At 45.7% G+C, this 144,179-nt stretch overlaps 4 protein-coding genes and 2 long non-coding RNA genes across 7 annotated transcripts; 5 read left to right on the top strand and 1 right to left on the bottom strand.

The window, feature by feature from the left end:
• Positions 1-27,935: 27,935 nt before the first annotated feature.
• Positions 27,936-41,851, top strand: prmt1 (protein arginine methyltransferase 1). Its single transcript, XM_056288542.1, has 10 exons — positions 27,936-27,979; positions 30,570-30,665; positions 30,841-30,996; positions 31,317-31,380; positions 31,548-31,690; positions 36,079-36,166; positions 36,393-36,508; positions 39,809-39,959; positions 40,042-40,163; positions 40,357-41,851. Exons 1-10 carry the CDS (start codon positions 27,953-27,955, stop codon positions 40,438-40,440), a joined length of 1,047 nt encoding a protein of 348 aa, XP_056144517.1. The 5' UTR covers positions 27,936-27,952; the 3' UTR covers positions 40,441-41,851.
• A 29,770-nt stretch (positions 41,852-71,621) lies between these two features.
• snrnp70 (small nuclear ribonucleoprotein 70 (U1)) lies at positions 71,622-80,996 on the top strand. 2 transcript variants are annotated; one of them, XM_056288182.1, is made up of 10 exons: positions 71,622-71,776; positions 72,214-72,367; positions 72,469-72,531; positions 72,678-72,732; positions 72,830-72,894; positions 73,610-73,672; positions 73,778-73,859; positions 78,817-78,918; positions 79,206-79,305; positions 79,493-80,996. In XM_056288182.1, the coding sequence occupies exons 2-10, from the start codon at positions 72,221-72,223 to the stop codon at positions 80,289-80,291; spliced, it is 1,476 nt and encodes a 491-aa protein (XP_056144157.1). In that variant the 5' UTR covers positions 71,622-71,776; positions 72,214-72,220; the 3' UTR covers positions 80,292-80,996. The 2 variants fall into 2 exon arrangements, with proteins under 2 accessions (XP_056144157.1, XP_056144158.1); XM_056288183.1 differs by lacking the exon at positions 73,610-73,672.
• Positions 80,997-81,698: 702 nt separating this feature from the next.
• On the top strand, positions 81,699-99,546 carry lin7b (lin-7 homolog B (C. elegans)). Its single transcript, XM_056288111.1, has 6 exons — positions 81,699-81,992; positions 85,386-85,504; positions 92,779-92,850; positions 95,508-95,717; positions 97,682-97,845; positions 98,027-99,546. Exons 1-6 carry the CDS (start codon positions 81,917-81,919, stop codon positions 98,046-98,048), a joined length of 663 nt encoding a protein of 220 aa, XP_056144086.1. The 5' UTR covers positions 81,699-81,916; the 3' UTR covers positions 98,049-99,546.
• A 14,215-nt stretch (positions 99,547-113,761) lies between these two features.
• Positions 113,762-115,853, top strand: LOC130120135 (uncharacterized). Its single transcript, XR_008810881.1, has 3 exons — positions 113,762-113,887; positions 114,542-114,637; positions 115,517-115,853. It is a non-coding gene; the product is annotated as an uncharacterized LOC130120135 (long non-coding RNA).
• A 1,206-nt stretch (positions 115,854-117,059) lies between these two features.
• Positions 117,060-141,581, bottom strand: hao1 (hydroxyacid oxidase (glycolate oxidase) 1). Its single transcript, XM_056288158.1, has 8 exons — positions 141,329-141,581; positions 140,038-140,189; positions 124,039-124,309; positions 123,736-123,908; positions 120,839-120,930; positions 119,412-119,570; positions 117,583-117,652; positions 117,060-117,430 (listed from the first exon to the last, which is right to left on the bottom strand). Exons 1-8 carry the CDS (start codon positions 141,463-141,465, stop codon positions 117,363-117,365), a joined length of 1,122 nt encoding a protein of 373 aa, XP_056144133.1. The 5' UTR covers positions 141,466-141,581; the 3' UTR covers positions 117,060-117,362.
• LOC130119608 (uncharacterized) lies at positions 137,953-140,119 on the top strand. The gene is made up of 3 exons (XR_008810858.1): positions 137,953-137,991; positions 138,080-138,154; positions 140,047-140,119. It is a non-coding gene; the product is annotated as an uncharacterized LOC130119608 (long non-coding RNA).
• Positions 141,582-144,179: the final 2,598 nt, after the last annotated feature.

The raw sequence follows: 144,179 nt of genomic DNA, 5'->3' as shown, positions 1-144,179 counted from the left end.
CTCTACCAAGGACCTACCCTTGAAATCGGATGCTAAAAAACTGTCCCCCAGGTATATTGGTCCCTTTTCCATTGTCAAAGTCAATAACCCCTCTGTGGTCCGTCTGAAGCTGCCCCGCACTCTCCGGGTTCACCCTTCCTTCCATGTGTCCTGCCTCAAACCTGTCTCTACCATTCCTCTAGTTCCTCCGCCCCCCCGCCCCCACCTCATCGTATGATCAACGATCATCCGGCTTACACTGTTCGTCGTCTCCTGGACTCTCGTCGCCGCGGTCGTGGCCTGCAGTATCTCGTTGACTGGGAGGGATATGGCCCAGAGGAAAGGTGTTGGGTCCCTCGTCGCCTTGTCCTGGACGCGAACCTCATCCGGGACTTCCACAGGACGCACCCTTACGGGCCTGGTAGGTCGCCCGGTGGCGCCCCTCGGAGGGGGGGTACTGTCACAGCCCCTCTCCCTTGACACCTGCTGACCCCCCCCTTCACCCCGGCACACCAGCTGGCCATCAAAGCAATCGCCCTCTCTCCCTTGACACCTGCTGACCCCTCCTTCACCCCGGCACACCAGCTGACACCTGCTGACCCCCCCTTCACCCCGGCACACCAGCTGGCCATCAAAGCAATCGCCCTTGTGACCTGCTGACCACCATCTGACACCTGCTGACCCCCCCTTCACCTCAGCACACCAGCTGGCCATCAAAGCAATCGCCCTTGACACCTGCTGACCCCCCCCCTTCACCCCGGCACACCAGCTGGCCATCAAAGCAATCGCCTCACCCTTAAAAAGCCTCCACTGTGGACCAGTCTTCGCTGGAACGTAGCCATTCATGGACTTCTGCCTGCCAGTCTACCTGCCACTGAGCCAACTCCTGCTCTACCCCTGGGATCGGCCACTTCAATAAAGACTTGATTTCTTTCCTTACCTGGTTGTCCCGTCTGCTTTTGGGTTCTTTCCAGATACATGACAATTTCGCCGTGGAGATTGTGAGGAGGAGGAAGGAGTTGGCAAACGCCCGCAAATTACAGAGAGAAGCTGAGATAAGGTACTCCTTCTTGTACCCTGCTCTCATTAGAATCTTTTTCCCCAATGGCACCAGTTCCTCCTTCTCGAACATGAAAGAAATCAATGACTACATCAGTAAACTGCCTGCGTCAAAATAAACCTCTGGCTTTTAGGTTATGAAGACCGGAATTGCTTCAGGTACGACTGCTGAATCCAGAATGACATGAAACAAGTGCCTTTGCATATCGGGTCTTTCCCCATCTCACTTTAATCTCACATAATTGTACACTGGTATTCTTATGGTTGCAATCCAGTAAGGGGAATTTGTACTAATTTGTTTTTGATCCCCTATAGCCGTACTGTTTACATGGTGAAAGTAAAACTAGACAAGGTTAGATTTTATTTTTCTTGTAGGTTTTTCTTTAACGTTCTTTCTGTGTTTAAGATCTTAATGATTCCGAGCTTTCTGTTCTGTTTTTGCTTGGAATACATCTCTATGTTCAAGAGAGTTAATTCTATACTTGAAGTTAAAGACTGGTCCAGCTTATGTCTAATGGCTAAAGTTATATGCAGAACACAATTCATACCACAACTTGTTGTCAATGCCTACTAAGATATGTACATGGACTATTCCGGGCTCTAATAATGTGGTAAAGAGAAAATCTGTCCTGAACACTCAAAAAGATGGGATTCAAATAGCTTTTCTACAGGAAACACATTTAAATGATGATGAGCACAAAAAGGATTGTAGAGAATGGGTTGGTCAGATTTTCTTCTCATCACACTCAACAAATAAGAGGGGAAATTACCCTAATACATGGAAATATTCCATTTACTGTCACGGCTCCCTGTAAAGGCACTGAAGGAAGATACGTCCTAGTTAAAGGGGTGCTACATGGTGAAAATATTTTGTTAGGAAATGTCTATGCCCCTAATGTCCAAGATGAAGCCTTTTATGCAGCTTTACTTAGTCAATTAGCTGATATGGACTGCACCATCATGATAATAGGGGGTGATTTTAACTGTGCGTTATGCCCAATGATAGACAGACTTCCCCCTCAGACAATTCAATCCAAAAATGCCAAGGCTGTTTTGACTGTTAATAAGGAGTTTGATCTTTTGGACATGTGGAGACATTGTAACCCACTTTCAAAGCAATATACATGTCACTCTCAGCCTCATCTGTCAGCAATCATGCATTGATTATATTTTTGTTTCTAGATGTCTTACTCATTTAGTTGAACATGTAGATATTTGCCATATTGCCGTTTCAGACCATGCTCCTGTAGTCATGTCCGTTCAACCGCTTAGACCCAATGAATGTTCACTCTCTTTGAGAATGAATACACTGCTGCTTATGGATGAGAAATTATTAAAATTTTAAAAGATCAAACTGATTTGTTTTTAGAATTTAATGACAAGGATGGAGCTGACCCAAGAATTGTGTGGGATACTTACAAGTCTTATATGAGGGGTATGATTATCTTGTATACAAGCCAAAATAAAAAATAGCGATTAGCAAAGCAACTTGAAATTGAAAAGAAAATAAAACAATTAGAGGAAGTCTACTATGCAACAAAATTAGATGTGACCCTAATCGAACCTCAGTCAACTAGAACAGCACTGCATAATTTGTTAACTTGGAAAGAAGAAAAGGATATTTTATTTGCTAAACAAAAATTATATGAATTGGCCAACAAACCAAACCAAACCACTTCTTTGCACGGCTGGCAAGGAATGCCCATATAAAGTCCTTTATTTCATTTATACAGGATGAGAATAACCAAAGGCAAATAAATAATCGTCAGATTAATGGGAGCTTCAAAAGATGTTATGCTAATTTATATACTGTGGTGTTTGAAAGTTTGTGAACTCTTTAGAATTTTCTATATTTCTGCATAAATATGACCTAAAACATCATCAGATTTTCACTCAAGTCCTAAAAGTAGATAAAGAGAACCCAATTAAACAAATGAGACAAAAATGTTATACTTGGTCATTTATTTATTGAGGAAAATTATCCAATATTAAATATCTGTGAGTGGCAAAAGTATGTGAACCTTTGCTTTCAGTATCTGGTGTGACCTCTCTCTCTCTCGCTCCCCCCCCCCCTTGCGCAGCAATAACTGCAACTAAACGTTTCTGGTAACTGTTGACCAGTCCTTCACATTGGCTTGGAGGAATTTTAGCCCATTCCTCCATACAGAACGGCTTCAACTCTGGGATGTTGGTGGGTTTCTTCACATGAACTGCTCGCTTCAGGTCCTTCCGCAACATTTCAATTGGATTAAGGTCAGGACTTGGCCATTCCAAAACATTAACTTTATTCTTCTTTAACCATTCTTTGGTAGAACGACTTGTGTGCTTATGGTCGTTGTCTTGCTGCATGGCCCATGTTCTCTTGAGATTCAGTTCATGGACAAATGTCCTGACATTTTCCTTAAGAATTCGCTGGTATAATCCATAATTAATTGTTCCATCAATGATGGTAAGCCATCCTGGCCCAGATGCAGCAAAAGAGGCCCAAACCATGATACTACCACAACCACCATCTTTCACAGATAGGATAAGGCTGTTATGCTGGAATGCAGTGTTTTCCTTTCTCCAAGCATAACACTTCTCAAGCTTCTCAAGTTGCCTCATTTAAAGCACAAAGTTCTATTTTTGTCTCATCTGTCCACAAAACATTTTTCCAATAGCCTTCTGGCTTGTCCACATGATCTTTAGCAAACTGCAGATGGGCAGCAATGTTCTTTTTGGAGAGCAGTGGCTTTCTCCTTGCAACCCTGTCATGCACACCATTGTTGTTCATTGTTCCGCTGATGGTGGACTCATGAACATCAACATTAGCCACTGTGAGGGAGGCCTTTAGTTACTTAGAAGTTACCCTGGGTTCCTTTGTGAACTGGCCGACTATTACACGCCTTGGTCTTGGGGTGATCTTTGATGGTCGACCACTCCTGGGGAGGGTAACAATGGTCTTGAATTTAGCTCCATTTGTACACAATCTGTCTGACTGTGGATTGGTGGAGTCCAAGCTCTTTAGAGATGGTTTTGTAACCTTTTCCAGCCTGATGAGCATCAACACTTTTTCTGAGGTCCTCAGAAATCTCCTTTTTTCTTGCCCTGATACACTTCCTCAAACATGTGTTGTGAAGATCAGACTTTGATAGAGCCCTGTTCTTTAAATAAAACAGGGCACCCACTCACACCTTATTGTCATCCCATTGATTGAAAACACCTGACTCTAATTTCACCTTCAAATTAACTGCTAATCCTAGAGGTTCATATACTTTTACCACTCACAGATATGTAATATTGGATAATTTTCCTCAAGAAATAAATAACCAAGTATAATATTTTTGTCTCGTTTGTTTAATTGGGTTCTCTTTATCTACTTTTAGGACTTGTGTGAAAATTTGATGATGTCTTAGGTCATATTTATGCAGGAATATAGAACATTCTAAAGGGGTCACAAACTTTCATGCACCACTGTAGTTCAGAGATGGACTTAGAGAGGCTCAGGGCAGGTTACTTCTTAAATAACTTAACTATTCCACAGATATCAGAGGATCAAGCAAACCTATTGGAGTCCCCAATTAGAATTAGACAAATCTATCTCCACACTCCAACCAGGGAAATGTCCAGGAGAGGATGACTTCCCAGTTGAGTTTTTTAAAGTGATAAAGGAGAAAAATAATAATCTGTTGTAAAGAGTCCTTAATAAATAATTTGAAGATTCTAAATTCCCAGAATCAATGTCTACTACTACTACTACTGCTACTTTCTGTCACGTATCTGGAAAGAACCCAAAAGCAGACGGGACAACCAGGTGAGGGAAGACATCAAGTCTTTATTGAAGTGGCCGATCCCAGGGGTAGAGTAGGAGTTGGCTCAGTGGCAGGTAGACTGGCAGGCAGAAGTCCATGAATGGCTACGTTCCAGCGAAGACTGGTCCACAGTGGAGGCTTTTTAAGGGTGAGGCGATTGCTTTGATGGCCAGCTGGTGTGCCGGGGTGAAGGGGGGGGTCAGCAGGTGTCAAGGGCGATTGCTTTGATGGCCAGCTGGTGTGCCGGGGTGAAGGGGGAGGTCAGCAGGTGTCAGCTGGTGGTCAGCAGGTGACAAGGGCGATTGCTTTGATGGCCAGCTGGTGTGCCGGGGTGAAGGGGGGGGGGTCAGCAGGTGTCAGCTGGTGTGCCGGGGTGAAGGAGGGGTCAGCAGGTGTCAAGGGAGAGAGGGCGATTGCTTTGATGGCCAGCTGGTGTGCCGGGGTGAAGGGGGGGGGGTCAGCAGGTGTCAAGGGAGAGGGGCTGTGACAGAAATCCTGATAGAAGGATACGTTTCCACCCTTGATATTTATTGTACCTCTGTTTCTTGATGCATATAGGATTCTGTTTGTTGGTGTAGTTGTGCATCCTCACCAGGACGGCTCTCGGACCCTCCTTACCGGCGAGTCTCGTCGGCAGTACCGTGTGGTGGGCTCTCTCAATCTTGATTCGGTCCTGTTGCATATTCAGGACATCTGGTATCCACTTTCAAAGAAATAGACTCGTGTTTTGCTCTCCGCACCTTCTTTCAGTTCGACAAGCCTCACGTTCTGCCGTCGACTTTGGTTTTCAAAGCTTTCCAGGCGATCTAGTCTGTCTTCTTTAGCTGGACCTCCAGAGCTCTCACCCGGGGTGCAGTAGTAGCCGACACATCCTCCAGGTCTGAGACCCGCTGCTCTACTGTCCCCATTCTCTCAATTAGGTTGTCTAATTTCTCCGAGAGTTCGCTAACTGGTTTAATTATGTAAGCTCAATTACTGTACAACAGCTTATCTATATTAGCAGTGGCACTCTCCACAATTAATTTGTTTCGGTATGCAGCACTTTATTATTTTTTCCCCTTTTTCTCCCCAATTGTACTTGGCCAATTACCCTGTAGTAACTTGAACAACACGTATACTTTATAATAAGAACGCTTTACTTGACTGAATGGGACCGATACATCGCTGAATTGTAGTGCCCTAACAGTCCGCGAGCACTAACAATAATAATAATAATAATAATACATTTTATTTGTAAATGCACTTTACATTTCATAGAAACCTCAAAGTGCTATAAAACAATGGATAAAATACATCTACAATAATCAGTACACAGTGCTAAACAGCAATCACAGGGGTGGCGAAAGTACAGTCATCCACAATCTGTAATCATAGTCCGTGAAACAGAGTCCATGTTTTGTGCCATAGTCACATGGCACAAAACACAATAGACTGACAGACAGAACACATTTACTTCCTGTGTGACGTCCTAAAGGGCCAGGGGACCCCATAAAAGAATAATAATAAAACTAATCCTGTTTAACAAATTATAACACTTACAACACTTCTCCCCCCTTAAGCTAAATTTCCCATGTGGAGAGAAAAACATTTAACAACAGAAGTCTTGTACACCTTCACACTTGTTAGCATAGGCCCATGAACATAAACAATAACCTGACACATGAAACTGTAAACATCTTAAGTAGGTAAGCCGCTTATGCAACACATGAACAGCCTGACTTCAGTCTCTGTCTTAAAGGGTTAGTCTGTCAGACAGTTTGTGACTACGCTGAGAGCAGCGTAGAGTACTACCCCTGGTGTCTCAGCAGACCTTGGTGGGGTCTCTCCCAGTGGGCATGGGGGTGCCTCAGCAGACATTGGTGTGGTGTCTCCCACTGGGCCTGGGTTCGTCAACACAGGAGTGGGTTGCATGTGTGAGCTTTTGAGTTCATTACTCACTCCTGTAGTCACTACGGCCCCTGGATGTTACTCCTGTGCTGGGCCTTGTTCTGTCTCTCCTGTATGCCCTCCTGCTGAGGTGTCTGGACACAGAGGAGTGTCATGGCACTGACGGATGTGGTCCTGGTGCCTGCGGAACACTCTGCCATCCATTAGTTTCACCACAAAAGAGATAGGACCACTCTGCTTTAGAATGACCCCTGGCAGCCAGTGTTGACCATTGCCAAAGTTTCTCACATACACACAGTCCTTTTCCTCAAAATGTCTCTCTCTGGCACGCTCATTGTGCCTCTCCTTTTGTTTCTCCTGTTTCTTCTCCACCCTTGCTTTAACATCTGGATGCATCAAGTCCAGGTGCGACTTTGGCTTCCTGCCCATCAGCATTTCCACAGGTGTAAGCCCTGTCGTTGTTTGTGGCATTATGCGGTACTGAAACAACCAATGTGTGAGCTTTGTTGTAATGGGCTCCCTTCCTGTCATACATTTAAGCCCTTCCTTAAACGTCTGCACGGCTTTCTCGGCCATACCATTTGAGGCAGGATGGAATGGTGCTGTGCGGACATGGCAGATGCCGCTCCTTTCCATGAACTCCCTGAACAACTCACTGGTAAATGTTGCACCATTGTCACTCACCAGTGTGTCAGGAAGTCCAAAAGTTGCACACACTTGACGCAGCTTGTCAATCGTCGCCGGGGCTGTGATGTTGCTCATCAGGTGTATCTCTAGCCACTTAGAATGTGCGTCTACAATGATTAGAAACATCTGCCCCATAAAAGGCCCTGCCCTGCCTTGCACACTCAGTTCATCTTTTCTTTTAGCATAAGGTCTCAGTCTCTCATCCTCTACCACGGGGGGCCAACCCTGCAACCCTCTCTGTCCACTGTTTGATTTGTTCGGCATTCACAGGAGAAGTTGACAGTCTCTCCAGCATGAAATCTGTCGGCGGAGGCGCCACGGTCTGGGTGGGTGTGTCAGGCAAAGGGAGCCGACTCAGCACATCCGCATTTGCGTTGTCCTCCCCTGCTCTGTAGACTATAGTGTACCGGTAGGCTGACAACGTGAGGGCCCAGCGCTGTACTCTCGCTGATGCCATGGAAGGAATACACTTAAGCTCACTAAAAAGGCTCATCAGCGGTTTGTGGTCAGTACATATGGTAAATGCCCGACTGTAGAGGTACTGATGAAAATGTTTAACAGCCAACACAATAGCTAGACCCTCCTTGTCTAGCTGAGAGTAGCCCTTCTCAGCTCGTGTCAATGACCGTGATGCGAATCCAATCGGTTTTTCTGATCTGTCCTTTGTCACATGTGAAAGTACTGCCCCAACACCATATAGCGAGGCGCCACAGGACAGGATGATCTCTTTGTTTGGGTTGAAATGAACCAGCAGCCTCGCTGAATGCAGTAGTGTTTTCACATTGGCGAAAGCTGTCTCCTGTGCAGGCCCCCACTCCCAACGAGAGCCCTTGCGGAGAAGTGAGTACAGGGGCGCCAGCCGTGTTGAGAGGTCTGGGAGGAACTTACCATAGTAGTTCACCATGCCCAGAAATTACCTTGGTGCAGGCACGTTTTTGGGGCTTGCAGCTTCCTTGATGGCCCTAACCTTGTCCTCCACTGGACGCAAACCCTGGGCTGTGATGGTGTGGCCCAGGTATGTCACGCTTGGTGCTTGGAAAATACACTTGCTATGCTTCAAGTGGAGCCCTGCCTCTGAGAGTCTCTTTAGCACCTGCTCCAAGTTGCTGAGGTGCTCCTCCTCAGTCTCTCCAGTGACCAGGATATCATCCAGATAAACTGCTACATGGGGAATACCCTGGAACAGAATGTCCATTGTCATTGGGAAAATGGCCGGGCTGGAGGCCACTCCAAACACTAGGCGGTTGAACCTAAACAACCCCTTGTGGGTGTTGATTGTGGTGAACTGTTTAGAGTCCTCATCCAACACCAGCTGTTGGTAGGCATGGCTCATGTCTAGTTTTGAAAATGTCTTACTGCCAGCCAGGGTTGCAAACAGGTCCTCCACTCTCATGAGAGGGTATTCATCTAGCTGGGTGGCCTGGTTGATCATGAGTTTGTAGTTTCCACAGATGCGTACCATGCCGTCGCTCTTGAGAACTGGGACAATGGGGGCCGCCCAGGCTGAGAACTGGATAGGATGCATGACTCCCAGCCTCTGTAGTCTGTCCAGCTCCTCTTCCACTTTGCCTTTTATAGCATAGGCTACTCTTCTGGGCTTGAAAAAGCGAGGGGTAGCCTGAGGATCTACACGCAGTTTAACTGTAGTTCCCCACAGTGCCCCCAGCTCATCTTTGAAAACCTCAGCATACTTTTGAATGACGTCCTCAGTCACCCATGTGTGTTTAATCTCACCCCAGTGCAGCTTAATTTTCTGCAGCCAGTCCCGTCCCAGTAGACTGGGCCCCCTACCTTTTACTACCAGGAGTTGTGCTCTTGCTTCTTGGCTGTTACACTGAATGTCCACCTCTAGCGCACCGACCAATGGTATGGTCTGTCCTGTGTACATCCATAGATTAATACTTGCTGGGGTGATGGTGGGTGCCTTGGTATCACCCCAAGTCTCTCTGTAGGTCTCCTCACTGATGATAGAGGCAGAGGCCCCTGTGTCAACCTCCATCCTCATCTCTTTTCCACTGACTACCACTGTGGCGTAGATAGGCTCAGCACGTGTCTTCCTCACCTTGAACATGTTGACAGACCATTCAGCACGTGGCTCCCTCACCTTGAACATGTTGACAGAGCATTCCTCCTCCTGCTCTGTATCCAGGTAGTGTGCCGCTAACTGTGGCTTTCAAAACGCAGTGTCGCCCTGCCCAGTCTCCGTTTTGCCCTTAGAACCCCTGCACTTTTTTGACTCTGCCTGTGGCTCATTCACATTGAGCACAGTGTAGGAGCCTTCCTCCTCCTCCTCCTGCTCAGATTCCTCCACATAGTGTGCAGCTGAGTGTGGCTCCCTAAAGGTAGCATTACCCTGCCGAGTCTTTGTTTTACCCTTAGCACCCCTACACCTTTTAGCTAAATGTCCTTTTAGATTGCAGTTGTGACACACTGCCTTCTTGAACTTGCAGTTGTTTGCATAATGTGCCCCTCCACACCTGAAACACTCCACTGCTCGAGACCTATCTGCCTCCCTCCTAACCTGGTACACTTCTCCAGCCTGCGCACCAGCACACGCTCTCTGAATGTCTTTTGCGTTGTTATCAGCCATTTCCATTCCTTGAGCCAATTCCAAGGCTCTCTTGAAAGTTAACATGGTCTCCCTTAGTAAACAACGCTGAATCCTGTCGTCATTAATGCCAACTACAAATCTGTCACGGACCATGTCCTCTAACATCAGCCCGTACTCACAATGCTCTGAGAACTGACATAATTCTGCCACAAACTGGGCTATGGACTGACCTGACTTCCGGACCAGAGTGTTGAATTTAAACCTCTGGACGATCACTGATGGCCTGGGATTGTGGTGATCCTGAACGAGCTTGACTAGCTCATCAAATGAAAGGTCGCCCGGTTTCTGTGGTGTCGCCAAATTCCTCATCAATTTGTACGTCTTCGCACCACACACAGTCAGTAGAATTGAGCGCTGTTTATCCTCATCGGTAATTCCGTTAGCAGAGAAAAAGTGTCCCAACCTTTCCACATAGTCTGTCCAGTCCCCGTTCTCCTCCACAAACTCACTGATAGTCCCAAACGTGGCCATGGTGCCCTTTCCTCTGTCAGCGTTGTCACTCGAACTCGTGAACGTAACATTAGCTCAGTTAGCTAGCAAACAACGATCAGATGTAGTTTTATTCGCCGAAACTTCAGCCTTCTATCTCCCGTTTTATCCTCGTTGCCAAAAATGTAGTAACTTGAACGACACATACACTTTATAATAAGAAAACTTTACTTGACTGAACGGGACCGATACATAGCCGAATTGTAGGGCACTAACCGTCCGCGAGCACTAACATGGCACAAAACATAATAGACTGACAGACAGAACACATTAACTTCCTGTGTGACGTCCTAAAGGGTCCGGGGACCCCATAAAAGAATAATAATAAAACTAGTCCTGTTTAACTCATTATAACACTTACCCTACTCTTCACATCTGGCTTCCCATCCGCAGACACGGCCAATTGTGTCCGTAGAGACGCCCGACCAAGCCGGAGGTAACACAGGGATTCGAGCCACCGACCCCCGTGTTGGTAGGCAACGGCTCTTTGTCAGCGTGCGTTGCGTCACCCTCCGGCCCAAGCTCATTGTCTTGGCTAGCATGGGTAGCATTAGCATTGCCTTTACCTCCTTTTTTACATCCATCTTTCTTATTATTCGATTCGAGATGCGTGAGGAAATTGTCTAGTGTAAACTAATAATGAGACACGTTAGTCCCTAGCTAACGGGTCTGAGCCTTTAGCCGAGCGGTTAGCGATGTCGCCTTGTGGTGCAGTATAGCCCGTGTCGAATCACGCACCTGGCAAGAAAATAATCGGTTACATTGGTGGCAGCGGTGGGATCCGGAAATGTGCAGATCCTCAGAAGTCTCTTCGGAGCGCGGAATGACAAAGCGCGAGGGCGCACTTCCGGGGAGGGTGACGACTGTAAACTACTAATAAGACACGTTAGTCCCTATCTAACGAGTTTGATTTTTTAGCCGAGCGGTTAGTGATGTCGCCTTGTGGTGCAGTACACCCCGTGTCGAATCCCGCACCGGGCAAGAAAATAACCGGTTACACTAGTGATATTATAGATGTAATGTGTACTCTAGGCGGCTTTTCACTGGTAGGAAATATGTTTAAAAATGAAATTTGCAGCAATACGGTGGGGAAGTGAAATTCTACGTCTACTCAGATCCTTGCATCACGTGATCCCCGCCAGACATATTCTGCCCTAGCAACTGTGTCCTAACAAGGCGTAGGCAGATAGCGATTGCAGCTTGAGCTTGATGTCTTCTTCAGATGGAAGTTTATTGAAGACTTTACTCCATGCATTTGTTTACCCCTTTTTCGTAAAACCAAAGAAACACAAATAAAGAATACAATCACTAAGTACCCAAATAGTCTTTTCTGTCTTTTCACATTACCTATTTCATATGCACGCAAACTAGCCCGTGCATATTCACACGCAGATAGCTAACTAGCATAGGCTACACGAGGTAAATTAATGAGCTACGCTACCATGAAATTACATCCTTATAACTATTACATATACATACTCACGAAAGTGTTAATTATGATATTTCCATACAACAAGAAAAAGCAACACTTACGGATGTAACGGGGGCAGTCCTATGCTGTTCTATGCTGGTCAGCCTGCTGCACGCCCGTCACTCTCATCATTAGCTCTGCGTTGTGTTCTATTTTGGGTGGGGCCCCAGGTGTTGTGGGGGGCCCTCAGTCTCTCATCATCATCATCATCATCATGATCAAGGAAGGAGGGGGGACACACAGGACTCTATTTGGCCCACCTTGCCATTTATTTTGGTTTCAAACCCTTCGACAAACGTCCAGTCCTCCAGCGGGAGCGGTGTTTCTTACGGACGTGGGGGTTGAAGCTCAACCACTGCCCGGACTTCACTCGTGTGCATTAGAAGGAGAAACCGTCCACGGGACTCCGATGTAAGAAAGGATAAACAAGTATTTTATCCCACAGCTTGCAGTATCTTCTTACAGGGATACTCAAGGTTACGTTCTCCTCAACCAGCAAAACTGTGCTACGGTAAGAAACATGCGTGGCTCGGTTCGATCGCTGCTTGAGACTCCTCCCACAAAACAAAAAAATGGCCTCTCCCGCGTTCCCTCTTCCGTGTACCCACAAGACCTCTCTCTTAAAGCGACAGTACAAGTATATGACAGTCGTTATAAAACATACATAAAAGTAAATAATGACATAAAATGAAATGTAGTAAACACAAATAACAGCACACAGACAGGATTTGGTGATATTTCATACTCAAACAAAATAAAATAAAAACATTAATTTTAACCTGGTTACATTCACCCCTCCTGAAATTCACCAACATCCTGACAGCAGGATAAAAAGAGAAAGAGGAAAGGAAAAGCCCATCACTGACTACTGGCACAAGTGAAAAGAAGGACCTAGTCCTCCAGTCAACTTAGGAGCTACCTCGGTTACGAGGTCCAGAAAATAATGAGGTTGATCAAGTCTCAGAATTCCCTTAGATCAATGTGACGCCTGATACGCCACACCATGCACTTGGCCCAAAACAACCCTGTCTGATAGACACCTAATAACTCACATTAAACTAGTTTGAATGACTCCAACCTCCATCAAAGTTCAAACCCTCACACTCCGTAGAAATGGCATCTGAGCCATTGATTCTATTAACCTGTTCACTGACCTCACCACCCTCCCTGTGCATGTCCTAACCCGACCATCGCTCTCTACTTGTGTGCGTGAGACAGTGCGAGCTGCAACATCTGTATCGAGTGAGGGTGGTGCCCCTGTGTGCGAATCAGTGTGAGATATAACACCTACATCGAGTGAGTGTGATGCCTCTATGTGTGGTGCATGTGTGTTGTGTGGTGCGTGTGTGTTGGGTGGAGACTGAGCAGTGGCCCCCACAGGACTGACTACCAGACTAGACGGAATGAACTCTTCTGCTTCTGCCCACTCAGATCTAAGCGAGTCTCCAAGTGATGAGACTGCTAGCCCCACTGCATCCCCTGAGACTGTCAGGCCATCTGCACTGTCCTCCTCATCGGACTCTGCGCAGTCAAGCAACTGACTGGTTGTACTGGACTCCTCACCCTGATCTAACTCAGGAAGGGGCAAGAAGTTGACCTCCAACAAACGGTTCCTGTGCACCACCCTGGTGTGCCCCTCTGCATCCTGAATCTTGTAGACGTGGATATTGGGGTTGACACCGACAACCGTGTACACTCCGTTCTCCCATTTGTCAGCCAACTTTCTCTTCCCTCGCTCACTCTGGTTCGCAACCAAAACACGATCCCCGACAGACAGGACAGTGCCCTTGGCGTGTCTGTTGTACTGTCACGCCTGATGCTGCTGCTCAGCCGTGTAGTGCTTCTGAGCGATCTCCATTGCACTCCTTAGACAGGAAAGCAGAGACTGAGCATAAGAGTCATAGTCAACAACGTGAGGGTCATGCAAAACCTGCCTGAACATAACATCCACCGGCAGTCTTGGGACACGCCCATACATCAGGAAGAAAGGCGCGTAACCCATGGTCTCGTGAACAGTGGCATTGTACGCGAGCATGAGAGAATGGATCTGCTGAGGCCACTGTTGCTTCTGCTGAAGCGGAAGGGAACGGAGCATATTCCCCATCGTGCGATTAAACCGCTCTGTCCCGCCATTACCCATAGGATGGTAGGCCGTCGTGTGGGACTTCGCTACACCCGCCAACCTGAGAAGCTCTGCAATCAGGTTGCTCTCAAAGTTTGTGCCTTGGTCAGAATGTATTCTCTCCGGAAACCCGTAAACACAGAATACATGATCCCAGAGTTTCTTGGCGACCTGCTTCGCTGTCTGATTGGCGCAGGGGAACGCGTGAGCAAGCTTAGTGAAGTGGTCAGTAACCACTAGGACATCGACCAACCGCTGCTTACTGTCCTCAGCGGACCAGAAATCCATACACACAAGCTGCATCGGTGCAGAGGTTTTAATGCTCTCCAGGGGCGCGCAAGCAGCTGGCTCTGGGGTCTTCCCAAACCCAAACACACATCTCCGACAGCATCTGACATATGCTCTGATATCCCTCTCCATGTCAGGCCAATAAAAACGCTGCCTTGCAAGAGAGAGAGTACGGTCCTGGCCCTGATGACCAGCGTGATCGTGGATGCCAGACAGTGCCTTGTCTTTCAGACTCAGAGGTAAAACATACTGAGACCTCCTCTGCTTGGACACTGGGTCCTTTGTCACCCTGTACAAGACACCATCATTGACTTCCAACTTCTCCCACTGTTTCAACAGCCTGAGGACCTTCTGGTCAGCACCATGCCTCTCACGTCTCGAAGGGCAACACCTTGGAGATGCAGGGGTCCTGCTCCTGACTCAACCTGAGCTCCTCCTCGGTGGATAACAATGGCAGTGTATCCTGACCACCCGACAGATGCTGAACGTGCTGGACCAAACTGAGTGCTGTGAATACTGATGCATCAGGCCAGTCACATTTGGCTTGACAAAAAGCCCTGACCTCAGCTGCATCACAAGCAAACCCAGATCGCGCACTACTCACTGTTTGGGACTGGCAACTGAGTCTGAAAACATCCTGCACAGAGTCCCCCTCAACCCCGTCGGCTTCCTGAACAAGGGCCGGGTAGGGCTCCCTAAGTAGCCTCTGACTGACGGGCTTGGAAAAAGGGTCGCGACTCAAAGCATCCGCCACCACGTTTTTCTTCCCTGGCAGGTGCTTGAGATCGAAGGTGTAAGACGCCAACTTAGATACCCAGCGGATCTCACACGCGTCAAGCTTCGGCTTCGTTAGGAGATAAGTCAGCGGATTATTATCTGTCCAAACGGTGAAGCTTTGACCCTTCAGCCAGTGGCTGAACTTTTCACAAACACTCCACTTCAGCGCCATGAACTCCAGTCTATGAGCTGGATACTTCTGCTGTGAGGCACTGAGGGACTTGCTTGCAAAACCAACAGGTCTGGCCTTGGACTCTCCTCGGGGCACTTGAGACAGCACCGCGCCGAGTCCGTCCAAAGACGCATCGACCGACAAAATGAAAGGCACCTCAAAGTCTGGATGGGCAAGCACCACACACTCCAGTAACATCGTCTTCAACAGATCAAATGCTTCCCCACATTCCGCCGTCCAGTCTGCGGAGGTAAGCTTATGGAAGCTGCCATGGGGCTTCTTATCCTTAGCTGACCTCCCCCTCCTCTTTTGTCCAGCTGTAAGGGCGAACAGGGGCTTAGCCACGGAGGAGCAGTTCGGGAGGAAATGCTGGTAGTAAAATACCATACCAAGGAAAGATTTGATCCTACGAACAGAAGGCGTGCACCCATCACCTTCCATGAGATCCTGCACTGTCATGTTGGAGATTACCTCTACTTTGAAGGGATCGACAGACACACCTCCGCCATCAACCACGTGGCCCAAAAACCGCACCTGCTTCTGCAGCAGATGACACTTTTTTGGAGCCAGTTTCAAGTTGTTCTCCCTCAACCTCTGAAACACAGTGCGGAGCCTCGACAGAGCCTCAACCTCTGACGGCGCGAAGACAAGAAGATCATCAAGATAGCACAAAAGCCTCGTGAAGTTCAGATCCCCAAAGATCCCAATCATCATTCTCATGAAAGCTGCAGGGCTATTACAAAAGCCCTGTGGCATGCGATTGTATTCATGCAACCCAAGGGGAGTCGTGAAAGCAGTGTACTTCTTGTCATCTTCATGCATTGGGATGTTGAAGAAGCCAGAGGTGAGGTCCATCGTACTAAAGAGGCAGTTACCTCCCAGCGCGGCAAGACAGTCCGACTGGTGTGGCAAGGGATGAGCGTCTTTCAAGGTCCGAGCATTCAGCCATCTGAAATCAGTGCAGATCCGAAGCCCGCCATCCTTCTTCCATACCATAACCAGTGGTGAAGCGTATGCGCTCGAGGACTTCCGGATAATCCCTTTCTCCTCCATAACAGTGAGAACCTGTCTCAACTTCAGATAGTGGGCTGGGGGAACCCTCCTGTAGGGCAAGCGAAAGGGGCGCTCATCCACCAGATGGATGCGATGTGTGTATCCTGTGACCTCGCCACAGTCCAGAGAGTCCCTGGAGAAGATGTCATGGTACTCGGTGAGCAGCTGAGTGAGCTGGGACTTGCATGCCTCACTAACCTGACAGGAGCTGAGGTCAATGTCACTGAGTCCGAGCTCTGACAAACTCCTAGCCGGCTGGACAGGGGGACAGGCACTACCTGTGGCGTTGGACTCATGCCTCCCCGTAACTGATTGCAGTCCCTGGAAAACATTAAAGTCCTCAATCGCCAAGCATGGAAACACATCAGCCAACTTGCAGTTCCTTTTCAGCGTGATGGCTTTGTCAGGCGGATTGACAACAGTCATGGGTACCCACCTATCACCCCAGAGCGGTGTGACAAGTCGACCTACGAGGACACCGCGTGGCATGGCCTTGGAGTCTGTCGGCTCCACAACAACAGTGCTTCCAGCTGACATAGGCACCTTAGCAGGAAGTCTGCCCCAGACTAAGTGCTCGTGCCTCGGTAAGAGTGTCACGGCCTGGGTGAGCTTAACAGTACCTATCTTCTCAGGAACTGCACCACCCCTCCAGCGCTCTACATTCGTGAACATGGACAAGAACTGTTCAACGTCAGGACTAGACGGATGTTCCTGTCTGGACGCGATGTCCCAGTACTCAGTGCCACTCTTGAGTACATGGGCCACATGTTTAATGACGTTTGTGCCGACTATCAGATCATCATGCTGACTGGGCACGACCAGAGTGGGTATGACAAAGGAAACACCATAAAGCTGCATGTTGAGGTCATAAAAACCATCAGGCCTAGTCTCCAGACCACCGCAGCCAATCAAGACAATGTTCTCTTCAGGCTGCTGCTTCTCAGGTAAAACACCCCCAGAGCGGAGCTTCTCTACTGCATTTTCACTGATACTGCATGACATAGAGCCAGTATCCAACATGCCATTAAGCTGCACACTCTGGTTGACAAGAACAGGAGCATAGAACAAGTCACTGAAAGCCTGAATCCTCTGTGTCGACTGAATGACCATACGCGAACCCTGAGGTGCTTTGGCACACTTGTCTTCATACAAGTGAGCCAGGTCGGAGACATCAGTGAGGGATACATCTACTTTACCCACACCATCCCTCTCTAGGTGTGGGTTTAGTAGTTTAACGGACGAGACTGATGACCAGCTCTTCCACCAGGCTGAGAACGGAGCTGGTTGGGCGGCTGAGGGTGAGGACAGTCCCCCTTCCAATGACCAGGGGACAAACAGTTTATACATCGGTTCTCCCGGCTGCAGTGGGAAAATGTGGAGTGATCCGGAGACTTACAAACCCTGCAGAACTGCTGCGGTGCGTCTGGCACCTGCCCTGCGGCGCTAGCTGGCGGTTGAGTCTGCGTCGGTGTCCGGACTGCAGCGCTAACTGGAACCTGAGTCTGCATTGTGACCAAACGGTCTAGCAAGCTCACCAAACTCCTCATATAGTCATCACCGCCAGAGACAGGTGCAGGAGACGGTGTAGGAGACCTTGCACAAAATGGTGTAGGAGATGACGCATGAGCCGGGACGGGAGATGGCACCACCGGCACGGTCGTGTTCAAGTCGGGAGCCACGTCGACTACAGGGACATGAACCTGTGAATGGAACCTACGCTCTACCGTGCCTGCGTCACGTTGTCCACCTGCAGCAACACGGGACTTCCTCTCCAGCATGTGCTCATCAAGCCTCTCTTGGATCTCGCTAGCAGACCATTTCCCTGCAGACTTGAACTTAAAAACATTGGCAAGAGACTGATCTGGACAGTGTTTGATAAACATCATGCTTACCTCGTGGCTTGGCTCTTCAATACTGCCCTGCCACTTCAAGCATTCGTCAGCCACCTCCACTGTCTTATTAAGCCTAATCCAATACTCCATAGCGTCCTCACCTGGCTTGGGCAGTGTACTGTAAAAGTCCGCCAGGGGCATGCTCGAGTATGTGAGGTCACTAAAGTGTTGCTTCAGTACATCAAAAATAATGTGGGGGTTCGCTATGTGGTCGACAGATGTGTTGCGCAGCTTTATCCTCACCACGTCCCCTGCTTTCCCCATAAGCTTAGCTAGAATCCCATGTGACTGCTCACTAACTGGAATGGCTCGCTTCCTCAAATACAAAGTCATAAGGCTCTCCCACTCATGAACTGTAAACTTATCAGAGCTATCGCCCCTGAAAATAGGAGGCTCCCTAGCGTCTGTCTGCATTGCTACTCTAACACTAGGCACTGTCTCCGAACACTGTTCAGCAGACCTAGCACTGTCTGTGTGTGTGTTTCTAAGCATTTGTGTTTCCTGCAGCTTAGCAGTGATTGACTCTCCTATCTTCTCTGCTAACTGAGTAATGAGCGTGGCTAACTCACCCACTGGCTGCTCGCTGTTACCTAGCACAGCCCCTTCGCTGATACCTGGCCTGGCCCGTTCTACGTAGCGTGTGGAGGTGAACTGAGGAGTGCCAAATGTGGTCGGGTCTCTAGGTCCTGGTGCTCTGGTGTCTGGTTCCCCGCCCTCTAAGAGCTGCCCGAAACTCCTACCTACACCTAGCCGTAAACCCCCACCCACATCTAACTGGTACCCGCTCTCCATAGCACACTAGCGATCCAAAAGATCCTGATCAGCAATGTTACCCCCACCTACGTACGAACCACCCTCTGCCATGTTCCTACCTCTAACACTCAGATAAAATAAAAAATAAAATAAAAAAAGTGAAAAGCTCAATTCATTTAAATAATTGAATCTAGAAAGCACTAAGAGATTGAAACAATCACATACAATCAACAAATTCATCAATAGATTAATCACATATGCACATATCTAGTAGTTTACATCAATAGATTATTCACACGAGTCCTTCAATCACATCAACATTAACTTTTTTCCTTTTTTTTTCGTGTGTTTTTCTTCCTTCAATATATACAAATGTCCTGTTCACAAGCCCAGTCCATGGTAACCACAGCTATGACTGTTAGGTGTCCACACAGCTCAACTCCAGTCCACTGTAACATGAGTGTACAGTCTATAGAAATACCTGAGGACGTCTGGGGCTTGATGACGACAGCAGCCTCCCGCGGCGAGCAACTGATGTCACTCTCAGGATCCAGGAGGGTCACGGCACCAATGTAACGGGGGCAGTCCTATGCTGTTCTATGCTGGTCAGCCTGCTGCACGCCCGTCACTCTCATCATTAGCTCTGCGTTGTGTTTTATTTTGGGTGGGGCCCCAGGTGTTGTGGGGGGCCCTCAGTCTCTCATCATCATCATCATCATCATGATCAAGGAAGGAGGGGGGACACACAGGACTCTATTTGGCCCACCTTGCCATTTATTTTGGTTTCAAACCCTTCGACAAACGTCCAGTCCTCCAGCGGGAGCGGTGTTTCTTACGGACGTGGGGGTTGAAGCTCAACCACTGCCCGGACTTCACTCGTGTGCATTAGAAGGAGAAACCGTCCACGGGACTCCGATGTAAGAAAGGATAAACAAGTATTTTATCCCACAGCTTGCGGTATCTTCTTACAGGGATACTCAAGGTTACGTTCTCCTCAACCAGCAAAACTGTGCTACGGTAAGAAACATGCGTGGCTCGGCTCGATCGCTGCTTGAGACTCCTCCCACAAAACAAAAAAATGGCCTCTCCCGCGTTCCCTCTTCCGTGTACCCACAAGACCTCTCTCTTAAAGCGACAGTACAAGTATATGACAGTCGTTATAAAACATACATAAAAGTAAATAATGACATAAAATAAAATGTAGTAAACACAAATAACAGCACACAGACAGGATTTGGTGATATTTCATACTCAAACAAAATAAAATAAAAACATTAATTTTAACCTGGTTACACGGACATATCGCTCCAAGGATCCGACACTTATAGAACAGCTGTTTTTCTCTGCTTGAAACGCGTGGGAACTGAACTCATTCATTCCAAACAGCTGCCGACACAAAATGCACTACCCAGTCTCACCATAGGGTGTCATATACGCACCGCAAAGGATGCGGAGTAGCTAACCAACATAGGCCTAGAATAGACTGAATACAACAAACCTTTAAATTTCTCAGTCAGAACAAGACACATTTTTCAAAGCAACGACGGGTGAAATCGACGTAGCATATTTGCGTTAAGTATGTTTCTATCCTTAGGCAGCTGTTGTCCTTCTCCTCTCTTTGATCAGCTGGTGCACTGTTTGAGCGTCTTTCTGGCTTTGATAAATGGCCAGTTAAGATAACCTTACTTAACCAGGGCCTGTTTGATGTGGGATTTCTCCCCTTCCCCAGCCGCTGTGTCGTTGGGGAGGTAGTCAGCTCGGTGGTACAGCATCCTGATGACTCCTAGTTTGTGTTCCAGTGGATGACGAGAGTAAAACCGTACTGATCAGTATGTGTTGGCTTATGGTAAACTTCAACAATGAAATGTTCCCGTCACCAATTGCAATTTCAGTCTAAGAAGTCTAACCTGTCATTTTTCCCATCCTCCCCGGTGAACTTGATGTGAATTTCCACATAGTTAATATGGTCGGCCCATCTGAGAATCGCCACCTTAATGTGGTGGAGGGGTTTGGGTGTCCTGGTGATCCTGGGAGCTGTGTTGTCAAGTCAAGTCAAGGCAATTTTATTTGTATAGCCGAATATCACAAATTACAAATTTGCCTCAGTGGGCTTAACAGCAACACAACATCCTGTCCTTAGACCCTCCCATTGGATAAGGAACAACTCCCTAAAAAAAAAACCTTTAACAGGGAGAAAAAATAGGAAGAAACCTCAGGGAGAGCAACAGAGGAGGGATCTCTCTCCCAAGACAGACAACGTGCAATGGATGTTGTGTTTACACAATTTACACAATACAACATTGAAAGAGGATGAACAGAATTATAATGGACTTATAAAATTTATGAAGAACATGATGAAGAAGAATTGTCGGGGGCAATAGCTCCTGGTAGGGTGTCACAGGGCAAATTGGTCCTAGGGGAGGGCAAGACTAACAGCGATTCCCAAAAACCCCAATGAAGTTACAACAGTAGAGCTATAGCACCTCGCCCGGAAAAGGGAAACTGGGGCCCCCTCCTGGAGCCAGACCTGGGAAGGGAGCTCACTGGCAAGCGTCTGATGGCCGGGCCTTGGTCCATGGGGCCCGGTTGGGCCCAGCCCGAAAAAACAACATGGAGCCACCACCCGCGGTGATGAGCATTGGGGTAGGGTGCAATGCAGGCTGTGTGGCAGGCAAAGGCAGGGAGCAGGGCATGCTGACTTCCGGCATTGCAGAGTGGTCCTCAGGATGTGGAATGTCACCTCTCTGGCAGGGAAAGAGCCTGAGCTGGTGCGGGAGGTGGAGCAGTAGATATAGTTGGGCTCACCTCCACACTAGCATGTGCTCTGGTATCAAATTTTTGAAGAGGGGCTGGACTCTTTACTTTTCTGGAGGTGGCCAAGGTGACAGGCACCGGGCGGGTGTGGAGATACTCACAAGTCACCAGGCCTGGCTGAGTGCTGCCATGTTGGAGTTCTTCCCGGGGAACGAGAGGGTCAACTCTATACGACTGCCAGTTGCTGGGGGGAAGGCACTGACTGTTGTGCGTGCTTATGCACCGAATAGCAGTTTGGCGTATTCGGCCTTCTTGGAGTCTCTGGGTGGTGTCTTGGATAGGGTTCGACCTGGGGACTCTATAATTCTGCTGTGGGACGTCAACGCTCGTGTGGGCAATGATGGAGAAACCTGGAGAGCCATGATTGGGAGGAACGGGCTCCCCGATCAGAACCTTGTTATTGGACTTCTGTGCGAGTCATAGATTGGGAGCGACGGGCTCCCCGATCAGAACCTTGTCATTGGACTTCTGTGCGAGTCATGGATTGGCCATTACAAACACCATGTTCGTTCATAAGTTTAGTTGGTACCAGAACACCTTAGGCCAAAGATCGATGATAGACTTTGTGTTGTATCATCAGATCTGCGGCCGTATGTTTTGGACACCTGGGTGAAGACAGAAGAGCTGTCAACTGATCACCACCTGGTGTAGAGCTGGATCAGATAGGGGAGAAGGCTGTCAGACAGACCTGGCAAACCCAAACGTGTAGTGAGGGTGAACTGGGAATGTCTGGTGGAGGCCCCTGTCTGTGAGGTCTTTGACTCCCACCTCCATAAGAAGTTCTCATGTATCCCAAGGGAGGCTAGGGACATGGAGTCTGAGTGGGTGATTGTTTTTTTTTATATGATTTTGATATACTTTATTGATTCCCGTAGGGAAATTATGCTCTGCATTCAACCCATCCTAGCTGTGTAGCTATGAGTAGTGGGCAGCCACCGTGCAGCACCAGGGGACCAACTCCAATTAGTCTTGCCATGCCTCTGTCAACGGCACAGACAGGAGTGTTAACCTTAACATGTGTATCTTTTTTAAACCGGAGCACCCAGAGAAAACCCACTGCAGACACGGGTAGCCCTTGCAAAATCCACACAAATGACAACCTGAGATGACCCCTAAGGTTGGACAACCCAGGGGTTTGAACCCAGGATCTTCTTGCTGTGAGACAACAGCGCTAACCACTGCGCCACCATGCCTCCATGCTGCCATGTTCAAAGCCTCTATTGCAGATGCAGCAGTAGGAGCTGTGGTCATAAGGTCTTCGCTGACTGTCAAGGTGGCAACCTAAGAACCTGCTGGTGGACACCGGCGGTGAGGGAAGCTGTCAGGATGAAGAAAGAGGCCTTTCAGGCATGGTTGGCCCAGGGGTCTTCTGAAGTAGCAGACAGGTACCGGGAGGCCAGAAGGCCTGCGGCTTTGGCGGTTGCGGAAGCAAAAACTCGGGTGTGGGAGGAGCTTGGCAAGGCTATGGAGGAGGACTTTCGGTTGGCCTCAAGGAAGTTCTGGCAAACCATCTGGCGACTCAGGAAGGGGAAGCAGGGCTTGACTCAGGCTGTGTTCAGCCGGGGACAGGAACTGCTGACCCGGACTGGGGATGTTGTCGGGCAGTGGAAAGAACACTTTGAGGTGCTCCTGAACCTGGCTAACACATCCTCAATGGAGGAGGTAGAGTTTGAAGCTCCCTTAACAACCAGCCTGAGAAGAAAACTGACGAGCCAGATAAACATTGTCCCATCCATAACAAGGGGAAGCCCCACCCATATCCCTGGCAGAGGTGTCTGAGGTAGTTAAGAAGCTCCTCGGTGGTAAGGTGCCAGGCGTGGATGAGATTCACCCTGAGGTGCAAAACGTTCTGGACATTGTTGGGCTGTCTTGGCTGACACGTCTCTTCAGTGTCGCGTGGAGGTCGGGGACAGTACCTGTGGAGGGGCAGACTAGGGTGGTGGTTTACATATTTAAAAAAGAGGACAGGAGGGTGTGCTCCAATTATCGGGGCATAACACTGCTCAACCTCCCTCGGAAAGTCTACTCTAGGGTGCTGGAAAGGAGGCTCCGACCGATTGTCGAACCTCGGATGCAGGAGGAACAATGCGGATTCCGTCCTTGCCGTGGAACAATGGACCAACTCTTTACCCTTGCCTCCCTAAGGGAGGCATGGGAGTTTGACCAGCCATTCTACGTGTGTTTTGTGGACCTGGACAAGGCTTACAACCATGTACCCCGGGGCACTCTGTGGGGGGTACTACGGGAGTATGGGGTACCAGGGCATTTGCTACAAACCAAACTTGTATAACCGAAGTGAGAGCTGTGTCCTTATTCTCAGCACAAAGTCAAACACGTTTTCGGTGGGTGTCGGACTCAACCAAGGTTGTCCGTTGTCTCCGACACTGTTTGTTATATTCATGGACAGGAACTCAAGGAGCAGCCAAGGTGAGGAATGTGTCCATTTTGGGAACCTCAGAATTGCATCTCTGCTCTTTGCAGATGATGTTGTTTTATTAGCTTCATCAGAACGCGACCGCAAGCGTGCACTGGGGCGGTTTGCAGCTGGTTGTGAAATGATCGGGATGAGAGTCAGTACCTCCAAGTCTGAGGCCATGGTTCTCTACTGGAAAATGGTAAATTATTCCCTTCGGGTTGGGGATGAGTTGTTGCCTCAAGTGAAAGAGTTCAAGTATCTTGGGGTATTGTTCACAAGTGAGGGTAGGATGGAGTGGGAGACTGACAGGTGGATTGGTGTAGCATCAGCAGTAATGCTGACGTTGTACCGGACCGTTTTGGTGAAGAGGGAGCTGAGCCGGAAGGCAAAGCTCTCAATTTACAGGTCAATCTTCGTTCCAGCCCTCACCTATGGTCATGGGCTTTGGGTAGTGACCTTTTGGTCAAAGTAGTGATCACTAGTGATCGCGGATACAAGCGGCTGAAATGTGTTTCTTCCGTAAGGTGTCTGGGCTCAGCCTTAGAGATAGGGTGAGGAGCTTGGACATCCGGAGGGAGCTCGGAGTAGAGCCGCTGCTCCTTCACATCGAAAGGAGCCAGTTGAGGTGGTTGTGGCATCTGATTAGGATACCTCCTGGGTGCCTTCCTTTGGAGGTTTTCTGGGCACGTCCAACTGGGAGGAGACCCCGGGGTAGACATAGAACTCGCTGGAGCGACTACATGTCCAATCTGTTCTGGGAACGCCTTGGGATCCCTAGGAGGAGCTGGAGGGCATTGCTGGGGAGAGGACATCTGGAGTGCCCTACTTAGCTCACTGGAGAAGCGGCTGATGATGAGATGAGATGTGTTCGGTGAAATGTGGTACATCCTGAGATTTAATTTTTAACCCAGGTGTCATCCACAAATCTGAATCAATGTCTAGGTGGTGTCCCGGGATAGGACATCAGAGCCATCTTTTCCAGTTCCTCCATATACAAGTTGGCTTGGCCATTATAGGTGAAACTGGAGCAGCTATAGCACACTTATACACTCACTGGCCACTTTAATAGGTACACCTTGCTAGTACCGGGTTGGACCCCCTTTTGCCTTCAGAACTGCCTTAATCCTTCGTGGCATAGATTCAACAAGGTACTGGAAACATTCCTCAGAGAGTTTGGTCCATATTGACATGATGGCGTCACGCAGTTGCTGCAGATTTGTCGGCTGCACATCCATGATGCGAATCTCCTGGTCCACCACATCCCAAAGGTGCTCTATTGGATTGAGATCTGGTGACTGTAGAGGCCATTTGATTACAGTGAACTCATTGTCATGTTCAAGAAACCAGTCTGAGATGATTCAAGCTTTATAACATGGCGCGTTATCCTGCTGGAAGTAGCCATCAGAAGATGGGAACACTGTGGTCATAAAGGGATGGACATGGTCAGCTATAATACTCAGGTAGGCTGTGGCGTTGACACGATGCTCAATTGGTACTAAGGGGCCCAAAGTGTGCCAAGAAAATATCCCCCACACCATTACACCACCACCACCAGCCTGAACCGTTGATACAAGGCAGGATGGATCCATGCTTTCATATTGTTGACGCCAAATTCTGACCCTACCATCCGAATGTCGCAGCAGAAATCAAGACTCATCAGACCAGGCAACGTTTTTCCAATCTTCTATTGTCCAATTTTGGTGAGCCTGTGCGAATTGAAGCCTCAGTTTCCTGTTCTTAGCTGACAGGAGTGGCACCCGGTGTGGTCTTCTGCTGCTGTAGCCCATCTGCCTCAAGGTTCGACGTGTTGTGCGTTCAGAGATGCTCTTCTGCATACCTCGGTTGTAATGAGTGGTTATTTGAGTTACTGTTGCCTTTCTGTCAGCTCGAACCAGTCTGGCCATTCTCCTTTGACCTCTGGCATCAACAAGGCATTTTAGCCTACAGAACTGCCGCTCACTGGATATTTTCTCTTTTTCGGACCATTCTCTGTAAACCCTAGAGATGGTTGTGCGTGAAAATCCCAGTAGATCAGCAGTTTCTGAAATACTCAGACCAGCCCGTCTGGCACCAACAACTATGCCACGTTCAAAGTCACTTAAATCACCTTTCTTCCCCATTCTGATGCTCGGTTTGAACTGCAGCAGATCGTCTTAACCATGTCTACATGCCTAAATGCATTGAGTTGCTGCCATGTGATTGGCTGATTAGAAATTTGCGTTAACGAGCAGTTGGACAGGTGTGCCTAATAAAGTGGCCGGTGAGTGTACATCTGCCTATAGTACTGTCCCCTATATGTGAAGCATGTGGACTGAAGACAGCTTCAGGAGCAGACACACTTGGTCGGGGTTAAGGGTGGTCCAATTGCTAAGGGTGGGGTCATCCTGTAATTTCATATGGACCACCTCCACTGCTTCATAAGAGACCATTGTTTCATCCCCCTCCATAATGATGTCCGTCACCTTATCCACAAAATGCATAAGGTTCTGAATGTGATGTTCATTACTGCTTACCATCGGGTTAAGAATACATGCCACAAACTTAGAGATGTTATAGGTCACCGAGTTAATCATACAAACAATAGGCCGTAATGGCACATACCAAGCTAATGCGTCAGGCCAGGACTCCGCATTCTATACCCATCTACAAGCCAGTGGCCATTCTTTCAAGGACGAGGATGTGCACTAGGAAGGTACACTGGTAAAAGTGGCCATCTACGTATGTGAAGAGGGAGGGGGGGTCTTATAATGTGCAATTGCAACTATTCCCCAATCCTCTGTAAATAGTACACATTGCCATTGTAACTCTAGTTAGTGCTCACGGCAATTTGCATATCGTTGTTTTCAGTCGTTATGCCACTGTATTGTTTATAAGGGTGGGGATACCTGCAGTCAGTTAAGATTGAAGAGGTCACCTAGATGACTGACGAAACGTTTCTCTCAACGTTGTGTCCAGATGAACTGATTCAACTTTCTGTGATTGCCTTACCTGGATTATTGAGCATGCATAAAGACATCATGTGGTACAGATGTAGCGATAATATGTCACCATCTCATGACTATAACTCGTCTTTACATGCCGTTTTTTTACATATGCATGCACATAATTTTTTATATCTATCATAATTGTAGCTAATATTGGAATATTAATTTATAATGGCTATTTTGGCTGTCTATATACAGCCTACTTTGCCCAGTGAAAACACATTTGTTAGGCAAAATTAGCCTTATTGGCTCGCTATACATGGAATGTATTAAGATGTTCAATCTATAGAAATACCCGGTTTTCCTGGCGTTCCATATTTTCCTTTTTAAATTTTCATCCCTTTTGCACCGCCAGCCTGCCCTCCACACCCCCCTTAATGATAAACTCCACTTTTCCCACTTCAGTCTTTACCTCACCAATCATAATTGTAAAAAAGTTTATGGGAGACTAGCTGAACAGTGTGCTATCCTTTTATGTATGCCTGTGATATGTTTCCCAATGCAATACCTTATTTCTCGGTAGCTTCCTTTAGCGTTGATTTAGTTAATAAGTATTTCACTCGGGCAGTTGGTAGACGAACTAGATATACAAACGAGGAGGGGCTTTGAGACTAGTCCAATCAGAAATCAGATTTTGGGTGAGTGGGCGGAGATTGGAAGAGCTCTTTACACTCTTCCGTACATGCTTTCTCGATTCGGCTACCGAAATGGCGGAGACGACTAGCAGGATGGAGGTGAGCAGTGATTAGTTAAAGAATCACATGAGTAGAAAAACAACCTTAACTGCAAACCCTTCGTTGTGTGCTTACGCGTGTTTTTCATGTTAATTAAATAGTTTCGAAACGTTACATTTGGTCATACTCGTAAATTATATAATATGCGCACTTGGAAACGAAGCATCCATTTTACTTGACAGATCTATTAGCTCACTCACGCTTACCCCGTCATGTGCGCCCATTCATTAATCGTCTCGATGAAGCAATTGATGAACACATGCCATTGATTTTTAATGAGCGGAATTAAGGGAGAAAAAAAAAACACGTTCACTTTTGCTAAAAAAAATGTTGCTAATCTAACTCCAGTTGATGCGACACAAAGCCGATCACTGTCTGGCGAGCTCATGGGACCGCATGGGAGTCAGTTAGCAAGATGAAGCAGGAATCATGTCTGTACTCCTCCTGGCATGAATTGGCTGGATAATTCGCCAACCGTAAAACAAGTAGTCAATACCAAACTGAGATGAACATATCGCTCTGTCAGAATTTATTTTTATTTTACTGAGTAGATAATCGAGCTTTATAGCCCGAACTGTGGGCCGGCTAAACTCTAGCATAGCATCCCACGGTGACGACCGGTGTTCCACCAACATGTCACCCGTCAATTCGTCAAGATTATGTGACCCTTCCAATAAAACACTTTCAGCCAGGAAACGTCGGTTTAGACGAGGTTGAGTTTAGGCATAACGTTCAATATGGTTAAATGTATGTATTGGGTTGGAGACAACTGATATTAGATGTGGGTTTAGTGTGGTTAAGATTAGCATCTGGGGGGGTGGCCGAAATAGAGCGTTTTGAAGGCAGGGTCGCGTAATCTGAAGGGGTTACAGGTTTTGGTGTAACACCGGCATCCTTCAGTATTCGTGACGATTGGGGCTGCGCTGGCCACGAGTGCTATTAGTTTAACGTGGACTAATTTAGATGGCGTTATGATTTACACAATAGGAATTTGCTTTGAAAGAATTAATACATCGTCACTCGGTGACAAAGTCTCCCTCCCATCTCTCACGAGGTGAGTCGACGCTGCGGCTTCAGGAATCAAGAACAATTCCTCATCTCATTCATATACTTGCGTACACAAAAGAGACAAAATTTCGTTTCTCCCAGCCCACAGCAGTGCAACACAAAAGACAAAAACAAAAACCTCCCAAAAATTACACTATCAAAAACAAACAAAGCAGAGAGAACAAAGTGTGGTTGTATATATATATATATATATATATAAACCCAAACAGTCAACAACACAGTGCATTCAGTAAATTTGCAACACAATTAAAAAATCCACTGTCCAGCAGAACGAACGCCAGCCAGGATGACTGTTGGAACTTCTGGTAGCTTAGCTTGCCCCACTTCCGTGTACTGTCAGACAGTCCTTGGTGTTTTCTCTTCGGGCACAGCTCCGGTCAGGACCGTGGTCTTTGGGCCCACAGGACGCAGCAGACCAAGCTCCCTCAGCCAATCCAGCGCTAGCTCTCCCAGCCAGATACCTTTGACACCCCCCCCCCCCCCGTACCCAACAAGACGACACAAACGCCAAAGCAGACAAAAATACTGCACAATCGACGCTAGGCGAGGCAGCTGCCAGACCGCCCTCGGTGTTATCTTGGTGTTATCGGAACTGCCGGTCTGCATGGGCTAGCAGTTGGCTTACCCTGCCCCGCACTTCCAGCTGATCCAAAACCAGCTCTCCCAGCCATCAAACGAAATAGACGATCACAGACATAGATCCTCGTAAAAAAAGTTCTTCAGGGGTCTGGGTAGCGTAGCGGTCTATTCCGTTGCCTGCCAACACGGGAATCGCCGGATCGAATCCCCGTGTTGCCTCCAGCTTGGTTGGGCATCTCTACAGACACAGTTGGCTGTGCTAGCAGGTGGGAATGCCAGATGTGGGTGTGTGTCCTGGTCGCTGCACTAGTGCCTCCTCTGGTCGGGCGGGGTGTCTGTTTGGGGGGAATAGCGTGATCCTCCCATGCGCTACGCCCCCTTGGCGAAACTCCTCACTGTCAGGTGAAAGGAAGTGGCTGGTGACTCCACATGTAAGGGAGGAGGCATGTGGTAGTCTGTAGCCCTCCCCAGATCAGCAGAGGGGGTGGAACAGTGACCGGAACAGCTCAGAAGAGTAGGGTAATTGGTCGGATATAATTGGGGAGGAAAAAAAAGGGGGGGTTCTTGACACGATAACACAAACTCAGGTGTAGACGTGTACAAAGACACTGCATAGTTGGCACTGGGTGAGGCCGCTGCAAATGCGAGCTCGAGCCGCCATCTTCCCGCACTGGGAAGATGTGAAGATAATTTCACACAACTTGACCGATAAGTGAGTTGACATGTCTTTCCAGTTCGACATACAAGCAGAAAAATTATCGTTTTCGCAGTAAAAGTGACGTCATTGGCTATCACTGGTGCTAACCTTTTCAAGAAAACATTACGTGACCAATAATTTTGTTTCATTTATTGCGGTCATGTACGCTGTGGTCGTGATTTACAGTCATCAGTTGAAAAGAACGAGTCCAACTGTTGTTTCTTTACTTTGCCTCTCTCTTGAAAGGTTTCACAGGGAGAAAGTTCTGCTAAACCTGCAGCTGAGGACATGACGTCAAAGGACTACTACTTTGACTCATATGCTCACTTCGGTATTCATGAGGTAATCAACATCACATAAGAAAAGCATTAAAGGTCACAGAGGTCTTTATTGCAACTTTCTTAGCACCACTAATTTGCCAGTATCAAAGCTTGCCTATTTAATGTTTGAATCAAATTAACTTTTAAGTACATATGTCAAGAGTTTTATTCAATTCTCCGTTTCAATATAATTGTAGGAGATGCTGAAAGACGAGGTGCGCACTCTTACATACCGCAACTCCATGTTTCACAACAAGCACCTGTTTAAAGACAAGGTAGTGCTGGATGTGGGCAGTGGCACAGGCATTCTCAGCATGTTTGCTGCCAAGGCTGGGGCGAAGAAGGTCATAGGGGTAAGTGTATGCACCTCTTATCTGTCAGCTTCTTGGATTGAAAGGGCTTTTCATATTCCTCCATTCAGCATGTCTAAAATATTAAAATCATAACAACTCAGTATTGTGTGAGTTTTTTTTTCCATAGTGGCTGGAATGTCTGACACTCCCGCCTTGGGAAAGCTTGAAAGCTGGCTTTAGTTTAGTGTTGAGACTTGAGTATTTGCTTCACTATGGGGCAAGCACAACATTGTAAGGTTTAAAGTCCAAGTTTTGCCAGCTGTATCTGTGAGGGGTTGTGATGCTTAAATTAAGAGAACTACTTTGGCTTTTGTTTATAGATTGAGTGCAGCAGTATCTCAGACTATGCAGTGAAAATTGTCAAAGCCAACAAACTGGATGATGGTAAGTCAGTTTGATAAAGATCACTGGGAGATGTGATTTACAAGGTTAAAATATTCCTTTTCAATTGCAGTATTTCTCATACCTACAGTCATGATTGACTCAGTCTTTAACCTCCTGGACTTTTCCAACCTAATTATCTTAACCCCACCTTGTCTCTTACCCCTCAGTGGTAACCATCATCAAGGGTAAGGTGGAGGAGGTGGACCTGCCAGTGGACGGTGTAGATATCATCATCTCCGAGTGGATGGGCTATTGCCTTTTCTATGAATCTATGCTCAATACAGTCATCTATGCCAGGGATAAATGGCTGGTAAGTATTCATTTGTGAGAGGCAGGGAAAGACTCGCCCCAAAGTCATCAACTGCCACACTCGGGCTGCAATTAGACTGCCCCCCCCTTCTTTCCTCAAATGAGACACAGAACTTGTTTTTAAGAGCAGTATAAATGTAAAAAATATTTTTGATTCTGATTTTGGTCATAGCCAAGTTTAGAGTCAGAATCGTGTTTATTGGCCATGTAGGTTTGCACATACATGGAATTTGACTCCAGTTTCGTGGCTCTGTGTACTTAACTTAAAATAACAACGCTACAACACAACAAAAGTACTACAACACAACAATCCTCAGACAAGGATTGACCTTATAGGGGTGAAATATGAGGTGATAAAGTGCAATGGTGCAGAGAATATATCAGATGCTGAAATAGATGTTAGCAGGTTACTTGCATGCATGCCTGAGGTAGATGGACATCACAGAGCGTACCAGTATATGTACAAACGTACAAGTTGACCTGATCCATAGAACAAGATCAATGATGACAATCACTCTGTTGGCAGGTGTGTAGTAGGACATAACTTTGTAACCCAGTGTTTGTCTTGTAGGGGTCGGTTGGATTTACACAATTCTCAAATCCAGTTTCCTATTGAGTCACGGTTCTGAGTCTTTTAATTTTTGAAGAAGAAACCAAAAATTTTCAAAAACAAAACTGTAGTACATGAGGTCTAGGACATCCTCTCCTTGCAGTAGAACAATGACTAAACCTGGATTCCATCATTCCTTAGAATTATTATGCAGCCATCATAAAAATGCCAACATAGGTGGATTGTGATCACCTACTTGGAGGTCTTGGGATGAACTTGAAAAGGGGGTTTATATTACTTTCTGAATTCATATCTAAACAACATTGAATATAAATATCATTCCATATCTTGCCATATAAAATTCAGCTGTCTTCTGCTTGTGTGTTAATATGTGAGTGTTTGAGGCTAGGGCCAGCTGTATCTGGAGTGTCATTTTATAAAATGGATCAAAAGAGATGCTGAAAATAGAGATTTACCAGAATAACTATTTCACTGCCGATTCTGGGTGAGTTCCATTACTTTTACTGAATAGTATAGATTTAGATCATTAGTTTGGGGTAAGTGGGCGAAATCATTGAAATGTAATCAAAATTTTTTTAACCATTAAAGAAATGCAGGCTTCCATGTGCTAAAAATGCAATGAATTAAGCCATTTTGCTCTTATGATATTTCACTCATAACTTTTGGTGGCAGATTCTAGTCTTGGGCAAAGTCTACAATACCAGTTCTCCATTCTAGCCTGGTATTGCCTCAGACTCCAATACCATTTTCGCAGCATCCCTACTGAAAAAGTCGTATTCATTCAGGATTAAACCATGCTGCAGTAAGTGCTTCACAACATTGGATGAACTTCCTCCCTCTCATGAAGTTATCTCACTGCAAGGATTGTGGCTGTATCCCTGATTACTTTTGCAGAAGTTGGCCACACTTAAGCATTTGCTCCAGTGCTCTGTTGACGAGTGACTTCAGTGATGAAGATGCCAAGGCAGCAGGTCCTAAGCGGTTGACTAAATTTTTGAATTGGATTCGATGAGTGACTTCAAAAGCCTTATGTCCAAACAAATATATAGGCTATTTGTTAATTTGAAAACAATTTCATGTCTGAACTGGTTTTCGGTATCGCAGTACCCAACCCATATGTCTTGTCTTTCACTGACCTGTCATTGTCGCCTCGGCAAAAGTAATGTCTGATAAAGTTAGGGTAAACACCTGTGATGTGGGAGCATGGATATGGCATAAGTTGGTGGGGGGGGGGTTTACACCGGAAAATGACAGTTGCAGGAAAGATTGTGAGATCACTGATCTACATTCTATTTTGAGTGCTATCTCTACATAAGCAAAACTCTTGAGGGCTCACATAAACCAGTGATGGGGGGGCAGTCATTAATGGCTGGGCATTTGAACTGAGCAATATGGCCTCCAGTGTTAATGTAGTCCCAAGACAGATTTGCACTAATACCTTGGTGCATTTGTGAGCTAAAGCAATGCATTGACACTGACTTATGCGTCGGCATTTGCCTGTCACTTGTGTGTTTGTGTGTGCCCTAGAGGGCAGTGTGATTATAAAAACCAAATTGCACAGGAATAGCCAAAAAAATAAATAAAGCTGGGAATGTAAACGACAAAACTAAATGTACTGCAGAAAAATCCCAATTACGTATACACATTTTCTTTGTTGTCTGTTGTTATTTCATTTAACTTAGTCTCCACTATGTTTCACATAATGTCCTGCTAGCAAATGGCTTCTTTCCCTGACCAATCAGCGTTGGTTATTTAGTCATACATTAAGCCTGGCAGACATGGTAGGTGTGCTGTTGAGATTTCTGAGGTATGCATGGCTTGCAAAGATCCAACATTGCGCATCTTTATGAGCCACAGTCGCCCAGAAACACCTTCTGCTGTGCCAATGTGGCGCAACGTTTACATCTGTTGTGCTTCTGGCTGTTTACTTTATGTTGACGTATGACCTTGCTGGTCTTAACAGTGTATTGTACATTATAGTTATTGTACAGTTAAAAGCGGTACTTGATTCTTGAATGTCTCTTGTTGCAGTTGGCAAGTGGGCGATTCTGTCTAGTTTTGCTGGCCTACACCATCGGTCATGATTAGGCACAGCTGCCACCTCACAGCATGTCAGGGCTATGAATAACCTTATCTGTCTATTAGGACTGAACTATTAATTGAATTCAAACTGACATCACAATGTAATAGAACGCAATTTTCAAATTGCAAAGGCTGGATTATTTAAAAAAAAAAATTTTTTTTTGATGGTAACATTTTCTATTAAGCTTGCATCTATAACGCCCTATAAGTGTAGCTATAAGTCATTGTAAGATTCATTATAACCATGTATACGCCCTCACAACACCTCATAACCACCTTTATGATACATTGTCAATTTAAAACGGATTTATGCATTATCAGTATGTCATCATTAGCCTGTTTATCTGTCAAATGTCATAATGCATCACAGCCAACTTGTTTTGCTGAGGTTTTGTAGAGATGCATAATGAGACTTAAGTGCTATTTCACAGTCTTCAGCCATAGCCGTTAGTCACTGTAATACACATTACAGGAAAGTATGGATGTTATAGATGCTTACAGGGTGTTATAGATGCTTATAGGGCATTATAGATGCAAGCTTCATAGAAAGTGTTACCTTTTAAATGTTACACAATCTTACCAATCAGAGGGTCAGAAACACATGACCATGTAGGGTCACATACACACACATGCTATGCTCACGTGACATGCGAGTGAGAGCAGAGCAGTAAATGAAGAAAACAACTTGCCACACTATGCTGTGATTCTAGCAGTAACATTACTGTCTTGTGAACATAGGCTTGGCAGAACCGAACACTGAAAAGGTAACCTTAGCGTCAAAGAGGAGCAGTACATCTGTTGTTTGGACATATTGTACAGAACGTGTCTTGCTACTGTAGCTACAACACAGGGCAACACTACAAACCACAAACCTGTTCCAGCATTTAAGAAAGGATCGCAAGGTCATGTATCACAGTTGCATGTCTAAAAACCCCACCACTAGTGTGTCAAGTAGGCTGAATTACCACCCGGCATATATATATATATATATATATATATATATATATATATATATATAAATAAAATCCAGTGATTCAAGTAAATTCTTTGAGACAGTACAAGCCTGTTTCATGTCATAAGCAATCATCAGCTGTCAATTGATGAATCACTGGATTGTTTTGCTCCTTATTTGATGAGCACTTTTCCTACCATTGAGTGTTTCTTTTAGCAAGGTTATATATATTTGTGTGTATGTGTATATATATATATATATATATATATATACACACTTTAGTTTGTGTGATTTCTTACTGACTGGAGATCAGTAAAATTCGTGTTTATTTTCATATTAATGTTCACACCAGGCTTTTTCTGCGGTGCTTTGTTCAAGTCATGATAATTGTAGTACATGTTTACAAGGCTTGAACTTAAATCAGTTGGTCAGTATTCTACTGTGATTGAAGGTTTTTCTTTTTACAATTAAATAGTTAAATGAAGATATGTATTCATATCAATTCATGCATCAATTCATCTCATTACATCATAACACGTAGGCCTGGCCTACAGCAGCGAGCAGTTTCTATGTTGACCGTTGTGTTGGTCATACTATAGAATGATTTATTGCTGTTTAGTGGATAACACAGAAGATGATGAACTTTGAAAAACAAAATTGCATAGTAAATCACAATCGCAGTATTGATCTAAAAATATCACAGTTAGATTATTTTTCCAAATCGTTCAGCCCTACTTATTTTATTGACCTCTTTGCTCCCTCTTCCATTCTCATCCTCTGACAGAAACCAGATGGCCTGATATTCCCAGACAGGGCTACCCTCTATGTCACAGCCATTGAAGACAGGCAGTACAAGGACTACAAAATCCACTGTGAGTAACCTTTCACTTGCCCAGCCCTTGTGACATTTGGGATTGTTTTATTATGAACTGAGATCTTTTCCTGGATGAATAATTCCATTAGGACTCAGTGTGCTTGGGCACTATGCTTCACTCCTGTTTGACTCCTGTTTTTCCTCCCCATAGATTTTTTTTTTTTTTTAGTGAACTGAATGGCCAATGTTTAATAAATCCGCACAACTCTGCTATTGTCTCATAGGGTGGGAGAATGTGTATGGCTTTGACATGTCCTGCATCAAGGAAGTGGCCATTAAAGAGCCTTTGGTGGATGTGGTTGACCCCAAACAACTGGTCAGCACTGCCTGTCTCATCAAGGTAGGGGGCTTGGTTGGTTATCTTGAATTCCTTTTTGTTTTGTTTTTCTATTTGATGAATTTTTGAAGCGCTGTTAATTTTGCAGTGCTAATGATATTATGAGGTTATGTCTCATATGGCAGGAAGTGCCTTGCTAGGCTTCCCGGGGGCCTGAAATGCTCTTCAGTTGTTGTAATTGCTCTCTAGTTGGAGAGCCAAATGGGAAAGTTTTTGTTTTCCAAAGCATAGGCAGTCAGTCCTTTGGGCTTTAATGTGACTGCTTGGGTTTGATCTCTTCAAAAAGTCTTGTCAAAGTCAAGATTTCATGGGTTACACTTTATTTTATGGGGTCGGAAATTACCTGGTAATTATCACGTAATTTCTTAGAAATAAGGTTGAAATTACCTTGTAATTTGGGTTAGGGTTGGTTAGGGTTAGCTGTAAAATTACCTGTAAAAACTATTACCTTATTACTAGGAAATTACAAGGTAATTTCAACTGTATTTCTAAGAAATTACGTGATAATTACCACCTTATTACTAAGTAATTTCTGACCCCTAAAACAGGGGTCAGGAACCTTTTTGACTGGGAGAGCCATAAAAGCCAAATATTTCTAAATATATTTCATTGAGAGTCATAGTATTTTTAACGTATCTACTACTACTTTCGGCTGCTCCCGTTAGGGGTCGCCACAGCGGATCATCCGTAAGTCTTATTTATGATCCGCATATTTGATTTGGCAAAGATTTTACGCCGGATGCCCTTCCTGACGCAACCCTCCCCATTTGTCCGGGCTTGGGACCGGCACTAAGGATGCACTGGCTTGTGCATCCTCAGTGGCTGGGTTAGTATTTTTAACGTTTAATAAATTAAATATGTCTTACTTTTAATGCGACTTCTGGTGCTGCATGGTTTTGCTGATGGCCTTGTAGTCTGGTTCATACGTGGTGATGTTGAGCTTCATGCAGGCGTTGAGGCTTCCATCAGTTAAACGTGAGCGTAGGTTGGTCTTAATGTTCCTCATATGCGAGAATGACTGCTCACATGCATATGTAGAGCCAAACATGGTCAATACGGCAATACTCACACGCTGCATTGTGTGGTGTGTCACAGGAAGCTCGTTCCAAGTTTTAAGAATCAGCTGGTCTTCAGGTTGAAGATTTTTCATTTCTGTCCACTTGTGTTCCCTCACCAGCTCTGCTCGCTGTCGCGCGAGACTTTCCAACTCTCCATTAAGTGACTTGAACTTACTCATCCACATGTCTGATGCCTTCAGGTTAGCAACTTCCAGCTCAAAGTCTCCGATAGAGACCCCGGGGATGCATGTCAGGTTGATTTTGTCCACTGCACACTCATGTGGATGAGTGATGAACTTGAAAAGACCAGTGCGCGCACGAAATTCTCCAAAACGTGCTTTGAATGACTGCAGGAGATTGGACGTAAAGCCAGCTAGCTGCTGGAGATCCAGATGTTGAGTGGAGTCACTTGCTAAGCATGCATCTCTAAATTGTTGCAGTCTTTCAAAGTGCATAAGACGATCTGTTTCAATGTCCCTGAGAAAGACTTCCAGCTTGCTTTCAAATGCAAACACCGCTTGTTGAAGGGATGAGATTGTATTTCCAATACCTTGCATTTTCACATTGAGCTGGTTCAGATGGCCAGTTATGTCCACGAGATAGTGAAACTGCAGGAGCCAGTCAGTGTTGTCTAGCTCAGGATGCTTGACGCCTTTCATTTCAAGAAAAGTCCGGATTTCACTCAGGCAAGCTGCAAAACGGCTGAGCACCTTCCCCCTTGACAACCAACGCACGTTGCTGTGTAAAAGCAGACCGGGATAATGATTCCCAACTTCTTCTAACAGAGCTTTAAACTGGCGATCATTTAAAGCTCGGGCAACAATAAAGTTGACCACTCGAATGACCAGCGACATCACCTCACCAAGCTCCTGGCCACACGTCTGAGCGCAAAGCTCCTCCTGGTACAGGATGCAGTGAAAACTTAGGATGGCTCTCTTTTCATGTTCATGGAGAAGCGCTACAAATCCTTTGTTCTTCCCCAACATACAGGGTGCACCGTCAGTACAGACAGAAATAAGTTTATCCATCGGTAGTTGTTTTTCTTTAGCAAACTCCATGAAAGACGTGAATAAATCCTCTCCTCTTGTTGTCCCTTTCATTGGCAAAACAGCCAAGCTTTCCTCACGCAGTGTGTCACCTGCAGCATACCTGGCAATTATACTGCACTGAGATAGATGGCTAACGTCTGTTGACTCATCTAACACGAGAGAAAAGTATGTCCCGGCGTTTATGTCCTTAATTTGTGTTTCCTCGACTTGATTTGCCATCATGATGCTACGACCGTGCACAGTTCTTGCTGACAGGGCCATGTCTTTTATTCGTTTGATTATCTTGCCTTTATTTGGGAAGTCCTCAAACAGTTCATTGGCCACATCAAGCATGAATGTTTTGGCATACTCGCCATCTGTGAATGGCTTTCCATTCCTTACTATTGCCAAAGCACCCGCAAAGCTAGTGGAATTCCCGTCATCTTGCTTGGTCCACACACGTAGTTGCTGCTGACTCGTCTGCACTCTCCGCTGTAGCTCCTCGCATGCCCTTTTCCTGCTGTCCCCCGCTGGATATTTCCATGCAAATGAAGCATGGTGCGTATCGAAGTGCCGCTTTATATTTGACCGTTTCATCGATGCAATTTTATCATTGCATATTAGACATACCGCAGATCCTGCTCTCTCCACAAATGCAAATTCCTCTGTCCACGCAGCCTGGAATGCACGGTAATCATCGTCTTTTTTTCTTTTCGCCATCTTTTCCGTTACAAGGGTTGAAGCGGATAAACTAGTTGGCTATCTGATAAAATTGATTTCTTCACCTTTACAATGACCCGGACATGCTCGCGAGCCATTGGTTCCCAACCCGACCCACGGGTGACCCGTGACGCGTTAAATTTATCTTCAAAACTAATTTCTGTTTACTTTAAAATGACACAGTATTATTAAGAAATATCACAAGTATTTTAAAATCAGTTCCAAACTGATTTTTTTTTTCCAACTCAAAATTATCTGGGAGCCATATGCTGTCACCGGAAGAGCCATATATGGCTCGCGAGCCATAGGTTCCCGACCGCTGCCCTAAAATAAAGTGTTACTCTACTTTAATCTCCTGACTTATTGTTATACAGTAACTTGGAGTCCATCAATGCAGGCTATTATAAAGGTTGTCATCTCAAGGAATTCCCCTGTATCTTCATACCAACAAGGAAGTTCCGCATTAACTGATCTCACTTTTCTATCGTTTCCCCCAGGAGGTGGACATCTATACTGTGAAGATTGAGGACCTGTCGTTCACTTCCCCGTTCTGCCTGCAAGTGAAGAGGAATGACTACATCCATGCCCTTGTCACCTACTTCAACATCGAGTTCACGCGATGTCACAAGAGGACTGGCTTCTCCACCAGTAAGGCTTCCATTTGCACACAATTTACCTATTCTTGGCATGAACACATTTTCAGATGTCCTAAAATGCCGTGATGTTCCAGGTCCCGAGTCTCCCTACACCCACTGGAAGCAGACTGTCTTCTACTTGGATGACTACCTGACTGTGAAGACTGGAGAGGAGATATTTGGCACCATTAACATGAAGCCAAATGTCAAGAATAATGTAAGATCCCATCTAAACTGTTATTTCTCCCTACAAATATTTCAAGTGTTTTCAGTGATTGCTGTGCTCTGATTTAAAGAGAAAATGAAGGCTGATTGCATTTCATGCTTGATGCTACATATGTGGTTTAACCATTGCTAAGTTAGAATTCCTGTGGTTCATTTCTTGCCATGCTCCCCTCTTGTGTTTCCAGAGAGACTTGGACTTCACCATAGATATCGACTTCAAGGGTCAGCTGTGTGAAGTGTCCAAGACGTCGGAATACAGGATGCGCTAAGACCCTGTATCCCCCACATGTTTGTTTTGTTTGTACCAGAGGAAGGAGGTGTGGCAAAGGGAGATGATGGGGTCAGAGTGTCTTTCTGTATTATAAAAGCCAGTTTCACCCTCGCAACTATTGACTTTAAGAAATGGATTTTGTTATGTTCCATGTTCAAATGTATCTTTTTTTTTTAAAGTTTTTTTTTTCTATTAAAACATTTGAGGCTAAATCCAGTCCCACAGTACTTAAAAAGGTGAATTTGAAATTTCATTTTTGTGTACGCAAGTATATGAAATGAAGTGACAAATTGTTCCCGATTCCTGATTAATACATGCTGTCTTTGTGCATCCAAGCGTCTTGTTCTCTGTCATGTACTGTAAAGCCTCGCGCACACAAAGGCACTCTGATCCTGCCAACTTTCCTGCACGTAGTTTCACTCTGGTCCACCTCTGTATAGTCATTGGAACGTGATGACGTTACCAGACTTCCTCCTCCTCTCTTATTGTTTTAACCTGACCACATTGAAGCGCCTCCTGTGGCTGTATCTTGGGGCCCCATCAGACAATGGGATTGTCATCAGTTGGATGGAGAAGCTCAGTCACAGGTGTATGTAGAATTCCATATGAGCATTTATGGGGACCATACCCCGTCAAGCTCATTATAGCCAAGTCGTTGCTGTAATGAAGTGGGTAGTCCTGTAAGTATTTTTTCCCCTTCCCCCTTTAAAGACAGTGACACCCTGCTGCGCCAATCCATGTAAACCATCTTGACAGGGACAGTATCCTGCTAAATGACACTCATTGCTTTCTTTTCCTGACATGTAATGTTACTGATGTTCTTGTTGAGGTCTCAAAAGAGTGGTCACAGAGTAACTGACATCTTACTAGTGCTTTAAAAAGGGGATGCCCCATCTGTCATTTCTTACTAATCCCACCCGTCCATCCTCCATTTTAATGTTTGCTTTTTATCAGGGCCATATCACATCAGTACAGTAGTAATAAGTAGGATACCGCTCCCTTTAAAAAAAGGTAATAGAGCTACATGAGTGACTCTTGTTTTGGAGGAGGGTCAAGTACATCATTGTGTTGTACTTGACCTGGAGAAGGAGGGTTTTTGTTGGGACCATATTTATGTTAAGTTGTCCCTAGTCTTGGCTCTCCAGGTCCGCTTTAAATTTGGATCCATCAGCCTTATTGCTGCCCTAAAACCAACATCAAAAGCATTTCCAGATTGTCAAGAACCACAACGGTCACGGTTGTTGTTAAATTGCTGTCTGTGGTCAAATAGTTGTTCCAGGGAAATGCTGGTTATGGTTGAAAGGCAGCCCTTGTTTTCTTTTCTTTCTTTTTTTTTTTGTTGTTTTTTTTTTGTTGTTTTTTTTCTTCTGTCCTTGCTTTTTTAAATAAAATTTATAAACTTGAACAAGTGTGGAGGACTAATTTTTGTGTGAGTAAGCCAGAAGGCAGCTTTAAACCAGGACAGCTGATCATATTGTGAAAAGTGCCTTTTGAAAAGCTGCTTAACAACAGGTTACTACTTGGTTTTGTTATAGAAAAGAAATTCAACATGGTCTATACATTTGCCTTAACTGGCTATGCAAAACATTGGCAATTAAAGATTATGATCACTGTTTGGCAAACTTGGTTATCAGCTTGAAATTGCAGCCCACCATTTTCTGATCAAACGCATGTTCTCATAAGGGGCAGTGTTGGCACCGGACACATGGCCAAACACTAAAGGGAATGGAAAGAAACTGACAGGAAAAGATGGATCAATTTACACTTCATGTAGCTTGGCATATGCATGGCTGCCACAACTCGCTTTAATGATTGAAGACCGAATGGGTTTAAACGAAGGCAGTTGTCTGCAGAGAATCCACATCCTTGAACAAACTGCTAGGAAATGGGAGTGGGTTCTGCCTTGTGTTCGGGCCTTTCTTTTTCCTCCACCCTAGTTTATTCTCGTTTTGTCTACTGAGAAGTTCCATGTTAGACAAAGCAATTCCATCCAAAGTAAATAAAAGACAAGTTTAAAGAACACAAACGGTTTTATTATCCAAAATGTACATGGTAAGTTACAGGAAGCTTAGGGGGATGCTCGTGTGAAACACATGGCAATAACGAGACATTTAAAGCAGAATATCCAAGAGTAGTGGTCAATGACAGAATAATCTAGATAATAATCCTGTTCTTTGTACAGAATGGGAACAATATATTTGAAAGAAAAGTGCAGATCAACAGTACAACACAGTATTTGCAATGATGGGGGACAGGAATGGACACCGAGGGCCTATGGGTGCATGTCAAGCTAAATTAATGAATTTGTTAAAACTGGCATCCATCCTTGTTCATCTTGTCGTGTGTTTAGGTGATGTCTTAATTATAAAAAACAAAAAAAAATCTCCCTCACCCTTTTTCGGGTGGTGTGTGTCTTCCTTAAGCTCAGGTCCTCTACCAGAGGCCTGGGAGTTTAAGGGTTCTGTGCAGTATCTAAGCTGTTCCTAGGACTGCACTCTTCTGGACAGAGACCTCAGATGTTCCTGGAATTTGCTGGAGCCACTCTTCCAGTTTGGGGTCACAGCCCCTGGTGCTCCTATTACCACTGGGGCTACTTTGGATTTCACCTTCCACATCCGATCTAGTTCTTCCCTCAGCCCTTGGTATTTCTCTCGCTTCTCATGCTCTTTCTTCCCGATGTTGCGGTCGCCCGGGGGTTGCTTCATCAATCACTACTGCTGTCCTTGTTCCTTGTCGACCACCACAATGTCTGGTTGGTTAGCCAGCACCTGCTTGTCAGTCTGGAACTTGGAAGTCCCACAGGCTCTTAACTGCTCTGCCAGTATATATATATATATATATATATATATATATATATATATATATATATATACACACACTCACCTGTCCAACTGCTCGTTAACGCAAATTTCTAATCAGCCAATCACATGGCAGCAACTCAATGCATTTAGGCATGTAGACATGGTCAAGACGATCTGCTGCAGTTCAAACCGAGCATCAGAATGGGGAAGAAAGGTGATTTAATTGACTTTGAACGTGGCATGGTTGTTGGTGCCAGACGGGCTGGTCTGAGTATTTCAGAAACTGCTGATCTACTGGGATTTTCACGCACAACCATCTCTAGGGTTTACAGAGAATGGTCCGAAAAAGAGAAAATATCCAGTGAGCGGCAGTTCTGTGGGCGAAAATGCCTTGTTGATGCCAGAGGTCAGAGGAGAATGGCCAGACTGGTTCGAGCTGACAGAAAGGCAACAGTAACTCAAATAACCACTCATTACAACCGAGGTATGCAGAAGAGCATCTCTGAACGCACAACACGTCGAACCTTGAGGCAGATGGGCTACAGCAGCAGAAGACCACACCGGGTGCCACTCCTGTCAGCTAAGAACAGGAAACTGAGGCTACAATTCGCACAGGCTCACCAAAATTGGACAATAGAAGATTGGAAAAACGTTGCCTGGTCTGATGAGTCTCGATTTCTGCTGCGACATTCGGATGGTAGGGTCAGAATTTGGTGTCAACAACATGAACGCATGGATCCATCCTGCCTTGTATCAACGGTTCAGGCTGGTGGTGGTGGTGTAATGGTGTGGGGGATATTTTCTTGGTACACTTTGGGCCCCTTAGTACCAATTGAGCATCGTGTCAACGCCACAGCCTACCTGAGTATTGTGGCTGACCATGTCCATCCCTTTATGACCACAGTGTTCCCATCTTCTGATGGCTACTTCCAGCAGGATAACGCGCCATGTCATAAAGCTCGAATCATCTCAGACTGGTTTCTTGAACATGACAATGAGTTCACTGTACTCAAATGGCCTCCACAGTCACCAGATCTCAATCCAATAGAGCACCTTTGGGATGTGGTGGACCGGCAGATTCGCATCATGGATGTGCAGCCGACAAATCTGCAGCAACTGCGTGATGCTATCATGTCAATATGGACCAAACTCTCTGAGGAATGTTTCCAGTACCTTGTTGAATCTATGCCACGAAGGATTAAGGCAGTTCTGAAGGCAAAAGGGGGTCCAACCCGGTACTAGCAAGGTGTACCTAATAAAGTGGCCAGTGAGTGTATATACAAGTTGACCTACATTTACAGTGATATGTAACACATAAAAACAACTGAATTTGCAAAAGAACATCACAAGTTTGAGAAAGTGCTGCTGTCAGGTCTTTTGTCTTAAGATAGACTTGCTTAACTCTTTCTTCCTATTTGCATCTGCAAAGACACAGAGATGCAGCTGACAAAGGGAGAGTAGTTATTATCCAGTGTGGGGCCTTGTTGGTCTCAATTCATATGTGCTGCCAATTACATTTCTGCCTCAACTTAAATGTAAGCTGTATTAAATGTGATTCTACAGTATTTACATGTAGGCCTATAATTTTTTCAAGATTTTTTTTTTGTTGGCATTTTCCACCTTTACTGGATAGCAATAGTCGAGAGAGAGACAGGAAGGGCAGGGGAGAGAGAGGGGATGTCATGCAGCAAAGGGCCTGGGCTGGATTCGAACCCAGGCCACTGCAGTAAGAACTCAGCCTTATGTGGTACACGCTGTATGAGCCACTGGGGCGCTACGTCCCCCTGGTGAAACTCCTCACTGTCAGGTGAAAAGCGGCTGGCGACTCCACGTGTCGGAGGAGACGTGATAGTCTGCAGCCCTCCCTGGATTGGCAGAGGGGGTGGAGCAGCGACCAGGACGGCTCGGAAGAGTGGGGTAATTGGCTAGATACAATTAGGGAGAAAAAGGGGGGAAAATCCACACAAAAAAAAAAGAAGTGGCTGGAGACGCCACATGTATTGGAGGAGGCATGTGGTAATCTGCAGCCCTCCCTGGATTGGCAGAGGGGGTGGAGCAGCGACCGGGACGGCTCGGAAGAGTGAGGTAATTGGCCAGGTATTATTGGGGAGAAAAAGGAGGGGAAATTAAAAAAAAAAAAGAAAAAAAAAAAAGAAAAAAAATCCCTTTGCAGAGCAACTTCTTTACCCACAGAAGCCCGGTGAGGTGCACACAGAGGCACAACACAGATACTGTGGCTGGAGTATCAAACAAAACTTCATAATTCCAATATATATTTTTTTTAGCTTGGTATTTGTTGCTGACATTTTTTTTTCAGAAGTTAAAACTTCAAACCTGCGTCATTGAACGTTGCTTTTTGTCATTCTCTGTTGAATGGATCGAAGCTGAACTGTCGCTCTTAAAACAGACCTGCACGTTTGTTTTCAGACACGTTTGCTTGTCTGAATATATCCTTGTTGTCTGTAGATTATTTCTGTCACTGGTCTCTTTTGAAACAGTCAGTAGGTGGTTTGTCTTTGTTAGAGAGATCTTGTTGTTTGGGGACTTGCTCTCTGGGGCAGGTTTGAATTTGGGATTAGGTGTCATTTTATGATTAAGTTCTGTTTGGTAATGCACTTGGTGACTGTTCCCAGATGGACTGGACTGCTCTGAATTAATTGGTCTGCCTCTCTCTGTCGATCCAGGTTCAGGTCGAACTCTGTTTGTAGGTCTGTCATGACCAGGTTTGTTTGTGTGTGTTTGCAGCTTGGTTTCTGCAATCTTCTCTGAGCTGTTTGTGCTCATCGGTACATTTTGTTCTTGATCTATCCTGTCCTTGGATGTAAACTTGGAAGAAGCTTTGTCTTTGCTGAGGTTTGGCTCTGGCTTGCTTGTCTTAGATATTGCCTGTTGTGAGCTGTTTGCCTCCTGGCTCATGTCCCTAACACCAGCATTTTTAGCTTTGATTTTGTGAGTGGCTTTTCCGCTTCCAGATTCTTCAGGTTCAGGCTCTCCAATATCTTCTGCCTCTGCCTCCTCCAAAACTGGGGATTCAATGGATTCTCCAGATCCATTTCCATCAGACGTCCCACAGAAACGTCGGCGGACATCCCTCACTGAATTCAAAAAAGCTGCCTTCTTCTGATCAACTACAGCCCGCATGCCAATCTGTGCTGCCTCTTTAAACGTTTTCGCCCCCACTGCAGCTTTGCCTCCTACATAGCTGCCCATTACAGCACCCACAATGGCCATAATTATAAAAAAAACAGCAATGAATACACCAGAAATCACATGGAGGGGGAAAAACTCTGTGGTCTCAATTGAACTCTTTAATATTAGAGGCATGACCAGCAACACAAGGTAGCCTATCATACTTGGACCCAGACGGCTCAAGAAGAACGTGGCTACCATCAAGGAAACTCCAAGTGCTCCCCCTGCTATTGACCCTATGACTGCCCCTATAGCCATCTTCTGAAAAAAATTTTTTAACTTCTCTAATCCTTCAGGTGAGAGGTCTATTGCTGCCAATGCTGGGGGAAGGGGGACAGATAAGTTCAAGAACTGTACTAATTTGACACTGTTTCCCAACTTCCCCGTTGGGACCACAGCCGTGAGTCTCTCATTAGTGTAATGTCTCCCATCGTTTTTATTTAGCATGTCATCAATAATGCTCATTAGTTTCTTAACTTGGTCTTTTTTCCGCCAATTTTTACTGCTAATGATATATTTGTTGCTCCCAAGTGTCTCAGTGAGCTGTTTTAGATATTGGTCATGTTGTAGCAAATCATTACAACTCTTGCGACCCAACCTGTCGCCATGAGTGAACACCAGGACAGTGTATCTCAGTGCCTCCTCCCCAAAATATTTTTGGACACTTTGCAAACCAACCAATGTGCTCCAATTCTGCTGCCAATTCAGGTCGCTGAATAACTGGGCCTTCTTCTCACATTTTGATTCTTTCCCTTGCTTTGGCTCGTCCCTGCTGCTGCTTTCTACCGTCCCCTTGGTCCTCTGCCGATGGATCTCTGTTTCCTCCTCTTGTGTACCCCTGGGCTCTTCTGTGACTCCTTCAGCAACCCAGACGGCTCTGTCGGCATTGTTAGACACCCTGTGGTGGTAGGTGTACAGATTCATCACAAAGACAAAAGCATGTGGCCCAGGAGTGCACTGTGCCAACCACCTCATGGCCACGTCGGCGTCCCTTGAACGTTCATTGCTGTTACAGTGTCTCTCCTGTGTGTCCACTACCGTGACCCTCCTGCCGTCCACTTTCCTCGTCCTCTTCAGAAAGGAGTCCCCAGAATCCTCACTTAAGCTCAAATCAGGAGATGGCACAGGGAAAAGCTTCTTTTTCAAGATGGCATTTCCGACAGTGCTTTTCCCAGAGCCCGTCTCACCCAGAATAAGGATCCTACGGTCCCTGAGACCTAGAAAATATCATGAGTCAAATTTTATTGGGCCTCTAATACCGTAATTACACTTCATCTTGGGGGTTCATGGTAAAATTTGACCCATTTAGGTTGCTTTCATACCTATGTGTCTGTTCGCCCAAGTTCAAGTTATTCGTGATGTTGCTACATGTTAGTGCAGACAAAGCAAGAGAGGCAAGATTGAGATGGTTTGGACATGTGTGGAGGAGAGATGCTGGGTATATTGGGAGTAGGATGCTGAAAATGGAGCTGCTAGGGAAGAGGAAAAGAGGAAGGCCAAAGAGGAGGTTTATGGATGTGGTGAGGGAAGACATGCAGGTGGCTGGTCTGACAGAAGAAGATGCAGAAGACAGGAAGAGATGGAAACGGACGATCCACTGTGGCGACCCCTAACGGGAGCAGCCAAAGATAGAGTAGTAGTAGTAGTAGTAGTAGTAGTAGTAGTAGTAGTAGTAGTAGCTACATGTTAGTACACCTACATGGTTAAAATCAAGCAAATCGCAATTCTTAAAAGGGAGAAGATAAAATCTATCTATACCAGGGATACCCATACACATGAGAATAAGGAGCCTCATCTTCGCAGTGACGGTAGCGATCCTCATTACTTGCTAAAAGAGCATTCATGGAAAAGAATGCAAAGTATTGTGATGCTGCACATATAATGATGCACATCTGCATCCCAGTGAAAGCATGCTGCCATCAGGCACCAGTATGAGTGCAGAAGACTGCACATGTTGTGACATTATAATGACCTCTGACCTCTTCATTGCATTTTAAAAGGAAGGCAAGGCATTCCTGCAATCTGACCACTGAGCCGGTTAGAAATGTTGTTCTGGTTGCTGCGTTTTTATCAAACTATTTCCATTCATATTTTCAAGCTGCTAATTAGCAGATCTGAATAGAAACGACAACTGTTACAATAACGTTGGTTACACTGTACAATAAGCCCTCCCTGTAACCTGTAAACCCTTAATGAATGTTATTAGCAAGCGAAATCTGTTGATGCTTATTATTGTATAGTGTTATGGTTAGGGGTAGTTAATGCTTATTACTGAATTAACTAATGTTAACAGGGTTATTAATTCACCGTTAGTTATTGCTCGTTGCTGCATTAACTCATGCTAATTAATGTACCCTTATTATAAGGTGTTATCATAACATTTTTTAAGTTCACGTTAGGACAGTAGACATGTCAGTAGAGATTATGCGATTGTTTTCCATGCCTCTTTAATATCGTTTTAAGGTTTAAACAAAGTTGTCGGTGGTTTTAATGCATAGTGGTTTCACGAATTATGCTGGATTGCATTCTCATTGCAAAGGCGCTGCTCCAGAGTTCATTTGAGTTCATCCCTGTGTCTGTGGTCCAGTTATTTTGGTCCATACCCCTCCCTGTACGGTTGTTGTGTACCAGGACCACCACTTTCATGCAGACCAGGGTGTGGGGGTATCTGGTGTGCACCCAAGTTCAAAGAGGGCATTCTCATTGAGCCAAACTAACTCCCCAAAGGAGGCAAGCGCTCCAGAGTCCGATTCAACCAAAGTAAACACAACAGGTATGAAAGCAACCTTAATCTTTCAGTGTTTTCTTACTCATATTTGTCTCAAGGATGTTCTCCTTTACCGTTTCCCACATGCTATTTCTGCTCTTAGAATTTTTATTCTACCACATCTGCTGTAAATAGTCGCCACAATTGCCAAATAGTGCATAATTATCTGGAAACTAACTATGTCTACCCTGTTTGACATTGACTACCAACATTTCATAGTATATATAAATATATATATTATTTTTTTAGAGACATTCATTACATAAATATTTAGGGAATTGTATGCTGAAATGTCATCTCGTGGTACTGATATTTGAACCATCCTTGCGTTTTCAGTGTGCATGATATTCAGGCCTTACTGAAACCTAAGCAGACCCCATGTTACTGCAACTGTTTATTTGCAAGGAGGCGATGAATAATCTAATTCAAACCTTTTTTTTTGGTTTCCCCCCTTTTTTTCCTCCCCAATTGTGGCCAATTACCTTGGCCAATTACCCCACTCTTCCGAGCCGCCCCGGTCGCTGCTCCACCCCCTCTGCTGATCCGGGAAGGGCTGCAGACTACCGCATGCCTCCTCTGATACATGTGGAGTCGCAAGCCGCTTCTTTTCACCTGACAGTGAGGGGTTTCACCAGGGGGACGCAGCGCGTGGGAGGATCACGCTATTCCCCCCAGTTCCCCAGGCGCCCCGACCGACCAGAGGAGGCGCTAGTGCAGCGACCAGGACACACTCGCATCTGACTTTCCACACACAGACACGGTCAACTGTGTCTGTAAGGACGCCCGACCAAACCAGCGGTAACACGGGGATTCAAACCGGCGATCCCCGTGTTGGTACGCAACGGAATAGACCGCCACGCCACCCGGACACTAATTAATACCTTTTAAACAGACGATCAACACTTACTTGTCTTATCCTGCTTCCTGACTCTTCTGCTCGAGTCCCCTGTCATGAGAAAGAACACGGAGTGAACATTAACTATCATTAAGAAACCACACATGGAGACACGTACATGAATTTGTATAAAGAAATGACTTATGATCACGAGTTCCTCCAGAGAAGTAGCGCAACTTGATGAGCGATGAGACAAACAACCCAAAAGGGACATTAATAAACATACTACAAACAGTTGAGACAACAATGTAAATAATCAAAAAATCAAGTCTTGGGGTTTTGTATATGGAATAATAATAATAATAATAATAATAATAATAATAATAATAATAAATCAAACTTACAGTATAGCTCTTTTCTAACAGTCAAAGTCGCTTGACAATAAACGGCGGTGAAAGAAGACAACAGTTAAATACAACACAGACACACAGGGGTGGATGGGAAGGGGGGGGGGGGGCTATGAGAGGGAGAAGCGGCAGCCACACACGACGCCAGCAGTACTTAGTGCTTATGTAGCTTAAAACCTGACAGTAGAAACGAGGATATTGATGTGAAGTTATTGAAGAATGCTTTTTTTTTCTTTTTCGGTTGAGCAGCTTTTTAGGTTTACTAGCATTTTCTGGCCTGCTACCCTGTCACCTGCTTCTCCTATCAGGTAAGAAACAACCTGCAGTTCAAGATGGATGTGACGCTCATTTAAATCTTTTCTGCTGCTTTTATGTCGATCTCTCATTGAATCTTTTGTTTTCTGTCAATTCTTTTTTTTTTCCTTGATTTTTTTTTAAAATCCCCCCTTCCCCTTTTCTCCCCAATTGTACTCGGCCAATTACCCCGCTCTTCCGGGCTGTCCTGGTCACTGCTCCACCCCCTCTCCCGTTCCGGAGAGGGCTCCAGACTACCACATGCCTCCTCCGATACATGTGGAGTCGCCAGCCGCTTCTTTTCACCTGACAGTGAGGAGTTTCGCCAGGGGGACGTAGCGCATGGGAGGATCACACCATCCCCCCCCCCCGAACAGGTGCTCTGACCAACCAGAGGAGGCGCTAGTGTAGCAGACAGGACACGGCGCTGGACCAGAACGCATACCCACATCCAGTTTCCCACCCACAGACACGGCCAGTTGTGTCTGTAGGGACGCCCGACCAAGCCAGAGGTAACATGGGGATTTGAACCGGGATCCTCGTGTTGGTAGGCAACGGAATAGACCGCTACGCTACCCAGATACCCCTTTTCTTTCCTTTTCTGTTAAACAGTTTGTGAACTCTGTTTTCAAAAGGCAAAATAGATGAAATAGATCAAGTTTATTATTATAATTCTCATCTCGCATCTCTTCATCAGCCGCATCTCCGGGGTCGGGTCGCGGTGGCAGCAAGCTAAGTAGGGCACTCCAGACGTCCCTCTCCCCAGCAACGCCCTCCAGCTCCTGCTGGGGGATCCCAAGGCATTCCCAGGCCAGATTGGACATGTAGTTATTGTATTTTTAAATCACGTCAGAACACAGCGCTGTCGCTCGACACAACCTCTCCGTGGCATTCTTTATTTAGACTGACACAGCATCAAAGGCAGACCCGATCAAACAACCCAGAGCCCGCAGGCATCACCAATCGATCCCAGCACAATAGAACAGCACCAAATCAAATGCAGCACTGTCGATGTGTGCATACATAACATTCCCCCCCCCCCCCGGCAGGATTTCAAACATGAAAGGTTGACACAAAGTCCTCCAGGTGGCCAGGGCGTAAACGTGTGCGAACAGGTCGCGGGGCGGCCTGAGGCTGGTCAGGCCGAGGTGGGGAGGGAGATGGCAGGGGAAGCTGAGGCCCAGAAATGTCTGGGGCCCGTGTAGGAGCTGCATGAAGCCCCGGGGCGTCTCGCCATGCTGAGGGAATGGCTATGGTTGTGTCACCAGCTGTGTGTGGCGGAGCTGACACCTTCCGTAGACGACTGGAGTGCCACCGAGTGCCATCGCTGAGGAGGTAAGTGGCTGGGCCCAGCTGACGGGTGACTTGGAGAGGAGAGGACCAGTATGAAGCCATTTTATTGTCCCTGTGGGGCCTGCGGACCCTGACCCAGTCTGACACATTGATGTCTGGCACCCTGGTTCGTTTTGACTGGTCAAACCGTTGCTTCATCCGCGTCTGCGGACGAGTGACTGAGGCTCTGACCCCAGAGGGAGGTGCCTGAGGTGTGGAGGGGCGGAGCCTGTCAAGGGGCATGCACAGTTCCCGGCCTAGCATGAGAGAGGCTGGGGAGACGCCTGTGGTCGAGTGCTGTGTGGCCCGATAGTGCAGCAGAGTGTGACGGATGGCCTGCATGAAAGAGCACCCTTGGGCCATGTGTGCTCTGATGCCGTTCTTCAGTGACTGGTGAAAACGTTCAACGCCGCCATTGGCCTGGGGGTGGTAGTACGCAGTGCGTATATGACGGATGCCCTTGCTTTCGAGATAAGCAGTGAACTCAGCAGAGACCAGCTGAGGGCCGTTGTCAGTGGTGATGGCCTTTGGGAGGCCCCAGCGAGAGAAAAGAGAGTCCAGGAAGTCGATGATGATCTGTGAGGTCACAGTGCCGGAAGTGGTGAGTTCAGGCCATTTTGAGTGTAGATCGTAGGCGACCACCATGAAGCGTTGGTGGTGGGGAACTCCATGGATCTCACCACAAATGTCCAACTGCAGGTGTTCCCAGGGCTGAGAGGGCCAGGCGAGAGGTTGCAGGGGTCGGGGAGCCTGGTGGCCAGTCTTGCCACTCACAAGGCAGGCAGAACAGTCCTTCACCAGAGCCTCAATATCTCTGTCTATCCCCGGCCACCACACCAGGTCTCGGCAGCGCTGTTTCAGTTTCACAATGCTCAGGTGGCCTTCATGCGCCGTATTCAAAACACGTGCACGGAGAGCAGCTGGGACCACTGTGCAAAACCCACGTGCCACGCAGGTGTCGTTCCAGCAGGAGAGCTCCTGTCTGACTCGGGCGAACGCAGCCAGCTCCTCTGGGACCTTGTGAGGCCAGCCATTCTGGATGTAGGTGCGGAGCTGGGAGAGGACAGGGTCCTGTTCGGAGGCTGCCCTCAGCTCCTGCAGAGAGACAGTGGCCTGGAGGGGTGTGTGTAGCATTTGGACAATGTCCTTTTCCACACAGTCAGTGTCCGTCTGTGGAGCTGGGGTGGAGACAGAGCGAGAGAGCAGGTCGGCGACAACATTGTCTCTGCCTGGGGTGAACTGCAGGCTGAAGTTGTACTGGCGGAGGCGGTCAGACCAGCGGTGCAGCCTCAGGGGTTTGTGGCCTGTCCCAGATGTGGACAGCAGCGCTGTCAGGGCCTGGTGATCTGTCCTGAGGGTGAAGGAGCGGCCATAGAGGTAGAGGTGCCACCTTTCACAAGCCCAGATACAGGCTAACGCCTCACGCTCACCCACGGAGTACCGCTGCTCGGTCAGGTTGAGGGCACGGGAGGCGAAGGCAATGGGCTTCTCCACACCGTTCTGGGTTTGAGACAGCACGGCCCCTATCGCTGTGGCTGATGCGTCACAGGTCACAAAGGTGGAGCTGGAGATGTCGAAGTGAGCCAACACTGGTGGTGAAGTCAGTTGAGTCTTGAGATCACGCACAGCGTCACTGCATGCCTTTGACCACACCCATGGCTCGTCCTTACGCAGCAGCTGGCGCAGGGGGGCTGTGGTCGCAGAGTACTGGGGAAGAAACCTCAGGTAGTAACTTGTCATACCCAGGAAGGAGGCGACCTGGGCGGCCGAGCTGGGCTCAGGGATGGCCTGAATGGCGTCCACGTTGGATTGTAGTGGAGTTACACCGCTCGCTGACAGCCGGAACCCCACGAAGTCGATGGCTGGCACAGAGAGGACACATTTCTCAGCATTGAGAGTTAGCTTGTGCTTGGACAGGGCTGCGAAGACCATGTTAAGGCGCTTGTCGTGGATTTCACTGGTGGGCCCGTGTACCACTATATCGTCCAGATAAATGGCCACGCCCAGTATGCCAGCCAGCACGGAGACCATGATTTTCTGGAAGCAGCTAGGGGCGGAGCTGAGACCGAAAGGCATCCTGGTGTAGCGAAACACTCCTGCATGTGTCACAAAGGCTGTGAGGTTTCGGCTGCTGGGGTGGAGGGGCACCTGTAAGTACCCCTGTCTGAGGTCGAGCTTGGAGAACACCTCAGAGCCATAGAACTGAGCAGTGAGTTCTTCTGAGGTGGGCAGTGGATACTTATCAGGGACCACTGCCTTATTTACTGCACGTAGATCGACGCAGACACGCAGGCCCCCCGACTTCTTCTTAGCCACCACGAGGTTTGAGACCCAAGGTGACGCGTCCACCGGTTCAATGATGCCAGCTTCCAGCAGTTGTTGCAGCTCGGCGGAGACCCCATCACGGAGAGCCAACGGGATGCGGCGCAGTGGTTGGATGACAGATTTCACAGCAGGGTTGAGGAGAGGTTGATGGGTGAAGGCGGAGAGGCAGCCCAGCCCCATAAACAGCGATGGCCACTTCTGCTGCCAAGGTGTGGCGACAGTCAGGATTGCTGCCCCCCTTGTGTCTAAGAGGGAGAACCCCAGAGCGGAGAACAGGTCCAGGCCCATCAGGTTGGCCCCACGGTGTGCCACATGAAAAACTGCATTGGGCACCAGCTTGGTTCCATAGCGGACAGTCAGTTGGAGAGAGCCAACCAGATCGATTTTGGAGTCACCATACCCACAGAGGACAGCTGAGGGTGCGGACAGTGGCAGTGAACCGAAAAATTGACTGTAGGTATCAACATTCAGGAGAGACACACTTGCACCGGTGTCCAACAGCAGGGGGATGCACACATCATTAATGTTGACTGTGCATGATTTGAATGACACTGGCGCAGAGCTCACCTTGTGAATGACGGCGGTTGAAGACTGGGGGGTGTGGCCCTCTGACCCAGCCGGGGAAGATCGACAGACGTTGGCAAAGTGATTTTGCTTACCGCAGCTACGGCATGTCTGGCCACGGGCAGGGCAGTTCTGAGCCCTTGAAACATGAGACCGAGACCCACAGTTACCACAGGACTGTTGAGGGCGGGGCCGAGAACGCCGTCGTTGCAGTTGCAAGACGTCCCCAGTGGAGCCGGCGCCCGCCTCGCTCTGGTTGGGTTGCGTCCCGAGGGGCAGCCGTGAGTAGAGGGAGGAGTCGTTGGCAGCTTGACTGGAGGTGGCCACTTGCTGTGTATTTAGCACAGCAGCACACTCAGCTGCTTCCTCAACCTGTAGTGCGATGGTAATTGCTCTGGACAGCAGCAGATCGTCTTTTTCCAGCAGGAGAATCTCACGCACCTTTGCGTTGTTGGTGTGTTCGATTAGCTGGTCGCGAACCATCTCGTCCTGAAGCGCGCCAAACTTGCATGAGCTAGCTAGCCCTCGCAAATTAGCTACGTACTGCCGTACAGACTCACCAGGCAGTTGGTGTCGCTGACGGAATATAAATCGCCGAAGGAGGGCACTCTGTGGAGCAGCGAAATGGGTGCTCATAAGTCCCACAGCTTCGGCAAAGCTTGTGACGTTCCCCAGAGACCCGAGCACACGATGACCCTCTGCTCCCAAGCAGTGTAGCAACAGAGCCGTCTTCCTAGCCTGGCTCACGTCGTCGAGCCCTGAGGCGATGATGTAATTTTCAAAACTATGTAGCCAGCGAGTCCATGGTACCGGAGGCTCGCCAGGTAATGCCAGGAAGGGGGCAGGTGGTGAGAGAGAGATATCAGCCATCCTCGTCGCCAATATTGTATTTTTAAATCACGTCAGGACACAGCGCTGTCGCTCGACACAACCTCTCCGTGGCATTCTTTATTTAGACTGACACAGCATCAAAGGCAGACCCGATCAAACAACCCAGAGCCCGCAGGCATCACCAATCGATCCCAGCACAATAGAACAGCACCAAATCAAATGCAGCACTGTCGATGTGTGCATACATAACAGTAGTCCCTCCAGCGAGTTCTGGGTCTACCCCGGGGTCTTCTCCCAGTTGGATGTGCCCGGAAAACCTCGAAAGGAAGCCGCCCAGGAGGCATCCTAATCAGATGCCTGAACCACCTCAACTGGCTCCTTTCGACGCGAAGGAGCAGCGGCTCTACACCGAGCTCCCTCCAGATGTCCGAGCTCCTCACCCTATCTCTAAGGCTGAGCCCAGACACCCCACGGAGGAAACTCATTTCAGCCGCTTGTATCCACAATCTCCCCCTTTCGGTCACTACCCAAAGCTCATGACCATAGGCGAGGGTTGGAACAAATATTGACTGGTAAATTGAGAGCTTTGCTTTCCGGCTCAGCTTCCTCTTCACCACAACGGTCCAGTACAACGTCCGCGTTGCTGCTGATGCTGCACCAATCTGCCTGTCAATCTCCTGCTCCATCCTACCCTCACTCATGAACAAGACCCCGAGATATTTGAACTCCTTCACTTGAGGCAAAAACTCATCCCCAAATCGGAGGGAGCATTATTATAATTATCATAATAATAATTATGATAATTATTATTGGGCGGCACGGTGGCGCAGTGGTTAGCGCGGTCGCCTCACAGCAAGAAGGTCCTGGGTTCGGACCCAGGGGTTGTCCAATCTTGGGAGTTATCCCAGGATGTCCTCTGTGTGGAGTTTGCATGTTCTCCCGTGTCTGCGCGGGTTTCCTCCGGGTGCTCGGGTTTCCTCCCACAGTCCAAAGACATGTAGGTCAGGTGAATGGCTGTACTAAATTGTCCCTGGGTGTGAATATGTCGGCCCTGTGATGGACTGGCGGCCTGTCCAGGGTGTCTCCCCGCCTGCCGCCCAATGACTGCTGCGATAGGCTCCAGAATCCCGCGACCCCAATTGGGATAAGTCGCTTGGATAATGGATGGATGGATGGATAATTATTATTATTATTAATAGTAGTGGTAGTAGTAGTAGTAGTAAGACATTAAACGATGAGAACAATGAAGAAGGGATGAAAACATTTACCTGGGGCCTGTGGTATTCCCACCATCTCCTCTGGAGCTGGCTGAGGAGGATCGGGATGTTGCACATTCTGGTTGGAGCTTTCTGGTTAAACACAGAGAAAGAACTATCCTCAGTAGCCACTTTATTAGATACACCTATCTAATACTGGGTAAGAGCTCCTTTTGCATGCAGCAAAGCCTGAATTCTTCATGGCATGGATGCAACAAGGTGCTGGAAACATTCCTTGGGGATTTTGGTCCATGATGACTCAACAGCATCACACAGTGTCGACAGTTTTTATCAGCCTCGTGTTTCATGTTGCAAACCTCCCATTCAACATAATCCCAAAGGTGATCTATTGGATTGAGATGTGGGAACTGTTCAGGGCACTGGAGTACACTGGAGTCACTGTTTGTTGTTGGGACCAGTTTGAGATGATGTGTATTATCCTGTTGGAAGTAGCTGCTGGAAAACGAGTAGACTGTGGTCATAAAGGGACGCATATAATCAACAACAATGCTCAGAGACACTATAGCATACAAATAATGCTCAGCTGGTATTTAAGGGGAAGTAAATCTTTTTTTAATACATTTTATAAGCTGAAAACTTGTTGGTATGTGCCTAGGATAGTAAAAACTCATCATTGTCATGATAGGTTTAACTAAACACATGATGCATCACATGGACGTTTTGAGAAAGAAAACCTATGCTTTTTTTAGGTTCAAGGGAAAACGCGCATTAGGAAGGACCCTTCTTTGAACTGCTCACTTAATATGGGAGCAACAAAGACCCCAAGACCCATATGATGTAGGCAACACACGCGTGTGTTATACCAATAAAACATAAGGCGAGTAAAGACAACACGCCAGCATTAGCCAACTAAAATCTCTGGGTAGACTGGTGAGAAGCTGGGACAAGACGTTCTGCTAAAACACTGCCCTCTTCAGTCTAAACTACACCACCATCACTGTTCTCTACATCTACACCCCTTTATATCCTTTATACACTGACACCACCATCACCGTCCTCCACATCTACACCCCTTTATATTCTTTATACATGGGCACCACCATCACTGTCCTTGTGGGAAAGTTGTGGTTTCTAACTATGTGCTGGATTTAGTAAAGGAGAACCTACTGCAGGCGATCGATCAGAATCATACAGATGTCTTCAGTTTTTCCGTTTTTATTGCCACCACTACAACGACAATCCTTGTTCAACAGTCTGATGCTTCAGTGGTTTTTTGCTAGACGCACTTGAAACCAGATAGCCTTGGTACACGGTATAGTCCTCAATCCAGGAAAGCATTTGATATGTGACAGACTTCACACTACCTTTGTTCAGAAACCCGGGGTGAACCAAGCTCAGCTCTGATTGGCCCAAAGCCTGTGTAAAGTGAGGTGGAGTTCTGGTGGGGAGAAAGAGAGTGAGGAGGAACATTACAGTGAGAATGTCGTTGCTAGAGAGGGCCTTTTCAACAGCCACCCCCAGATTTCTTGAGGAAATCTGAGTCAATCCCAAAAAGGCCCTTTGATTTTCAGGTGATAAGTCACAGCGTTTCATCATGGCTGGCAGTCCAGGACTGTTATGAGATTAGCAGTCCATCAATTAGTCTGGAAGGAAGGGGGCTGAATAAGTCTAGCCACTGGACGTATGTAAGTACGGTCACCCACCTTGATTTCAGCAGATCTTACTTTGCCATCAAGTCCAGGGGAGAGGTTGGTGACCATTCCTACCAGCCAAAGTGATCGAGGCGACTGACGGTCCATGAACACAACAACCTTACCAATGTCTAGGTCTGGCATCTCTGTGTGCCATTGAATGGCCTCTCTGCCCTGTGGAATCCAATATTTACAATGAATTTCTGCCTATACTCTTTCGGGGCCGGGATGGTGTAGCTGTTCATCAAAGTCTTTAATATCAGCTGTGTGACTGGGTGTTTGGCATCAAGCATGACTGGATGGATGGCCTCTGGATCAAGCAGAGGCAGTGTTGCTCCATGAGATATTGTCTAACCCCATGGGTTGGACCTTGAAGTGTCCATCCAAGGTGGGTTCTAATGGCCACTGGAGCCTTGGGTGGCCCAATGTACATTGGTTCCAGTGGTGTTATTAAGTGGGGCTGGTCAGAACCTATGAGCAAGACAAGACGGATGCTGTCAAACTGCTGAATGGGAAGATCCCCCAAGTGCCTAAACTTCCATCGCAGGGCTTTGATAGGGTAGGTGTGCTCTCCCAGGCCAAGGTTTGGTGTGGTGAAGGCCCTCCTGATGTTGAAGACCTGCTTAGGGGAACTCACAGGCGAGACGGTGAAAGAGACGGCCGCCTGTGAAGCATCTGGAGCTACTGCCCCACTGTCCGCAGAGGCAGGTCTTCTGGTTGACCTTTAATCCCCAACTGCTGGGCTGCTGAGTGGAGAAACAGGGTGCACTCTGAACCGTCGTCCAGTATGGCATATGTCTCCTGAGTCTAATTTCTAGTCCCGAGCACCACTTTGCAGACTTTGAGGAGGACGCAGGGTCCCCAGGGAGGTTTAGAGCACCTCTTCAGTTTCATTTGGGAGAGTGGGCTTGACTAGAAGAAATCTAGCTGGCTTGTCAGATGAGATGATTTTTTTTTTTTTACAGTTTTCGGTCCCAGTTTGGGCAATCCTGTGCTCATTAAAGCCTCATCTTCCTGTTCTTGGCTGACAGGAGTGAAACCCGAGGCAGTCTTCTGCTGCTGTGATCCATCTGCTTCAAGGTTTGACGTTTTGTGTGTTCAAAGATGTCTGTCTGCACTTTGCTGTTGTAAAAATTGATCATGTAAATATTGCTGGTGGCCAGTCACCTGAATTTCTCAGTATTTTCTTTTCTCATAAAACTGCTGCTCACTGGATTTTTTTTTCTTTTGTTTGTTTGTTTTGGGTTTTTTTTTTTGCACCATTCTCTGTAAACTCTGGAGACTGTAGTGGGTGAATATCCCAGGAGGTCAGCTGTATCTGAGATGCTGTAACTGAACCAACAATCATTCTACAGCCAAAATCATTTAGATCTCATATCTTCCCCGTTCTAATGTTTGGTCAAAAAAACAAAACAACAACTGAACATCTTGACCATGTCTGCATGCTTTCTATATTGAGTTGCAGCCACATGATATTTGGCTATTTGCATTAATGGCCAGGTATACCTGATAAAGTGGCTACTAACTGGCTATATTCATAATGCCAGAGGTAATGCCCCACTATTGCTGAAAGAATACTGCCATCACCTTTAGATGGAAACTGAAAACATTAAAAAAATCCAACTTCTACAACAACGTCACTGAACATTGAGTCACAATCAACATATTCAAATTACTTTAAAGTTTGTTTGAGCACTCGAGTTGCGTGTGTGTGTGTGTGTGTGTGTGTGTGTGTGTGTGTGTGTGTGTGTGTGCCTGGAGAAATATTTGCGCCTGTGAATTCACTGCCTCCAGGGTAAAGTGTTTTACTGACATACTGATTGAAGTTGGAGTTGACCCAGTTAAATTATATGGCACATGCTCTTTCTGCTCTGCATATGTAGTAGGAAGAGTGAAGAAGAAAATAGCAGGGCACAAGCTGTGTCTTGCAAAGGTATTAACAGTCCCCGAGTACATGTTCAAATTAATTGTGCAGACAAGGAGGTTTGGTTGGTTGTAAGTACAAAAGTATATCTGCAAGTGGAAAAAATACATTCTAAAATGCATTTTTCTTGGCTCTGAATTTTTGTTGCATTTTCCATGACATAGATGATCAACAAATATGAAAAGGGTCTCCAATAAATTAACTGAACGTTTTAATAGGACTATGATGTGTCTGAAATTAGTTCCTTCGCTTTTCAAAACCACATGCTGTACCCTGAAACCTTTGCAAGACTACATTTGGACAAACATAATGAAAAGCTGTTCATCAAATTTTTCTCCCCAATTGTACTTTGCGAATTATCCCGCGGGGGTCTAAGTACAGGACGTTGTGTTGCTTTACAATATTGCAATATTGGAATATACAAATAAAATTGACTTCACTTGACTCTTCTGAGCTGTCCTGGTCGTTGCTCCACCCCCTCTGTTGATCCGGGGGGGGGCTGCAGACTACCACATGTCTCCTCTGATACATGTGGAGTCTCCAGCCGCTTCTGTTCACCCGACAGTGAGGAGTTTAGCCAGGGGGACGTAGCACGTGGGAGGATCACGCTATTCCCCGCAGTTCCCCCTCCTCCCTGAACAGGCGCCCTGACCGACCAGAGGAGGCGCTACTGCAGCGACCAGGACACATACCCACATCCGGCTTCCCACCCGCAGACACGGCCAATTGTGTCTCTATAGGGACGCCCGACCAAGTCGGAGGTAACACGGGGACTCGAACCGGCGATCCCCGTGTTGGTAGGCAACGGAATAGACCGCTATGCTACCCGGACACCCTTCAAGTTTTAAATTACTTCACGTTAAAAGAATTATTTCTAATTTCTCAAAGGATGTCCAAACTCCAAGAGTCCACTTAAAGAAACAAAATGTTGATATGCAGGTACGCTGGGACATTTTCCTGTCAACATGAAACCCAGTCAGCTACTAACGATAAAATGAAACTGCTGATATGTTATGAAAATGTGCCTCACTAACTCTCACTTAAGTCCCTACGTGATCAATTCATGAATCTGTTTTTACACAAGGGCTTAAAATTCCCAATGAAAAGTGTAAGCATTGATGAAAAGCTTATTCCTGGTTAAGGATAATATGCTCAGTGTGTTGTGTAGTTGGTTCAGTATCAGATATCAACACACGAAGCAGAGGAACAGGGGAGCATGTACTTAGCACTTTCTGTCATCGACACGTTTTTCTTCTTCTACTCCTTCCACACACACACACACACACACACACACACACACACACACACACACACACACACACACACACACGTAACTCACAGTAGCTGGAACATATTAACCATAGTAGTGCCACCTAGCGGTCTCCAACGTAAATAGCTTTAACAGAACCCTGCATCACTATGTATGTATATGGACACTACACAGCGGGCGTTTCGGCTGTGTCTCTCTTACCTGAAGGTTGTGTTCTGGCAAGTCCTTGTCCAAGGATATTGCCAGAGATGCTTCTTCGATGTGTGGTAAATGCTACTGAACACAAGATCAAATAGACAGTGGTTTGATTCAATATTAGCGCAATGGAGAGTCGGTTACTGAGAACTGGAACACAGTAGCACTATAGAGGATATCAGAAGATATATTTCCACGGCCTGCCTTCACATTTCTGCATAAGGGATTTATCCAGATTAATTTTTAACATCCAAGTTTAGCTAAAAAAGTGCAGGACCCGTGTAAAAAACGTAGCACTTTAAAAAAACAAAACAACTAAAGATATTTTATGTAGTCACTTGATTTAGATTAACTGCTCTGATCATAGCTCTTAGGACAATAAAAAAATAAGTTCCAGTGATTCTGAAAACGAATGCGACGAGAAACATATGTTTTGCATACCTTTTCACCTATAAGATAGTATGTGACATACAAGAAAAATCCTAAATGGTAAAAATATTTACCGGACATATTCCTGAATGCTCCTTCCCCAATGCCCTGCTGTGTCACTATGAGAAGAGCAACTCATGCAGCTCATTTAAGCGTGCTAATCTGTCATTAAAGGAAGCTATTTGAATACATAACTGTCCTCAAACATCTTTTTTTCTAAGAACACTAAATAACAAACATTCCTCATTTCAAATAGTTGTAGGGAGTCTAGTAAACACACGACACCCTGAGCTAACAAAAAGCAAAGTACATAACTCAGCTGCCACTGGGAAGAGTAGTTATCTGTAAAGAGCAACCCAGTCTCTTCAATCTGCGTACAAATAACACGACTTTTCACTTTCAAATTGTTTGCAGTGCATACGGCAAAGTATGATTTTGCGTGCAGGTGATAACGACAATCTTTCCCATTAACTTCTGTGGGAAGCAGACGCATCCAAATACCATGCATCAACTTGAATGGTCATGACGTCACCAGCGAGGCTCAATTCGCCCAGTCACAAAAAGTTGAATCAGCTAACCTGGACACGTTTATTGAGAAAAACGTTTCATCACTCATGTAAGTGAGTCTCAACTTCAGTCTCAACTGACTGCATCCCCACCCTTATAAACATAGTTGCATATTAACGACTGAAACCAATGATCGGTTTCATATGCAACCTGCTGTGAGCATTAACTAGAGTTTCAATGGCAATGTGTACTATTCACAGAGGATTGGGGAATGGTTACAATCACAGCATTGTAAGATGGTGACAGATGTACTCCTAGCCCCCCCGCCCCAGTTCAGGGATGGTCATTCCTTCTTCACACTGATGGCCTCTTTGACTCCCTGTTCAAACCAGTGTCCCTCCCTATCAAAGATGTACACACTGCACAACCTCATCCTTGAAAGAGTAGCCACTGGCCCATAGATGGGTGTAGACTGCAGAGTCCTGGCCTGATGTGTTTGCTCTTCTGTGTTGTGCCATCTTCTTGGCTAGCGTCTGTTTGGTTACCCCGATGTATAAGTCACGGCACACCCTCCGTGTTAATGAATATAATTAACATAACTGGAACACATCGGAGGGTGTGTGCCAATTATTGGGGCATCACACTGCTCACCCCTCCTGGGAAAGTCTACTCTGGGGTGCTGGAAAGGAGGCTCCGGCTGATTGTCGATCCTCGGATCCAGGAGGAACAAGGCGGATTCTGTCCTGGCCATGGAACAAGGGACCAACTCTTTACCCTTGCGGAAGTGCTGAGGAAGGCATGAGAGTTTGACCAGCCAGTCTACAGGGGTTTTGTGGACTTGGAGAAGGCTTACAACCATGTACCCCAGGGCACTCTGTGGGGGTTACTGTGGGAGTATGGGGTACCGGGGCAGTTGCTACCAGCTATCCGGTCCTTGTATAACTAAAGTGAGAGCTGTGACCACATTCATGGCACAAAGTCAAACACGTTTTCGGTGGGTGTCGGACTCCGCCAAGGTTGCCCCTTGTCTCCGGTTCTGTTTGTGATATTCATGGACAGGATCTCAAGGTGCAGCCAAGGTGAGGAGCGTGTCCATTTTGGGAACCTCATAATATGCATCTCTGCTCTTCGCAGATGATGTGGTTTTGTTGGCTTCAATCAGAATGTGACCTCCAGCGTACACTGGGGTGGTTTGCAGCCGAGTGTGACATGGCCAGGATGAGAGTCAGCACCTCCAAGTCTGAGGCCATGGTTCTCTGCCAGAAAATGGTGGAACGCTCCCTCCGGGTTGGGGATGAGTTGATGCCAGATCACATCTCCACTCCTGTAGGCTTCCTCTTTGGCCCGATGAAGATGCCTGAGTTTTGCTGTGAACCAGGTCATATTTTTATTAAAAGTACAGAAAGTTTTGGTGGGCATACACATGTCCTCACAAAAACTGACATAAGATGTCACAGTGTCAGTAAGTTCATGTTGGCATTTTATGTTGCTATCAACCACGGATATGTTAAAATCTCAGTGTTTCTGAACCAAACACACTGTGGCAAGCTGGTGTGGAAGAATGGAGAGATAGAAATCTCTTATTTGAAAGTCTCATATCCCATACACAGCATGACCCTGAGAGACCCTTTTAACACCCTGTCAGAACTGAACGGAACTGACAGGAAGGGGAGGCAAGGATGCATTCTAGAATGGCAACTCCTGTGTCCCATACACCGCACGAGCCCAGGAGCGCACTTTTATTCTGCCCCTCCCCAATAGTTGCCGAACAATGGCTTCCCCCAACAAGGTCATCATTGAACACAGGAGTCTCAGTCATGGTCCTACAGTCAGTCAGTCAGTCAGTAACATAGTCATCTACCCAGTCCAAGTCAACCATCCAAACAACAACACATCCGAACATGAACCAAACATTTGAACACATAAATAACAATTTCAAACCGAACAGTCCCATGAGCCTCTGTGCAGAGCCGCTGACAGTCAGAGCGACCGCCCCCCCCCCCCGGTCGCTACATAGCCCCCACCTGAGGGATCAGTCATCCCCGGCGACCCCATCAACCAAGACATAGTCCCTCAAATGTTATTGCAGGCTGAATATCCAACAATAACATATTCAGATATTGTGAATTACCTGCTATTTACAAAGAGTGCCTACATCCATGAAGAATTTAAGAATTTTAAGAGTCTAGAGGCCTACAATCAGTTTTTTGTGTGGATGGGTTAAAGAAATATCGTTGCTTAAATCCTCTAATGGGAACATCCTTGTTCACTGCAGGGTAAGATAACATGAGAAAATATTTAATTCTTCTGTACTATGCATTCATTTGAAATGGACCCTGTCCAATAAAGCAGGGGTTAAAGTTATTGTCCAAACTTAAACAAACTTAACAAGGAATGTGCAATTCATTTGATACTTTAGATGCCTACTTTAAATGCTATTCAATTATAATTTCTTATCTTACTTTTTTCTAGGTACACCACTCACAAAGAATGAATGAAACAGCCCTCCACCCCTGGATAATTTCAAAAAAGGATGGGCAAATATTAGCTGGACATTGCAATTGTATGGCAGGCCTTGGTGAGTCATGTACTCACGTTGCAGCTCTTCTCTTTGCCACAGAGGCAACAATAAGAATCAGGGATTCGAAGACATGCACAGAGAAGAAGGCATACTGGATGCGCCCTCTGTCTTTGGAAAAGGTACCCTACAGTACGGTGTCTGAAATAGACTTCACTGCCCCTAAATCTGCTTTAAAGACGTGAACGACAGTCATGCATCTATAACAGCACTGTAGGTAGACGATTGGTATACGGTTCATCTAGGGCAGTCGTTCCCAACCGTTTTTCATTGGAGCCCCCCCCCTACTTGTTTCTAAGAAAAGCTGAGCCCCCCCCCCCAGTCTGTACCATCCTGTTCATTCATAAACTACAAACTCCAATTCCAATGAAGTTGGGACGTTGTGTAAAACGTAAATAAAAACAGAATACAATGATTTGCAAATCCTTTTTGACCTATATTCAATTGAATACACTACAAAGACAAGATATTTAATGTTCAAACTGATAAACTTGTCTGCAACACGTTCCAAAAAAGCTGGGGCAGGGGTATGTTCACCACTGTGTTACATCACCTTTCCTTTTAACAACATTCAAGAAGCGTTTGGCAACTGAGGACACTAATTTTTGAAGCTTTCCCGTTCTTGCTTGATGTACGACTTCAGTTGCTCAACAGTCCGGGGTCTCCATTGTCGTATTTTGCGCTTCATAATGCACGACACATTTTCAATGGGAGACAGGTCTGGACTGCAGGCAGGCCAGTCTAGTACCCGCACTCTTTTACTATGAAGCCACGCTGTTGTAACACGTGCAGAATGTGGCTTGGCATTGTCTTGCTGAAATAAGCAGGGACGTCCCTGAAAAAGACGTCGCTTGGATGGCAGCATATGTTGCTCCAAAACCTGTATGTACCTTTCAGCATTAATGGCGCCTTCACAGATGTGCAAGTTACCCATGATGCCATGGGCACTAACACACCCCCATACCATCACAGATGCTGGCTTTTGGACTTTGCGCTGATAACAATCTGCATGGTCCTCTTCCTCTCTAGCCCGGAGGACACGACGTCCATGATTTCTAGAAACAATGTGAAATGTGGACTCGTCAGACCACAGCACACTTTTCCACTTTGCGTCAGTCCATCTCAGATGAGCTCGGGCCCAGGGAAGCTGGCAGCGTTTCTGGGTGTTGTTGATATATGGCTTTCGCTTTGCATGGTAGAGTTTTAACTTGCACGTGTAGATGTAGCGACGAACTGTGTTAACTGACGATGGTTTGGCGAAGTGTTCCTTAGCCCACGTGGTAATATCCTTTACAGAATGATGTCGGTTTTTAATGCATTGCCACCTGAGGGGTCGAAGGTCACGGGCATTCAATGTTGACTTTCGGCCTTGCCGCTTACGTGCAGAGAATTCTCTGGATTCTCTGAGTCTTTTGATGATATTATGGACTGGAGATGATGAAATCCCTAAATTCCTTGCAATTGTACGTTGAGAAACGTTGTTCTTAAACTGTTGGACTATTTGCTCACGCAGTTGGTCACAAAGTGGTGAACCTCGCCCCATCCTTGCTTGTGAACCACTGAGCCTTTCAGGGATGCTCCTTTTATACCCAATCATGACACTGACCTGTTTCCAATTAACCTGTTCACCTGTGGAATGTTCCAAACAGGTGTTTTTTGAGCATTCCTCAACTTTCCCAGTCTTTTGTTGCCCCTGTCCCAGCTTCTTTGGAACATGTTGCAGGCATCAAATTCAAAATGAGTGAATATTTGCAAAAAACAATAACGTTTATCAGTTTGAACATTAAATATCTTGTCTTTGTAGTGTATTCAATTGAATATGGTCGAAAAAGATTTGCAAATCATTGTATTGTGGGAGTGCAGGAATGAGGAGACGGAGCGATCGAGTCGAGTCAATTCCGTTTACTCGCCACACAAAACAACACCGATACAGCACAATCTCTCGTGGCAACCAGCTAACCGCTACGCTGCTGCAAACATGGCTCCCCCCGGAAACTCAAGCAGTGCCTACGTCAGCACTCTGAATGTCTGCCTTAAAGGAGCAGCAGCCGCTGGTGAATCCACCCTCATTTGTGTATCACCACAGTATTCTGTTTTTATTCAAGTTTTACACAACGTCACAACTTCATTTGAATGGGGGTTTGTATTAGTATTGTTGTAATCTGACATCTGATATGCACATGCACATCATGTAAAGTCGTGAACACTGTTTTTTGACAGACAGTAGGCCTATGTGTTATTTTGGCTCTAAAAGTAACATTTTTACTGAGTTTGTACCACCCTGTTCATTCATAAACTAATAACACTTTTTTTTACAGGCAGTGTGTGTTATTTTGGCACACACAATAACAATAACGTCTTCTTTACATTTTTTTTTTACTGAGTCTGTGCCATCCTGTTCATTCACAAACTAATGGCCATCTTGGGTTTACATGCCTTTGACCAGGGATGGGATGTCAGGTGCGATGCTTGTGACAGCCAGCCTAAAGTCCTGGTGTACATCGAGTCTGTTGCGGGCTTTTGTTTTTATTGTTACAAGGGCACTGAAGGCTGTCTCAGACAGATATGTAGTGCTGAATGGGAGAATAACCCTTGTAACTGCGTGTTTGGCCAATCTAGGTGCAACAGTGTGTCCTTTGACTATCCAAAAGTTTTTGTATCCGTTCTCTTGGAAATATTTCTTTGACCCTGAGTTGGCTTGAAGGTCAGCAAGCTCATCATAGCTGCAGCCCCACCCGTGCAGCATGCAACAAGGTTCTCGTAGGGCAGATTGTTGGATGAGAGATAGGAGTCCACAGCCATAAAAATATCCTGGCCTGTTGTAGTTGTGGTTAGCTTGGTAGACACAAGAACGTCTTGTTTCAAGTCATCACCGTCAACATAAACGATGAGCGCGAACTCCAGGTTGGGAACCACTGGTCTAGGGTATATCGATCGTCTACCTACAGGTGCTAGTGCAGCGACCAGGTCACATACCCACATCTGTGTCTGCAGGTGGGGTCTGTAGGTACACCCTACCTAGCCGGAGGTAACACGGGGATTCGAACCACCGATCCCAGTGATGGTAGGCAACGGATTAGATCGCTACACCACCCGGACGCCCGTAACACAGTTCTTTGAGAAGAGTGTTTGCTGGTTGAGCAAAGGCCATGTGTTGGAGAGGGTGTGTGACCTGCACGATGAGCTTGTGTCATTTTTATCCGGACTTCAGAGCCAATAAGCCCAAGAATATCAGAGGTTTTAAGTGACAATTGATCTTTCGCAAAGTCCCGCCCCCCTTTAGTTACTGTTGCTATGCCCGTCAAGCATTTCAGAACTATCCAGGAAGTAGCCGGAAAACACCAAAACATGAAGGAAGAAATCAGCGCATTGTGTGGGTAAAAGTAACAGTAATAATACGTTAGCTGTGTTAGCTATCAATAATAGCTAGTAGCAAGCTTAGCTTGGAGCAGACAGGTATTTTTGTTGATTCTGGATGGATTAAGCTGGCCATGGGGTCTGCTATACTGCCAAATCTATTGCCGACATTGCGCTTCTTGCGTTCTGGGTTTCGGGAAGGGAAAGAAAATTACACCCCCTCCAAACGTTTCAGATATCTAGTATCTGATTTGCAGATCCCATAGGCACACCGTTTCAGCATTTTGTTGTGTGTTTGAAAGCTTGACGGACCGTTGCTAAGGTAGGATTGGACAAGCACCGTTCTGGGGCGGTACTTTGCGAAAGGTCAATTAGGTGATGTCAGATTTTTTTTTTGAGCGACATCTTGTCTCATCCAAATCGCCTTAATCTGCAATTACAAGGCAAGAACCACACTGTTGCAGACATGTACGAGGCGGTTGAAGCTTTTCGATCAAAGTTGAACCTTTTAGAGAGACATTCACGGGAGAAAGTTGCACTCCACATCTGCGGGAGCACTGCGAAAAGAGCGAAATGCGGGAAGATCCAGCAATGAAGGATTTTGTGATGAGCCTGACAGAAAACTTCAAGGAACGATTTGAGAGCCCCCCTAAACTCTCAGTTGACATCCTCCTCTTCCTGAGACAGCCCTTCTCCGTTTCGGCTGCAGTGGACTGCAGAGGCCAAAAGGCTGATACCTTCCATAGATGAGGCAACTCTTCAGATGGAGGTCTTGGAGATAGGAACATCTGATGTGCTCAAAGCACAACACAAGGACATTGGGATGAGTGACTTGCGATCAACGTGGTTCCCCAACCTCAATTCAAAAACATGAGAGCTATTGCAATGTTTCTACTCACAATATTCCCCTCCACGTACGTATGTGAGTCATTATTTTCTTCAATGAACTCGATCAAGAACCAGGAAAGAAACAGACTCTCCAGCGCACATCTTGGCCAGTGCCTCAGGATTGCCACAACAGAATTGCTGTACATCAGAAGGATTGCCTCATCCCATCGCTCTCACTTCTCCCACTGATTGGTGAATGAACATCAATTTATTTTTGTCCATTTGTCAATTATTAAATGGTTGGTTTTGGACTGATTTTGTTTCAAGTGTGCGTTTTTTTTCTTGTTTGACCCTCAACACAGGCTTTAAGAATCCCAGGCCTAAATTATTACTACTACCACCACCACCATCACCACTACTACTACTACTTCTACTACTACGGAGTCAGATCACAGTTGTGCCCTACCTGCTTTTGTTGACTGGTGTGATGGTAACTTCCTTGACCTTAATGTGTCAAAAATTAAGGAACTTATCATTGATCTTAGGAAGAACAGTGATATGTTATAACAGGTGTCTGAAATTGAGAGTTGACTAGAAATGTGCACTTGATTGATACCCAAAGCTAGCACTATACATGGCGAGGATGTTCTAATTGTTGACACTTATAAGTACTTGGGTAACCGTGTTCTACTCCCAACTCAAGTTCGATGTGAACACAGATTTAACTGTCAAGCGTGGACAACAAAGAATTCATGTAATGAGGAAACTTAACTCCTTTAATGTCTGTAACCCAATTTTATGTATTTTTACCAGTCATTTATTGAAAGTCTTTTAACTTTTTCCTCTATTTGTTGGTTTAACGGGTTGACTGTGAAGGACAGAAATATAGACTAAACAGTATCGTTAAGGTCTGCTCCAAAATAATCGGAGTCCAGCAGAGAGACTTGTGCTCCCTCTGGCAGAAAAGTGTGGCCCAGAAAGCAAAAGGAATTGTTAGCCAGTCTGACCACGTACTGTCCAGTGAATTCACTGTAATGCCCTCAGGCCGGCGCTATAATGTGCCCCCTAGGAAAACGAATCTCTATTCTCGGTCCTTCATTCCTTCTGCTATCATGCTGTTAAATGCTGAGATTAGTCATTTTAAATAAATGCTTTATATTGTTTTAAACCACAATAGTTGGTTTATACCTTTTTACCGGTGAAACAAGACAACAGATAAATACTACTAGTACTACTACTACTACTACTACTACTATTACTACTACTAGTACTACTACCACTACTACTACTACTTTCGGCTGCTCCCGTTGGGGGTCGCCACAGCGGATCATCCTTTTCCATCTCTTCCTGTCCTCTGCATCTTCCTCTGTCACACCAGCCACCACCTGCATGTCCTCCCTCACCACGTCCATAAACCTCCTCTTTGCCCCTCCTTTTTTCCTCTTCCCTGGCTTCCCTACTACCACTGCTGCTACTACTAGTAATAATAATAATAATAATAATAATAATAATAATGATAATAACAAATAATAATAATAATAATAATAATAATAGCAGCAGCAACATTCTACATAAAACAACTTTTGCTGGCGCAATGGGGGAAAAAACCCGGACGTTTTGGCCCTTGGCTTGACATGCGTGACATGATTTGGCCCTTGGGGGAAAACTAATTGGGGAACCCTTTAAATGGACATTCTGGTCCATTCACCATTCCAGTTGGTAGCGGTAATACGTCAAATCGTTGTTTGCTAACAGCCAATAAACCTAAAGAAGTAGGAGATTTACGTCGGCCATCTTCGGTTTACGGCACACCGCCATTTTAAATTGAGACGGAATAAACGCGGTTAACGCAACCCTTTGATGGTGGGATTCTACTGTCGTTTTTAATTGTTTTGTTAGTTAAATACAAATTGTACTGGTAAAAGAAAAGTACGCGTCTTCTCCATCACCCTTTCCAGGGTCTAGAGTTCATCAGGAAATTGGGAGTTTTAAGGTGAGGTTCAGTCGGTACACGAGGCTGAATGTTAGCTCTGTCAGCTTAATGCTAGCTAGCTACTTGAACGTTAGCTTGATGGGTAGGTTAGCATCATGGACACTGTGTAGCTTTGCTAACCCAACGTCATATAATGACTGAATACAAACACGCAGTGTTATTGTTTTGTTGGTTTCGTTACTGTGTAGGAATCTGGTCGTTATTGCTAACTGTAAGGAGATATCCAAGCATCGCTAGCTTAACGCTAACGAGCTGCATATGTGAACGGAACTTCGAGGTTACATGCTATTAAGGACGTCGTTTCAAAGGAACTGATTAATCACGTTCAATTCAGCTAGTAACATAATGACTTTACTCGGTGTCCATTTGTTAGCCTATTGCCCTTTTTAAATTGTATACATTAACTAACGCTTGCTGTTTTGTACTTATGTTTAAAGGTGAAAGATGACGCAGTTTTTGCCCCCGAATCTGCTGGCCTTGTTTGCGCCGCGGGACCCCATCCCATTTCTGCCGCAGTTGGAGAAGCTTCCCCATGAAAAACATCACAATCAACCATACTGTGGTATTGCACCGTTCATCAGGCACTTCGAGGTAAATGGTTTATATTCTTCATCTCAAACATGTGTGACGTCTTGCAAAATTAGTAATGTAAGTTGTAAATTGCTCTGGTGATTATTTCCCTCACCAAATAGGACCCTAGAGATGCTCCTCCACCAACTAGGGCAGAAACACGTGACGAAAGATTGGAGAGAAAGGTAAGTTAAATTGAGAGCTACATATCAGTATTTTTCAGTGAAGTTGTAAATGTGTGCATTCACAGAAGGCCTTATTACAGCTTTCCTCATGGAAGAAATAGTTATTGCAGAATTTAAACATTTCTACACATCTGTTTGTGTTGCAGAGAAGAGAGAAGATTGAAAGGAGACAGACGGTGGTGGAGACGGAGCTCAAGCTTTGTAAGTTTAAAAGATGAAATCTACTAAATTGAACCACTTGCATTGTTGCTGTTTTTGTATAGCAAATAAATAACCTTTTCCCACCTGTATCACTTAGGGGATCCCCACAATGACCCCAATGCACAAGGGGATGCTTTCAAGACATTGTTTGTTGCAAGGGTGGTAAGTACATATTTGTATTTTTGCTTCTTGGCAGGGTTTGGCTTAAATGGCTGAGATATCTGTCTTTGAAACTTTTGGCGCTATATAATGTATAGCTCTCTTTAGGCAGTCTCTTTACAGAATGTTTTTGCAATCAGAATTTTGACTAAACAATCTGAACTAAATACAGTTAGACACACAAACCCAGCAATAAGTACGTTAGAATGCATACTGGCAAAAAGTCTTAAATATTTACAAAGAAAAATTCAAAACTTTCAGTTTTAGAACTTGAATGTATAATTTTGGGAGCGCTTCCTGATAAATGTGGAAACTTGCTTCCAGGTTTGACAATGGGCTGCATTGCATTATTATTCACATTTACGTATACAATGCAGCCTATTGGAAAGCCCTCCGCGAGCTTGATGTGATGAAGATCTAGCCGCATGAGATTACTACTATACCAACTCAACACCCATGAGACAAGGAAGGGTTGTAAGACTACTGCAACTGGCCTGGTCTTCTATAAATTCAGTTGCCTGCGTTTAAGTAAAATCGCATTAAAGTCACCACAATATTCTTAATGTTGCCTACTTTTATTTCTCCTACAAAATTATGGCGATTATGTAGAATATTTGATTATATCGCCAAGCCCTTCATGACGTGGCTTTTATTGACCTTTTGTGTAGTGTTTATTCATCTAAGGTTGTTGTTGTTGTTTTAATCTCATTATTTTTAGAACTATGATACAACAGAGTCCAAGCTTCGGCGCGAGTTTGAGGTTTATGGACCAATCAAACGGGTACGGGGTTTGACAACATTGTTTGATTTTTCTCTTGTTTTGCTGCATTGTCAGTGACTGTTAAATATGATATGGACCAAGCCTCACCATGTTTCCTTCTTCCAGATCTACATAGTGTATAACAAGAGGACGGGGAAGCCACGAGGCTACGCATTCATCGAATATGAACACGAACGCGACATGCACTGTGAGTAACACCCCAAACCAGACCTAAACCCTTAAACATCATCTTCAAGTTTGATTCCTATGAGAGACCCGCACATGGAAATCTCAAGTGTATATAAGATACTTTGTCATTGTGCGCACACAACGAAATTACATTTGGTCTAACAATGTTTACGCAATGCACTGGCCGCACTGCTTGGCAAAAAAATTCTCCTGACTAAACCTGCTATTGAAGGCTGACCTCTACTTTTTTCAGAAAAGGTTTAAGTAGGGTCCTAAGTTGAATGCCCTTAACCTACACTCCATCATGGAAGTTGTGTGATGGCAAGAGGGCAGCTTTTACATTAGTTAGTGGCTATGCTAAGTAACCTTTCCCATGGGGATCATTTACAGACATGTGCCAGAATTGTGCAAAGGCAAATATTTATCCATTCTTAAATTATGCAAAATTTGCATGTCTACAATTTGACACAGGTCTCATGGTTGTGTGACGTGTCTGTGTTTGGTGCTTGTCCCCAGTTGACTAATGCTAGTGTGGTTGTGAAGGGGAATCCGGAACAGCAACATAGGCTTCACCATTCATGCCACCTCTGTGGTTGTCTCAGTGGGGTCATGGGGAGGTGGGTGAACTAAGAGGAAGAAATGTCTCAGATTTTTTCCTCTGCAAACCTGAGCAGATTTCTCTTTAGTCTGTACAGTCTTTAGCTCTGTGGAAGAGCAGGTTTCCCGGTTGGACTATAATGGTAAGCACAAGGTCAGATTGATCTCTAAGTATCAAATCGGGGTTTTACCAGGAATTTTAAATGATAGTATGGATACCTGTATATGATTTGATATTCAGCTTCTCTTTCTGGAAGCTCTTATCAGTGGTTTTCAACCCTGGTCATGGTGAGTTTAGTCCTACTCATAAACTAGTCTTTTTAGCCGCTGTTTCCAGGCGTTAAAAAGAGAATGAATGCCTTTAAACCAGAAATTGACTCCATTCTTGGATACTGAAGTAGTTGCTGGGCTCTTCAGGACCAGAGTTGTCATACCCCTGGTACATTACCACAGCAAGGGATTGACTGAGAGGGGGAATGTGGGGCTCTTGCAGTATATTAACTGTGTGTTGTTCTCATTGCCACTGCAGCCGCCAATCTGTGATGGCTATTGGCCAGAGCTGGCTTGCAGATGATGATGGTTTTGATACATCTACACCCTACTACCACAGCTCAGTATATGGTTGGTATAATGGGTTTGTATGATGGGTAAGATTTCTTTCCACCCTCCATCTCCTACTTAGGGAAGAGGAGTTACGTTCAATGGGAAAAGCCGTTTTGTTGGATGCTCAGCGCTTTGGCTGCAATTTATAAAATTTCAAGCTTAAGCTTTGACCATTGAACGCAGCCCAGGCCATTAGTGTATTGATGGGTGACCAATGACTCTGCCCTTTGTGTTAAAGCCACCTCAGGTCAATGAGGGCTGTAGATTATCGTCAGTGAGCCAGCTTTTTTTCTTAGCTTTTTGAAAAGCAAATTTAGTGAATCGCAATTAACTAACAGAATCTCAGAACTCATAAGTCATAAGCCTTTGCACATGAAACAAAATCAAAGTTGTTACAAGTTAAATATTTTGAGGATGGGTTGCCTTTCGCTTATCAGATCTTGTGCCACTTTGACTTGAGATATTCTCAAAAATAGCTTAATGACAACCAGGATAGAAACTTAAGATTTTAACTTGAAAAAATAGGTCAACAATCAGAATTGTTCTATGTCAGGATAGAAACTTGTAATATTTTAACTTAATTTTTGAGCATTGAGCTGGCTTTAATAGAACAGGCGGAAGAGGGGACTCACTTGATAAACTACCACATAGGCTACTCATACACTTTTGCATCCACTGCATAGCTAAAAGTAGATACAGGCAGGATATTATTACAGACTGATGTAGGTAATACGATGTGAAGCAAGTTCCACAATAGATTAACTCGCAGATTATAACATCAGTTAAGAAGTACTGACACTGATAGCCCCACTAGTAGATAAAACGTGCATACATTAATTTCAGCATGTGAAACATTGGATTGCATTTCCATAGAGGTGAAGTTTTTGTACTCAGTTAAGCACACTGAAGTGTCATGTTTTGGCCTCATTTGAATTGGTTGGGGGTTGTGGTAAGGCAACTCCTATGAGGAAAGCAGTTCCCATTTAGGCTAGATTGTTTTACAGATTGTTAGTTTTGGTAGGTCTGAGGGGGTTTTGGTAAGGCCCTGCTATTGAAGGGAATCTTATATGGTAAATCCAGCAAATGGAGGGGTACTGGTAAGACCCCCTTGTCTGTAAATAATGAGTGGCTTTGGTAAGGCCTGGGATTTGTAGGGATATGGGTAAGTCCCTTTCCTTGGATGTGTGTATGGGAGCGCTAAGGCCCTGCCCCGAGGGGATCATCACAACAGCAGACCAGTGTAGCAGCCGTCTGGATCTCGCAGAGAACTTCAGTCATTAAAAAAAAAAAAGCTTCCTCAAATTTTCGGTGGGCTAATTGGGTGTATTTTTGTTTTGGATGAAGTCAGATCTTAGCCGAAGTTGTATGCCACTGGCTGGAGACACCTGAGTTGACTGGCAAATGGAAGCTCTTTGTTGTTGATGGTTCTTCCCAGCACATTGCACTTGTAGCCTCGTGGTGGAAAGATAGTTGATGGTGAAAATCGTCAACAGACTACAAAGCCAAGCTGCCAAAGAACACAAGTTAAGTCTTATACAGCAGTGTTTCCCCTACCATTCTGCTGGCGGGGTGGGCCAATCGCGTTAAGGTAACCTACCACCCCGCCAAGGGAAATGTGTTTGTGTGTGTGTGTGTGTGTGTGTGGGAGGCTAAGTCCATAAACAAGTAATTGACCACAAAACTTCAGGGCCCCAGGGTGCAACAAGTGCGATTAAACATGGTTATTGGTCACACCAGTGTGCCTGAAATTTAGCAGGTCTGTGTGTGTATGTTAACTTTTTTTTTTTTTTTTTCTTCCTTCCCTGCATTGTAAGAAGAAATCTTGCTGCGTCCTACTCTGCCTCTGATTGGCTCTGACCCAGATATTTTTACCCTAACCATCTCACTCCTCATGCCTAAACCTAACCAATTTGACTAACCAAGGCAACAAGTACTAGCCAATTGGAGGCAGAGTAGGGTGGGTCTTCGCGGAATGCAGGTGGGAAGAGTGTGAGTGTGAGAGAGACCACACCCTATACTCCTCCTCGAGTGACATCACAGTCGTAAAACAAAAAATGAAGCGAACCATACAAAATGGAGAGAAATATTTTTCTCATCAAGAAAAATGCTGCGGTGCTCATTGCCCCTGGTGATGATGGCAGAGTTAACCGTTCCACCTGTCTCCTGTCCCTGGTAATGTCAGAAATTACCAATGTGTATGGGAACTGACAAAAAAAGGTAATGCTTGAAATGTATTGCGGTGCCAAAAGGCACGTTGAAAATTTTTGAGTGGACCTAAATTATATACTGGTGTACCTAAATAAAACAAGTTGGGCACACCAGTGCAAATCTGGAGCCCTGCATCTGCATGATGGCTCCTGTAGCTTTGGGGAGCTTGCCATCCTGCCAGAAGAGAAATCTAGGGGAAACACTGCACACTTTGTTTAAAACGTACTGGTATAAATTCTTTGAAAAATGTATAATTTGGTAGTAGTATTAAATATTCTGAACATAAAACATTTTAGTGGCTTTTTGTGATTTTTAAAGGTTGGCATACAGGTCAAAACGTATTTGTGTGCACTGGGAACGTGTATCAACGGATATTCAATATGTGATCACACGTCTGTTACATAAATCGCCCTGCGCATCATGTATCACTTATGTATGAATTTCACATTTTAGAATGATGGTTGTGTAAAAATGAGGTTAGCCTAGGGATTCGTTCTGCCAAAAAGTTTTAATTTCTAGTGCGACATTGAAATGTACATGTGCGCAGGTACTACTCCCTCACTGTTAATCAGGGACTGTGTATAATTGCAGGTTCGCACAGTTACTCCGAATTTCTTTGCTGTAGTAATCGAAATTTTGCTCAGGCTGAACTTGCATTTTACTTACAGGCAAACTCAATATTTTAAATTTATAGCACTACTGTTGAATACACTGGACCTTAAGCAGCAGTGCATTGATTTGTACAAGACAAATCAATGGGTAGGTATGTTGACTTGAGGTTTAGCAAATGAATTGTAAATGCGATCGTTAAAGTATAATTGTATGGATTAAAGATGATTTTAACAAAGTCGTGTGATTACAACTTGGCATCACTTTGTATCAATGACATCTTGGAGTTTTACCAGAGACGGGTCCTGCTTGTTTTACACCCAATTCAGATCGTGCTTTGTTTGCCATTTTCATGTTCCTTCACAAAATTTCCTTGCGTAAAAGCATACAAATTTAAATGTCAGACAGCCCTCACTAATGTCTGGTGCCGCCACCTGAATGTTTAAGTTAATTATATCTTGCATCACTCAAAAGATCTGAGATCAAGTGAACATGAATTTCATATATATATATATAAAATGTGAGTACTTGAATAGCTTCCAATTTCTTTCGCAAGTTTTAGTGGAACTTGTGAACGCAGAAAAAAAGTAATTGCCGTTATAGGCATTCTATATATTTCCCCAGTTATAAGTTTCCTTGGACCACATAAGAAAAGTAAATATTTCCTTTCCTCGTGTCACTTTAGATAGGGAGTGGGTAGCGAACATAGAAATCCGGTCAAAGGGTTGACATCCAAGAGATGCAGGTAAAAAAAAATAATGTATCGGACACTCCTGGGGTGTGGTGGAAGGAGATCAGCTCCCAATATCCTTCGGCTTTTACCCAGAGAGCAGCCCTCTCGGCCTCACCTGCTCCTGGTCAGTATAATTATGCACTCTTTGTTTCCTTGGCCACATTCAAGTTGCACTGCCGTCTCATCTCCCCTGTCTCTCCCCCTCTCCCTATGCCTCCCCCTCCAGCTGCCTACAAGCATGCAGATGGGAAGAAAATTGACGGCAGAAGAGTGCTTGTGGACGTGGAGCGAGGGCGCACTGTCAAAGGATGGCATCCCCGCAGGCTAGGTCTGAAGCCTCTTATTTTATCCCATATAAGCTTATGCGTGGAGCTGTCTAGGTCTCTATACAAGATGGGAAACCTGTTTATCCTTTTGCTATTGTTACTTTTAAATTTCAATGTGCCCATCACTAAATTTTATGAAGAAAATGAAGGTACAGTGAGTGTATTGTCACAAATGCTGACATTTGGCACATGACAACTGTTGTCTATATTTTGGGGGAACACAGTACAAACCAAATTCACAACATGATTTTATGTCTTCATTTTGTGTGGTTGTATGTTTTGCAACCAGGTGGTGGACTTGGTGGCACCAGGAGAGGTGGAGCAGATGTAAACATCAAGCATTCAGGCCGAGATGATGCATCGCGCTATGATGACCGGGCTATTGGAGGGTAAGCCATTTTGTCTCCTGAAATTTTCTGTAACGTTGACACCATTTAAATTTTTCCTGGCACCGTCAAGATGGAACTAAATGCCATTGCATTGTATGTGATATGGTAATGCCATGTGGTTTGATGTGAAATGCAGTGTTGCTTTGTCTTCAAAGGTTTTTTTGATTTGCTCTTATCCTCCTTTAAGGGATCGTGAAAGGGACCGGGGAGAAAGGAGAGAGCGCAGCCGTGAGCGTGACAGGGATAAGGATCGCGAGCGACGGAGGTCCCGTTCTCGTGAGCGTCGCCGCCGCACCCGGTCCAGGGAGAGGGAAAGGGGGTCTGCCATGGCTGTGGGGGTACCCGGGGAGGAGAACAGTGGGGGCAGTAGACGTCGAGACCGTGAGAGAGAGCGTGGTGCTGCTGGAGGGCCCGACAGCCGCAGTAGGGAGAGAAGCCGTGATAGAGACAGGAAGAGACGCAGCCGAAGTCGTGAGCGGAAGAGAGAGAGGGAGAGGGGTAAGGGTTTGGAGGGAGATGAGAGCAGCATGGGCCTAGGAGATGGCACAATTGGAGAGGGAGGTGACCGAATGCCAGAGGAGCATGAAGTTGAGGAGGGGGCTGAGGGGTTTGAAGAGCGCACTAGGGACAAAGACAGGGAGAGAGATCGTGACCGCAGACGAAGCCATAGGGATAAGGACCGCGACAGAGACAGAGAAAGGCGTAGAGGAGACAGGGATAGAGACAGGGAGCACAAGAGAGATCGTGGGGACAGGGAGAGGGGTGGAGGGGATCGTAGGGATGAAAGACATGGCTCCATGCTCTCGCGAGATGACATGGGCCCCTCGAGTGACATGGGCAATGGAGACGAGGGAGATGCACCGCCACCAATGGAAGAATACAGCCAGGATGGCATGATGATGGACCAGGAGTCAGTGCAGTCTGGTGAAGGATATGGCTCCAATGAGAATGGCTACAAGTTGGAGATGCAAGGAGAAGAATACTGAGAAGCCTTTTTTTTCTTCCTTCCACACAGACTTTCATAATTCATACAAGACTTCTTTTTTTTTAAGTTGTGTGATTCTGAAGAATGATGTAATAATTTAGAAAAACGTTACTCTGACTGTCACATGACGGTTAAGGCATAGGAACCATAAGTCATAGCTGGATCTCCTTAACACCAAAACCAGACCTACATCCATCCTTCACAAATTCTCAGTGTAATTTTGCTCGTTTTCACAAAGGACTGACTGAACTCCATCAAGGAGGCGGCAATGCTTTTGCTTGACTTACTTGTGCCACAAAATGTTCATAGTGTATTTTAGAATTAAAGCTTGGTATAACTTTTATGTTTCCCCCCATTTCGATGATTTGACTAAGCAGAATTGTAATGCATTGAGGGCTCTTCACTTTTTTCCTCATGAATTGCATATTGATGGTAGTTAAATTTGTTTGGTCATTTTGGAATTCCATGTGTCATTTAATTTTATTTCTGTTCCCAAACCAGAGGAAGCCTTTTTAAATCGCCCTTTTCTTCAGTTAGACTTATCAGAAAGTTGTATGTAAAATTGATGGGAATCTAGTTCTGCATGATCATGAGTAGACTGGTTAGATTTTCAATACGTCAACTAAATCGAGGACCTCTTTTGTTTGAACAGCTTCGTTCTGTTTAGCATCTTTTGTTTATTGGAATAAAAACAATTTTTACCATTTCCCCTCCTCCCCCCATTGTTTCTCTTGGTTCTGTGGCTCAAAACCTCCCAGAAAGGTGAATCATTTAGTCTGGACACAACGTTTAGTGGGAGAAACGTTTTATCAATCACCCAAGTGACTTTATCGGTATCAACTGAGTGCAGGTATCTCCACATTATAACCTATACAGTGGTATAACCACCGAAACCGATGAGCGGTTTCATATGCAAATTGCCGTGACAATTTATTATAGTTATTTGCATTATACATTTACTTAGACCTGATAGATCGCCGGTTTCGGTCGTTATGCCACTTTGCTGTTTGGGGATGCATGTAGTCCGCTGAGACAAGTCACTTGATGAAGCGTTTCTTCCACTAAACGTGTCCGGATGAATTGATTAAACCATGGGATTTCCTTAACTGGATTATTGAGCATGTATCGAGCCATTGTGGCGTACATATTTTCCCAACACCTTAAATTCAAGCCTTAAAAGTCGTCTGTGGGTTCGCGTCTTCAAATGATGCTGTTAAATCCTTAAACAAGCGACCTCCCCGGTGAAGATCCCCCATGATACTTGACGTGCGCGAGCCAGATCAGATTCATGGACCAAAGAAATAGCCCCACGTTGTGACGCCTTGGATTACGTAAACGTGTAGTTCTCAGATGATCTCAACCAAGGGAGGTGTAGTCACTCTGGCTCTCCATTACTCACAACGTCGGGGTCTTTTTGCGTGATCTTGCGCTTATTAACATTCAAATACCTGTTAGCGTTTGGCGCTGCGATAGTATTTCTATTTTTGTGGTGCGTTAGTTGAGAAAACCCGTGCAATCCTCCCAGGGGTAGCGGTGTCAGTATTAGACTTTATTAACCCGTAATCGCGTTTTGCAAGACTAGCACCGTCCGCCCCTCCACCGCAGTGCCATACGAGGAGCCTCACAATGATGTCATCGTATTATCACTCCGGAAAGGAAACGGACATGGCGACGATGTCAGAGCCGCTCTGCCTAGAAAGAGGTAACGCTGACTTTGGTGCGCAGGTTTGCCTCGTCCCGAGTGGTAAAGACAACTCTGACCGTCGTTGCTGTGAGGAGCATGCTTGTTAACTAGATCCGGTGCGAGCTCTTCCATTCATAACCTACTCCGCTCAACGGATTAGTGATGTGAAACACTTTGGACGTGGCTTCCCCCCGATTAAGTAGCCTTATGACTCGCAGGCTGATAGATATTAGTGATGGTGAGCATGGTGAACAGACGTGCAGCGTCTCTGATCGGTGCGTCGTGCACCTGTACCGGGGTACGATGTGGTCAAGAAAGGTGCGTCTTGCTGCCCACCGGTTTGCGAGTTTCCCCTCTGGCTTTGCAGTGGAAATGTGAAATGGCAAATACGGACTTTGTTACAAATTTGATAACGCAGTGAGTCCTTACAGACCACTTCATACCGCTCATCGCAATTCAAACCGCAAAAAAAGTCTCGTTGCTGTAAATAGTTGTGGTAAGGTACTTTCTCAAAGATGAACGTTTCACTGTGGCGAAGTACCAACACGGACAAATTGCCACCAGGGGGCGACGGGCCCCAAAAAGACACTCCACAGTCAAATTCAATATACAGCGACTGAATTGGTCCAGCAAGGTCCTGAAATTATTTTGTAATGGTTGTATTTGGCCTTGGGAATCGATCACGTTTCCACGTTTCCCACGACAGGATCGTGGGAAAGTGAGTTTAGTTAGGATTTATCATCCCTGCGTCCATGAAATCCACTTTGCACATAAAATAATTGTGAGATAGTTGTTTTATTTTCCTTTAGTGACAAGATCGACCAGAATTAGCTTTATAGATATGATTTTCCGTGACCTCAGTGGTTCTCCATGAGCTCATGCGTGAGTTATTACCACAGAACGGTTAAGACGCTGGCATTGTGAAAGACCAGTTATAATCTGAGAATTTACAAGGCAGACACATCTTTCATGTGACAGCTCCCACTCTCACAATTTCTCTTTTCCCATAATTCATCTCTGGGCCCAAAAATGCCCTGTGGCAGGTATTATTAATCTGCCCAAGTTGTGTTGGTAGTGGGCAGTTTTTAATTAGGATACTTCATCCAATTCCACTGCTATTATGAATGGCTGCCATCGTGTTGACCTCTTGCCCCTTACATGATACTCAGTGAACTCAGTTGACAATTAGACCTCACATGCCTACTCCGCCAGTTTCTTCCAGCTCTTGATGATGTGAGTCAGATGAACCTATTTTATGTTATAAGACAGAAGGGTCACTGGCTGTTTTGTCTTGATTGCTCATTACTGAGAGTCCACCTTTGTTCGCTGATGATAACGCTTATTTAACACAGTCATATCACAGTTGCATGACAGGTGTAGGCCTGTGTTGACTGCAGCAGCATGTGCAGAGCAACAGCTGCTGCTTGCAGTCCACAGTGTCACCTGTTCCCCCTAATTTTAAAGTTTTCACAAGCCGGGTCAAATGACTGCTAACCATTCAGAAATATAAGTTTGCTTAAAACACAGTCGTTTTTGTGTGGTATGAGGGGTTGGTTTTGCAAAACCCTGACAGTTGATAATGTGTGCCAGTAGCTAATAAATGATGCAAAGGAAAAATATACCATAATTTATTTGCAGTAAAATACAATGAATTAGAAAAAATATCTCAAAGTTAAAAAAAATCCGAAAGAGGGAGAACATCAGCTCAGTCTGTTAAATATTAAAGTATTGACCCCAAATGTTTTATGAAAATGTTGTAAGAGATGATAAAAATGATTGACAGTAGCGTAGCGGTCTATTCCATTGCCTACCAACACGGGGATTGCCTACTTGAATCCCTGTTACCTCCAGCTTGGTCGGATGTCCCTACAGACACAGTTGGCCATGTCTGTGGTGGGAAGCCGGATGTGGTTATGTGTCCTGGTCGCTGCACTGGTGCCTCCTCTGGTCGGACGGGGCGCCTGCTCGGGGGGGGGGGGACTGGGGGGAATAGCGTGATCCTCCCACGCGCTACATCCCCCTGGTTAAACTCCTCACTGTCAGATGAAAAGAAGCGGCTGGCGACTCCACATGTATCGGAGGAGACATGTGGTAGTCTGCAGCCCTCCCCGGATCGGCAGAGGGGGTGGAGCAGAGACCAGGACAGCTTGGAAGAGTGAGGTAATTGGCATGATACAATTGGGGTGAAAAAAGGGGAATAAAATCCATTAAAAAAACAAAAAATGATTGACAGCATTTTAATACGCACAGTTTAATTTGTGCCGGCACCTCTCCCTGTTGGAACACCTGTGTTATGCCACCTATTTGTAAACCAAAGTGAATTTTTATATGCCATGTTATAGTCCGGAAAGGGTGGCACGGTGGTGCAGACGTTAGCGCGGTCGCCTCACAGCAAGAAGGTCCTGGGTTCAAGCCCCGGGGTAGTCCAACCTTGGGGTCGTCCTCTGTGTCGAGTTTGCATGTTCTCCCCGTGTCTGTGTGGGTTTCCTCCGGGGGCTCTGGTTTCCACCCACAGTCCAAAGATATGCAGGTCAGGTAAATCGGCCGTACTAAATTGTCCTTAGGTGTGTGTGTGTGTGTGTGTGTGTGTGTGTGTGTGTGTGTGTGTGTGTGTGTGTGTGTGTGTGTGTGTGTGTGTGTGTGTGTGTGTGTGTGTGTGTGTGTGTGTGTGTGTGTGTGTGTGTGTGTGTGTGTGTGTGTGTGGGCCTGGCGGCCTGTCCAGGGTGTCTCCCCGGCCTGCCGTCCAATGACTGCTGAAATAGGCTCCAGCAACCCTGAGAGCAGGATAAGCGGTTCGGATAATGGATGAATGAATGAATGAATGAATAGACAGAACACAGCAGGCGTATAACTTATATTCACCTAAATTAAGGAAACTTAATACTAGGGTAAACAAACTCATCGTAACATAAAGTACAATGCCTCAAAGGTAATTCGCCCCCACAAGATGTTTGATTTCAATTCACAAATTGTCTTTATTGTATTGAATGAGTTACTCTGAAACTAAATGACTTCGAAGTTTACTTTTTAAACGCAATACGTTGACATAAAACTGTGTAACATTGAAAAATCTGAAAATGCATAAGCCATCATGTATTGTTGAACAATTAACAAAATCCTCTCTGTGGGTTTTGACATAAAGGCTTGTTAGATTGCCTGTGACAAGTATAATACATAAGCAGGTAAGCAAAACACAGTGTTTTTTGATGTATCACATATGTTTGGTATTTGTTCTGGTTTTATGCACACCAAAAAGAAAAAAATAGATTTTTTTTTGTCTTTCACCCTAATTATTGGAACCTTCACAAGGGTTAAGGCAAACAGTCGAGGTTAGGGCTTACAATACTGTTTTCGCCCTGAAAAGGCTTGTTCAGATTTTTCTCTTCCCTAACAATTTTTGTCTTTGCTCAGATGTGTGCAGGGTGATCGAGCTGTTGGACAGACTGCAGCGCAGCGGGGAGCTGCCCCCTCCCAAACTTCAGGCCTTGCAGAGAGTCCTACAGAGTAAATTCTGCGCCGCCATCAGAGAGGTAGAAATTGCATGGCAACAGCTCGGCCTTCTCTCGCCTCCGTTTAAACATCATTCATCTGACTCTCAGATACTGGTTGTACCATAATGACTGGAAATTTGTGGCAATGCAAATGTGAGAAATTCAAAAATATATATCCTGTCAATGGTGTGTCTTCATACTTGTGTGGATAATTGAGAGTTTTACTGTGGGTATGGTCAAAAACCCATAATCAAGGGTGTCCAGGTAGCATAGCGGTCTGTTCCGTTGCCTACCAACATGGGGATTGGCGGTTCAAATCCCTGTGTTACCTCTGGCTTGGTCGGGCATCCCTACCGACACAATTGGCTGTGTCTGCAGGTGGGAAGCCGGATGTAGGTATGTGTCCTGGTCGCTGCACAAGCGCCTCCTCTGGTTGGTTGGGGTGCCTATTCAGGGGGGAGGGGGAACTGGGGGGGATAGCGTGATCCTCCCACGTGCTATGTCCCCCTGATGAAACTCCTCACTGTCAGGTGAAAAGAAGCGGCTGGCGACTCCACATGTATCAGAGGAGGCATGTGGTAGTCTGCAGCCCTCCCCGGCTCGGCAGAGGGGGTGGAGCAGCGACTGGGACGGCTCGAAAAAAAAGGTAATTGGCCAAATAAAACTGGGGAGAAAACGGGGGGGGGGGGCATAACCAGGAAGTGCAATTATGGTAGTGGATGAATTTATTTAGTGAAAGAGAGAGACAAGAGAGAGAAAATGTCTGACCAGCATACTTCTTGTTTTGCTATAGCTAAGAATTGGTGCACAGATCACTTCCTGGGAAAACCCCCAGAAGGGCACAGTAGTGATCAGTTGTCATGAATTAGTATTGAAAAGAGGTGTAATAATGAAAGGTTTTGACATGTCTCATGTTTATGAACAGTACAGTATGTTTGAGGTCAGTGCTTATCGATCACTAAATCAGAGACTACTAGTCTGGGATTATGATAATGATAGTGGGGCCGAACCAAATCTGTGATGTATCGCCAGTGGCGCAGTTCATGTTCAACACAATTCGGTAAAATGAAAGGTTGAAATAAAATTATGTGAACATGAATATGAATAAATATATATGAACCACAAGAATTACTGTCTTATGATAACAGAAGGATGACCAAATATGAGGACGTATCATTTTGTCCTTGCATATGCAAATGTTTTGACTCCCCTTTTCATCCCTCAATTGATGCATCAAGTGCTGTGATAAACCATGAAGACATTTCAGCTACAAATGGGAAATGTCCCACATTTTAGAGATCCACAACAGATGATCATCCGCAAGAGTGAAATGAATGTCCTAAATTAGAAGCATTTCAGAATCAGAATCAGAATCACATTTATTGCCAAGTACAAGAACATACAAGGAATTTGTCTTGGTATGTTGGTGCAAGGGGGAAGATTAGTAGTAAAAAGTAAAAGATAAAAGTTAAAAAGAAAAAAAAGGTTAAATTAAAAAAAAAATATATATATATATATATATATATACAGTGCTGCTTGAAAGTATGTGAACCCCTTGAGCAGTTTAGATTTTTCTGTTGTTTTACTATGATTTTCTTATTCTATCATCACCAGTTTTTATGTATGAAATGTCAGATATATGTTTATCAGTTGCATGTACTTGTTTAGTGGGACTTGTTTAAGTAGCCCAAAAACTACATGAAACATGGAATTAGTGTATGTGCAAAAGTAAGTGAACCCCCAGCTGCATTGGTTAGGTCAAGCAGGTAACAGACTCGGGTGAAACACATTTGGGTGCTTAATTAATCATTTAAGCAGACCAATGAAAGGAGACATCCTTGGGAAAGGGTTTGGCCTGCACTAATTAAAAGAGAGAGGAAACCAACCAAACCACTGTGGTCCCATACAAATCAACAATGCCGAGAGCAAAGGAGATATCCGAGGACATGAAGATGAGGGGAGTGACAGCCCGTCAGTCTGGGGAGGGCTATAAGACCATCTCCAAAAGATTCCAGCTCCATCCATCCACTGTAAGACAAATAATTTACAAATGGACGGCCTTCAACATGACAGCAACTCTGCCTAGAAGTGGACGCCCATCAAAACTATCACCCAGAAGTACCAGAAAAATAATAAATCAGGTAAAGGCCAACCCACACATCACCTCTAGAGAGTTGCACACCTCTCTGGTAGCATCTGGGACAAATGTGCATGCGTCTTTCATGGGAGGGTTGCTAGAAGGAAGCCTCTGCTCTCAAAAAAAGAACAAAGCTGCCCGTTTCAACTTTGCCAGAGAGCACTTGGACAAACCAGAGGCCTTCTGGAAGTCCATTCTCTGAACAGACGAGTCCAAAATAGAATTATTTGGTCACAATCAAAACCAACATGTTTGGAGAAAAGCCAACACTGCATATGAAGAAAAGAACCTCCTCCCAACAGTGAAGCATGGTGGTGGAAATGTGAAGGTCTGGGGCTGCTTTTCTGCTTCTGGACCTGGACGACTCCATATTATCCAAGGAACCATGAATTCTCTGGCATATCAACAAATTCTTGACCAGAATCTCCTGCCATCAGTCAGGGAGTTGAAGCTGGGACGAAAATGGATTATGCAACAAGACAATTACCCAAAGCATTCCAGCAAAACTACAAAGGAATGGCTTCAGAGAAAGAGGATTCGTACTCTGGATTGGCCCAGTCAAAGTCCGGATCTTAATCCAATTGAAATGTTGTGGCGAGACCTGAAGAAGTTGGTACATACCAGATGTCCCTCCAACCTCTCTCAACTGGCTGAGTTTTGCAAGGAGGAGTGGGCAAAAATTCCCATAAGCAGATGCGAGAGACTGGTTAGTGGTTACAGAAGACGTTTGGTTGAAGTAATGGCTGCAAAAGGAGGAGCCACAAGCTACTAATACAAGGGTTCACATACTTTTGCACATGTTAAATTTTCAGTTTTTGTGAAATAAACTACCTTTGTTGAATTAAATAATGAAAATATATCTCTTTTTGTGTGTGTGTCCATTATTTGGAAGGTGTGCTTTACAAATTGGGATTTGGATGTATGTGTAATAAGCTTATTTTAATGTTTTTTACAAAAACAGTGACCATGTCTGGAGGGTTCACAAACTTTCAAGCAGCACTGTATATATATATATATATATATATATATATATATATACACACACACACACACAAGATAAAATAAAAACGAGAGTATAACGTGCAATGAGGTGCAATCAATACCGGTTCAGAGTTGAAAATTTAGGGTGAGTGTCTTTACCTCACAATAATACGTAAGTGAATCTTCTTCTTTCGGTTGCTCCCATTGAGGGTCGCCACAGTGGATCATCCATTTCCATCACTTCTTGTCCTCTGCATCTTCCTCTGTCACACCAGCCACCAGTATGTCCTCCCTCACCACATCTATAAACCTCCTCTTTGGCCTTCCTCTTTTCCGGTTCCCTGGCAGCTTCATCTTCAGCATCCTTCTCCCTCTCCCAATATACTCAGCATCTTTTCGTCAGTGCCACCATCTCCGAGCCATACAACATAGCTGGTCTCACAACCATCTTGTAAACCTTCCCTTTAACTCTTGCTGATACCCTTCTGTCGCAAATCACTGCTGACACTCTTCTCCACCCACTCCACCCTGCCTGCACTCTCTTCTTCACCTCTCTTCTGCACTCCCCGTTACTTTGAACAGTTGACCCCAAGTATTTAAACTCATCCACCTTCGTTACCTCTACTCCTTGCATCCTCACCAGTCCCTTGTCCTCCCTCTTGTTCATGCATGTGTATTCCGTCTTGCTCCTACTGACTTCCATTCCTCTTCTCTCCAGTGCATACCTCCACCTCTCCAGGCTCTCCTCAACATGCTCCCTGCTCTCATTACAGATCACAATGTCATCCGTGAACACCATAGGCCACAGAGACTCCTGCCTGATCTCATCCATCAACCTGTCTGTCATCATTGCAAATAAGAAGGGGCTCAGAGCTGATCCTTGATGTAATCCCACCTCCATCTTGAACCCATCCATCCCTCCTACCGCACACCTCACCACTGTCACACTGCTCTCATACATATCCTGCACCACTGTTATATACTTCTCTGCCACTCCCAACTTCCTCATTCAATACCAAACCCCCTGTCTCACCACCCTGTGATATGCTTTCTCTGAATCCACAAAGACACAATGTAACTCCTTCTGACCTTCTCTATACTTCTCAAGCAACATTCTCAAATTAAATATCCTGTCTGTAGTGCTCTTTCATGGCATGAAACCATACTGCTGCTCACTAATCATCACCTCTCTCTCCTCTTAACCTAGCTTCTATTACTCTTTCCCATAACTTTATGCTGTGGCTGATCAACTTTATACCTCTGTAGTTATTATAGCTCTGCACATCGCCCTTGTTCTTGAAAATCAGTACCAGTATGCTTCTTCTCCACTCCTCAGGCATCCTCTCACTGTCCAAGATTGTGTTAAACAATCTAGTTAAAAACCCCACTACCATCTCGCCTAAACACCTCCATGCCTCCACAGGTATGTCATCAGGACCAACCCCCTTTCCACTCTTCATCCTCTTAATAGTTGCCCTCACTTCCTCTTTGCTAATCCACCACACTTCCTGATTCACTATCCCCACACCATCCAACCTTCTCTCTCTCTCATTTTCTTCATTCATCAGCCCCTCAAAGTGCTCCTTCCACCTTCTCAGCACACTCTCCTCACTTGTCAGCCAATTTCCATCTCTATCCTTGATCGCCCTTACCTGCTGCACATCCTTCCCAGCTCAGTCCCTCTCCCTGGCCAATTGGTACAAGTCCTTTTCTCATTCCGTAGTGTCGAACCTCTCATACAACTCACCACACTCCTTTTCCTTTGCCACCTCTCTCTTTGCTTTATGTCGCATCTCCTTGTACTCCTGTCTATTTTCTTCATCTCTCTGATTATCCCACTTCTTCTTTGCCAACCTCTTCCTCTGTATACTTTGCTGTACTTCCACATTCCACCACCAAGTCTCCTTGTCTTTCTTCCTCTGTTCAGATGACACACCAAGTACCTTCCTAGCGGTCTCCCTCTCTATTTCTGCAGTAGTTGCCTAGCCATCTGGATACTCTTCGCTACCACCCTGAACTCCACAGAACAGTTTTCCTTCTTCAACTTCCACCATCTGATCCTTGGCTCTGCCTTCACTCTTTTCCTCTTCTTGATCTCCAAAGTCATCCTACAGACCACCATCTGATGCTGTCTGGCTAGTTTCTCCCCTGTCACCACCTTGCTGTCTCCAATCCCTTTCAGATCGTGCCTCCTACATAAGATATAGTCCACCTGTGTGCACTTTCCTCAACTCTTATACGTCACTGTGTTTCTTCCTCTTCTTGAAACATGTAGTCACCACAGCCATTTCCATCCTTTTTGCAAAATCCATCTGTCCTTCCACATTCCTCTTTGACACCATACCTACAGATCACCTCCATTCCCTTCACCAACATCCCCATTTAAGTCCACTTCAATCAGCAATCTTTCCTCCATGGGACACTCTCCACCCCTTCATCCAACTCACTCCAGAATTCTTCCTTCTCTTCCATCTCACACCCAACTTGCAGGGCATAAGCACTGACAATATTCATCATCACATCTTCGATTTTCAGCTTCATACTCATCACTCTGTCCAACACTCTCTTCACCTGCAACACGCTCTTGACATACTCTTCCTTCATGAATGCCCCTATCCCATTTCTCCTCCCATCCACAGCACGGTAGAAGAGTTTGAACCCACCTCCAATGCTCCTGGCTTTACTCACCTTGCACCTGGCATCTTGCACACTATATCTACCATCCTTCTCTCCATCATATCAGCCAGCTCTCTCCCATTCAAAGTTCTGTTTCTCACCTCCACACTCTTACCCTTCTTCCTCTCCTGCTGCCTCTGGACATGCCTTCCCCCTCTCCTTCTCCTTTGCTGAACAGTAGTATAGTTTCCACCGGCACCCTGCTGGCCAACAGTACTGGTGGCGGTAATTGGTAACCCGGGCCTCAACCGATCTGATATGGAAATCTGATTTATGTTCCACATATTTGATTTGGCAAAGGTTTTATGCCGGATGCCCTTGCTGATGCAACCCTCCCCATTTGTCCAGGATTAGGACTGGCACTGAGAATGCACTGGCTTGTGCATCCTCCATGGCTAGGTTGGAGATGCACCAGGCTCTGGTGTACCAAATATTCAAGAAGGAGTTTTCCTATTTTGAAGTTGCTCTTTATTCTGTGTCATATATTTGGTAAGTTCATAGGTCTGTGCTATAACATACAGCAGGACCATTGAGTTTTGGACATGAATGCAGGTAGTATGACACAAGAAAAGATGTAAAATTGTGTGCTGATATGACCATATGATAAAAAAAACCCTATCAACTGTTTACAGTGGTTACAAAGCGGTAGGCCTACTCTATGTGTACTGTAGGTAGGTGAACCAATACCAGGTAACACTGTTAACACTGTGTGTATCCCCTCATCACCTGCCTGTCCCCGCCTCTTGAACAGTGTTTGGAATCAATTTCTTTTTCATAAACCCACAACTGATAGAAATGGAGAACTTTCAATACTGCAATATGTGTTGCAGTACTGCAGCAAAAGTCGATGCTATGTGAACTTTGTAGTGAAGCACCTCCATTCAAGACCTTAATGAGAAAGCATCTTAAAGTGATGGAGTTGATCCAAACCCTGCTGTTGCCTAGAAAGGCATGTTTTTATTCACTCACAGATATAGGCTATCCTGTTGACCTGCATCACGCACACCACCAAAATCCTTAAGGTTGGACATGCCTTAGTTTTGGATGTGACACTGGTTTAGTTAAAGCCTAATTGAAGAAAAAAGTTGCCTGCCAGTCATATAAGTGTGTAAAATGGATATGGGTGGGTGACACATCCTGTGCATAGGTAACCCTCACAGGTAACACAAAACTAGACTACATAAAAATGACACGTTTTCATCACTTTGATATAGCTATCAAGCTCGTAAAACACAAATGCATCTTTCATGTACCGCACACAGTTCCTTCACCTCCTCCTATGAAGGGGTTGAGACCGGTGGAGCACAGGCTAGTCTGAATTGTTTGCTGCATGTCCAGGTTAGCATGCCCCACCACCTCAGCTGTATTGTGATTTAAGTCTAAACCCTCATTGATTTAACCGTGTGTCATGTGTTGCATTTGGCTCAGGTGATTTCTTCTCAACTGATTTGCAATGGTATGTATTGGTTTCATGTCATTTTCCTTTTCCTAATGTATGGTCTACTATGCCCTCCCGCAGGTGTATGAGCAGCTCTATGACACTCTTGACATTGTAGGAGGCCCGGAGGTGCGCGCACAGGCAACTGCCAAGGTAATAGTCACATGCAAAATGGATTAATAGAGGGTGTCTGGGTGGCGTGGCGGTCTATTCCGTTGCCTACCAACACGGGGATCAGCTGTTCGAATCCCCGTGTTACCTCCGGGTTGGTCGGGTGTCCTTACAGACACAGATAGCGGTGTCTGCGGGTGGGAAGCTGGATGTGGGTATGTGTCCTGGTCACTGCACTAGCACTTCCTCTGGTCAGTCGGGGCACCTGTTTGAATGGGAGGGGAAACTGGGGGGAATAGCGTGGTCCTCCCATGTGGTCCTCCCACGTGCTATGTCCCTGTGGCGAGACTCCTCACTGTCAGGTGAAAAGAAGCAGCTGGCGACTCCACATGTATCAGAGGAAGCATGTGGTAGTCTGCAGCCCTCCCCGGATCGGCAGAGGGGGTGGAGCAGCGGCCGGGATGGCTCAGAAGAGTGGGGTAAAGCTCTGCCTCTGAGGGTCATCTCACTTCAGACCAGAGATTGTGCAGGCTGTCATGGATACAAAGAAGTCATTGTCATAGACACATTGTAATATTGATCTGAGTAATAATCCTAATCACAATAACAGTAAACAACCACAGATATCAGAGTTGAGTGTTCAAGTAAAGGGTAATGAAATAAGAGTTAAGAGTTCAGTTGTCTCCCGTAGACCTCCCAAGTGGTGACTGCAATCAGTTTGTTAATTAAGTTTCCTTTATTAATCCCCTTGGGGGTAACTGCAACTCCGGTTCTTTTCCCAACTCCAGTTCTTTTCCCATTGTCTTGCTCAGGGGCACAGACAGGAGTATAAACCCTAACATGCATGTCTTTTTGATGGTGGGGGAAACCGGAGCACCCAGAGAAAACCCACCGCAGACACGGGGAGAACATGCAAACTCCACACAGAGGACGACCTGGGATGACCCCCAAGATTGGACAACCCTGGGGTTCGAACCAGGACCTTCTTGCTGTGAGGCGACAGCACTAACCACTGGGCCACTGTGCCACCCCAGTTTGGAGTCCTTCGGCGTACATCCTTGTCCGTTTTGGTTTTGTTGCCTGTGGCATAGTAAATGGGACTTTTGGATCCTGTTTTCCAGTTAGTCTTTCACTGAAATATATTTAATATTGTAAGTAGAAATTACACATGGCTCTTACACCAATCAGCCAAAACATTAAAACCACTGCCTAATATTGTGTAGGTCCCCTTCGTGTCACCAAAACAGCTCTGACCTGTCGAGGTATGGACTCCACAAGACCTCTGAAGGTGTCCTCTGCTATCTGGCACCGAGACGTTAGCAGCAGATCCTTTAAGTCATGGGGCCTCCATGGATTGGACGTGTTTTTCCAACACATCCCACAGATGTTCGATCAGAAGGAGATCTGGGGATTTTGGAGACCAAGGCAACACCTTGAACACTTTGTTGTGTTCCTCAAACCATTCCTGAACAATTTTTGCAGTGTAGCAGGGTGCATTATCCTGCTGAAAGAGGCCACTGCCACCAGGGAATACCGTTGCCATGAAGGGGTGTACCTGTTCTTCAATAATGTTTAGGTAGGTGGTATGTGTCAAAGTAACATCCACATGAATGCCAGGACCAAAGGTTTCTCAGCAGAACATTTCCCAAAGTGGTTTGCCTTCTTCCTATAGTGCATACTGGTGCCATCTCTTCCCAGGTAAATCACGCACACGCACCCAGCCGTCCACATGATGTAAAGGAAAACATGATTCATTAGACCAGGCCACCTTCCTCCATGGTCCAGTTCTGATGCTCACGTGCCCATTGTAGGTGCTTTCGGTGGTGGACAGGGGTCATCATGGACACTCTGACCGGTCTGCAGCTACACAGCCCTATATACAGCAAGCTGTGATGCACTGTGTATCCTGACACCTGTCTATCATAGCCAGCATGAACTTTTTCAGCAATTTGAGCTACAGTAGCTCCTCTGTGGGATCGGACCAGATGGGCTAGCCTTCGCTCCGAACGAGGCAGTCGTTTTACACTCCTATGCATTTTACATGGATTTGAAATGTGGAAGAATCTGGAATCTCATGTTTAGGGACAACATGACACAAAGGGTCTAGAGCACAGTTGAGCTTGTTCATAAAGGTGAAATCAACAGTGGAAGTGTCAGTTGTCACCTGAAAAGTTGATATGATTTTAATTATTTTCACTTGCTTCGCCAACGCTGAGAGAATTTCTGGTGAATGTCACTGTGCTATCCATGTTGTCTAGACTGGTGAAGCCCCACCGCACAAGTGTCTGCCATACCCTTGTTGAAAATGAGTGATGGTGAGAAAATCAGCTTTTCTGATTAAATCAGTCAATCAAGTTGCATTTTATATAGCGCTTTTCTAGCTGCAACAGCTACTCAAAGCGCTATTGAAAACTGTAACAACCATACCACAAACTATGGAATGAAAATTGGCATATAATCAGGAGGGGAAAAAAATCAACCATCTCACTCAAAGAGGTTAATTTTTACAGCTTGTGCCCTCCCGGAAAGTTTGCTGCCTTTGAAATCCATGATTATTTTTCTGTACTATTTGGGCTTTTCATTAAAGTGTAGCAGCTGTAAGATGGTTGCTCACAGACTGAAGAACACCAGTCACACCAGCAATCAGGATCTGCACAATTCTAATTTTTTTTTTACTTTGTTTATTACCCCTTTGCCAGGCCACAGTTGCAGCCTTCGCGGCCAGTGAAGGTCACGCCCATCCACGTGTAGTAGAGTTGCCCAAGACGGATGAGGGGCTGGGATTCAACATCATGGGGGGCAAGGAGCAGAACTCTCCCATCTACATCTCCAGGGTTATCCCTGGGGGGGTGGCTGACCGCCAGGGTGGGCTAAAGCGAGGAGATCAGCTGCTTTCTGTCAATGGAGTGGTATGAGGGGTTGGGAAGAGTGGGTAGGGGGGATTATTGACAATCGTTAAAATACTTAATGAGTTTACATATAGCTGGTTGCCTTGACTTGCTGCTATTAAAGTTATTACGACAATTCAGAAAGATCTTGAATCATAATTATTTGTCACAGGGAGTCCGTGTAGCGTAGCGGTCTATTCCGTCGCTTACCAACATGGGGATCACCCTGTGTTACCTCTGGCTTGGTTGGGCATCCCTACAGACACAATTGGCTATGTCTGTGGGTGGCAAGCTGGATTTAGGTATGTGTCCTGGTCGCTACACAAGCGCTTCCTCTGGTCGGTCGGGGCATCTGTTCAGGGGGAAGGGTGAACTCGGGGGAATAGCGTGATCCTCCCACGTGCTACGTTCCCCTGGTGAAACTCCTCACTGTCAGGTGAAAAGAAGCGGCTGGCGGCTCCACATGTATCAGAGGAGGCATGTGGTAGTCTGCAGCCCCCCCCCCCCCCCCCGGGTCAGCAGAGGGGGTGGCGCAGCAACCAGGACTGCTCGGAAGAGTTGGGTAATTGGGGAAAAGGGGGAAAAATCCACCAAAAATTTATTTTTTTATTTGTCACAGTTTCATTGACATTTTTATCCAAGTGTGAATGGTATGTGTGTGTGCGCGCGTGTGTGTGTGTGTGTGTGTGTGTGTGAGTGTTTCCATTTTTCATTTGTATAGAAAGTCGCTAAATATTCTGCAGGATTCCTTCTTTTTCTTATTGTTCAGAAAGGCAATTGTACAGGAGAATTTTTTCTCGGAACCAAATCAAAACTCTCCCTTTGTTTGAAGTATAAGCTGCATATTACTGTTTAACTATCAACATTCCAACGTTTTCTTGAGGTCATGTGACACATAAAGGGTACCAAGCTAAGAGTGATGAGAGTTTCATATTGTAAAAAGAAAATAGAACACTAGAGGATGAATGCACCCACCGCTCATCTCATCTCATCATCAGCCACTTCTCCGGGGTTGGGTCGCAGTGGCAGCAAGCTGAGTAGGGCACTCCAGACGTCCCTCTCCCCAGCAACACCCTCCAGCTCCTCCTGGGGGATCCCAAGGCATTCCCAGGCCAGATTGGACATGTAGCCCCTCAGGCGAGTTCTGGGTCTACCCCTGGGTCTCCTTCCAGTTGGATGGCCCGGAAAACCTCCTGAGGAAGGCTCCCAGGAGGCCTCCTAATCAGATGCCCGAACCACCTCAACTGGCTCCTTTTGACACAAGGGGGCCAGAGGCTCTGCTCTGAGCTCCCTCTGGATGTCCGAGCTCCTCACCCTATCTCTAAGGCTGAGCCCAGACACCCTAGGGAGGAAACTCATTTCAGCCGCTTGTATCCGCAATCTCACCCTTTCTGTCACTACCCAAAGCTCATGACCATAGGTGAGGGTTGGAACGAGGATTGACTGGTAAATTGAGAGCTTTGCCTCCCAGCTCAGCTCCCTCTTCACCACAACGGTTTGGTACAACATCCGCATTTCTGCTGATGCTGCACCAACCCCCCTGTCAATCTCCCGCTCCATCCTACCCTCACTTGTGAACAAGACCCCGAGATACTTGAACTGCTTCACTTGAGGCAACAACTCATCCCCAACCCGGAGGGAGCAATCCACCATTTTCCGGTAGAGAACCATGGCCTCAGACTTGGAGGTGCTGAATCTTATCCTGGCCATTACACACTCAGCTGCAAATCGCCCCAGTGTGCACTGGAGGTCGCGTTCTGATGAAGCCAACAAAACCACATCATCTGCAAAGAGCAGAGATGCAATTCTGAGGTTCCCAAAATGGACACACTCCTCACCTTAGCTGCGCCTTGAGATCCTGTCCATGAATATCGCAAACCTATGTTTGTGAACATCACAAACCTAAAAAACAAATATGCACCACTCCTCTGTATGAATATGTGTACTCACCCTGCCCCTGTCTTGTTCTGTTTTGGTTAATGCAGAGTGTGGAGGGAGAACACCATGAGAAGGCTGTGGAGCTGCTGAAGGCTGCACAGGGCTCTGTCAAGCTGGTGGTCAGGTACACCCCCAAGGTACTGGAGGAAATGGAGGCCCGTTTTGAGAAGATGAGGAGTGCCAGGAGGCGTCAGCAACACACCAGCTACTCGTGAGGCCCCCTCGTTAGTCTGCACACACACACACAGCACTGACTGACACATGCACTGCCTTCTTTACCTCCCATAGCCTTATGTTTCAATGTGTTTTGCCCACTGCAGCAAGTGGAGGTATGTATGTATAAAAACACGTACAATCCGTGGCATAATTCTCTTCATCTCTTTCCAACACAGATCATTGGAGTCCCGTGGCTAGCCAATCCAACGCCTCCATTGACCTCATCAATCCGCCCACCTTACTACTCTACTCCAGTGGGAGGCAAGACCTTAGACGAGCGGAAAAAGCAACCAAAGTAGACAACAAAGACCTGTAATTGCTGTATGTTTATTAAGAAGTTGTGAATTAGGAATTTTGTGCCCTTCCCACTTCTCCCTCTTCCTTAGGGGAATGCCTAGCAAGCTCATTGTCTAACCTCTGTACATTTCCTGTTTGCGGTGTGATATCTGCCTCCTAGTGCATAAGGGCAACAGATTATATGTGTATGGTTGAATTAGCCTATAGAGTTAGGATTTCAAAGCCTGTTTACTTTTGTATTCTTATTTTTACATGAGATTACTCTGTGCTGCATTCCTGAGTGGAGTGCATTGTCTCTAGCACTATACATTGGAGCGGAGGCTGTAGTATGGTGAACATGGTCCAGAAACTTTGACTGTTTGTCTTTTGCTACAGTTCTCCCATCTCCCAACCCAGAGGGCTAACCAAAAGCAATTTGGGCGAACTGAAAATCTGGGTCCGTAAATATCAAGCGTCTCAGAATTACTCTCAAGAATCGCGCTCAAAGTACGACAAGGACTAGGTTAGGGAGTTAGTTATAAAGCTGCATGTGCTCTCAGGTAGGAGTATGACTCCTAAGAAAAGACTGACCTTACTATTTTACAACACTTTGACCTGCAAAGTGAAATTTCCGTGCCATATTGTAGCTTTCACTTCAGTGCAGACTGCAGTCTGCATACACATATTTCTTAGACTTAATAGACCCATAGCTCACTTAGTAAGTTCTTATTCCTCTCATTTTTTTTTAATTTCAGTGTAAGTATAACTAAACAGGCTCGACACTGGTTTAAATTTCCCCTATCTAAGTAGAGCAGTATCAAGAGGTCATGGAAAGGAGGTCATCAGCCACCTCTGGAGTTTAAACCTTTGTCAGTGTGGTTGCTCAAGTCATGCGTAGACCCAGGCCGTTAAGTGTAAAGTTTAGTTTCCATGGAAGTAAGAGGAGAAGATCTCAGCGTTGGAGAATTTGCATTTTGGATAAAATCAATCACAAAAAGTATTCCATTTGGATCAAGTCAATTTCTTTTCATAAGCTCCGCATCGTCGAGTGTTCCCAATACATCCCTCTTGTGATGAGATGTAGACACATGACTTGGCTCAACGCCATCTGCTGGGACCTCCTAATAGGTTTGCACACCTCCACCTCTCCTAATAATTGGAGAACTTAGGGGAGCTTTCTAATGAAAAGGAATGTTGATAAAATCCTCTTATTCTGATTCAGGACCAAAATTGTGCCACTATGAGACTTTTCCAACAGTTAAGATCGATTTCCTATTCTGAGATGCTTGATTACTACGAGCCCTGATCTGGATTCAGTGGCTGGCAAAGGGCAACCTGGTGTGAAATAAGCATTCCAAAACTTTCATTTAATTTATTTATTGTATTTATTCACATAATTTATTCATGAAATAAAGCTAAAAGTGGTTTAAACCGTTTTCATTCCTAATCTGGTGTAAATATTAAAATCCTTCAATATATCAAAATACAATTACCCAAGACTGGGGTCCATATAATCAAGTCACGTTAGTATGTATTGCTCAGAATCAGAAATTTGTCTTTATAAGACTCGGATGAGGAAAACCTCCGCCAGAAAAAAAAAAGTAAAAGTGGAAGAAACCTCAGGATGAGCAACAAAAGAGAGATTCTACTTCTGGAACAGGCAAACACGCAATAGGTGTCGAATACACTGAGTAGACAAGAGTAATAGATTTAAAATATACAAACAAAGGATTACACACAATGCAAGATAATGCATAATATAAACAAATGCATTTTAGCAAAGCAATGACTATTATTACTGAATAAGAAGACCTGTAGAGAGCAAATGCAAAGCATATAGAATGGAGAAGGATCGTCTCTGAGCCCTTTCTTGTTTGCAATGGTGATGGAGTTTGACGAACGAGATCAGGCAGGAGTCTCCGTGGACTATGATGTTCGTGGATGACATTGTGATCGGTAGTGAGAGTAGGGATGAGGTTGAGGAGAGCCCGGAGAGGTGGAGGTATTCACTGGAGAGAAGAGGAATGAAAGTCAGTAGGTACAAGATGGAATGCTTATGCATGAACGAGAGGGAGGACGGGAATGGTGAGGATGCAAGGAATGGAGGTGACAGAGGTGGATGAGTTTAAATACTTGGGGTCAACTGTACAAAGTAATGGGAAGTGTTGAAGTGAGTTGAGGAAGCGAGTGAAGGCAGGGTGGACGGGGTGGAGAAGAGTGTCAGGAGTGATTTGCAACAGAAGGGTACCAGCAAGAGTTAAAGGGAAGGTTTACAAGATGATTGTGAGACCAGCTATGTTATATGGTTTGGAGACAGTGGCACTGATGAAAAGACAGGAGGCAGAGCTGGAGGTGGCAGAGTTGAAGATCCTAAGATTTTCCTTGGGAGTGATGAAGATGGGCATGATTAGGAATGAGTATATTAGAGGGACAGCTCAGGCTGGATGGTTCGGAGACAAAGCAAGAAAGGCAAGATTGAGATGGCTTGGACATGTGTGGAGTCGAGATGCTGGGTATATTGGGGGAAGGATGCTGAATATGGAGCTGCCAGGGAACAGGAAAAGAGGAAGGCCAAAGAGGAGATTTATGGATGTGGTGAGGGGACACATGCAGGTGGCTGGTGATACAGAGGACAGGAAGAGATGGAAACGGATGATCCACCATGGTGACCCCTAACGGGAGCAACCGAAAGTAATAGTAGTAGTAGTAGTAGTGGTAGATAGAATGGAGAATCTGGGAAAGCTCAAGAGTATGCCAAGCAACTTCCCCTGATGCCGTCAAGAGCTGGTAAGACCCCATCCCACAGTACCAGTTTGGTACTATGGAGCTGTGGAGAAAGGACCGAGCTCTCATACAAGCCTTTCCATGAATGGAGTTGAAATTGGGTCTGAAGATTTTTAGGTTTATTTAATCCACCCATCCATCCATTATCCAAGCCGCTTATCCCAATCGGGGTCGCGGGGATGGTGGAGCCTATCCCAGCAGTTATTGGGCGGCAGGCATGGAGACACCCTGGACAGACTGCCAGTCCATCACAGGGCCCTATTTCAGCAACTCGGATATATTCTGTATTTCAAAATTCAATACCTCTCCCAGATCTTAAATCACACTAGATTTGAGGGTTTTGGCTGATGTTCAGTATTATTTATGTTGATAGTCAAATATGTTGATAGTCAGCCCACAGATGATTCAAAAAAGGACTGGTTGTTAAAATCCCTAGTGTTTGCACTGCAACAGATTCAGTGGAGATCAAACTGGAGATGTCTGCCAAGGTGACATTGCCACCACCAGGACACATCATCAGTTGTGTACCTCAGCATCACAGGGTGTTTCGGCCTTTTATCACAAGACCCCCTCCGCTGAGGCAGGCCCACCACAAGTTGATCGGTCCTGGGTGTGTGACCTGTGGTTAGCTGTTCACCCTGGCAGCCCAGACGGCGTCTCTCCTTTTGAGCCAGATCCAGTGGCTAGTCCTCTCAGCAGTGTTGGCTAGCTCTTTGATCACTCTCCTGTGGGCCTGCCCCCTGACTCCTAGTTCCCTCAGGAGTTTTGCTGTGGAGCTGGCAACAAAGCCCCTACAACCCACCTCCACAGGGCGCACCTTCACCTTCCAGCCTCTGTCCTCTGCTTCGGCTGCTAGGTTGGCGTACCGCAGCTTCTTACGCTCGTACGCTTCATCGACTGCATCCTCCCAGGGGACTGTGAGCTCAATGATGTAAGCGAGCTGGTTAGAATTGGACCAGAGGACGAGGTCTGGTCGCAAGGTGGTTGTTGCGATCTCTGTCGGGAAGATGAGCTTCTGGCCTAAGTCCACTCGCATTTCCCAATCCCTGGCTGAGTTTAGTGAGCCTAAGTTGGGAAGTGAAGGGTTGGCCTTCAGTTTATCCCCCTCTCGAATGAAAGCTGGGAACCGCCGGGGCCCTTCCTGGTTGTTGAAGGGTTGGGCATTGATGGAAACCCTCTTGCAATCGAGTTCAGCTGCCAAGCACCTGAGCACCTGATTGTGTCGCCAGGTGTATCTGCCTTGGGTAAGGCTGGTCTTGCAGCCAACCAAGATATGCTTGAGGGTTGCTGGGGCTGTACACAGGGAGCAAGATGGATTCTCTCCAAACCAGAGATTTAGATTTATGGGAGAGGGCAGGACATCATATGTGGCCTTGATGATGAAACTCAGCCTGTTTGATTCCATGCTCCAGAGCTCACTCCATGTAAGTTTCCTCTTTTCAACACCCCCCCACCTCATCCAGCGACCCTGTTTGGCTTGTGCTACGGCTTTAGCACATCTGGCTGCTTCTTCCTGTTAGCGGACCTCCTCAACCACCATAGTTCGCCGTTCGGTAGTAGTCGCCTTTTGCCAGGTAGGTGTTTTTATTCCCAGGCCAAGGCCGCCTCTGCCTTGTTGAACATGGCCTACTACGTCTCGGTGGCGGAGGGCAGATTTCGCCTCCAGTACAGCTGCAGCCGGGGTCCATTTCTTCCCTGTTGCTAGGGTTGGAGCAACTCCTCTCACTATTGGGTCTCGGGATTCTGTGAGGGACATGTCCAGCCTCACTTTGGCACATTTGAATTCCTCAACCAGGCTGGAAATTGGCAGTGCGAGGGCTCCATTGCCGTAGAGTCCAACACTGCTGAGGCACCTTGGCAGTCCAAGCCACTTCCTCACCTGCGAGTTCACTAGCCTCTCCAAGCGATTGGCATGAGATAGTGAGACTTCGTACATGGTTATTGGCCACATGAGTCGGGGTAGCAGCCCAAACTGAAAGCACCAAAGCTTCAACTTCCCGGGCAGTGCAGTGTTGTTGATTTGCCTGAGGCCACTGATTGTATCCTGGCGAAGTTGCTCCAGTTGCTGGGTGTCTTTGAGGTCTGCATTGTACCACCGTCCGAGGCTCTTGATGGGCTTCTCCCGGACCGTGGGGATTGGTTGATCACTAATGCAGAACCGTTCATCTGCTAGTTGGCCTTTGACAATGGAGATGCTGCGAGATTTGCTTGGTTTAAACTCCATTCGTGCCCACTTGATGTTCTCCTGGAGTTTCTGCAGCAGGCGCCTGGTGCATGGTTTTGTTGTTGCTATGGTGGTCAAGTCATCCATGTACGCCCGGATTGGTGGAAGACGCAGGCCATTCCTGGACCTTTCGCCTCCCACCACCCATCGAGATGCACGGATGACGAGCTCCATTGCCATGATGAATGCCAGGGGGGAAATAGTGGAGCCCGCCATAATGCCCATTTCCAGATGTTGCCAAGTGGTGGTGGTGTTCTGTGTTGTGACACAGAACTGGAGATCCTGAAAATAGGTCTTGACCAACTCTGTGATATTTTTGGGGACATGGAAAAAATCAAACGCCGTCCACAGGATCTTGTGAGGAACTGATCCAAAAGCGTTGGCAAGGTCTAAGAAAACCACGTGCAGGTCTCTCCGTTCTTTCTTGGCAGCTTGTATCTGGTGCCAGATGATATTAGCATGCTCCAGACATCCTGAGAAGCCATGGATCCCGGCTTTCTGCACTGATGTATCAACAAAGTTGTTTCTTTGCAGGAATGTGGAGAGCCTTTGGGCAAGCGCACTAAAAAATGTCTTTCCCTCTACATTAAGAAGGCTGATCTGGCGAAACTGGCTGATGCAGGAAGAGTTCTTTTCCTTGGGGATCAGAATGCCTCCTGCTCTTCGCCATGCCCTGGGTATGACTCTTTTCTGCCATGCCACTTTCATCAGTAAATGTATTCTGTTACCGTTCTAATAAACTGGAATAGACATTTTGAATTAAATAGTTTTGACTCAATTTGTCAGCTGAGTTATCAAAATATAATGTGATATAAATATTAGACTACCCAGGTGGTATACAGCAAGTTGTATTTTCAGCTGTATTCATAGGAAAACGTTTAACCTTTAAAATGTTATTTGCCCACCTCAGGTTATCAAACAAAGTATTGTATAAGCTGTTTTTTCCTGACATGCACACCGTTTTTGCAACCCTGTTACCAATATATAAGTAGGTTTCTAAATCACATCACGGTGGTGTAGCGGTCTAAGCATCGGCTTTGTGTCGATGCAGTTGCCTACTGGGAACTGGGGTTCGCGCCCCGGTCTCGTCAGATGCTGTATAGCCGGACTCGATGAAGCAGCAATAATTGACGACCCTGTCTTCGGGAGGGGGACGGAGTCGGCTTGTGTTCGTCACGTGAATGCGTCTCTGTTGCTTTGTCCCAATTCAGAGTCTGCATCCTTCGGAGGGTGCATTCTTCGGCCGATTACGTCAGAGCGCTGCGCGAAGGCTGTCCCAATTCGCAGGCTCCGTCAGATGCAGCCCACAAATGCGGCTTTCTTTTCCCTCTTTTCGAAGGATGCACTGCTACTATCCTTCGCGGACTTTCATATCCCAAGATTCTTTGCGCGCCGCCTCTCCGCCCGTTCTCCCCAAACACAAAAATTAAAAAAAAATAATGGACGGTGGACGAATGTCTATTCAAAGCACCGAACAAGATTTCGCTTATAAATGTAAGTATTGGGTTTCTACTCATTTGAACATCTAACGCCAGATAAGTTAAACTTCCGGGGACCTTAAAACCTCAAAATTTCTGTTAAAATACGTGACGTTAGATGGAGAGGCTCTTCTCCCAGCTCCAGAGGATGATGGAGAGGCGTTGATTTATTTTTGTTTTTTGTGTGTGTATTAATTGTTATGAATAATTTTATCGTGCAAAATGTTAATGTTTATAAATTAAAATATTGTTACTTTGTTATATGTGTTATCTATTCTTTTTACTATTTAGAACTAAAGTACAACCACTTATAAAAGGGTTAACAAACATTTCACGGACAACAAAGGACTTTTTTTTTTCTTTTATTATTGTAACCGGTTATTTTCTTGTCCGGTGCGGGATTCGATACGAGGTGTACTGCACCACAAGGCGATAGCGCTAACCGCTCGGCTAAAGGGTCAGACCCGTTAGCTAGGGGCTAACGTGTCTTATTAGTAGTTTACAGTCGTCACCCTCCGCGGAAGCGCGCCCTCGCGCTTTGTTATTCCCGCGCTCCGAAGAGACTTCTGAGGATCTGCACACTTCCGGATCCCACCGCTGCCACCAATGTAACCGGTTATTTTCTTGCCCGGTGCGGGATTTGATACGAGGTGTACTGCACCACAAGGCGACATCACTAACCGCTCGGCTAAAGGGTCAGACCCGTTAGTTAGGGACTAATGTGTTTTATTAGTAGTTTACATTATAATTAATAATTAATAATTAAGCCACAGTCTTAAAATTTCCAACTATTTACAAATTAGAGAAAAATTTGCTATTTACAAATTACATATTTAAAATTACATATAATTCACATGATTAGCTGAGCAGGAGTCCCTGGCGGTGCTGCTGGGCTGGATGGAATGCCACAAGAAAGACCCTGGTGTGGAGTTAGAAAACAACGAGACAGGAGACGTGAGAGTAGACGTAGTCGAGGTAGTTTACTAGCTCCAACTTAGCATGTCATACATTCGACAACGACACTGAACTGTGAACCGGAAGCGGAAGTGCATTATCTGACCCCTCGCCTCTCCCCTTAAAGGTACACCGTCCTCTTAGGTGAATGTCTCTCGTTATATAGATGTGGGTCACCACACAAGCCCCCCCAAAATTCACCTACACAAAACAATGCAAAACAGCAAAAGTGCAAGTGATGAACATAAAAATAGACTCTACAACAGAACAGCCAATGACATAGTGCAAAGTCACGGGGAAAACAGGTGACGAGTCGGGGGGCGGACCCTGCGGCCATAACGGCTGCGCTTCACAGGAGGGGAAACAGATGGGGCCGAAACCCGGGCCATAGGCGGGGCCGAAGCAGGAACAGAGGCAGGTGCCGGGGCCGAACTAGGAGGGCGCCCCCGCCGCGGGGGTAGGGCCAATTGAATTGGCTCCCCAATGTCCAAGTGAGCGGGCTTGAGACGGTCTATAGCGACCCGCTCCGGCCTGCCCCCCATGTCCACCACAAAGTTCTTATCCCCCGCCTCCAGGACGCGGAAGGGCCCGTCGTATGGGGGCTGCAGCGGGGACCGATGGCTGTCGTGCCTAATGAAGACGTACCTCGCCAATGGCAGATCCTTGGTGACGTAGGACCGGGGGAGGCAGTGTTGAGACATCGGAACGGGAGCGAAGGCACCGGCAGCGCTCCGGGACGCACTGAGGTGAGAGGCGGCCGACGAGGGAGCCGTAGCATCCGGAAGAAACTCCCCCGGAACCCGCAGGGGCTGGCCATACACCAGCTCAGCGGAGGAGGTCTGGAGGTCTTCCTTCGGGGCCGAACGCAGGCCGAGCATGACCCACGGGAGCCGGTCCATCCAGTCGCAGCCAATGAGGCTTGCCCGCAGAGCGGCTTTCATGTCCCGATGGAACCGCTCACAAAGTCCGTTGCTCTGCGGGTTGTACGCCGTAGTGCGGTGGATCTTCACCCCCAGGTGCTCAGGGACCGCCGTCCAGAGCTCTGAGGTAAACTGGGAGCCCCGGTCGCTCGTGATGTCACCAGGCGTGCCGAAACGGGCCACCCAGCAGCCGATGAACGCCCGTGCTACCTCTGCTGCCGTCGTGGAGGACAAGGGAATAGCCTCTGGCCACCTGGTGGCCCTGTCCACAATAGTGAGGAGGAACGTATAACCACGGGAGGGGGGCAGGGGACCCACCAGGTCAACATTGACATGGTCAAACCGCCTCTCTGGAACCACAAACGGCGCCAAAGGGGCCTTGGTATGGCGGTGCACCTTGGCGCGTTGGCACGCCACACACGAGCCGGCCCAGGCTCTAACATCCTTACGGAGCCCAGGCCAAACGAACTTGCCGCTCACCAGCTTGGTCGAGGCCTTCGCTCCCGGGTGGGAAAGGCCGTGGACGGTGTCGAAAACTCGGCGCCGCCAGGAAGTAGGCACCAGGGGGCGCGGTTGACCGGTGGAGATGTCAAGGGGAAGGGTGGTGTTGGCCGCGTCGAACGTCACGTCCTCCAGCCGTAGCGCCGTAGGGGTCGACCGGTAGTCTTGAACGGTCGCGTCCTTGGCTTGGTCCGCTGCCATATCGGCGTAGTCGAGTCCCAAGTGAACGGCGTTAACAACCGCCCGTGAAAGGCAGTCGGCGACGAAGTTATCCTTGCCCGACACGTGTCGTATGTCCGTGGTAAACTCGGAAACCGCCGCGAGATGGCGCTGCTGACGCCCAGACCACGGTTCTGAGGTTTTGGCCATACAGAACGTCAGCGGTTTGTGGTCCACGAAAGCGGTGAACTGTCGGCCCTCCAATAGGAACCTAAAGTGTCTGGTTGCGAGGAAGAGACCCAGTAGTTCCCTATCAAAGGTGCTGTATTTGCGCTCGCTCTCACGGAGTTGTTTACTGAAGAACGCCAACGGCTGCCAGCCCCCCCCCCCACCGCTCACACACGGCCCCCACGGCGTAGTCGGAGGCATCCGTTGTAAGGGCTATGGGGGCGGCAGGCGACGGGTGAGCTAGCAGCGCAGCGTTGGCCAGCGCGGTCTTGGCGGCCACAAAAGCCTCGTCCATCCCCGAAGACCAGTCCAGCTCGTCCTTAGACTTCTTACCCCGCAGGGCCTCATACAGGGGACGCATGATGTGGGCGGCACGGGGCAGGAAACGGTTATAAAAGTTCACCATGCCCAGGAATTCCTGCAGCGACTGTACAGTGCGGGGGAACATGGTGACAGCCTCAACCCTGGCAGGGAGGGGAACGGCCCCCTGTGGAGTGATGTGGTGCCCGATGAAGGTGATGGACGACTCCCCGAACTGACACTTAGCTGGGTTGATGATGAGGCCGTGTTCGCTGAGCCTGTCGAACAGCTGTCTGAGGTGCGTCATGTGTTCCTCCGCCAACGCGCTGGCCACGAGGATGTCGTCTAAGTACACAAACAAAAATGGCATGTCGCGGAGCACAGAATCCATAAGGCACTGAAATGTCTGCGCCGCCCCTTTAAGGCCGAAAGGCATACGTAAGAACTCAAAGAGCCCAAAGGGTGTGATGACAGCCGTTTTTGGGACATCCAGTGGGTGGACCGGCACTTGGTGATACCCCCGCACTAAGTCGATTTTGGAATAGATGGCAGCGCCCGCCAGGTGGGTAGAGAAATCTTGTATGTGCGGTATGGGGTACCGGTCGGGTACTCCTCCCTGGCTATTGCGAGCTTGGCCGAGTCGAGGCGTCGGGCCCGGGCGTAAACTGGGGGGCCCACTGTGGTGATATGATGTTCCACGCCGTGCTTGGCCACCGCCGAGGAGAAGGTGGGTGTGGTGAGCTCGGGGAAATTTGCGAGCAGGCGTTGGCGTGGATCCCCGGTGGAGTGTGTTAGCGAGGCACAGCGCTCCAGCCCCCCCAAGCGTGCAGGGGTATGACGCAAAAGAGACGGCATCAATCACGCGACAGTTTTTAACATCCACCAGCAGGTTGAAAGCACAGAGGAAATCCGCACCTAGGACCGGGGTGGATACAGCAGCCATCACAAAGTCCCAGCCGAAACGTCGGCCGCCAAAACACACGTCCACATGTCTGATACCGTACGTCTGAATGGACGTGCCGTTGGCGGCGTCCATCTGGGGGCCGTGACTGTCGGTCATCGTGTCCACAGCTTGTGCTGGTAGTGTGCTGCGTTGAGCGCCAGAGTCAACCAGCAGTCGCCGGCCCGACAAGGAGTCTCTGATGAACAACAGCTTGCAGTCACGGCCGGCGCCCATAGCCGTTAACGAGCGCCGGCCTTGGCGTTTCCCCGAACCCTGTAACTGCAGGGTTTGCGACACTGTTTTGCTTTTGCCCCAAACCTGGCATGGTAATAACAGAGCCCGTCGTCAGGTTCGCGGCGGGCTGTCACCGCAGCCGCGGTGTCCATATAGTCGTACACAGGTGGTGGTGGGGCGGTCTGGTGGGGTAGCAGGGCATGCACAAACTGTTGCCGGTTGGCCAGGAAAACCCTGTCTGATTCAGCAGCCAGAGAACGGTAGTCCTTGGAGGCGGCGAGAGGAGAACTGGCCAGTGCTGTGCGTACAGGTGCGGGGAGCTGCCTCAGAAAAATGTGTGTGAAAAGAAAGGCCGGATCAGCCGATCCCAGCACAGACAGCATTTTTTCCATTAACTCAGACGGTTTGCCGTCGCCGAGGCCATTCAGGGACAGTAAACGGTCTGCCTTCTCCAGCTCCGACAGTTCAAATAGTTTCAGGAGGAATGTCTTTATAGCATCGTGCTTGCCAGCAGCTGGCGGAGCTTCCAACAGTGTCATTGCTCGCGCCGTTGTCGATGCGTCTAACGCCGCCACTACGTGGAAGTACTGCGTCTGCGTTGCATCCTGCGTTATCCCTCTCAGCTGGAACTGGGCTTCCACATGTTGAAACCACGGCCGTGGATTATGCTGCCAAAAGTCGGGTAGCTTCACAGTAGCGGCGTAAATGCTAGCGTTAGCAATAGCCATGTTGTTAGCACCGGCGTCGGGAGCGGGTACCGCGGCAGCATTATTCCCGGCGTCTTCGTTGTCAGATATACTCGTATTAGTAGTTCGATCACGTGGGGGTCACCAATGTGGAGTTAGAAAACAACGAGACAGGAGACGTGAGTAGACGTAGTCGAGGTAGTTTACTAGCTCCAACTTAGCATGTCATACGTTCGACAACGACACTGAACTGAACTGTGAACCGGAAGCGGAAGTGCATTATCTGACCCCTCGTCTCTTCCCTTAAAGGTACACCGTCCTCTTAGGTGAATGTCTCTCGTTATATAGATGTGGGTCACCACACTGGTGGCTTCTGGCTGCCAGTGGGACTCATCAAGGGCGGTCCCCAGAGTTTGTTTGGGGGTGCATGTCTCCACTGTCCACCACATCGTCCATCTACCTATCTAATAATAACGTCACCGTAGGTTAAAATAATAGGTTTACCTCTCCACGGTCCTCTCTCAGCCGGATATAAATCAGCCGCCGTCCGGCGGCGCATCTCCTCTTCCTCCAGCATGAGGCAAATTAAAAAAACAAAAAAACAAAAGCGGCAGCTCTGGCTCCATAATTTTTCAGTAGTAACTTTCAAGAGTAATCGTGACGTAAGGATAAGGTGACGCAACCAGGAAATCCACCGAAGGCAGACCGTCCCATTTAACAACCGTTGACGCGGTATACGGAGGAGCCTCCGGAGGATTCGGCTTCGTAAACCGCGAAGGCTGCACCCTCCGAAGAATGCAGACCCTGAATTGGGACACAGTGTGTGTGTCGGAAAAAGCAGTGGTTCGGCCTGGATTCGCCTCCTTCGAGACTGCTGGCCGGAGAGATGCAGTTGGCGAACGCATGTAGTATGAGGTGGCTGTTTGAGCTAAAAAAAAATAGGGATCGATTGGTCACTAAATTGGGAGAAAAAAGGGAAAAATCAGAAATAAATTTTAAAAAATCTATTGCAACATATGTTTCCTTTTTTTAGATATACTCAATATATATGTTGAACGTAATCCTTTTAAATCTGTCAATATAACATGCAACCAACAAATTTTCCTGTGTTTTGTCACTGTCCATTGTATGCTACGGAGCCCCTAAGGGGACATGGGCGAAAAAAAATTTTTTGTTAACTATCTCGTGCTCACGAGATACTAACTGGTGCGCAAGAGTTAGTATCTCGTGAGCACGAGTTACTATCTCGTGCGCACGAGATACTAACTGGTGAGCACGAGATAGTATCTCGTGAGCACGAGTTACAACATAAGACTGATAAGCTATTTACGAATATATCGTTAGCCTCATATAGGATAAATGCCTAAGTCATTTTTTACGATTTTCGGATAATAAGAAAAAACGCATTTTCATAGCCACTGAGTACATTTACACTAGGCCTACAGTAAATCAAAGAAATATTAATTATCTTACCAGATAAGGAAAGAGAGAAAGCCGAGCACCAGGAGCCTTTCTTGTATGCAACTTTTTTCTTTATTTTTTTCAACGTAAAAATGCTCAAGTCATTTTTGAATGTAAAAAGTGTTCTGATTGGCTTAGGACATAGGCACTAATCCAGGGTGATGCAGCAGCTCGAGGCGAACACATGTAGGCAGAAATCTCAATTTGGCCAAAAAATGACTTAGGCATTTATCCTATGAGGCTAACGATATATATTTTAATAAAAACATTTAAAAAATATTTAATGTTTCTAGGTAATGTCAATAAAAAGACTGGGTCCCAGAGGTAAAACGTCGCAGTAAGGAACAGATTGGAATCACTGGAGTAATACATCAAACAATATACAAATGTATTAAACGCTGTGGTGACAATAAGGCAGTCCAAATATTTTTGTACTGACTGGATAACACACGAACAAATGAACAGAGTAATGAGCACATCAACCAAGCTTGTGACAGATTAATCAAGTCACATACAACCATTACCGAATGGTAGCACGGGTAGGTCTTGATAAAAGCATTTTTCATATTTCTCTTTTCATAAATCTCTTTGTCAATCTCAACATGGCACCATGTGATGTGTTGAGGAGCAGAAATGCGAGATAGCAAATCCTCGAAGAGGTACCACAGTTCGTCCCTGAGTGGTCAGAAGAACTGGGGGCCTACCCGATACATGCAGTGACTTTCATCCTTTTCAAGAATGACCCCAGCCTGTCAGCTGTCTGCCTGAGCACCCCTCCAACTCCATCAGGAGCACCTTTCCCATGACTGGCTTCAAAACAGTTGCATGTTCCAACCTCAAACCCTCTGTTGAAGAGTTCGATACTTAAGAGGTAGACATTTCCTCGTTGCCTATATTGTGTGCATGGGCCGTTACTGAAAAAGTGGGCAACAGAGATGGTGGAATGCTCCTTTCTGACATATTCAAGCGCTGGTTTCAGGTGCTGCCATGTTGTAGGCGGACCTTTACATTTCAGTGGAGACACAGAGGCAAAGCAGATGGGAGTACTGGTTGTGTACAGCACACCTGTATGTAGAGTAGCCTGCTGGTGAGAGGAACCAAAATGCACAGCCTGCATCTCAGAGCTATATTTACAACCATAAGTCTCTGAGAAATCGATATGGTTGAGGCATTCATTGGGTGTGAGTCTCTGCTGCAAGGATCTACAGTACAGGTACTGCTGCTTGATGTTGTATGTGTAACGTTTGTACTATTGGAGGAGTGTGTGAAACAGTTCAACAAGTTCCTCCTGAGTGCTCTCTACTTGCTGTTTTGGGGTGACCTTTGACTTTTGCTCATTCTTGTTTTCAACAGTAGCCCACTGAATGAAGGAGACACTGCTTTTGGCATTGTACTGTCTGGACAGGGGATTGCAGCTGGTCTTGCAATCTGAGCCCTCCTCATACATGCACTATGATTCAAGGTGGCACAGCTTACAGACTGAGCAAGGACATCAAGATTTGACTGGCCATGACAACGTTGGTGCAGTTTCTGGATAACAAACACTAGATTTTCACGAAGCTTGCACATGGAGGTTTCTCTGTCTGCCAGTGAGGGATGGACAACCAAGAAAAGGCGCAGATGGCAAAACAGCGACTAGGAGGTGATGCAGTCCACATTTTCAGAGAGGAACTTGTGATGTAGATTCCCGTGTGCCCGTAAGAAATCTATTCTGCATCGTCTTTTTTTGGGGGGGGGTTCTTGTTATTGTTTGCCTTTTTTCCACGTTGTAATCCTACTGTCATCACGGAGGTAGTGATGACAGTAGGAGGACAGTGATGACAACGGAGGTTGTGATTCTGGAGTCTCTAGACACAAATAAAGTTCATATGTAATCGGGTGAAATATGTTCACACTGAAAGCGATAAATATGTTCACACTGAAATCGATTAGTTAGGACTGAATCAGTTTTCAATTGCTCATGTCTGAAGAGAAGTGACTAGAGGGCGCGCTGGGGGCTCTCGTTATTAATACAGTTGACGAAGAGCCAGCAGCTGTCCTGTATTCATTTCTTCCCCTGTTCCAGGTAAGGATGAAAAGTATATATGATTACGGTTCATTATCTGTGTGTAAATATTTATGGACCACTATGGATTCACAGGTTACCGCAAATAAGGATGTTTAGTTTGGAACGGAGTCAAGTGCATGCAGGGCTGGCTTGCTAGCGTAGGCTCGCTAGCATAGGGGTTAGCTAACTGGCATGGTCGCGAGCCAAGGCGAGTTGAGTGTGTGACCAATGTGAAGTGGCGGCGATTGTTTGTTCGCTTTGGTATATTCTCAGAAGACGGTGTGTAGTTATTAATATGTCGAGGTGTGTTTTGTTGAGCAGTGTTTGGAAGTGTATATTACTGGCGCCGAGTGCATGATGTGTGCATGACACGAGCACGTGACCGTGGCTGCTGCTGGTACAGAATACATGGCGTGTGCATGAGGTTGGCGCGTGATCGAGACCTGCGCAGTATGCGCCTTCGCTCCCGCCGCTTGTGCGCAAGCGTGTGGGTGTATGCTTGTGTGCGTGTCTGAATTTATGTGTTATATTTGCAGGCGCAGTAACTAAATAGTATTGTTTCAGGTTGGAAATTGTATTTTGGGTCATTAATACAGTTGTTGAAGAGCCAGCAGCTGTCCTGTATTCATTGCTTCTCCTGTTCCAGGGGTATTACACATACAATATGCCCGGGATATGTTGTGCTGTTGGCTGTAACAACAGTCGTCAGAGAAACCCCGGACTACAATTTTATTCAATCCCAAAGGAGCTAGATCGGCGGAATAAATGGCTGGCTTCAATCAGAAGGGACCACTGGAAGCCAACTTCTAACTCCAGATTGTGCAGTCAACACTTTGTCACCGGTAAGTTACGTTTGATAATTATTATTTATATCTTTTAGCTCCCTTTGCCAGGAAAACGCTTACAGCAGTATCATAAACTTGTTATTTGCATACATTATGCTAATGTTAGCTAGCTAACTATTCAGATTGTGTAGTAAACTAACTAACGTTATCTTGCCCTGTGAGGAAAAAGTAGTAATGGTTAGATTTATTACACTAATCACTTGCTCAGCTATTTTTTTTAAAAAAAAGGAAAGCGTTATTAAACCCAATAGTTCTACCCTTACTTATCTCTGCACTTAGTTAAATATACTGTAAGGTAGAGAGGAACACTGGAGCAACCTGGGCAGTTGAATCCTTTTTATTAAGGTGCAAGTGAAAGAAGGTGCTTTCACTTGCACCTTAATAAAAAGGCTTCAACTGCCAGGGTTGCTCCAGTGTTCCTCTCTACCTTGATGCTTGTCCTCACTGAGAAGCAGCAGATTGCCGATCAGCACTGAGATCCCCCTTCTTGTTAAATCTACATTACAGTACTTACCTGCAGCATAAAGGTGGATAAGAGAGAAAATGTCTGAGAGAAAAGGATGAAAGGGAAATGACCTTGCTCAGGTTGGTCAATATCTTGATGGTATGCACACATGTAATATTTTACCATACTTGCCTCTGTCTGCTAAGGAAGAAAAAATGACAACCCCATGAGCCCTGGTTATGTACCCAGCCTGTTTGCACACACTTCAGCTGGACAGTGGCAGAAAAACATCTATGCCAACAGTAAGTTTGAGCATACCCAGCAGATGAAATGGAAAAAGACTGAGACTTTAGCCCCTAACAGTGACACTGACCATGAGACTGTGGCTCCTTCCAGCACCAGCGATGACACCGACAACACCATGGGAGTGCAGGCCGACTGTGAGCACAATTACTCTCAAGCCACTCATAGCCCAGGCATTGTGGAACCATGCTCAAGTACAGCCTGCAAAGCTACGGTCAAAGCATTAACAAATGAGTGTGCTGGACTTAGAGCAGAGGTTCATAACGGACAAAGTTGATCTGCTTTCTTTTAACGAAGATACATTTAAAGGAAATGATGTAATGGTACAGGAACTCACAGGCCTTCCAAGCTATGCTAAATTAATAGTTGTCTTTACCTTTCTGTCAGGATTTCTGAAATCTAGTCCAAGACTGACTCCCTTTCATAGCTTTCTGTTAACACTGATGAGAATGAGGCTCAATTTACCTCTATATTTTTTTTGTCTTGTTTATTTCATATGTCTAAGACAAGGGTTGCCAAAATATTGAATAGTACATTAGATGTCATGTATGTTTGACTGTCACCACTTATATTTTGGCCATCAAAAGAACAAATTCAGGTCAGTCTACCCATCTGTTTCAGGGATAACTATAGCAACTGCACTTCTATCATTGATTGTTTTGAAATATTTATAGAGAAGCCAGAGAACTTGAGAGCTCGTGCACAGACATACTGTCAGTACAAGCATCACAACACTGTAAAATACCTGATATCAATAACACCACAGGGTGTTATATCCTTCGTGTCAAATGGCTGGGGTGGACGCACAAGCGACAAGCACATCACAGAAAACTGTGGATATCTTGAGAAATTGTCACCAGGAGATGTCATTCTTGCAGATAGAGGCTTCACTGTCAAAGATACGGTTGGCCTGTATTGTACACAGTTGAAAATACCAGCATTCACCAAAGGCAAGCAGCAACTGCATCCACTGGAACTAGAAGCAACAAGGGGACTGGCTGCCATCAGGATCCATGTGGAAAGAGTCATCGGCCTGGTCAAGAACAAGTACACCATCCTTCAGACCACTGTCTCTCTGCCAAGCAGCCACTCAAGGACAACCTACCTCCCTTGACAAGATGGTAACTGTTTGCTGTGCTCTTCGTAATATTTGTCCATCTGTGGTCCTCAGAGAATAGACAGGCAGTAGTTGTATGTAAAATGTAAAACTGACACATCAAGGTAATAAATGTGACCTTTACTGTAACCTGTGGACTTATTGTATTTGGCTTTAAATAAACTAACAGTAATAGAGTTTACTTTTAATACAAAAGCAACCTTAATGTCTCCAGTAGTACATCCTTCATTTCATAATGTCTCCTACCATTTAAAAGAGTAACTATGTAGGGGTTAGAAATCATAAGTTGTCTGCCATCTAGCATATATGCTATGTTTTATATATATATATATATATATATATATATATATATATATATATATATACACATATATATACATACATGTCCTGTGATCAGATAGATATGTTTTGTCTCCAGATGCCATATCTTTGTGTCGTTCACCCATTCTGCAACTGTGTATTGATAGGCATCAGTATTCTTGAAAGCCTTCAGGCTATCTCTGGTGTATGGGGATGGGTTGTGTACAAGGTAAATATAAATGTCAGGAAAAGTAAGTTGGGGAAGACGCTTCACCGAAGGGACAAAATAAAGCTGGAAGTAGTAAATAGGGATCGCTACCAATAATTGATGTTTTTTCCAAATATTGCTCTCTTTCTCTTTCATTCAAATATGCAGTGTTGGCGGTCATGACGGCAATGCCAGTCACAGTACAAGTCACTCGCACACAAATATGGTGGCGGGCATTTTGGAAGTGATGTACTTGATACCCATGAATCCCAGCAGTCATTGGGCGTTAGTTTCGCCAGGGGGACATAGGGCGTGGGAGGATCACGCTATTACCCCCAGTCCCCCTCGAACAGGTGGCCCCGACCGACCAGAGGAGGCGCTAGTGCAGCAACCAGGACACATACCCACATCCGGCTTCCCACCCGCAGACGCGGCCAATTGTATCTGTAGGGATGCCCGACCAAGCCGGAGGTAACATGGGGATTTGAACCAGCGATCCCCGTTTTGGCAGGCAACTAAATAGACCGCCATGCTACCCAAACGTCCAGTATTGATTTTTTTAAAAAAACATGAATATGTGTTTTTAAATACATCCTTGTTCTTCTTGGAACTTATGTCAGACTGGATGCAGTGAAGTCATATTGCTGCCCTCCACTTGTTGACCGAGGGTGATGTGGATTTAAATCATATTTATTGTCAGAATGCAGAAAAAAAGCCTATGACTGCTTCAGAAAGAGGAGGCTGAACATGTGAATTGAACATTGGTGTGGTGTCCTTATATTCTTTCACTCACTGTCTGTTTCTGCATATTGCAATTCAGGATGATGGGAGGGAATGGTCATGGATGCTGGATGTCACAATTAAAAAAAATTTAGTTGAGTGTTGAAAAAGCAAAATTTAATTTTTACCTTGAGTTTTAACCTTGATACACCACCATCTATTAATGAGTTACATCATGATGTTCTCGTACGACAAATCAGTCCAAGTTTTCAGCTCAGAGTTTGGGATTACTCCCCAGCCCCAAACTATTTAAGTGGAGGTCCCACACATGCCAGTAGATACCAGTCACATCCTCAGTCAGGCGACGTAGCGTCCTCTCTCAGATCCTGGAAGTGAACTCTATTTTCCTGACCATGGACCTGTTGACCTCTGATATAGAACGACAGCCTACATACATGTGCACCCAAACAAACACAAACAGAGAAGAGGATTGATATCAGTCGACTCATGCTCAGTGCTTTGAAATAACTGATCGTTTTACTGATTGTTTGCAAGTTTATGTGCATGTCTGTCTGTGCATGTGTGTATCTGTACGTTACCTGCCAAAGCCATAGCCAGTCGCAGCTCAGCTCGCAGAAGCTCCAGAACCTCAGACACACCTTGCTCTCCCTGGACGCACGTGCAAAATGAAAATATTTAATCCTTCCTGTGTCATCTATATTATTTCTGATTGTCTAATAGAAGTTAATGTTGATCAGACTCCCAACTATCACAGTTATTTTCTAAACTGTGACACTTAAGTGTGTATTTTTTCTTGCCCCCCCCCTTTTCCCCCCAATGGATCCAGCCAATTACCCACTCTTCCGAGCCGTCCCGATCTCTGCCCTACTCCCTCTGCTGATCCGGGGAGGGCTGCAGACTACCACATGCTTCCTCCGATACATGTGGAGTCGCCAGCCGCTTCTTTTCACCTGACAGTGAGGAGTTTCGCCAGGAGGACGTAACGCGTGGGAGGGTCACGCTATTCCTCCCAGTTCCCCCTCCCCGAACGGGCGCCCTGACCGACCAGAGGCGGCGCTAGTGCAGCGACCAGGACACATACCCACATCCGGCTTCCCAACCATAGACACGGCCAATTGTGTATAGATACGCCCGAACAAGCCGGCAGTAACACGGGGATTTGAACCGGCAATCCCATGTTGGTAGGCAACGGAATAGACCGCTACGCTACCCGGACCCCCTTAGTGTGTATTTTTTTCAAATTTTTACAGAGTCCAAATGATTTGAATCAAAATGTGTTGTATTGGCAATGTACAAGGACTACACATACAAGGAGGTTGTCATGGTGGGTTGTGTACATCAGTAAAATATATTCTAGTTTAGTAGGCAAGTGGGTTTAGGGGAAACAGCTCACTGTTAAGAGTGCAGACAGAAAACTGAAAAATAAAAGTTCTCATATAGGAAACGTTTACAAATGGTGAGTCTTTTTTTGACAGCATTCAAACGTGAATATTGAATTGCTGAGAAATATGACCAGGAACACATGCTGATTTGGGCAATATTGAGCTGAGCATGTTGTTTTAAAGACAACATAAATTGAACTATACAAACTATACAGTCTGTACCCCCCCTCCCCCAGTTGTATCCGGCCAATTACCCCACTCTTCTGAGCCGTCCCGGTTGCTGCTTCACCCCCTCTGCTACCACATGCTTTCTCCGATACATGTGGAGTATCCAGCTGCTTCTTTTAACCTGACGGTTAGGAGTTTCACCAACGGGACGTGGTGCGTGGGAAGATCACGCTATCCCCCCCAGTTCCCCCTCCCCCTCGAACAGGCGCCCCAACCGACCAGAGGAAGCGCTAGTGTGGCGACCAGGACACATACCCATATCTGGCTACCCGCCCACAAACACGGCCAATTGTATCTGTAGGGACACCCGACCAAGCCGCAGGTAACACGGAGATTCAAACTGGCGATCCCCGTGTTGGTAGGCAATGGAATAGACCGCCATGCCACCCGGACACCACACAGCCTGTATTTTAATACTAAACTGTTCAGCGAGTGCAAATGTCATAAATGGTTATGTGGAAGTTTCAAGTATATGCCAGTCCCCAGCAGTTGAGTATTAATGTTCATTAATGCTGAATCCCAAGATACATCTTATAAAATAAAAATTAATGCTGCACTAGTTTTCTAGTCCCATGCATTTGCCTTGTTTGGTTTGTACATTATTGTGCAGCAGATGGGAGGGTATGTCACTGCACAAAAAACAAACCCCACTGATACCATCTGTGCTAGATGAGATTGCATCAAGAAAAAAAGGGAGAAAAAACGAAAAATCATTCATTTCAGGCCTCAAGCTGATAGCATGTGAAACAGGGTGTGTGGATGTTGGTGTCCTGTGTAGCAGTGCAGTGTAACCTGACCTGACAGGCGAGTCCCCAGAGCACAGGCCGTCCTATGAAGACAGCCTTAGCTCCCAGGGCTAACGCTTTCAAGATGTCCGCTCCTCGTCTCACGCCTCCATCAAGATACACCTCACAGCGCCCCTGTACCGCACACACCACCTCCTCCAGCACGTCCAGCTGCGAATACACACACCCATACAGCCACACGGAGACATGCACTAGATCTGTTTTTCTTTTGTTCCAATTATTTTGTAGATGTTTTAGAGCAGGGTTTCCCCAAACTTTTCCATGCCAAGGCCCCCCAAATAGCATTAGGTTCTGGCCGGGCCCCCCCTTTTTACAAGATGTCTTTAAAAACCCATTGACAATACTACGGCAAATGTTAAAAAGAAGAAAAAAAACTCCTGAGTATATTTCCTTACTTTTGTTAATGCAATAATAAGGGCATTTATACTTCAAATGTTAATCCTTCCATTATATTGAACATTTCTGTTTTCCATTATACGCATTTTTTTGTTATAAAATAAATTTGATCATAATATACATAATAATTAAATTTATTTTTCAAAAAAAATTTTTTTTGCCTTTTCCCTCCAATTTCCTGAGGCCCGCTTGGCGTCCCCTGGCGGCCCCTTACGGGGCCACGGCCCCCACTTTGAAAACCACTGTTTTAAAGGAAGGGGTAGCTAGAACAAAAAGCCATCTCTAAGGACTAGCCTATGTATGCTAGTATGGGGCCAAATGTAGACATGGCATTTTACCAATCCGAGTAGAAAACTTGTCTTTCAGAGGTTGAACGGCTTTTGTCCCATTGATTTAGTCAGTTGACCTGATGAGTTTAAATATAAAGACTAAATAAAAGAATATAATGTTTGTCAATGTTTTTGCTCCTGACCTTTCCGCTTAGCACCTCTTGGCAAAAGTGGCTGATCATTATTTGTACGGTTCCTTTCTCAAGTTGGGTAAAGCTGCAGTCACGTTTCTTTTCCACTATCAAGACTTTTGAATTTGAAATCTGGAGATGAATATTAAACCAATTCACATTCAGCTTCTGACTCAAATGTTCTCTACAAAGTGACAACATAGCCACACGTTTGTCTCGTTGTGCTCGTGACCAGCACATCTTTAGGGAAATACACCGCTGATCAGTGAAGATGAAAAGTTATATAGAGTTGGGAAAAAAAGCTAGCAAGTGGCCAAACATTGGTTTTTCATGCAAACCCTTGCATGTGTGCACATCCTAGTCTCTTCATCCATCCATTCCTCCTACTTGTAGCCTTTCTTCATCCCTGATTAGTAGGAATTGGTAGGACATAGAAAGTGTGGAGAAACTTAAAACTCAGATCTTTGTTAAACTTAAGAGGGCTCACACACACACACACACACACACACACACACACACACACACACACACACACACACACACAGATGTGTAAGAAACAGACCGTGGCGGGAACTCCGTCCAACTGTCGAGCTCCATGGTTGGACACCAGGATGCCATCAACTCCATGGTTCACAGCCTGGGCAGCATCCTCACCTGAGTTCAACACAAACACACACACATACTGTGACAAAGTGGGCCAGAACACACCATTTGTCCCGTCATCAATCCTAATCATTTCCAGGTGTTGGCTTTCCCTGCCACAGTGGTGCAACCTGAACTCAGGTGCTGCTGAGCAACTCGAAGGGAGTATTTAAGCAGTAGCTTTGGAGTTGTTCAGGGCTTTAGGGCGTCAGGGTGTAAATGTTTGTACGAGATGTTCATTTATTTGTTAGTTCAAAGCTCAGTTGTTGTGAGTTGAGTTTTGTTCATTTATTTGTTAGTTTAAGCTCAATTATTGGGAGTTGAGTTTGTTCAGTTAAGGTGAGTTAACTGTCAATTTGTTCATTTACTTTCTTTTTCATATGTAGCTACACACTGTAAATAAATAATTGTATTATATAGAAGAGGTTTTGAGTCTGCTTCCTACATTTTAGCCACTCTGGCCAGGCTTCCCCACACATATGCACACAAAAGCACTCGGACCTGTTGAACTGGTTCTGATGTGTGGCAAGATAAGATATAAGGCTGTCAGGAAGGCTAGACTATAAAGAAGAGATAGACTTAGCCACCCTAATCTTTGTTATTAAGCCTGGATTTAGGAACCACAAGGAGAAATCATTTGGGGCCAAACTGTTCTGGGTTTTAATAGGGATAAGTAAAATTTCAAAATCGACTCTAAAACTAACAGGCAGCCAATGCAAAGATGAAAGGATAGGTGTAATGTGCTCTCATTTTCTGGTAGCTGTTAAAATCCTAGCGGCTGCATTTTGGATTAATTGTAGTGAGGAGAGAGACATTTTGCTGCAAACAGAGAAAAGGGAGTTGCAGTCTAGCCACGATGAAATAAAAGCATGAATATCTGTTTCAAGGTAATGGTAGATAGAAATGGTTTAATTTTAGAAATTTTGCCACATTGAAAAACCTGTGTGACGGATTTGATGTGGCTGTTCAAAGTGAGGTTCCTGTCAATCAAAATGCCAAGGTTTCTACACTGTGGAGTAATAAAATGAGAGTATGAACCTAGTAAGTTTGTAATTTGAGTGTTGGAGAAGTAAGTGCCCAAAAGATTTATCTGTCTTTTTTTGAGTTGAGTTGAAGGAAACATTGAACAATCCATTTATGAATGTCTTTAAGAGGTTATAAGCGAAAATATTTCATTTAAGTTATTAGGGTCAAAGCTGAAGTAATCCTGGGTATTATCTATGTAAAAATGAAAACTGATGTTGTGTGATCTTATGAAGTCTCCCAATGGCAGCATGTAAATGGTGAACAGAATTGGGCCAAGCACCAAACCCTGAGGAACCCCACAATGCAGCATAGAAGTGGAAGACCTAGACTCAGCAATACCAAAAGAGAAAGTACTGCCTGTGAGGTATGACTTAAAATATTCAAGGGCCATTCCACTGATGACCACCCATTGCTTTAAACGGTACAAGAGGATGGTGTGATCAACTGTCAAATACTGCACTGAGATCCAGGAATGCTAAAATGGAGGGACGTCCCACATCAGCAGCTAAAAGCGAGTCATTCATGACCGTAAGAAGGGCAGTTTCTGTACTGTGGTGAGGTCTAAAACCGGATTGGAAGGATTCAGACATTGAGTTGTCATTCATAAAGGCTAAAAGTTGATTTGCAACAATCTTTTCCTGGACTTGGGCTAAAATAGGAAGTTTAGAGATAGGTCTAAAGTTGTTGAAATCATTTGAAATGAGTCCGGGTTTCTTTAACAGGGGTTGAACAAGAGCATTTTTGAAAAAGCAGGGCACAGAACCAGAAGAAAGAGAGCTATTCACAATGTTCAGTATAAAAGGACAAAATGTGTTAAAAACCTCTTAAAAAAATCAAGGGGGGAGAATTTCCTGAGGGCAGGACGAGGGGTTCATTTTGTTGACAATATCTAACAGTGCAGGTTGAGAGACATGGTTGAAGAGATCAAAACAAATATTAGTCCTAAAGTTAGATAAACTGACGGGGGATCTACAGATGAGGTAATACTCTGATGAATGAGAGAGGTCTTTTGCGTAAAAAAGTTTAAAAACTCATTGCAGGTTTAAAAAAAAAACTAAAAAAAACAGGGGGAGCACCAGTGGCACGGTTTACAATGTTGAAGCACATTGGGATTGGAAATATTAGAGTCAATGAGATGGGAAACGTAGGCAGTCTAGAGTTTTTAACCTTTGCAATGAAGAGCTTCATCAGAGCCCTAAGGTCCTTGAGGTGGCCAGGGAGATAAGACGCTGCTTTATGACATTTACATTTTAAAAGACGAATGTTTTCATTTATCCAGGGCTGGGACATGTGTTCAGTTTTCCTGATTTTACATGTGCAATTTCCTCAAGGATGGAATTGCAGATAATATTGAAATTAGATAGATGCTCTTCCACTAATAGTAAGGGCTCTATCTCACAAGGGATAGTATTAAAAGCTTTACTAAAAATATTGGCAGAGGTAGAATTAAAAATTCTAGACCGCAACTGTGTATGTGAGCAGTTAAAACAAGGCAGCTAAAACAAATTAAACCATGTAATAGTGCTACAGCCCATTTGTCCCCATTAGAAAGTCTGCTTTGTGTGTCTCATGGCAGAGATATTATCAGAATTTAACCCCTTCATTAAGTTTTGAAGGTTTTAAATGACATGATATACTGTACCCATTATCAAATGAAGCTGTCACTGGAGTCAGTACTCACTTCTGCCTCCTTGAATTATCATGTCAGGCAATGTGTGTGTGTGTGTGTGTGTGTGTGTGTGTGTGTGTGTGTGTGTGTGTGTGTGTGTGTGTGTGCGCGCGCGCGTGTACCAGTTAGGATTCCTTTGACAATCACTGGCAGGTGTGTGTGTTTTTTCAGCCAGGCGATGTCCTTCCAGGAGAGAGTTGGGTCTATCGCCTTGGCAACATAAACAGCCAATCCACTGTCATTGCCATAGTTACTCTCAGAGAATGCCAGAGATGCTGTTGAGAAGTTAGACATACTACACACACACACACACACACACACACAGACATGCACACACACAGACACACAAACAGTTAAATGTTTGGGTGAGGGTTTGGGAGATGTTGGTATTGTCTTCTATTGCCTATGTTATTTTTGGATCCTACCTCAGGTGTGAGGGAAGTTTAAAGCGGTTGCGCACATCGTCCCACCTCCTCCCCAGGTATGGCGTGTCCACGGTGACAAAGATGGCCTTATAGCCGGCTTCTTCCGCCCGGTGGACCAAAGACAGCGTCAGCTCCCGGTCTTTATATATGTAAAGCTGCAGCCAAAGGATACGAGCGTTGCCCTGTGATGATGTCATCGCTGACATCACTTCTTCAATGGTAGAGGTGGCCCAGGAGCTCAGCATCATCCCTGTCCCCGCTGCTTGGCATGCTAGGTAGATTTTTTTTTTTAAATTGCTGAAACTCTTATCCAGTAGGAAAACAATAAGGGTGGCTGTGCAGCAGGTTGGGGCAGACTGTCATTTTCTTGCACGGATAATGAGCCTCATATAGAGCTCGTGTCTTGGTGTTAGGAGGTCCTGGTGGAGTATCTGGGGTGTTTCTCATGATTCACAGGGGACCAGGTAGCATACAGCACCACAATAAACTCATTCATAATCCAGTGTGAAAAAAAACTTTGATAGCAACAATCACTCTGGTTATACTCATACCAAGGCATTACTTATCCCGAGAAGGGGATACAACATTAGTTGCACATTTTCGGGAAACATATAGTAGGTTGAAGTTCTGCAAGTTATCCCACACACACACACACACACACACAAACAAAAATCTTGCTTAAAAAACACCACATCTGTGCACTTTCCCAAACGTATTTGGCACTTTTGATATCTTATCAGTAAAGTGGCAACAAACAGAATTCGGTAAAACATTATTTCAAGTATTTGGTTTGAAACCAGGATCATCTCCTGTTTTGATGAATAGCCTTTTACATTTCCACGTTCACCTGGACCAGGAGGACGAGCAGGTCAAAGAGAAGCAGATGTGGGACAGTGAAGCCATGCAATGGCAAAAAAAAAGTTACATGTGACTTGTGTCTGATTCCCCTCACAGAACACCTTAAAATCCATTTGCACCCTCAATCTCTCTCTCTCTTTCTCAAAGACAGCCTGTTTGTCTTTTAGTCCATGGGCCAGACGATATTTCGGTACACTCAAGGTGGCAAAACTTACTTATAATTTTTGAAAGGATCCATGTCTGTAGATGATATTTTGGTATGATAACCATTCCTGAGTGGCAGCTGTATCACAGTTATCAGCTCATGAAGTTAACCACCCGCTAAACTAAATTGCATTTTAGACGCTGGTGCATATCCTGGGTTAGCCTCATGGTCAGGACATTTTTCAATGTTCTATAATATTGTCTTTGGTATCATTTTAAAGGGGACCTTCTTAGCTTTCATTCAAGCCCTGTTGTGGATATTTCTCACAAATATAGAGGTCACTTGAGCTCTTCAACCCGTCAATAACACACATCTTTCTGCAATGTTCGCCTAAACTATATACTTTCTTTTAGCCCTGTGGCATCTAGGAATATCAGGGACACAAAACACAAAAACTGGAATACTCACAGGACTGTAAAGATTCAGAAAATGTATAATATACCCATACTATTTCATTGTGTGAGGTGATTGTGAGCCTTAAATGAGAACTAGACCAAAGCCAGTTAGGTCACAAACTGGTCTCTATACATTTGTTTAAATACACAATCAAAATACATGATAAAAAGGAATACCATAGTGAGGTAATGAACTATTTTAATATTTTAAACAACATTGACATTTACATATACTAAGTCAATGATACATGTAATCCCATATCATTAGTGGGTATATGTAATGGTAATGGGTAGGGTAATGGGTATATGTGAATATGGTTACATTATTGTTATCAAGCTCTGGGTAACCAAGTCCAGAATCAACATCCTGTGCATCAATAGACTACTACCACAGTAATACCATCAGAATCATCACACTGTCATTCATCAAACTGCTCGTTTCTCTCATCATCTGACTCCCCAAGTTCAAAGTCCAGTTCTGGACCATCCTGCTGTTTTTGGTTACTGCAGGTCTGTAACCTGCACATGTCTGTGCATGGAAGTCCATTTGACAGGCACATGCAGCTTGGCATTTTGCATGAAGGCACACACTTGCATGTTAGCATTTCCAAGACCACATCTGGTGCAGGTGGGGAGCGCATCCAGTAAATGGCCAGCTTGCCTTCATCGTCTGTCCATCCATACTCAGTAGGGCTTGGCACCACAGGGTTAGCCTGCAGACAGCACTTCCATATTGCTGCCTGATAGTTGGCTCGTTGAACATGCATAAAGAGACAGTCTCTACATGGTGGCAGCTGGCTGGACTCAACCTCTCCCCTTTTGGTGCAGAAGAGCTGGTAACGCAGTTTGTTCACCTCAGCAGTGCTGCTATTAGCAACATACATCCGACAGGTGAACTGCTCAATTTTCTGGAACAGCTCATCACTCACATTCCATGTCTGTCCCAGTTGACTAAAAGTCTCTTGGCAGGAAGTGTGCTTTCTCACTATCTTCAGGGCATTCAGCTTCCCTCGACCAGCGAATGCACTGACAGTGTCGCAGCCTGTGAAGGCATGTAAGCCAATTAGGCTGTCACAGATGCTGTCTCCAAGTGAACTTGCCAGTTTGGTGATGTCGACAAACCGTGTGCGGTTCTGAGTCCCACACTTCTGGTAGATGGGACAGGTGATGTCCTTCTGGAAGCCAAGACAAAGCACCATGACATCAGTGTCCTCAGCTGTGATGATAACTGACTTTGAGCCCGCATTTGCTGCATGCAATGCATGCAGGAGCAGACGGGTGTCAGCTTCTTCATGTGTGGAGTGCAGTTCTGCTGCTTCCTCACACCCATCTTCTGTCAACTTGTAGCAGGTTTCCTCACAGGTCATGTACAACACCTTGCCATGCAGCATAGCTCTGTATCGTGGGAGTTTCCACTCTTCCACCAGAAACTTGATGAAACTGGTCTTGTTGGAGGAACTGCACAGAAATTTTCTCCACTGCTGGACGTGGTGTCCCCCTGCAAGATTCTTGTACTGGAGAGTGATGTCTCCACCCCGGTTCAGTCGTTCAGCATCTTTGATCGAAGTCTGGTGATAGACATCAAAAACAACATCAATCCTCCCACTCTGTGCTCCCTCATGGAGGACCTGGGTCAAGGCTGACTCTGCCACCTGTGCAAAGGTTTTGTTGTTGCCATTCATTTTTTGGACCAGGCTCATCCCATCAATGATGGAAGTAGATGGGATTGGGATGTCTTCTGCAGGAGATACATTCTTTTCAAGCTCTCTGGCAAGTGCAGCCTTGTTTGTTTTTCGTAAGGACCCATCAGCATTTGCCAGTGCCCATGGTAGTGGGCCCAATGGGAAGCAAGGACATCCTTCAGATTCACCTCCCTGCTTTCAGCCACCAGGATCATGTGACTGAAAAGGTTTCTATCTGCCTTCAGAACCACATCCTGTTCTTTCTTTCCATGAGCTTGTTTTGTGCTGACATTAGAGAATGTTTTCAGACTTTGCTTGGTCATCTTGTCGTGGAATTTCACAGGTGGTGGGTCTGCATCTAACCTTGTTTGCTGGAATGCTTGGTAGGCCTCTTCTCCTTTCTCAAGAGCTCTCAAGAGATCTATGGTCACATCAGGTGGAGCCATGTTGCCAGTGGAGAGGCTAACCAAATCAATCTCATCAGGGGACATAGGATTGAGCCAGTTATTCTCCATAAGGTCCATGAGAGACTGGACATCTGCTTCATCTCTCTTGATCCTTGGACTCTGTAGATCTGGATGAGACCATTTGCACCTGCCTTGACCTGTCAGGTCTCTCAGCTGTCTGAGGTACATGCTTCTATACTCAGCTGTGAGATAATATTTGGTCACAGCTCCTGGCTTCAAGCTGAATTCCTTTGTCCCTCCAGCTGTTTGGGTGTCTTTGTTCACCGTTTCTTCTATAGCTTGGTCAACAGGGATTCGGCCAAAGGGATTGGTGGAGCCCAGTTGGACTGAGAAGCCTCCTTCCATGAATTCTGTGTACACATCTGGGTGTGTGATGGGCAGCTCAGACATCTGGGCGTAGTAGTAGGGGAGGTAGCGTGCATAATTCATCCTGTCATAAGCAAAGCACCATGGGATCATTGCTCGAATGCTAGCCAAGTGTAGCATCCAGTCTCCCTCTCTGGATGCTCGGATGAGCCCCAACAAGATTTCAACCATGTCCAAATAGGACATCCAGAAGTTCGAGAGGCTGCCGTTTCCACCTCTAAGGAACTCACGGTAGACTTCAAATAGATCCATGATGCGTGTACAAGAGCTGTTCTCGAGGACCTCCTTCAAAGCATGTTGTGAGACTTCTTTCCCAAGGCTGTCAATGGTCTTCAGTGTCTCATTCAGGTGAACCATGTCATTCCTGTGAGTTTCTTCCAACCAGGACAGGAAACCATTCAAGGTCAGTCGCATGAGAGCCTCATACAGGAGCTTGTGTAGTCGCACTGCCCTGTTGTACTTGCGGCCATCCATAACACCAGCAATTGAGCCTTCTGCAATCATGCCAGACTCAATGCAGAGGTCTTTGAGTCCAGCATCTTGGAAACGCTTTCCTATTATTGCCAGCAGTGTGCAGATGGTGTGGAATACCCCAAGCCTAACGATGATATCATGGAACTTGTCATGGTGTTTCCATGTGATCTCGACAGCCTTCGCATACAGGGCTTGGTCAAAGACACAGACAATCTTCGTCAGGCCTAAGCACTGCATGATGCTCAGTGACTGGTTAAGCACCTCGTTGACAGTAGACATTTGTGTCGCTGGAGCATTGATGGTAGGCAGATAGCCTATATTGTCGGGGATGACCGTCATCTCTCCTCGAGTCAGGATGTTGAAGCCTGTCCAGCTGCTGACTGACTGTTCTTCTTGTTGTGACATGCGTGCTAGGACCCAAAGAAGGTTTTTCTCTCTGGCAAGCTTAGTATTGGCTGCAGTATCGGCCTCTGACTTTTTGCTTTGTGGTGGCCCTACCCGTTGTCCAGCATTGTAAGTTGGTAACATTGGTGGGGGTCCATCAATGCTTCTCTTCTTTGTTTTGGGAACAGTGGGCATGGGTTGGACAGGAAGTGGGTTGACTGGCTTTGCTTGCACAGCAATCCCATTGACTCTGTGAGATGTTCCCTCACCACTGACAGTTTCTTCAAGACGGTCGATATTGTCCCAGGCTAAAGTTGTGAATATGCCAGGATGGATGTTAGCTGGAAGGGCAATGCCACTCCCTGATGATGAGAGTTTCTGGAGACACAGGGCAGTGTTGATCTCTTCCATCTGTGAATAGGACACACTGTGACCAAGTCGGTTGAGGATGTTTATCAACTCTACATTTCCTGTCAACGATTTGACACTGAATGGCAGAACAATGTGCTTGGAAGGCTTGGTATTTCCACATGTCACTGCATATACTATGTCATGGCCAAATGACTGCAGAAGGCACTGCACTCTCTGGGATGCATGATCAGGATCATTTGAGCCTGTGAGTAGAGAGTACAGGAAGATAATGAGCGACTCTGGAATGGTAGGACATTCTGCTTCTGGTTTGACTTCAGGCGGCCAGGTTTGAGGAACATCTTGACTTTTAATGTCTGCTCTCAATTTGATGGCTGCTTTGGCTATAACATCTTGTGCACTGACACTTTTCAGGGTCTGCAGCTCCCTTTTGAGAGACTGATTTTCTTTGGCAAGTTCCCTCATGGACAAGTTATCGGGATAGAGGAGGAATTTTCCTTTCTCATCAGGGAATATCTGCAAGGCTCCAGCAAACTCACTCTCCAGGTTTCGCCTTATGTGCTTCTTGGTTGATTCCTTGACTTGGGCAATGCCTTGGGAGTTCATTGAAGCTACCAGTCTAGAAGAGAGATCAGTCATTGTCATCACTTGAGGATTGCCAAAAAGCTCCATCCTGATGAAGAGGAACATCTCATTGTATGCCTTATTCACAGCAACTTCATAGTGGGCTGCAGCATCATCATCTTCATTGCTGGCAACCTCTCCTTTGGAAACCTCTTCTTTGGTGTAAAGTCTATAGCATGACCTGTGGTAGTGCCCTTCAGCTGCTACAAGGTCTCTACTCACAATGGCAAGGATTCTGCTGTCCCTTTTCTTTGTGGCTGCACTCCTGATCTTTGCATCAGCTCGCAGTTCTCGACACTGCACCAGTACTTCTCTCGTATTCTGTCTCTTGGAATATTTGCTGTTTTTCTGACAAAATATGCACTCTGCATCATAAGTCCTAGATGTACTTGGAGCATGTCGAGCTACTCTCTTAGATTGTTTCTCTTCAGCAGAGACACAACTTTTCTTTTCTTTTGCAAGGAGGCCATCAAGAATTTGCTTCATAGTGAAGATACTGCGACACTTTCTGTGGTAGTAGATTGCTGGAATCTGTCCCTCAGGAATGTCTTTTGCCAGTTTCAAAACTGGTGCATGATTTCGTATCTGAGCTGCCCTGAGCAGAGTTCTCCATGAGTCGACAATTTGTAGTGAAACCAGCTTATCTGTATCATCAGAACAGTGGATAATGCACTCCACCCGTGGGCGCTTTGGTATTGGGTAAAAACTTGCTTGTTCACCAGTGGCCATATTCAGTCAGTTTTCACCTGCCACATACAAACAAAACATGTAACTTAGGTGTATGAACACTACTAAAACAAAGTTTACTTTGCTTCACCAGCGTCATATTACCATTATTTATCTTACATAGCCACAAATAGAGACATTACCTAGTTGCTATGCAACAGCTGTATTTTGTCCACATGAGGCCGCTAAAATCAACACAAGATGAAAGTTCCTCGTAGCCACTTTAACTAATCATATTAACATATACATTAAAAGAACATGCTAACATTATGGGAAATTAGTGTAGCCGGGTGGTAAATCTGTTAAATATGTTAAAAGATTTTCCACTTAAATTTAGTATAGTTTAACTGTTAATATATGTAATTGTTACACTGTCAAGCCATGTAAAATGTCATTTGATGTATTTAAATTGTGAGGCAGATTGTGAGTGTATTTTTATAGTTTTGGTTGTCATTGCATGTTTTGACCAGTAAGTGGCAGTGGCGGACTTTTATTGTAACTCCGTGCAAGTTATCCAAGTGCATCTTGGGTATTCTTTCTTTTTTTTCTTGTGTGGAGCGCCTGAAGATTGCGGTGTGACAGTGCTCTGACTCCGTAGTAAGTAGGTGTAAATATCTTGTGAAATATACCTGTAACATTATTCCAAACAATATTGTATGTCGGTAATTTGACAAGATGGTTTGATTTAGACGCTACTGGAGTTGATGTTCGGTGATTTTGGGCGCGAGCCGTCGACCGCTGTTCGCCATTGCAGGCATGACAAGGTAATGTTGGCGTGAATAAAGCCACACCATGCCATTGTATTTGGGATGTAAAGGTTTTATATGCATTTTAATTCTGTTTAAAGGTAACTGACAGAGTGAGAAGTTGCGCGATCTTCAGGAAGTTCCACATGTCTTTGTTAAACCCTGTTTAACGTACATAGTCCACTGCCGTATTTTGCACCGTATTTTGTATTTATTATTTTCCTTTTAAAATCTTTTCTGTTAAACTTGCCACATCTGTGAACATTTATGAGCTGTTTGCTCGAAAGGCACAGGAATGTATGCACTCAGTAAAACGATCTGCATTCGAAGGTTCAAACAATAAAATTAAAGCTACAAGAACCCCGGAAGTAATTGTGTCCTGTGTGGTATCTAATTCCACGGGCTACATAATTTTGGTACCAGGAGTGGGGCGTAGCTAAAACATTTTTTTTAAATTGGCAACAGAGTGGCTTATTTTTACTTAAAAAAAAAGACGGCAGTGGTGAAGATTGCTGGTGACGTCCGTTGGTGTTGAGTCTGAAGCCATCCTGCTGTGGAGGTGGTGACCAGCGAGAGACGACGTGAGGGCCTCTAAGAGGTTCTGGTGCTTCCTGTTTCACACAACTCAGCCGTACCAGCGCAGAGGACTCCAGCGCTAACTTCAGCTACAAAGACCAAGATTCAGCAAGGCTCCAAGTTAAAGACTGTCCTTGTAGTATCCTTGAACCAGGTTTTGAACTAAATATCCTCATTTATACTGGACTGAGTAAAGATTAATATATCATTATGTCTAGTGATTCTGGTGATGAAGGGAGTTCACGTAATGATAATGGCCACACCTCAGGTGGCATAACGGGTATAGGTGAAGGTGCTACAAAAGAAATGCAGACCACCATGCTAGAGCTTGCCAGACTGCGAGATGAGCTCACCAGGTTAAATGGTGAAGCAAGGGCTCAGAGAGCAAGTGATAACAGTGCACCCACACGTTCATACATCTACTTTCCAAGAGAACGCCAGATCCAAGCATTTAGTGGGGAGTGTGGTACAGACAGGAGATCTGTCGAAGAGTTTATTGAAGAGGTTGAAAGGGTTTTAAGATACAGAGAGCAAACAACAGAAGAACAATGTGACTATATACTATCTCTATTGCATGGCCCTGCATTGGAAGAGGTGCGACTATGCATGAGGGGTCAGTCAGTGGGGCCCAGTGATTTATACTCTTACCTGAGCAATGCATTTGGGGAAAAGCGCAGTTCCACACAGCTTTTGCAGACCTTTTACAACCGTAACCAAACTGATGGAGAAGACCTCCGTGACTACTCCCATGCACTATCCCAGATTTTGAGCTCTGTAGTGAAACAGTCCACAGATGTAATACCTAATGAGAAAACTGTGCTCAGAGACCGGTTTATTGAGGGTTTAAGAGAAGCAGCACTCAGGCGTGAACTCAGGAAAATGGTTAGGGACAAACCAGAGAGCAGTCTTCTAGATGTGAGGAACGAGGCCCTCCTGTGGGAGATGGAGGACAGCAGGTCTCATCGTCCCAGGGTCATAAAGAGCAACCAAGTTACATCAGAGGTTCCGGAAACCCAGTGCTCTATTATTAAAACAAACAATGACCAAGGTATTGCATTAAATGATGTTCGGAGAGCAGTAGCCCATCAAGAAAAACAGCTAGCAGAGTTAGGCAAAACACTCGCTGATCTAGCCTTTGCTGTAGGTGAACTGAGTAAGCGCAGCACTCAACAGACATTCCTAGAGCCCAAGCCACGACCTAGACCCCAGCCAAAGTTCACACCAGATGGTCAGCCTATCTGTTTCAAGTGTAGAGGCATAGGTCACATTGCAAGAAAATGCTCACAGGCCAGAGGGGGTCAAGGGGACGCAACACCTAGTTCTTATGTAGTGCAGGAAAACTCGCACCCTCAGTTGTCATGAGCCACACAACTCGAGGGGAGGAAGCTGGCTCACCAAAAGAGACTCCAGACAGAAGCAGGATCTTAGAGCGTGCAGTCGGAGAATGTAAAACTGTTGAGGTGAAACTACGAGGTGTTACAGTGTCCTGCTTACTTGACACTGGTAGCCAGGTCAGTACAATTTCTGAGAGTTTTTTCAGGGAACACCTGTCAGTGAAAGGTGAAGACATTCACCCGGCATTTGAGTGGTTAAAGATCACTGCAGCTAATGGATTAGACATACCCTATATGGGCTATGTGGAGCTTGATGTAGAAGCCATGGGTCTGACTATCCCAGAGCGAGGTTTTCTGATAGTTAAAGATTCTGAACACTCTTCCTCTGTTCCAGGTCTAATAGGGATGAACATTGTCAAAAAATGCAGAGAGCTAGTACACACTGAGTTTGACGCCACACTGCAGGAGAGGTTTGACTCAAACTGGAGAGAGGCTTTTAATCATCTTCATGCAGTACATGCAACAGACAGACTCTCTTTCGCTAGGGTAGCTGGTAAGGATGTAGTCCATATACCTGCTTCATCTGCTGCTACAGTTATGGCTAGGGGACTCAGGACCGTGAGTGAGGATGGTTCTTTTTTGTTGCTGGAGTCTGTGGGTGTCCCCGTTCCTGGAGGTTTGGTTGTTGTGCCTACTTTGGTTTCATCGGGCAATCACATTTTTCCAGTCCGAGTCATGAACATGTCTGATGAAGATATCTGGCTAGGGCCACGGACTAGGCTAGGGGTTTTGACTCAGGTAGACTGTGTGAAAAGTGATGAGCTTTGTGAGGTACAGTTCCAGAGAATCTCAGCAGACACTGAACAAGTGAGTATCAGTGAACACCCCGAAACACCGACAGATGTGCAGGAAATTCTCGGCAAGCTCAATTTTTGTGGTAGCCCAGAACAGCAAGCACAGCTGACTTTGTTACTGAAGAAGTACTCTTTTGTGTTTGCAACAGAAGATGAAGATCTAGGCCACACTGACAAAGTACAACATGAGATCCATCTGACAGATGACATACCTGTAACACAGCCATACAGACGAATCCCACCCACACAGTACAGTGAAGTCAGGGAACATATTGGCAAGCTGCTTAAAAAAGGGGTCATTCAAGAAAGCTCTAGTGCTTATGCTTCGCCCATAGTACTAGTGAGAAAGGCAGATGGTAGTCTGAGGCTATGTGTCGATTACAGGAAACTCAACTCAAAGACAAGACGTGATGCATTCCCGCTCCCGAGAATTGATGAGAGTTTTGATGCGCTGAGAGAGGCAAAGTTCTTTTCGACCATAGATCTGGCGAGCGGATACCACCAGGTAGCTATGCATGAGAGAGATCGGACTAAGACTGCATTTACTACACCGTTTGGTCTGTATGAGTACGTGAGAATGCCTTTTGGTGTTTGTAACGGTCCAGCTACATTTCAGAGACTTATGCAAGTTACTATGAATGATCTCATTTTTCAGATACTCCTGGTCTACCTAGATGACATCTTGGTTTTTTCAGAGACATTTGAGCAGCATTTGGAGAGACTTGAGACTGTGTTTAAGAGACTGGCAGAGACGGGCCTTAAGGTGAAGTTGCAGAAGTGTGCTTTTCTACAACAGTCAGTAAAGTTTTTGGGTCATCAGGTGTCAGCAGAAGGTATAGGAACTGACCCATCCAAGGTCTCTGCTGTTAAGAACTGGAAGGTCCCAACCACTGCCAAAGAGCTGCAGTCGTTCTTGGGTTTCTGTAGTTACTACAGGAGATTCATTCGAGGCTTCTCACAGATTGCCGGGCCACTGCATGACCTAGTCAACAAATGTTCAGGTGTGAAAAAAACAGGGAAAGTAGGTCACCAGTTTTGTAATATGTGGACACCAGAGTGTGACTCTTCCTTTGAGCAGTTAAAGGAAAAACTTACCTCTGCTCCCATTTTGGGTTTTGCCGATTTCACACAACCATTTGTAGTTGAGACAGATGCTAGTCAGCATGGATTAGGCGCTGTATTGTGTCAGCAGCAAGGTGACACCAGACGTGTCCTAGCATATGCTAGCCGCAGACTACGCCAGGCTGAGAAGAATGACCGAAATTATAGTAGCATGAAGTTGGAGTTGCTTGCCTTAAAATGGGCAGTTGCTGAAAAATTCAGGGGTTACTTGCTTGGTTCAAAGTTTGTTGTCCTGACTGATAACAATCCCCTCTGCCACCTCAAGACAGCCAAGTTAGGTGCTATAGAGCAGAGGTGGGTAGCGCAACTGTCTGTTTTTGATTTCGAGGTTAAGTACCGTCCTGGTTGCAGTAATGCCGCCGCAGATGCTCTCTCTAGGCAGGAGTTTGCAGGGGAGCCTGAAACAGACCCTGACTCGGATTTTGACGACTGTATCACTGTGTGTAACCTGATTGAGCGAGGAACAGTTCTGGATCCTGGTCTTGTCTCTAGAGGTCTGGAGTGTTACAAAGTGAGACAGATCCGTGCTGGGGAGTCGAGGTCTGGTGAGACAGGTACTAAACAGGGCAACACCCCCACACTGCCAGGTTATACCAGAGAGGAGCTGGTAGGTTTTCAGGCCGGTGACCCCACCCTAAAAGAGTTTAGGGCATTTTGGGATCGGGGGAGGAGGCCATGTCCCAGAGAGAGAGCAGCCCTGTCTAGTCAAGTGAAAAGATTGTTGAAACAATGGAGATGCATACAACAACGAGAAGGGTTGTTGTACAGGGTTATCACAGACCCACGTCATGGAGAAGTGTGGCAGTTACTCGTGCCTAGTTGTTTGAGGGACCAAGTTCTAGAAAATGTACATAACAACATGGGACATCAGGGCATAGAGCGCACTGTAAACTTGCTAAGAGGGAGGTGTTTTTGGGTAGGGCTATGCGAGGATGTGGAAAGCTGGGTTAAAAACTGCGAGCGGTGCATTTTGACCAAGATGCCTCAGCCAAAAATCCATGCTCCAGTTCAGGCATTCCTGGCCTCCCGACCTCTAGAAGTGGTGGCTGTTGATTTTACAGTGTTGGAGGCAGCTTCAGATGGCCGTGAAAATGTCCTTGTTGTGACCGATGTGTTTACAAAGTTCACACAAGCGTATGCTACCAAAGACCAGAAGGCTGACACTACAGCTAAAGTTTTGCTCAGGGAGTGGTTCATGAAATATGGGGTCCCAGAGAGACTGCACTCAGACCAAGGTCGAAATTTCGAGAGTGAAATTATAGCAGAGCTGTGCAAACTCTATGGGGTTAAAAAGACACGGACAACTCCCTACAGGCCACAGGGAAACGGTCAGTGTGAAAGATACAATCGCACACTCCATGACTTGTTAAGGACACTCCCACCAGAGAAAAAAAAGCGTTGGCCAGAGCATCTGTCTGAAGTAGTATATGCCTATAATGTCACTCCTCATTCCACCACAGGGTACTCGCCTTATTATTTGCTTTTCGGGGTACAGCCACATCTCCCAGTAGATGCTTTATTAGGGCGTGAGTGTGTGTCAGACAGGAAACAGGATTGGTTGTCTGTTCATCAGGAGAGACTCCGACAGGCACATGAGAGAGCCAGAGAGTACTCAGAGCAGAAGGCAGCTGAGAGGATCTCACTGCAAAATGAGAAGGTGTATTGTCCTCCTGTGGACATTGGTCAGTTGGTTTTCCTACGTCACAGACCCCCAGGTAGACATAATATTCAGGACACATGGACCTCAACAGTCTACAAGGTAGTTGACATCCAGGGTACCACACACACTGTTGAACCTTTTGAGGGAGGTCCCATTAAAAGAGTTCATAGGTCAGAGTTGCGACCTTGTGCGAAACCAGTTCCCAAACCAAGAACTAGAACTAGGTTACAGACCACTACACAGCCTGTAGCTGAGGATGAGCCTGAGTCACCTGAGGCTGATTTTGTTATTGTTGAGGAAGTCATCCCTCGCCGGCTTGTGCAAGTACCTAACCTGCCTCTTGCAGCAGAAAGTGTTAGTTTACCTGTGACAGCACCCACAGATGAGAGTGACGGTGAAGGACCTGAGGAAGGTTATTCAGATATGAGAAATTGTGGCACAGAAACAGAATGTGTTAATGATGTGCATCCAAACGTTAGCGACAGTGACTTGCCCATTATTGAAAACAGGGACAGGCCCGCACTAACAGAGGATGCTGGTGGAGCAGGACGTAGAACCTATGAGCCTAAACCTGCCATTAGGAAAAGCAAGCGGGAAATGGCTGGATCTCATTCAAACCCATTTCATCTGCCAAAGTCAGCCTGTAATGCAGTCTCAGTCAGCACAGACATGGTCTCTAAGGTTTTGACAAGCCTGGGTGCTGCTCTCTTTGAAAAGGCCTTGCAGGGAGTATTTGAGTCAGTTCATGTTTCGTAGTCACCGAGGACGTTGACTATATTTGCAGGGGAGTATGTAGCCGGGTGGTAAATCTGTTAAATATGTTAAAAGATTTTCCACTTAAATTTAGTATAGTTTAACTGTTAATATATGTAATTGTTACACTGTCAAGCCATGTAAAATGTCATTTGATGTATTTAAATTGTGAGGCAGATTGTGAGTGTATTTTTATAGTTTTGGTTGTCATTGCATGTTTTGACCAGTAAGTGGCAGTGGCGGACTTTTATTGTAACTCCGTGCAAGTTATCCAAGTGCATCTTGAGTATTCTTTCTTTTTTTTCTTGTGTGGAGCGCCTGAAGATTGCGGTGTGACAGTGCTCTGACTCCGTAGTAAGTAGGTGTAAATATCTTGTGAAATATACCTGTAACATTATTCCAAACAATATTGTATGTCGGTAATTTGACAAGATGGTTTGATTTAGACGCTACTGGAGTTGATGTTCGGTGATTTTGGGCGCGAGCCATCGACCGCTGTTCGCCATTGCAGGCATGACAAGGTAATGTTGGCGTGAATAAAGCCACACCATGCCATTGTATTTGGGATGTAAAGGTTTTATATGCATTTTAATTCTGTTTAAAGGTAACTGACAGAGTGAGAAGTTGCGCGATCTTCAGGAAGTTCCACATGTCTTTGTTAAACCCTGTTTAACGTACATAGTCCACTGCCGTATTTTGCACCGTATTTTGTATTTATTATTTCCCTTTTTAAAATCTTTTCTGTTAAACTTGCCACATCTGTGAACATTTATGAGCTGTTTGCTCGAAAGGCACAGGAATGTATGCACTCAGTAAAACGATCTGCATTCGAAGGTTCAAACAATAAAATTAAAGCTACAAGAACCCCGGAAGTAATTGTGTCCTGTGTGGTATCTAATTCCACGGGCTACATTAGCTTATAATCTTCTCCAGAGTGAGACAAGAAGATAGATACCAGTTTCCTCTATATGTGTTTAGTAGAAAGCTATCTGGCTGCACGTTAGCCTAGCTTAGCACAATGAATGGAAGTACACAGTACTGGTTATCCTTGGTTGTTGGCCAACTAAGAACTGTCCCAGAGTTTAAGCTAGGCTAATCAGTACCAGGGGTGTTGAAATGCTATATTTGTAAAAATCTGGGCAAATACACAATCGTGAGAGGCACAGAAACAGGTTTCCTGAAAGAAAAATGAAATAGCTGCTCATTTGGAAAGGTTATCATGTATTATTTTACTTCTGTTAGTGTACCAAATAAAATGGCACCAGTGAAGTTGTGTCACCTTGGGTGATATCGATATCTGGTCTGACCCATGGACTAACTGGCTTTGGTCTAGTTAGTTTCTTAGTAATAATGCCCTTCTAATTTAAGGTTCACAATCACCTCACACAATGAAATAGTATGGGTATATTATACATTTCCTGAATCTTTACAGTCCTGTGAGTATTCCAGTTTTTGTGTTTTGTGTCCCTGATATTCCTAGATGCCACAGGGCTAAAAGAAAGTATATAGTTTAGGCGAACATTGCAGAAAGATGTGTGTTATTGACGGGTTGAAGAGCTCAAGTGACCTCTATATTTGTGAGAAATATCCACAACAGGGCTTGAATGAAAGCTAAGAAGGTCCCCTTTAAAATGATACCAAAGACAATATTATAGAACATTGAAAAATGTCCTGACGATGAGGCTAAACCAGGATATGCACCAGCGTCTAAAAGGCAATTTACTTTAGGGGGTGGTTAACTTCATGAGCTGATAACTGTGATACAGCTGCCACTCAGGAATGGTTATCATACCAAAATATCATCTACAGACATGGATCCTTTCAAAAATTATAAGTAAGTTTTGTCACCTTGAGTGTACCGAAATAGGAAATTTTGGGCTCTGGCCCATGGACTATTTGGTCCGAGGTACACGGCAGCACAGTGCAGACGTGTCACCTTGGTTAACTTTCTGATAGGTCAGGTAAAAATGAGCGTTTGGCTTAGCAGAAGGAACAGGATGACACAGGGTCCACAGATGCTACACTCCTGTTCAGGGGTCTAGTGGCTGCTCGGCTGGAAATTGAGTTCATGTTTTTCAAACTTATTTCATACTTGGAAGGATTTATTTCTATTTGGGGACATGGGGATTTGCAGTGCACTGAAGAAAACCAAGTGCTTCTTCTTAATTTTCCGAAAACTTAATAGGGGAAGGTCTGTATCCCTTTGTTTTTACTGTGTTGTGTTTTTCACTATGTATATGAGTATTTGTGTTAATGTTATCTTGATGTGAATGAAGAATTGGACCATTAAAGGCTTGGTCAAAGGTCTCTCTCTCTCTCTCTCTCTCTCTCTCTCTCTCTCTCTCTCTCTCTCTCTCTCTCTCTCTCTCTCTCTCTCTCACACTCTCTCTCTTTCTGGTCTGACCTCTGGCAGTGGCTGTCTCTCCATCAGGATGTGCCATTCTCTGCATGGCCGTCGCTCCCACACAGACAGGCATGCTGAGAGGCTGACCCAGCAGACAGGTGGATAAGTCAACAGTGGACACATCCCTCAGCACGCGCGGTAGAAAACGCCACCTACACACACACACACACACACACACACACACACACAAGCACGCGCACGATTTCACATTTGTATGCACTATGCACAAAGACGTAATTGTGCAAAGTAATTTGACTTTGGAGCTGTTGGTTCCAACACACGTACATGTCCATACACTGGGAGGGACACGATGACAAATCAACCTATCATCATCAAGCTGCAGCTAAATGATCTGATAATAGGAATGAATGACTTGATTTGTTTTTGCTGCTGAGAACGCCTTACAGATGGGTCATCGTAATGCAACGGTGGGTCACTGAGGAGCAGGGTGAAAGGTTGTTTGCAGTGACGTGTGTTGGTAGTATGCGTCCTTTCATGAATGTCTGTTAGTCTAAGTCAGAAGTCTGTTAAAGTTTTTTTCCCGCTTTTGTTTAAATTATTTTGCAAAATATAAAAAAAATCGCTGATGAACAATTTTTTGATGAACAAAATGAACATTGTCACAGACTGAAGGTATGACTGATCTAAAGCTGCACCGTGAGGTAAACTGTTTGTGTCATGTGTGTGTGTGTGTGTGTGTGTGTGTGTGTGTGTGTGTGTGTTCACTGCACCCAGGGGTGCTGCTAGAAATTCTGGGGCCCCTGACAAGATGTGACGCTACCTATACCTCCCCCCCAACAATAAGGCATCTAATTTATTTCCTGATAGCACACATTATTGCATGGTGCTTTTTTCCCCCTTTGTTGTCCCCAACTGTATCCAGCCAGTTACCCCACTCTTCCGAGCCATACCGGTCGCTGCTCCACCCCCTCTGCTGATCCGGGGAGGGCCGCAGACTACCACATGCTTCCTCCGATACATGTGGGGTCGCCAGCCACTTCTTTTCACCTGACAGTGAGGAGTTTCACCAGGGGGATGTAGCGCGTGGGAGGATCACGCTATTCCCCCAGTCCCCCCCCCCGAACAGGCACCCTGACCGACCAGAGGGGGCGCTAGTGCAGTGACCAGGACACATACCCACATCCAGCTTCCCACCCACAGACACGACCAAGCCAGAGGTAACATGGGGATTCGAACTGGCAATCCCCGTGTTGGTAGGCAACCAAATAGTCTGCCACACCACCCAGACGCTTATTGCCTGGTGCTTTGTGAAAGTGCTCTTTTGTGTTACCTGTTGAAAGCTGCTGTGTTGTCAGCCAGTGTCTGCTGCTGGTCAGCTCCTGAGCGGTAGTAGTCATAAATGGCTTTAGGAAGAACTGTCCTTGCTTCCTCCTCGAAGTCATTCACACACACACGACGCTCTGACATCACCGCCACAGATACACACACACACACACACACCACCAAGAAACTCCAAGTCACCCGGACAGGCTTCAGGAAAGCTATATGGCAACTCTGGTCCACTATGTCCGTGTGATGGACAGACGCAGAAGGACTGAGAGGGGAAGATGTGATCGAGAGAGCTGCTTTTTTTTAGATGATACTGAAGTCTGCTTATGTATTAACAGAGTTACTAAATAACTAGATGTCTCTGCCTCAAGTAAACTTTGAACCTAAAAAAATTAGTCTGAACTGAACTATGTGTGTGTGTGTGTGTGTGTGTGTGTGGTGGCTGCTGGGTTAAATTGTACTATAATGATCAAAGACAACAAGTTGATATGGATGAAAATGAAATTGCTCATATATAAAAAGGCAGCTTTGAATATGTTTTAAAAATAAAATGACATTTGATTTGATGTAACTCATACGAGTTCCTTTAAAGACAATCTCATGTTAAGGCACTTTGCATCTTATTTTACCTGCCTGGTCAAGTCATTTACGCTTCATTTGAAGCCCTGGTCAGACTAAAATACTGTTCATATTTACTCCTTTTGAAGGCAGTTCATTTTGTAATGGTTTCACATATTTATTAATAGGTACAATGAATACAAAAACCCAGCCACTGAGGATGCACAAGCCAGTGCATTCTTAGTGCTGGTCCCAAGCCCGGATAAATGGGAAGGGTTGCGTCAGGAAGGGCATCCGGCGTGAAATCTTTGCCAAATCAAATATGCGGATCATAAATCAGATTTCCATACTGGATCGGTCGAGGCCCGGGTTACCAACAACCGCCACTGGTACTGTTGGCTGGTAGGGTGCCAATGGAAGCTATGCTACTGCTGGGCGAAGGAGGAGAGAGGGAAGGCATGTCCAGATGCAGCAGGAGAGGAGGAAGGTTAGGAGTGTGGAGGTGAGAGTCGGAACTTTGAATGTTGGCATTATGACTGATAAAAGAAAAGAGCAGGCTGATATGATGGAAAGAAGAAAGGTAGTTACACTATATGTACAAAAGTATTGGGACACACCACTTAATCATTGAATTCAGGTGTTTCATTCAGACCTATTGCCACAGGTGTATAAAATCCAGCAGCTAGCCATGCAGGCTGCATTTACAAACATCTGTGAAAGAATGGGTCGTTCTGAAGAGCTCAGTGGATTCAAGTGTGGATTCAAGTGTGGTACTGTCACAGGATGCCGCCTTTGCAATAAGTCAGTTCGTGAAATTTTGTCCCTGCTGGATATTCCACAGTCAACTGTAAGTGGTATTATTGAAAAGTGGAAGCATTTAGGAACAACAGCAACTCAGCCATGAAGTGGCAGACCATGTAAAGTAACACAGCGGGGTCAACGAGTGCTGAGGTGCATAGTGCGTAAAAGTCGCCAATGCTCTGTTGACACAGTAACTTCAGAGTTTCAAACTTCCTCTGGCATTAACAGCACAAAAACTGAGCTTCATGGAATGGGTTTCCATGGCCGAGCAGCTGCATGCAAGCCTTACATCACCAAGCACAATGCCAAGCGTCGGATGGAGAGGTGTAAAGCACCCTGCCACTGGACTCTGGAGCAGTGTGTGTTCTGTGGAGTGATGAATCACGCTTCTCTGTCTGGCAGTCTGATGGACGAGTCTGGGTTTGGTGGATGCCAGGAGGCTACCTGCCTGACTGCATTGGGCCAACTGTAAAGTTTGTTGGAGGAGGGATAATGGTATGGGGTTGTTTTTCAGGGGTTGGGCTAGGCCCCTTAGTTCCAGTGAAGGGAAATCTTAATGTTTCAGCATACCAAGACATTTTGGACAATTCTATGCTTCCAACTTTGTGGGAGCAGTTTGGGGAGGGCCCTTCTCTATTCCAGCATGACTGTGCCCCAGTGCACAAAGCAAGGTCCATTAAGAGATGGTTGGGTGAGTTTGGTGTGGAAGAACTCGACTGGCCCGCACAGAGCCCTGACCTCAACCCCATCGAGCACCTTTGAGATGAACTAGAATGGAGATTGTGAGCCAGGCCTTCTCGTCCAACATCAGTGCCTGACCTCATAAATGTTCTTCTGGATGCATGGGCAAAAATTCCCTCAGACACTCCAGAGTCTTGTGGAAAGCTTTCCCAGAAGAGTGGAAGCTGTTATAGCTTCAAGGGGGGAGGGGGAGACCAACTCCATATTAATGCCTATAGATTTAGAATGGGATGTCATAAAAGCTCCTGTAATGGCCAGGTGTCCCAATACTTTTGTACATATAGTGTATATTGTGTGTGCAAGAGACCGGGTGGAAGGAGAGTAAGGCCAGGAGCATTGGAGGTGGGTTCAAACTCTCCTACCATGGTGCGAATGGGAGGAGAAATGGGTTAGGGGTAATTCTGAAGTAAGTGTAACACAGTGGTAAAGGAGTATTAGTGTAGAATATAGAAACTAATTTAAATCCTTATAAACTTGGAAACCACTATGTATGTCCCTATTTGTTGATATTTATGCTACTATCGCTTTAAGAATGGGATGTATATTGCTGATGGTATCACGCTGTCAGGAAGTGAATAATGTTCGTTGTGGCCACGTTTTTTTATTTTTTGGACCATGCAGAGCAGAGAAGGCAAACAATTGCAGACCAGATGATGGCGAGGGTTTTGTGTCTGCCATAAGATCTTTCAACCTTTGAGAGGCTGCCACTGCCATATTTATTGTATTTGTATTTATACACATTTTTTTGGTAT

Source organism: Lampris incognitus, chromosome 10, assembly GCF_029633865.1.
Source record: "Lampris incognitus isolate fLamInc1 chromosome 10, fLamInc1.hap2, whole genome shotgun sequence".
Classification (NCBI taxonomy): Eukaryota; Metazoa; Chordata; class Actinopteri; order Lampriformes; family Lampridae; genus Lampris; species Lampris incognitus.
The sequence above is the reverse complement of the archived record's forward strand: the minus strand, read 5'-3'. Positions and strand labels throughout refer to the sequence as shown.

Coding starts and splice junctions, on each gene's coding strand:
- lin7b (XM_056288111.1), top strand. CDS start 81,917: ATGATGTCATCGTATTATCACTCCGGAAAGGAAACGGACATGGCGACG. Junction 81,993..85,385: donor GCCGCTCTGCCTAGAAAGAG/GTAACGCTGACT, acceptor GTCTTTGCTCAG/ATGTGTGCAGGGTGATCGAG. Junction 85,505..92,778: donor TCTGCGCCGCCATCAGAGAG/GTAGAAATTGCA, acceptor GCCCTCCCGCAG/GTGTATGAGCAGCTCTATGA.
- snrnp70 (XM_056288182.1), top strand. CDS start 72,221: ATGACGCAGTTTTTGCCCCCGAATCTGCTGGCCTTGTTTGCGCCGCGG. Junction 72,368..72,468: donor CGTTCATCAGGCACTTCGAG/GTAAATGGTTTA, acceptor CTCACCAAATAG/GACCCTAGAGATGCTCCTCC. Junction 73,673..73,777: donor TTTATGGACCAATCAAACGG/GTACGGGGTTTG, acceptor TCCTTCTTCCAG/ATCTACATAGTGTATAACAA.
- hao1 (XM_056288158.1), bottom strand. CDS start 141,465: ATGTCAGAGCGTCGTGTGTGTGTGAATGACTTCGAGGAGGAAGCAAGG. Junction 123,909..124,038: donor AAACTTCCCTCACACCTGAG/GTAGGATCCAAA, acceptor GTGTGTGTGTAG/TATGTCTAACTTCTCAACAG. Junction 119,571..120,838: donor TGGACGGAGTTCCCGCCACG/GTCTGTTTCTTA, acceptor GTGTATTCGCAG/CTGGACGTGCTGGAGGAGGT.
- prmt1 (XM_056288542.1), top strand. CDS start 27,953: ATGGCGGAGACGACTAGCAGGATGGAG. Junction 27,980..30,569: donor AGACGACTAGCAGGATGGAG/GTGAGCAGTGAT, acceptor CTCTCTTGAAAG/GTTTCACAGGGAGAAAGTTC. Junction 31,691..36,078: donor ATGCCAGGGATAAATGGCTG/GTAAGTATTCAT, acceptor ATCCTCTGACAG/AAACCAGATGGCCTGATATT.